Here is a 139,436-nt window from a genome sequence, read left to right as displayed (position 1 = left end):
GCCTGCTCTGCATTCGGAGAATGATCCCCAGCTGCCCTCTGCGTGGCCATGGCCCCGGGTGGGGTGGAAAAGGCTGTCATCAAATGTCACCCCCTAGACCAGTGGTTGGTTCTCAACCTTCCTGATGCCGCGACCCTTTAATACAGTTCCTCATGTCGTGGTGACCCCCAATTTCATTGTGACGAATCGAACATCATTAAAGCATAGTGATGAATCACAAAAACAATATGTAATTACATATGTGTTTTCCGATGGTCTTAGGCGACCCCTGTGAAAGGGTCGTTCGACCCCCAAAGGGGTCGCGACCCCCAGGTTGAGAACCGCTGCCCTCGACAGGCTTCCCATCCTCAAGCCCAGCTCAGACGTCTCCTCCTCTGGAATCGCACCAGCCAAGTCGGCGGTCCCTCGTCCACACGCCCTCCTGTTCTGATGCCTCCCGCTCTGCCCTGCCCCACCAGACGGGAGCCCTGCACAGGAGGGCAGAGCTGGGCGTAGCAGAGGCTGGAGGTTGGCTGAATGAATGCATGATTGTCTCACAGGGGGCTGTGGCCGGGCAGCTGTCTCTGTAGCAGCTCCTCTCCGAGCCCTCTGCGCCTGGCACAGCCCCAGGCCCTGGGGGTAGAGCAGTGAACAGGAAGTCCTTGCCCTCGTGGAGCGTATATTGCAGTGACTCCGGAAGATACATGAGGTAAACACGTGCACTAGGTAGTGCATCAGCGGACACCAGCCTATAGGAGAAAATAAAGCCAGAGTTCCGGCCTGTGTGGCTCAGTGGGTTGAGGGTCGTCCCATACAACCGAAAGGTCACCGGTTTGATTCCCAGTCAGGGCGCATACCCAGGTGGCCTGTTTTGATCCCCAGTCGGGGTACAGGAGGCAGCCTATCGATGTTTCTCCCTCCCTTTTTCTCTCTCCCGAAAGATAAATAAAGCAGGAGAGACGGGTGGAGAGAGGATGGTGAGGGTTTTTTCAGTGAGGTTGTCAGGGGCATGAGCTGACTCAAAACCTAAAAGAACACCCTGGCTGCTGTGCAGAGAATGGACCGGGGGCGGGGGGTGGGGGGCGGGGGCAGGGGAGGTGCTGTCATCAGCGGACACGCATCCTCGGCGAGAAGACTGGTACCTTCTCAGAAGGCCCCCTGGTCTCCGAAGGAAATGGCCCTGACATCCAGGCCCAGCTACCCAGCTGAGGGCCCAGACACTTCTCCTTCCTGGTGACCAGAACCTGCGCCTCAAGCTGCCCCCCCCGCCCCCCCCCCCCCACCACAGCCTCTCCTGTCCATCTCTCATCTCTCATTCTCTTACACCATCCCCAGGGCACCCACACTTCCTCCTGGCAGACCTTTCCAGGAATCCCTTTGTCGGGGCAGGGACACAGGCCACAGTGGGGTGTTAGAGAGGCCTCCGCAGGGAGGGATGGAGGGGCAGGTGCACCCCCTCCCTCAGCAGACATCTGGGGAGGTTTCATGCAAAGAGGGGCTGTTAAGATATGCCCCGAGCCCAGCCAGTGTGGTTCAGTGGTTGAGCATCAACCTATGAACCAGGAGGTCACGGTTCAATTCCCGGTCAGGGCACATGCCCGGGTTGCAGGCTCCATCCCCAGTGGGGCGGCGGGGAGGGGGTGCATACAGGAGCTAGCCAATCGATGCTTCTCTCTCATCACTGAAGTTTCTATCTCTCCCTCTCCCTTCCTCTCTGACATTAATAAAGATACATGTTTTAAATAGATGTGCCTCGAAGGTGGCAGTGGCTGAAGATGGGGGGCACTTCCAGTGGGGTGTACCCAGCCTCCAGTTCTGTTTGAACATCGGTATAAATTACAAATACACAGCTCAGGAAGCAGCACATGCCAACCCGCTGAGGCAGAGAAGCACACACCTGACAGAGAGCCTCTGGGGTCCCAGTGACCAGCCTGTCCCCGCCATCATCTACCTGCACCTCCACATGCATGCATTCCCTTGCGACCGGTCCCCCACCCTCGTGAGGTGAGCAGCGTCATCACGTTCCTCTGGCAGATGCCGAAGCAAGGACCAGAGAAGCCAAGACACTGGCCCAAGGTCACACAGCAGAAAGTGGCAGAGCCCAAAAGCCAAGCCTGGGTCCCCGCTCTAAAAAGCCTGGAGCCTGTGGCCACCTGATCCCCATCTCTAGGGACCTGGGGATCCCCCTGCACCACCAGCCCCCATAGGAAACTGGGGGGAGGGGAGGGACACCGCACAGCCTGACCCAGAGCATGCACTTCCGGGGCACGGGTGGCCCTCCCCCAGAGAAGACGTACATGAGACACTCCCACTCGCAGGTGTGCACACACGCAGACACACAAACCGGCACATTCACACACTCACAGACACCAGACACCCTCCCTCGTACACCCAGACAGACATCGTCTCTATTAAATACGCCGCACACCAAACACACATTCACAAGCATATTCACACTCACACTCCTCTCCAGGACACACGGCATGTTCTTCTTATTAAGTCCACACCAGCACAAAGGCAAGCGCAAATGTGCCCTTTTTCAACGCACTCAGGAAGCGGGGAGGACGTTAACGTGGTAGCGAGAAGGAGGGGAAAGAGAGACAGAAGAAGGAAGACAGGAAAAGTCAAGGGGACAAGAATAGGGAGGGGACGAGCTTAGAGCATCCAAAATGGGGGAGGTTGGGGGAGAAAGAGGCAAGGAGAGGGGAAGCGATAAGGAGGCAGCAGGGGCAGAGGACGAAGTGGGGACGAGAGGGGCGAGGGTGCTGTGATTGGAGCCTAACTTTAGCGGCAGCAGCACTGGTGACTCACGCTTCGGGGGGAGCGTTGAGTCGGCTCCAGGTTTCTGTTTATATACCTCGGTGAGCTAAATATACAGGCTAAGGGCTCTGCTGTTCTGGCCCAGCAGCTCCGTGTGCTTCCTCCCACCCTCGCTCCCCTCTCCAGCGCGCGCACACAAACACAGGCGCGCGCACACACACACACTCTCACACACACACTCTCACAGGCACACACACACTCTCACAGGCACACACACAGGCACACACACAGGCACACACACTCACACACTCACACAGGCACACACACAGGCACACACACTCACACAGGCGCGCGCGCGCGCACACACACACACACACACACACACACACACACTTGGTGCTGGCCTGCCTCTCCCCCTTCCCAAGCCCACGGGGCTCTGCCTGTGCCCTCCCCACACACGAGCGCACACCCTGCCCTTGCCTGCCGCTCTCCCCCCAGGAGCTGACCAGGGGACTTGCTCATAAGCTCAGAAGTGACATGGTCCAAACTGCCCCTTCCTGATGCCGCAGTCAGAGGGGAGGGGGTGCTGCTTCCCAAGCTCACACAGCGTGCCAGCAGATGAGCCACACCAGAGCCTCCTGTGACTGTCAGGCCAGAAACTCCCCCAGGAGCCGGGGAGGGGAGGGCCGGGGAGGGGAGGGCCAGGGGTAGGCAGGCTGGGGGCTGGCGAAGAGGGAAGCACGAAGGGGAGAGAGAGCACTAACCAGGGCCCACAAAGCAAGAACAAATGGAATCGGAGGGGAGGGGGCAGGGGAAGGAGATCAAGGGACTTAGGAGCAAAGGAAAAAGAAAATCCCATTCGCAAAATCATCTCTGAACCCACAGGGGCTCCTCCCCCACCATCACCCCTCACCCCAAGGGGGCTCCTCCCCCACCATCACCCCTCACCCCACAGGGGGCTCCTCCCACACCATCACCCCTCACCCCAAGGGGGCTCCTCCCCCACCATCACCCCTCACCCCAAGGGGGCTCCTCCCCCACCATCACCCCTCACCCCACAGGGGCTCCTCCCACACCATCACCCCTCACCCCAAGGGGGCTCCTCCCACACCATCACCCCTCACCCCAAGGGGGCTCCTCCCACACCATCACCCCTCACCCCACAGGGGGCTCCTCCCACACCATCACCCCTCACCCCGCAGGGGGCTCCTCCCATACCATCACCCCTCACCCCACAGGGGCTCCTCCGACACCATCACCCCTCACCCCACAGGGGGCTCCTCCCACACCATCACCCCTCACCCCACAGGGGCTCCTCCCACACCATCACCCCTCACCCCACAGGGGCTCCTCCGACACCATCACCCCTCACCCCACGGGGGCTCCTCCGACACCATCACCCCTCACCCCACAGGGGGCTCCTCCCACACCATCACCCCTCACCCCACGGGGGGCTCCTCCCACACCATCACCCTCACCCCACGGGGGCTCCTGGGACATTCAAGACCACCCACCCAACCAGCCCCTTTCGCTTCCTGAGGAGCCGAGCCCTGTCGCTGTCCGTGGTTCTGACTCTCCCCAAAGCCTCTGCCCAGCCTGGACGGTGTCCATTCCCACCCAGAGGTCTCCGGGAGCCAGGAGGGCTGAAGGAAGAAGGGGGGGGGGGGCAACGGGAGGAAGGAAACGAAGAGCAGGGAGGCGGGAGGTGGCCCAGCCAGGAATGTCCAGGGAGAGCGGATTCTTCTTGAATTCTGTTTTCAAGTCGCCACAGTGACCCAGACCCCAGGCGAAGATGGCCGGCACACCGAGGGAGCGAGGGAGGGAGGCAGAGTGAGATGTCCGCGCCGCTGGGCAGGTGTGGACAGGCACAGGGAACCGGCCGGGGCGGACATGGGTGGGCTGCGAGCAACCGCCGAGCCGAGTGGAGCCAGAGAGTGTCTAGTTTTCCCGTCCTGATGACAAGGAGGGGAGCTCTCACACTGTCAGAGGGCGAACAGAGCTGCGACTTCTCTTTCCCGGGGCCCCTGGCTGCTCCCGTGCTCCTGACAGCTCCATCGCACTTCTCGCCGTTCGGACTCTTCCTTTTCCTCTGGAAGCGGAGCGGAGGATAGCCCTCCGTTTCCCTGGCACAGGCCGGGCTCGGGAGCCTCATTCCTGGCACACACGTGCCCCCCCTTTTTCAGTCACACTTGCCCCATCCCCACACTGTCTTATGCTCTGGGCCTTTGCACATGCTGCCCTCCCCCCCCCCAGTGCCTTCTCCCCTCCCCCCCTTTCTCCTTCTAGGCCCAGCTCCTCTGTCTCCCCCACAGGACATGGCAGGGCAGGAAGGACCACGCTCATCTCAGTATCCCCAGCAGCTGGCACAGAGCCTGTCAAGCCATTCACTTTGGTCCCTTCCCTTCTAGATGAATGAGCTGAGCCAAAAATGCATGGCTAGCAGCCCTGTCTGGGTGGCTCAGTGGATTAGAGCGTCATCCCAATATGCCAAGGTCAGGGCACATACAAGAAGCAACCAATAAATGCATCAATAAGTGAAAGAACAAATCTCTCTCTCTCTCTCTCTCTCTCTCTCTCTCTCTCTCTCCCTCTCTCCCCCCCTCCCTCCTTTCCTCTCCCTCCCTCTGTCTCTCGAAATATCAATAAACCAAAAAAATGTTTAAATGCATGGCTAAATATCCTAGGACTGGGGGAGGGGTGCATATGGACACCTTGGAGGTGTTCAGAGAAGCCCCCAAGTTCTTAGACAGGTGCTGCCTAAAGCAGCCTAGAGACAAGTTTATATGCTCTTCCCGCCCTACTTGGTCCCATTTTGCAGATGAGAAACTGAGGCTGGGAGAGAAAGGGCCTTGGACACGGTTGGCCAGGGAGACAGTGGGCATCCTGGAGCCGCCCGAGGCTGTGGGGGTGTCCTTCTGAGTGGGGGCCGTGGGGAGGGGCCGGCTCCCTCTCCCAGACCCATGGCCCCGTCGCGGCCACACACACCCCTCAGGAGAAGATATTTGGGCCCCTGGCAGGAAGATGGCCCTGCCGCCCCTCCTCCACTGCCTCACCTGCTAGAGGATGCTAGCCTTTAAATAATGAACCATTCCTAATTTAATTACATCTTTAATTAATCCAGCTCTCCCAGGAGCTTTGAGCTGGAGTCGGAGGAACTGCTCAATAGCTCCCGGGAGGGAGGGGGGATATTCTTTCCTGCTTCAGGGAGGGGAGGAGAGCCAGGGTCCCACTGTCCTCTGGGACCCTGAGTGCCCTCTGCTTTCCCTGCAGGGTGTCCCTCCATCATATCTTGGCTTTGAGACAGCGGTGCTGGGCTGAGGGTGAGGAGGCAGCCGGGGGAGGGGCGAGGGGCAGAGTTGGGCACGGGAGCATCATAAGCGTGTGATCCTGTCTTGAGGGTCTTCTCGTGTCAAGCGCTTTATCCAACTTAACTCTAACCTCACGGTAGCTCCGTCCGCACCTTGCAAAAGAAGAAACTGAGGCTTTGCCAATGGGGAGACTGAGGCACGGGCGGAGTCTCTGGCCCTGGTCCCAGCCGGGTCTGCGCCAGGCCATCTGGCTCCAGGCTGTGCTGGGAGCCCCCGTGTTCACGGGGTGGGTGGAAGGTGGCTTGGGAAATGCCCACGCTGAGGGCTCTCCCCGTGCCCTGGGGACAGTCCCACAGGGCTCTCCCGATCCACCACCCTCAGAGGGCCTCCTGCTCGCTTCATGCTCTGCTCTCAGCATGGCAATAATTTTTGAAACAAGGGGCCCCGCATTTTTATTTTGCATTGGGCTCCACAAATGCACAGTCAGCCCTGCCCTCAGGTCAGAAGGCCTCCACCAGTACCCGCTCCTCTCTCCCTCTGGCCTGCCAGCCCTGTCGCACCAAACCACCGGGCACTGTTGGCTGTCTGTCCCCCGCACCAGACACCGCCATGCTGGTGAGGAGAGATGGCTCTGCTCTCTGTCTCTTTGCCAAGCCCAGCACAGGGCCAGGCACCGCGTAGGACTGGGAAGTACGGGCTGGGGCAGACCAGCTGGGTGGGATGGACTGAACCAGCCCTCTTGGGGATTCTGGGTGGAGCTGTGGGTGCAGTTCCCAACTCTACTTTCCACTGGGAGACCTTGCGATCCCCCTCTGGCCACACCCTGACTCCTGTCCTGGGCTCCTCACCCAGACGCAGCCTCTAGGGATAAACTGTTAGGGGCTCTGGGGCCCGGAAGTGTCCCCTGCACCTCAGCTCCGCCTGTTTGGAGTGAAGAACCCCAGCCTCTGACCTGTTCCTCTCTAAGTCCCCTCCCCCACCCACCAAGCCATCTCAGGAGCCTCAGATTTCCTCCTCTGTGGTTGAGGCAGTGCCAGGGGCCAGGTCAACAGCTCAGCACACCCCATAGGCCTCAAGCCCCAGCTCCTGGCCTGGGGAGCAGAGGGGCAGAGGCCCAGGCTTCTTGTGCCTCTGCATTCTTTTTTATTATTATTATTATTGATTTTTAGAGACAGAGAAAGGGAGAGGGATTAAGAGATAGAAATATCAATGAGAGAGAAACATCAATGAGAGAGAAACATCATTGACCGGCTGCCTCCTGCCTGCCCCCTACTGGGGATCAAGCCTGAAACCCAGGCATGTGCCCTGACAGGAATTGAACTGTGACCTCTTAGTTCCTGAGTTGACGCTCTACCACTGAGCCACACTGGCCAGGTGAGCCTCTGCATTCTTGAAGCCTGAGCCTTCAGAGGGCTGGGGTTCTCACAACTGAGCAGACACAGGGCCCCGAAGCCATGGCAAAGCCTGCTCCTCCTTGGTCTTCCTCCGATTCTGCCCCTCGCACGACACAGGTCATCCCAGAGCCCCAGCCTGACATCCTGGGGGGTTCAGGGGGGACTGTCACAAAGGGAACTGGAAGGTGTATTAGTCAGGACATGATAGGTTATGCTGCAGTAACAAACATCTCAAAACCCTCAGAGCTTTGACACCACAATAGGTTATTGCTTACGTGTCACCGTCCTAATGGACAGTCCCTTGCCATCCACAGTACCAAGGTCACGGTAGCAAGGAAATGAGCTGGAGATTGCAAGGGATGCTTTCAAGAGCCAGGCCAGACTCAGAACTCAACTCCTGGCCCCACCTGATTGTAAAGAAAGTGCAAACCCCAAGCTCTGCCCTCTCCTGATTGGTAAGGGAGTTAATGAGCATCCCCTTCTGGGAACTGAGCCCCATCTTGTTCGAGAACAGTCCCCCCCAAAACCAGCCCTTCAGCTCCACCCTTGTTCTTGCTGAGATGCAGTCTTACCACCTCAGCCTTAAGAACTCAGAATCAATCATCAGACAAAATGCCATCACTCCCTCCCCACCCCGTCCTCCCCCCCCCCCCCCACCCGCAGGCAGGCAGCGCCAGAGGCCGCAATCACCCAGCAGCGAGAAGCTGAAAGGTTTGCACAGAACAGCCCCATCCTCATTCTTTTTCTCTCTGTCACAATTGTTCATTTATCATTTATACTCTCAGCTCTTTCTAAAGAGGATTTCCTAAAAAGTAAAATGAAAGATCAGAAGTCATTTAGGGAAGAGGAGTGAGCTAGATGTACTAGGAAGTTGAAATGAATATTTATTACAGTTGAGTAATATAGTCATGCAATACCATAACATAAGTTACATGTATTCCTGTAAAACAGTAATAATACTACTATTCCATCTGAGCTTCCTAGAAGCACAGGCAAAAAGGGAAACAAAACACCCTCCATCTATTCATCCCTTCCTGCTTCTCTGGCCAGTTCTCTTTTCCCTCCTGAAGTCCCTGCTCTTTGACCCCCCTTGTTTTCAGATTCACTGAGGGTGTCCCACCCCCGAAAGGAAAGAACAGCAGGAAGTCAAATGGCCACAGGATTAGGGTAAGGGACGCCTCAGACTGAAGAACGGAGCCTGCACAGGACTGCGAGGTCCCTCCCACACCATCTCTGGCTCCTCCCGGGATGGAGCAGAGGCTAGAAGTCCAGGGCAGAAGACCCCTTGGCCCCACATGGGGAGGGGTCCAGGCCATGGCGTCATCAAGTACCTGGAACTGCATTTGGAGGGCAGACCCCCCTTCCCTAACACCCTATACAGTAATTCACTGAATCCGCAGGAGGACCCTGCAAGAGAGGCCTCTAACGTTATCCCTGACTCACAGGTGGGACACTGAGGCCAAGAAAGGAAAGTGACTTTTGCCAGCGTACTCAGCTCCCTTCCCCTGCAGACCCAGCCTCCGGGCAGGGCACCCCCAAGCTGTGGGTGAGACACTCAGAGTCCTGAGAGAGGGAGGGAGCATCCAGGCAGCCTTCAGTTTGATCAGTTAGGATTAGGGGATGGAGATGGCTCCCCTTTCCCCACTCCCAGGCTTTTGTTGCCATGACAACATGGCCTGCATCCTGGGTGTTTATTGGAACTTTGTATTTTAATGGAGATGTAATTAGAAGTAAAAGGCTGAGGCTAAAATGGGCAGAACCCACGCCCTCCCCTGGGGAGCCAGAACCCCCCTCTGACTCCCCACCTGACACTTTCTACCACCACACTCCCAGTGTCTGTCCCCCCTGCGGACGGGAGCTCTGAGCTGTGTCTGTGGCTGGTCAGGGTAGGGCCATTAAGAAGGTCCCACCTGTAACCCCCAACCAGAGTCACAGTCTGGCCCCAGATCTCCATGGAGAATTTCCAGCAGCTTCTTCCCGCGTCTTTTTTAAAGATTTTTTAATTGCTTTTTAGAGAGGAAGGGAGAGGGGGAGAGAGGGAGAGAAACATCAATGTGAGAGCAAGACATCGATGGATTGGCTGCCTCCCACACACACCCACTAGGGATCGAGCCCGAAACCTGGGCATGTGACCTGACCTAAATCAAACCGGCAACCTTGCAGTGGGTGCACAACCAACTGAGCCACACGAGCCAGGTCTCTAATGCCTTCTTAAAGTCAGTCATGCCAATAATGTTATCTTTTCATTCTCAAATCATTAAAAAGAAGCCACTCTGTCTCTGCCTGGACCTCCTTCAGAGGGGGCCACAGTCCCTGGGTCACAAGCCCTGCAAACCCTGGGGTCACAAACAAGCCCTCGAAGGGAGCAGTGGCCCATAGTGGCTGAGCGGGTGGCGTGAGTGTGTGCACACCGCCAGGCACACAAGCGGCCCTGTGTTTACCCGACCCACCTCCCTGCCCCGAGCGTGCTCAGCAGATGTGTGTTGAGTGAATACATGACTAAGCGGCAGGCCCAGTGGCTGAGCACATTCCGTGCAGCCTCTCACTGCGCCTCACAGCAGACCTGTGAGGGGGGCACCGCCAGCCCCCACCCGACCCCCCACGAAGCTCAGAGAGGTGACGTGACCTCCCCAGTCACACGGCTGGTAAGTGGCAAAGGCTGCCTTTGAACACAGATCTGACCTGCTGACTCCACGCTCTGAGCCTCACTGTGGGCACAGGTCCCACAGGCACACCGCCCGCCCAGGTGGCTGTCATTTCTTTACAGACATATAGCACCTACTCTGTGCCCGGTGCTATTTCAAGTGCTTTGTACTCAATCCTCACAGCAACCCTACAAGGTAGGGACAATTATTATATGCAACTCACAGACGGGAGAACCAGGGCACAAACGGGTATGTGACGTATCCAGGCCACACAGCTAGGGAGTGGAAAAGCCAGGATGTAAAGCTGCACGGCCTGGCTCTAGAATCCAGGCTCCCCCCAGACCTCAGACCCAGGGGCTCTGGGCCCCCACCCCCCTCAGCCCTGGGAGGAGGGCTGGACAATACTGCTCAAAGCCCAGGGGGAAAAGGCCGCTTGCTTTTGGACACACAGCTCTGTGAGCACCGTCTGTCAGCCCTGAGGATCCCCCTGCCCACAGCCTGCCAACATCTCCCACCCGGACGCACACTGATCCGAGACACTGAGGAGGGGCGTGGTGAGGAGGGAACTTCAAAGCCACCGATGGCAGGAGGAGGGGTGAGAGGGAGAGAGGGGGTGCACTCAGCAATAATGCAGAGCAGGGCGGCGGGGAGAAGCGGGGCGCGGACACGCGGAGACGGAAACACCCGTCCAAAGAGGCAACTGGAAATTCCACTTGGGTTTTCAATGAAGGCCGAGAGAAGCCAGGGGTTTGGGGGCGGGGGTGACTGAGCAACGATGGAAAGAGAGAGAGAGAGAAAGGAGCGGACAGACACACGGGAGACAAGAGTCAGAGATAGAGACAAGGAGACAAAGGACACGCAGAGACAGAAGAAAGATGGAGGGAAAAGCAAAGGCCGGTCAGAGACCCCAGGTGCCCCCATGAGATAATCAAACAGGCCACACATACACACAGAGCACTCTCTCACACATGCTCTCACACACATGCTCTCGCACATGCTCTCACACATGCTCACACACATGCTCTCTCACACATGCTCTCGCACATGCTCTCTCACACATGCTCTCACACATGCTCTCTCACACATGCTCTCGCACATGCTCTCTCACACATGCTCTCGCACATGCTCTCTCGCACATGCTCTCGCACATGCTCTCACACACGTGCTCACACACATGCTCTCACATACATGCTCTCACGCACATGCTCACATGTGCTCTTACACATGCTCACACACATGTTCTCACACATGCTCTCACACACATGCTCTCACACATGCTCTCACACATGCTCTCACAATGCTCTCACACATGCTCTCTCACACATGCTCTCACATATGCTCTCACACACAAGCACTCTCTCATACATGCTCTCACACATGCTCTCATACATGCTCTCACACATGCTCTCACACACATGCTCTCACACATGCTCATCACGCTCCTGCCCAGGACTCAAAGACCTGGGTTCTAGGATTGACTCTGCTCTTTTTCCTTTTTTTAATACGTGTGTGTGTGTGTGTGTTGGTTTCAGAGAGAGGAAGGGAGAGGGAGAGAGGGGTAGAAAATATCAATGATGAGAGGGTACTATTGATTGGCTGCCTCCTGCACGCCACCCCCTGGGGATGGAGCCTGCAACCAGCCGGGCTGGACTCTGCTCTGCAAATGCTTTCCAACCTTGCAGAAGGCCCGCCTCCCTCTGGGCGCCAGGTCCCCCTGAGCACCGCGAGGCTGGGCTGGTGCCCAGAACGCCAGGGCACGTGGGCCACAGGGTCTGGGAAGGCAGCAACCTCACCATGAGGGTTCCTCTAGTGGTGGGGCCCGTGAGCAGGCACTGGGGGGTGGGGAGGGGGACGTGAGGGGGGCCCTGAGGGGGGCCCTGCCTCCCAGGGGCCCAGTGCTGCCGCCACAGATGAGGAGACGGGGCTCGAAGCAGCTCCCTCAGCAAACACAGCCGGACTGCAAGCCCCTGTGAAGTCCCATGATGCCCCCTCTGCCAGGGACACGGGCAGAGGAGGGGGCTGCCTTTCCTGAGCCCCCGGGTCCCCTGGCCCTCCTTAGGTGCCCAAGTGTGGGCACCCGTTCTTGCCCAGAGCGGCAGTGGACATGTGTGTCATACCCGCGCACACAGTCGCTGGGCACTGACCCCCGCTCGGTCCCAGGTGCTTACGGTATTAATGCACTGGCTCCTCACACCCGCCCCGTTAGGAAGCTAAGCCCCATTAAACAGAGGAGGAGACTGAGGCACCCCCTGCAGCCTCCCCAGCTGCCCATTCGCACACCTTCCCAGAAGGAGGCCTTACCTCGCCCTGAGCCCCCCAGCCTGAGGCTCTGCCTCCACTTCCACACCCCGCTCCCCCCCCCCCGCCCCCCAGGCCGTGGGGCAAGGACACCAGGAGGCCGGGGCCACGCGGGGCTGGCTGCAAAGAGCCCGTGGAGACCCAGGGGTGTCCCAATCCCACACTCCTACCTGGACACCCCAACCGGGCCCTGGACACCCCAACCAGGACGGCAGCACAACCAGTCTGAGCCTCCTGGCGCGAGAAAGCGATCCTGCGGCGCCATCTAGTGGCGGAGCGGCCGCCTGGCCCGCGAGTCCGGCTGAGCCGGGGACGCTTCAGGATTCCGGGCCCAGGCGCCCTTCTTCGCTGGGACAGTGGGATGCAAAGAATTCCTCCAGCCGGCTCTGTGGGCTGACCATCCCAGGTCGGGAGCTGACTTACCCGTCCCACGAGCACAGGGACAGCTCTACCCGCCGCCCTCAGGCGTCCCAAACCCAACCTTCGTCTATTCGTGCATTTATGAAGCACTTATGTACGCAGAGCACTGAGAGATAACGATGCACAAAACAAGATCCCTGCCCTTGCGGCGCTTAAGGTGGGGCACGATGCGGAAGCACAGTAAGCAACGAACATAAGAAATAAGAAAACAATCTGGTTATTTTAGAAGCAGGAAAAGGGAGCATGTCTGACATGTCACTGAGCTAATTAGGCTCAATTGATATTTGACATAGGAGGCAAGAGTATACAATGAGTCAAGAAAGTCTCTTCGATAAATGGTGTTGGGAAAAGTGGACAGATACATGCAAAAAAATGAAACTAGACCACCAACCTACATCATACACAAGATTAAACTCAAAATGGATAAAGGACTTAAATGTAAGTCAAGAAACCATAAAAATCCTAGAAGAATCTCAGACATCCCTTATAGCAGTGGTTCTCAACGTTGGCTGCACATTAGAATCACCTGGGAATCTTTTTAAAATCCTGATTTCTGGGCCTCATCCTCCGGAAATTCTGTTTCTTTGTTATGGGGTGGGGCCACAACATTAGTAACAACGAAGCAGAATTTCCAGAGGATGAGGCCCAGAAATCAGGATTTTAAAAAGATTCCCAGGTGATTCTAATGTGCAGCCAAGGTCGAGAACCATTGTCCTAGGGCAAAGGAAACAAAGGAGAAAGTAAATAAATGGAACTACATCAAAATAAAAAGCTTCTGCACAGCAAAAGAAACCATCAACAAAACAAAAAGGGAGCCCACTGTATGGGAGAACATATTTGGTAATGATACATCTGATAAAGGGTTAATAATCAAAATATATAAAGAACTCATACAACTTAACAAAAGGAAGACAAGCCAACTTAAAAAAAATGGACAAAGGACCTAAATAGATACTTTTCCAAAGTGGACATACAGATGGCCAAGAGACATATGAAAAAATGCTCAAAGTCACTGATCATCAGAGAGATGCAAATTAAAACAACAATGAGGCATCACCTCACACCTGTCAGTATGACTATCATCAGCAAATCAACAAATGACAAGCACTGGCAAGGATGTGGAGAAAAGGGACCCCTCGTACACTGCTGGTGGGAATGCAGACTGGTGCAGCCATATGGAAAATAGTATGGAGTTTCCTCAAAAAATTAAATATAGAACTGCCATTTGACCCAGTGGTCCCACTTCTAGGAATATATCCTAAGAAACCTGAAACACCAATCAGAAAGAATGTATGCATCCCTACGTTCATGGCAGCACAATTTACAATAGCTAAGATCTGGAAACAGCCCAAGTGCCCATCAGTAGATGAGTGGATAAAAAAAGCTGTGGTACATCTACACAATGGAAGACTATGCAGCTGTAAGAAAGAATAATCTCTTACCCTTTGAGACAGCATGGAGGGACCTGGAGAGTATCATGCTAAGTGAAATACGTCAGCCAGAGAAAGACAAGTTTCACATGATCTCATTCATAAGTGGAATCTAAGTAACAAAATAAACTGATGAAGAGAGTGGATCCAAGACATGGAAGCATGGAACAGAGTGTGGAATCTTGAAAGGAAGGCGGGGAGGGTGCGTGGGTGGGAGGTAATCAACCAAAGAACTTGAAGGCATATATGCATAATTCATGGCCACAGACAATAGGATGCTGAAGGCCTGGGGTGGGGTGGGGGGGGGCAGGTGCCGGCTGGAGGGGGTCAATGGGGGGAAAAAGAGGACATATGTAAAATTTTCAACAATAAAGATTTAGGAGACAACTAAGTTGGCAGGCGTAGGTAAACACCTGTACTCGCCGCCTCCCACAACCACATCAAAATGACAACTAAAATACAGAACAACCATCATCCAGAACTGCTGGAAAGCTGGCTGAGTGCAAGTCCTACAACTAGAGAAGTACAGAAAGCACTGAGGCTGGCAGGGGGTGCAGAGGCACTGAAAGGGCGGGTCCGGCACCCACATGGGCTGCTTTTTTAATGGGGAGGGAGATCATCTCTGCGGAGGCCGCCCAGAGGAGCAAGGGGTCCCAGCCCCACACCAGACCCCCAGCCCAGAGTCCCAGAGCTGGGAAAAGAAGTTCCTACGGGCAGTAAGAACTACGGCTGTAAAAACCAGTGGGGATTGGGGTTCAGTGACACAGAGGCTGCTGGAAACCCAGCTGTTCCTCTTAAAAGGCCGGCACCATGAACGAAACTTACAAGGTCCCACTTCCTCTGAGGTCCAGCGCCAGGGCAAGTCTCTGGGGAACACAGTCACATAGGAGTAGGAACTGGATTGTCTGGCATCAGGGCAGGAACTCAGGTAGCTTGCTCCCAGACGGAAGTGCTCACAGGGATCCTTGTTCCCAGGTCGCAGGGCTGAGTGGCAGCCATTTCTGTTTGCTCCACCCAGGTGATTCCCTAAGACCCCGCCTCATCCAATTTACAACACAACCCAAGCTGAGTGCAGCAGCTTTTGCATATAAATGGCTCAGGCTAAATCTTTGCTCAGGCTAAAATCTCTCAAATGAGTTGCAGCTGGGTTAGGGAGCCCAAAACCTATCAATAAAAGGCCCAAGACCTGGTGCCAGCACTAGCCTGCCTTGCTTCATAGTTCAGCCTCATCTGGGCACTTCCAAACTTAATACAAAGAGGAGGAATCTGCAGATCTCTCTATAGCTCCTGCTGTGTGGCCCCAGGCAGTGGCTGACTTTGTACCTCTCTGGAGACCCAAGAGCCAGTGTACCCAGTGGTCAGTGTCAGACTATACCAGATTATAACTCTACACAGCCATAAGCGACACACGCAAGGGGCAGACTCAGTGAGCACCAAAGCCCACTGAAGCAAGCCCTGCCCCATAGGGGTGTTCCCTAAACAGCAGCTCTCCCACTATAGTTTGCAGCTGGTTCTCACAGCCAATTGGCCTGGAGGTCAATTCCTCCCAGTGACACCAACAGCAATCAAGTCTCAGCTACAACAAGTCTGTGCTCACAGCCCACAAAGGCATGCACCTAGAGCTCCCAGCTCAGGTGACTGGGGAGGCTCAGCCACTGGACCCTGTAGAACACTCTATCAACTCAAGGAGACATAGCAGCTCTACCCAATACATAGAAACAAACACAGGGAAGCAGTCAAAATGCGGATACAAAGAAACATGTCACAAATGAAAGAAATGGAAGAAAGCAAAAAACACCCAACCAGAAGAGCAAAAAGAAAAAATAATCCAAAAATATGAAGATAGTGTAAGGAGCCTCTGGGACAACTTCAAGCACACCAACATATGCATGATGGGGGTGCCAGAAGAAGAGAGAGAGCAAGATATTGAAAACCTATTTGAAGAAATAATGACATAAAACTTCCCCTACCTGGTGAAAGAAATAGACTTACTAGTCCAGGAAGCGCAGAGAGTCCCAAACAAGAGGAACCCAAAGAGGACCACACCAAGACACATCATAATCAAAATGCCAAGAGCAAAAGACAAAGAGAGAATCTTAAAAGCAGCAAAAAAGCCCTAACCGGTTTGGCTCAGTGGATAGAGCGCCAGCCTGCCGAGTCAAAGGTCCCAGGTTCAATTCCAGTCAAGGGCATGTACCTTGGTTGCAGGCACATCCCCAGTAGGGGGTGTGCAGGAGGCAGCTGATCAATGTTTCTAACTCTCTATCCCTCTCCCTTCCTCTCTGTAAAAAATCAATAAAAAATATATTTTTTTTTAAAAAAAGACAAGAGACAAGCTGTTAGTTACCTACAGGGGAATGCCTATATGACTGTCAGCTGATTTCTCAACAGAAACTATGCAGGCCAGAAGGGGGTGGCAAGAAATATTTAAAGTGATGGATAGCAAGAACCTACAACCAAGATTACTCTACCCAGCAAAGCTATCACTTAGAATTAAAGGTCAGATAAAGATCTTCACAGACAAGAAAAAGCTAAAGGAGTTCATCACCACCAAACCAGTATTATATGAAATGTTGAAGGGTATTCTTAAGAAGAGGAAGAAGAAAAAGAAAAAGATAAAAAATATGAACAACAAAATGGCAATAAATACATACCTATCAACAATTGAACCTAAAAATCAAAATAAACGAATAAGAAATCTAATGAACAGAATAAACTGAATAAAATACAATCAGAGGCATGGAAATGGAACAGACTGATGATTCTCCGAGAGAAGGGGAGTGGGGGGTGGGAAGAGAGTAAACCAAGATTTTATATGCATTACCTATGGACTCAGACAATAGGGTGTCAAAGGCCTGGGATGGGGCAGGAACTGGGTGAAGGGGGGCTCTGGGGGGAGGGGGAAGAGGGACATCTGTAACAATCTCAACAATAAAGATTTTTTTAAAAACAGGAAAAAAAAAACAATAAAGATTTATTTTAAAAAACTAGAGGCCCGATGCATGAAATTTGTGCAAGAGGCTCAGCCCTCACAGCTGCGGTGGCTTGCCTCGGCCCTCATAGCCCTGGTTTCATACGGAAGGTTGTTTGGCTGTCTGGTTTAATTAGCATATTACACTTTTATTATTATAGAAGTCACTGGGCTAGACACACACACACACACCCACACACAGACGCCCATGCACATGCACGCACTTAGGGAAAACTCATGGAGTCTGACGCCAATTAGACTACCCTCCTGTCTTGGTTCCTCTGGGGCCCCTCCTGTCCCAGGGGATGTAACCTCACCATGGGGTCCTCCTGCCTGGGACCCTCCCCTTTCACAAAGCTCCCCTTCTCCTCTGGAGGTCTGTAACCCTCAGGCTTGGCAGGCCCCACCCAGTGCACAAAAGCTCAGGCCAGGCTGTCTTGATTCCCAGCTCTGATACCACCGGTGACCTTTGCTTCTCTGTTTCCTCATCTGTAAAATGGAGAAAACAATTGCTCCTACTTCACAATCATGGGGGAGGGGGGAGTGAGTTAACAAACACTTAAAACAGCATCTTGACATAGTTCTGTCATCATTAACGTCTATGTAGGTGCTTCTCTCCTGCCTAGCATCGCTGATGGCCGCTAGACAGTGAGGTCATGCAGGAAGGACCCGCTGGGTCATCTCCGTGTCCCACACTCAGTGCCAGGCGTACAAAAGGCCCTCAGAACATGTTTGCTCAGTGGCCTCAGGGGGTCCTCCTCCCGCCATTCCTTTACTGAGTGCTCCTGCATGCCGGGTAGCACTGGACTAGGAGCTGCAATGCAGTAGTGAGGACAGGCTCCCTTCCACTGCAAGAAGTCATTTCTAGGCCAGAAGTTCTCAAATTTTTTGGCCTAACAACCTCTTTACACTCTTTTAAAAGTTTCAGGATCCCAAAGAGCTTTTGTGTATGTTATTTGCCATATAAGAAACTAAAACTGAGAAAACTTTTATTTATCAATTCACTTAAAATAACAACAAACTCATTGCATGTTAACACAAATAACCTATTTTTATGAAAATATGTTTTTTCCAAAACAAAACTGTGAAAACAATATTGTGTTGCATTTTTGCATATGTCTTTAATGTTGGCTTAATGGAAGACAGCTGAATTCTCATGCCGCACTCAATCTGTGCGATATGTTCCTTTGGTTGAAGTACATAAAAAAGTCCAACTCAACATTCTCCTTTTTTGTAAAAATTGAGACTACTAACACTGAGCTCGCCCCCGCCCTCTCAGAGTTTGGATCAACTCGGTTAGGCTAGCTGTAAACGGTTTTTCCGGAAGGGGCGTGGCCTGGCGCCAAACGGGTAGTTGGCTGGGATTGGACAACAAATGCGTCTGTCTGCGCCTTGTCCCCGCCTCCGACCCCGCCCCTGTTCCCCTCATTCGTAAACTGGCTAACCCTGGCGCATGCGTCCTAAGGAAGGTGAGCACTTCCGCCCGCTCACGCCGAACCTTCTGTTCCCGCTCGGGTTTCCGCGGGGACAGCTAGGGCGGCCCGGACGGAAGTAGCGTGGGGCGTGTGGGCGGGGCGCGGTGCAGCCATGTCCGCGGCCTTGCTGCGGCGAGGCCTGGAGCTGCTGGGGGCGCCCGAGGGTGAGGGGAGCCTGCCCGGACTTCCCGCGCGGGCCGCGGGCGGCGGGGGCTGAGGGCGGGAGCCCCGAGGGTGCGGAACGGCTCTGCCCGGCCTTATCCCCGGGGGTGGGAACCCTGCGCGCCCCCCGACCCGCGTCCGTTCCTCTTTCCCTGCAGCCCCCCAGGCCGCGCCGGGCCAGGCCGCGCCGAGCGGGGCTCCGGGGAAGCGGGCCGCGAAGGCGAAGGCGACCCAGGCCGGGAAACTGCGGAACTCGGCGAAAGGAAAAGTGCCCAAGTCGGCGCTGGGTAAGGTCGGGAAGGGGCCGGGCCGGGCCCTGGAGGAAGGGGACCTGAGGCCGGGCTGGAGGCGCGGGCCAGGCGTTCGTTCCGAGGGCACCTCCATGAGCCACGCGCGGAGCGGAGTCCTGGGGGGACGGAGGAGTGAAACATAAGGCCCGGGGCGCTTGTGGCCCCACCCCATCACAAAGAAAGAATTTCCGGAGGATGAGCCCCGGAAATCAGGCTTTTAAAAAGATTCCCAGGTGATTCTAATGTGCAGCCAAGGTTGAGAACCACTGCTCTAGAGCATCGTGGGGGGATGGGGTGCCACTTAAGGAGATGGAGACTTGGGGACCGGCAGGATGGTGGGAGGGAGGATATGTGCCAGGATTTGGGGAGCTCCTCCAATCCCTGAACCTGGGCCTGGTGCATAAAAGGTTTCAAGTGTTTGTTCAGAGGACGATGAAATCCAGGGAGGAAACAGCCCGACCGAGCAAAAGTGTGGAGGCAGAAAAGGGAGGCCCGTTTGAGCAGCAGGGATGTTGGTGTGAAGGGCAGAGGGCACAGGTGGCCGCAGCCAGCCCAGACCTCGTCCCGTAATCGGTACATCATGGACGGGCGAGGGGACCCTCACCCTCAGTGGCCGATCTGAAAAGCACCTCTGGCTGCCGCTCCTGGGAACTGCATCTCTTGCCTGAGTGACTGTGAGAGCCTCCTGACTGGTCTCTCACCTTCCCCTCCCCCCTCCGCAAAACAGCCAAAGCGATCCTACAAAATCAGCCAGTGATCCTACAAAATCGGTCAGACCTTCCTCTTCTCCGCCCCACACCGTCCTGTGGAGGCCGCGTTCTCAGGGTGCCTAATGAGGCCCCCCTGGCCCGCCCCTTCTGCTCTCTCCTCCCCTTCCAGCCATTTTCCACACCTCTGCTTCAGGGCCTTCGCACTGGCTGTTTATCTAGATTCTAGCCCAGGGGTGGGCAAACTTTTTGACTGGAGGGCCACAATGGGTTCTTAAACTGGACCGGAGGGCCGGAACAAAAGCATGGATGGAGTGTTTGTGTGAACTAATATAGATTCAAAGTAAACATCATTACATAAAAGGGTACGGTCTTTTTTTTTTTTTTAGTTTTATTCATTTCAAACGGGCTGGATCCGGCGGGCCGTAGTTTACCCATGGCTGTTCTAGAATGATCTTCCCCCACATACTATACTCTCCCTTGAGTCTTTGCTCAAACATCATTTCATTGAGGCTTTTTCAGACCCTCAGGTTTAGACCTGCATCCTTTTCCTGGCTGGGTAGCTCAGCTGGTTAGAGCATCATCCCAATATGCCCAGGTTGCAGGTTCCGTCCCCAGTCGGTGTGCATGCATAAGGCAGCCAATTGATGTTTCTCTCTCCCTCCTGTCATCTCTAAAAACATCTTCATTTGAGGGTTAAAAAGAAAAAAGTAGCCTTTGGCCGGTGTGGCTCAGTGATTAAAGCATCAGCCCATGGACTGAAGGGTCACTGGTTGGATTCCCAGTCAAGGGCACATACCTGGGTTGCAGGTTCGATCCCCGGCCACCACTGGGGTGACTGAGGAAGGCAGCCAATTGATGTGTGTCTCTCACATCAGTGTGTGTGTGTCTCTCCCCCCCTCTTTTCCTCCCCCTCCCTCTCTTCCTTTCTCTCAAGTCAGTCAATAAAAAAAGAATGCAACCCTCCATCCCTGATTCCTGTTTACTATTCTGCTTTTCTCCATAAAATGTATCACCTTCAAAATACTGTTTACCACCTCTTCCCACTGGCATGTATGCTCCACGAGGGCAGGAGGTTTTGCCTGTCGGTGTCCTGCTGTGTGCTCTGCTCCTAGAACAGTGCCTGGCACACCGTTAAGCACTTGGGACATATTTGTTGCATAAGTCAGTTGAGCATCTGGGAGCCAAGAGGTCTTTCAGCAGGATCTGTGTGGAGAGTGGATTTGACAGAAAAGAGGCCAGGCTATTATAGTAATTGAGGGAAGGGACAACAAGGCCTTTGGCAAGGCTGGGGGGGGTGGGGGGGCGGTAATGGGGAGATATCAAGAGGGGACCTAGAAGGCTTCCAGGGAGTGCATCTGAAATTATGCCACCCTGCTTACCATCCATCCACAGCTGAGTTCCAGAAGCGAGAGCGTCGAGGCTACCTTGGAGAGAACCTGAAGTTCATGACCGGTGCCAGAAGCACCGTGCCCGAGTCCGTCACCCAGCAGGTGTGTCGGGTGGCTGTGAGAAGGAAGCTGGGGGGAGAAAGCTGAGGATGTTCCTGGGGATCCTGGGGGTCTCAGCCCTAGCATAGGGGGGAGTTTGGGCCACCCCCCACGTTCCTGTATTGCTGTGCTGGGGGGGGGGGGTCTCCCCCTGAAGGGCTGAGAGCGTACCAGGTCGTACAGCTCCCTCATGTCCTGACTCCTGCACATCCCCAGATTCTGCGCCAGAATCGGGGCCGCAAGGCCTGTGACCGGCCTGTGGCCAAGAAGAAGAAGAAGAAGAAGGCTGAAGGCACTGTGTTCACGGAGGAGGACTTCCAGAAGTTCCAGCAGGAATACTTCGGCAGCTAGGCTCCTGGAGGGCCCAAGGGGAGCGGCTGGGGCCCAGCGTCCTCCTCTGACCTCACAGCCACTGCTGGGCCTGGCCCCCTGCCATGCACAGAGGCGGCCAGGCTGACCCAAGGAAGCCCCGGAGCTGAAGCCGGGGGCAGGCTGAGTGGAGCTGGTAAGCTGGACGCCTGCGGGAGCATTTAAACGTGGACGGAGGGAACCCGCAGGCTTGGGAAGAGCTGCCTCCCTGCCAGAGAGGAACATTTCTGACTGTTGTTTGCTTTGGCCCAAGTAGGACCTCTTGGCTGTTGGCCGTAGAGGCCAGTTACTGGCCCTCAGGGGCCACCCCTCGAGGAGGGAGAGGAGGGCTGCTGGGTATGCTTCCAGGTTCTAATAAATATGGGCTCCAGCTGGGGGTGTGCTGCTGGTCTGACTCGAGGTGTCACATCTCCTGTGGCACCAAAGAGCCTTCCCTCCCTCCCTCACCTCCCAGAGCAGAAGTCCTCCAGTCCAGCCCCAGTGCAGGCTGCCACTCAGTTCACCCAGCATCTGCTGGCATAGCCCAGAGGGGCCCTCCCCTGGGTGGCACCCACAGCTGCCAGAAGCTTTGATCCAGGGATGAGACTCCAGGGTCTGGGGAAAGGGAGTGCTGCCTGCCTGTCGCCCAAGTCCTGTGCTTGTGTGTCAAGTGTTGGGGGACTGGTGGGGTGATTCAGGAGGTGACTTCAGCAACAGGGTTTCACACTCAGGTTTGTGCCTGAGCACAAAGGTAGGGGCTGGACCCCTCGCAGCCGGCAGTGTTGGGCACAGGATGTGCTGACCAGCATTGTCTTCAGTGTGGAGAGGACAAGTCCTGGAAGCAGGGGCCCCTTGGGGTTGGGGGCCTTCTGGAGAGGAGGGCCCTGGGCACCTTCAGGCAGCTCTCCTCCCCCTTCCCCCTCCCCCAAAGGGCTTCAGAGGCCATGGCATTGTCTGAGGCTTCTGAAGGGGCCTGTGGCTGGAGTGACAGTCAACCTCCCTGCATGGGTTCTAATGTACCAGAGAGGGTTCCTCGCCCCTACCCACTGCCGTGGAGCTGTTCCTGGTGGTTAACCAGCTTTCCACCCTGAGGGTGGGCCACAGAACGGCCGGCTGGAGCTGGACCCGACCCGGTCCTGTCTGCAGATGCCTCTCCTGAGCCGGAGGAAGCAGGTCATCCAGGTCACGGCTGCAGGAGGGTGCAGACTCCAAACAGGAAGTGGCCCACCTTCCTCAGAGCAGCTGCTATCCTGCCTCATGCTCCACCCGCTCCCTCCAGCGGAGTCTTAATGACCCTGGTGGGGGGAGAGCTACACACCGGATATCCGTAGATTCATCTTTTAAGCTTAGGCTAGCTGCAGTCCATTAGTCCTTTTGAATGTGGGTGTGAATCCTGAACAGCAAGAACTCCTTTAGCCCAGATTAAATATCCTCTATCTCCCCATGCTTGCAGTGGCCAGTTCTGGCCAACGACCTTTTCCCAGGTGATTAAGTGCCTTCCTTATGTCACCCCAATTTTACTGGGCATGGATCTGTTCCCCCCACCCCACCCCCAGTGACCTAGAGAATAGACCATATACCTACGGATTCCTGGGGGGGGCGGGGGGAGTGTCAAGTTGTAGCTTCCTGGTGAAGCTGCCCAGATGACAGGCGTGGGTCCTTCCCTTTGCTTTCCTATCAATAGTTTATTACAAGGGCATCAGAACCAAAGAGCTTAGAAGTAGAAACTTCATCAGCACACCCAGCTCAAGGACTGACTGTGGAACCTTATCTGGCTGCTGAGTGACAGATGTTGGCAAAAGGCCCAACTGGGAGAACAGGTGGAGCCTGGGCTGTTCCTGCTACCAGTTCCTTCCAGTTAAAACTCCCTAGAGCCTTGCCCCTAACCAAGGGATAGCCCACCAAGGGATCCCCAGCTCTGGGTAAACCACCTGCTGTTGGGGCTCTGGCCCAGAGTCCGATGGAGTCACCAGTGATCCCGAGGATAGCACATCTCACTCTGGGCTCAACCTTAAAATATGTTGAAACCTCCTTCTGGTTAAGAATCTAGTCCTAGGACAGTTGGCTGGGTTATTTGAGGCAAGAAAACATACAGCAGTCTGCACAGCATTTTCACTACAAAATAATTTATTATGATACACATCTCCAGCACAAGCCTCCTCTGTACAAGCACACCGACTACCCTAACTAAGGGGCCCTTTTCTTTCCCCTGGCCTTGCGGACCTCCTCTATCAGATCTTTCAGGTACTGGATCTCCTTGGCCAAGGAATCGGCCTTCTCTTTCAGAGCCTCGTTCTTCTTTTCTAGCTCTTTACACTCACCGGTGAGGGCCTCCTGCTCTGCTCTCTTCTTCTGGCGGTACCTAGTAGCTGCTGTCTTGTTCTGCTCCATTTTCTTCAGCCTTTTATCTAGTTTCTCACCCTTTACTTTTGCAGCTACCACCTTCTCTACAGGAGGGTCGTAGGGTTTGGGGCCGGCAGACCCACAGGCGGGAGCTGAAGACAGCAGATTCCTGTTTGGGGAGGCCCTGGAGGTGGAGGGGCTGTTCTGGGGAGAGCCCAGATAGGACTCCGGGCTCATACAGATGCCACTATCATTGTCTGAGGCGACTTCCTCCTCCTTTATGCATTGAGGGATTATGGAACCATAAGTAGTGGAGTCTGATTTTCTCTCTCCTTCAGAGATGTCAACTTCACTTCCCAGCTCTAAACTAAAGGAATGATCCGCAGTGCAGGACAGGGCCTCCGGGGAAAGGGGGAGAGGTTGCAGGAAGGTGAAGGGGGCAACCTGGTCAGTTTTTAGTAAACTTTCTGGAAGATGGCCAATTGGGTTCACGGTATGGAGGGGCTCCTTATTAATATCCTGGTCTAGGGGGTCTAAGAGGTCACAGGGGTCATCCAACGTGGCCAAAAGCTCATCAGGCATGGTGTCCAGGTCACCTAAACTTAACAGGGCATCGAAGTCAAACTCCTTGAGATCCATTTTCTCCACCATCCAATCTGTCCCCGAGAAGGCATCCTCTGCAAAAGATTTTAAAAGAAATCAATTCAGCCAGATGCACAAAGCAACCAACTAGAACTCAGAACTCAGTGGCAAGTCAACGATGGGCACTCACCCTTGCCGTTGTCTGAGGCACTGACCAACCCATCCACAGCCAGCCATTCGGAGGAGCCCGCATTAGCCTTGTCGCTGGAGAACCCATGGGGTTTCAAGTTCTTGGCCACCTCCAGGTAGTCGTCTAGATCTAAGCTTTCTTCAGCCCCCAAACCCGACTGGCTGAAGGGGGACATCAAGCCCCCCACCAACACCTCGCTGCTCAAGAAGCTCATCTCGGTCATGTTGTGGGGCTTTGCTGGAATCGAGGAATGTGTTTAATTCGAATGTGTCTTCGTCGGTTACAGCAATGCTGCTGCTGAATGCCGTGAAAAGCCTGCATAGGAACGAGAAACAAAGTCCGATTAGCCATCAGCGGGCCGGAGAAGCTCGTCTTTTCACCCCGAGGCAGGAAGGCCCACCCCGACTTGGCCGTAGGGAAGTGGAAACACGTGGCGCCAGAGCCATTGTGCGCCGCTCCCTGCTCCGCCCGGGTCAGGCGGCCCCGTGGACGCCCTTGGCGCTGGGCCGCTCCCCCAGCGGCCGCAGGAAGTAGGCGCTGCTTCCTCCCGTCCAAACGCGGCCGCGCCGCCGCCTCCCCCGCCCCGTGACTCGCGGCGCCGCCGCCCGCCGCCCAGCCGCCGCCATCTTGCTGCTGCCACGTTTCGCCCGGCGCCAGGCGGGCCCCGGCGGGGGAGGCGAGGCACCGGGAGCGTTTCCCCCGGGCCCAGGACCGGGCCGCGCTCTCCCAGCTCGGGCGCCGGCGTCTCGGGGCAGGCACACTGGGGCCACGCGTCCCCAGCGCTCGTAAAACCGCTTCCCCCTCCGCGACGCCGCCGGCCTGCGGCCGCACCCAGGCACACAGATCGCAGGTCCTCGGCGACCCGGGGGCGCCCGGACCCAGCAGCCCGTCCCCCTACTCACGCCATGGCTTAAGCCGCTGGGAGGTGCCGCTGCAGAGCCTGGTGCTGCTGCTGCCGCTGCAAAGGCCAATGCTGCCGCTGGCACTGCTGCCTCTAATGCGCCATTTCGGCCGGGAGCTGTGGGAGCGGAGGAGGAAGGGACGCGCTCGAAGGTCTACATCTGCAGGCGGGAGAGGAAATGGCCGCAACAGCCGGCCCGCGGGTCTTTTATAACTTTTTCCTTTATGAGCCGCATCACAAAGAAAAATCCTTCCGCTGTCACGTGACCTTCGCCTCCCGCCCACTTATTTTCATCTGTTGACGCCCTACCTCTTCCAACCAACGACTTTTTTTGGCCAGGGCGTAACTCTAAAGAGAAAATATGCTATTTTAAAGGCCTCGCGAAACAAAAGACTCACTGCTTTACAAGGCTGCTAAGATCAAAGAGTCACTGCGAGCGCGGAGGGACCCACCAGACACGCCCGCTTCCGGTGTTAGCTGAAGTCCGGGGAGAAGTCATTTCCAAGAAAGGTTTTTATTGTGAAGTCCGAAGCCCTCTCATCGCGCGAGATGCCGGCGGAGAGCGCGCATCGACTGATTGGCCAGCCGTGGTGAGTCATCTATAACTCGAGTTTTTATTGGCTCAGGGTCCAAGGTGGGTGGGTTGTGCAGTGAGGTGGCCTCTGGTGCGCGAGGGAAGGGCGGGGGCCGGAGGGTTTCCCGCGTGCGGGTCTGGAGTCTGTTGTCCGCCCGCCCTTGGTGGTGCCGTGGATATGCAGCGGCTCCCTCCGCCAGGCCTGTAGCCGGCCGCCACCCTCTCACCCACCCAGCCCCACATAGTGAGGGCAGCCCCAGCCCCTGCGGTCGCCAAGCTGCCAGCTCTCAGTGCAGCTCTAACTAGGGGCCAGGCTGCGGCTGGAAGGTGAAACTGGGCAAAAGGAAATGTCATTTCGGGGCGATTTCACCACACGGGAGCCCTTCAGTAGCGGGAAGGGGAGCTGAGGACCGCAGGCGGAAGATCGCCTGGCCCCTGCCCACCTACCCAAAGGCCAGCTCTGCGCTGGAAGATGCAGAATCCTATGGCCCAACCAGTTCTGTTTTTATATGTCCATTCTGCCAAAATATGTCTGCTTGTCCATTAAAACACGCAGGCCATCACAGCAGAACTTGTTTGGTTGCGCACGCTGTTTCTCTAAACGAGGAGGGAATTTACTCACCTACCTCCCAGGCGTCCGCTTCCGGGCAAGTCCCATGGCCTGTGCGGAGGGGAACCCACCCCTTGGCAGGGCCATCCTCTCCCTCGCAGTCAGGCCCTGGAGGGTCGGAAACCTGGGGTTTGTGCCGCCATGCATTTCAGCGGGCCTTACAAATAGTCCCGAGGGCTCTGCTGTGAAAACTTCGGGAACCGCTGTCCTAAGCCACAGCCATTAAGTGACTTCATCTAGCTCAGTGGCCTGACCGTGGTAAACAGGACTCATGGGGGCGGTGTTCTGCCCGGTCACATGCTCCCAGCGAGGGCCTTATGGCGTAGGAGTTAGAAGACAGGTCTCAGGGCAAACCCAAAAGAATCCTGGCTCTTTCATGTTCAGCCGGGATGTTTTGGTTAAGTGACTTGTTCTTGCTGGGGCTCAGTTTCCTCATCTGTAAAATGGGCTAATGCTGAGTAGTATCATTATCCTCAGAGTGAAGTGGAATCGTGTGGAAAGCACTGAGCAAAGTGCCTGGTACCTGGTAGGTGCTCAACTGATTATCGGAACTGAGGTCTTCTGACCCAGACCTCCCGATAGGCACCTCCCATCCCCATTACATCATCCTGCTTTCTCAGGGGCCGCCTGTCATTTACTGAGAGGAAACCAACAACTATAAACAACTGGTATATGCAAAGCACACTGGGTCCTGGTATGTGTGGCTTTTCTTTCCCCTTGGGGAGGCCCAAGAATTGCGATACACAGAAGTCGTCCAGCCGTTCAGTGCAAAGGCAGTAAGAGTCCCTGAGCCACTACACGTCTTCCACAGGCACAACTGAGGACCCACAGCGCCTGTCCTCCTCTTGTGGGATCAGGAGACTTGTCAGTGCTCCTGAGGGCTGACCACACAGGTGGTTGAAAATTAAAGCAAGTAACACACTGCCCCAGCTTTGACACTGCAGAGGTCACGGAAGAAAGACTTCAGTGGCAGCTCGCCCCACCCGTTCTATTGTGGGGACCCAGATCAAGCACGCCGAGGCTGGAGCCGATAGGAAGAACCAGCAGCACTCCTGTGGGAGAACGGTTCATGCCACACACAAGTCAAAGCTGCCGGAAAGGAGACTTCTCGTTTCTTCCTCCCGTGCTGTGAAGGGCATCATGTTTCCAGCTTTACCTCCTCAAGGAGGAAAAGGACAGCAGTTCTCTGGGTCTCAAGGCTAGGCTGCTTCCCTCTGTAGCTATCCAAGACGGGGCAGAAGGACTGGTGACTGACTCCAGATCGCAGCCAAACATACCAACTGCTGTTGAAGGGCAGGCAAGTGAGCGAAGGCCAACTGTAGACTTGGCATTGGACCGAGAATTTAAAGACTACAAGGTGATCAAAATGAAAAGGTGAGCACCACAGTGTGTACCATTAACCGCAGAGCCCACCTCTCTGGCACTTCGGCCGCTTAGAATCAGTAGCGTCCGAAAAGGCTACAGCCTCCCTGCGCTAGTCCTAGGCGTCTGTGGCCTTGAGCTTCAGCAGCAAGGGCAGAGTTCTAACAGATCCCAGGTCATGGTCTCAAGAGAAATGTACCACAGCAGACAACCCTGAACACACGCGGGGACCCCTACCTACAGAAATCCCTGCGTACAGACACTCCTGGGCCTTAGGATCCTGAGGCTTATTCCTCATCAAAACCATTTGTGTTCTCAACTTTAGCGGAGTACGAGGGAGCAAACTCAGCTGATCTGGAGCGTCAACCGTGGACCATCAGGGGCTGAGACCCAGGAAGAAAGACTGTAGGCCTCAACACAGCTTTTCCAAATGAGCGTTGATTATTTATTTGAAAAAAAGTCACAAGTAAGTGTATAAAAAATACTATTGTCCTGAACTCATTTTTAAAAAGGGGCAACAGGGAAAACCAAAATACACTTTGGGACTGATTACAATTTCAAGACCATGAGTGTATTTTGTAAACATCAGCCTGTGTGGTTTGCTTAGCCTAGATGGTGTAAAAAAATTTCCAAATGGAGACATCGGACCAGGTGCTATTGCTTCAGGAAAGGGGAGTTATGAGTAGAAAGGCAGAATGGTGGGAAAGGCACCACATCTTTCCCCAAAAATTAAAGGGGGAGAGGGGGAAGCAAAATGTTGCCCTCTTCTACCCGAGAATCTCAAAGTACTTGTCTGTCTGCCATGTTTTATGATGAGGTTTGCCCAGTTGGTCAGCAAACCCGCCAGGACCAGGACAGGGAATTCCCACAGCTTCCAGTTCTGAGAACGTGTAAGAGGTTCTCGCTTATGAAACGGCAAAGTTACGGTGTGTTGGTTTTGTGAAACACAGTTGCGAGAGATGCTCTTTAAGAGAGGAGATAAACTCAAATCACAGTTACACGCGGCTTTAACAATTTGAGACTTGATCTTTAAAATGTTTTCCTTTTTTAGCTCTCCTTTCGATGTTTTATATGGAATTTGGTTGGAGACACCACCTTGGGAAAATTGTAGGGGATTTTTTTTTTTTGTCTAGTCTTTCAATGCAAAGGCAGTAAGAATCCCTGCCTTTATATTTGTTTGTTTTTAAATATATTTTTTATTGATGTCAGAGAGGAAGAGAGACAAAAACATCAATGATGAGAATCATTGATCGGCTGCCTCCTGCATGCCCCAAACTGGAGATTGAGCCCACAATCCAGGCATATGCCCTGACCGGGAACTGAACTGTGACCTCCTGGTTCATGGATCAACGCTCAACCACTGAGCCACACCAACCAGGCAAATTGTAGGTTTTATAATACATTGGGAAAACCAAATCCTTATCTCAGTGAGTAATAACCCATGTTTGGCAACACTTTCTCAGCCCACCCCTCTCCTAGATGCCATGCCAGGCTCCACCCATTACCTCTGCACGGCTCACCAGGGAGCAGTCAGGCACAGAGATTTTTAAAACTCCATTTTGATTCTGAACAGCCCAGGCTGGGGAATCCCTCCCCCCCAATACCTTCATACAAGTGACACAACTGGACCACTTAAAGGAACCCTTGCACACATACAGAAGGCAGGAAGCTCTCCAAGGTTAACCCTCGATCTCAACCCCTCGTCCATGACAAAAAGGGAACAGGAATCTCGCCCTAAATCCAGAGGACAGCTGAGGTTTCATGGCTATTTATAGAGCCATTTCATGTCACTGTCACTGGGAAGGAATGAGACAGCTGCAGCACTTCACCAGACTCTCACGGCTGGAGAGGTAGTATGCACAGAGAGAACAGCAACACTTGATGGGAGAACAAATACTGGACAGGTGACCAGAAACAGAATTATCAGGCTTTTGCCACAAACAGGAAAAAAATACACAAAACAAGAAGATGCACTGGCATTGTGTATTAAACACTCCTCCCCACCCTCAGGGTACTTTTTACATTGCAATAAATAGTGCAATTGTAGCAGCGGGAAACAGGAGCGTAGGAAGTCCCCACCTCCTTCATGTGTTTTATCCGTGTGCACTCTTCCTAGGTAGCACCAATCTCCCCAGGTGCTGGGTGAGAGAGAGACAGAACTGGGATGGGGTGGGGGATAGGGGAGAGGTCTGAGCATGTTTGGGTGCCCTTTGGCCTCTGGAGGTGCCTGGACAGTTCCGCAAACAGCCCTCTCACATTACTATGGCGGACTGTTAGGACTGTTCTTGCTCTAAGACAACATCCTAGAAAGGCAGGCCTGATGGGGGAGAAACATGGTCACTGAGCCACAACTGAGGACTGGGTCTTCCAGCGGACATCCTGCTGCCTGTCCACCTCCCTTCAGCCTCTAGGGCTAAGGCTGTTCCTGAAGGCCTCATCCTAAAGGACAAGGAGGCAAGGAAGGGGTGAACGAACGCGCTCATGCAGAGGTGCTGCCTTTGCAGCCCCTCCCTCCTCGTCTTCCTCTGACTCCTTCACACGGGTGGTGTGGTCTGGACCAGCCACATGAGCTGGAGACGCCAAGTACACAGATCCTCTCCCAGGCCACCTCCGGTTCCCCCATTCTGCACGCTCCCTGGTGGCCACTAAAAAACACACTCTCCAAATAACATTGCATCGGTTTATCTTGAGCCCCCACTCTGTGAGGGTCAGTGACCGTGTTCCCGTGAGAGACCTCTCAGCCCTACGGCTAGGAGTTGGCCAGGAGGTTGGGGGAATGGGCTGCTTTTCCAGGAACCTGAATCGAAGGTCACTGTACCCCCAGAAACCCTAAATACTGTCTGAGCGCTCCGCAGAGGTCAGCTGGGAAACATGCAGTAAGGTCAGTGATATTCAACTAAAGGCAACGCTTGATTAGGCAGGTGTGCTCCAGGGACAGGAACAAACAAGGCATGGACAGGAGGAAAAGGGAGCAGACACGGGAGAGAAGCAGGCCAAAGGGCAGGCGGGACAGACGGGAGCAGAAAACCTGGGCCCATGCAAAACACCAAGTGGTTCCAACAGCTCAGGCCGGTGCTCCACCTGGTCAGTTCATTCCAGCAAAATTAGCCTGGAGCGAGGGGTAGAGGAGGAGGAGGGAGCACAGTGTTTGGTAACAAAAATAGAAAGGGTTGGGTTTGAGAAAATAGGAGATTTAAGAGAGGTCATTCTAATCAGCATGAAGTGACCAGGGCGATGGACAGCAGGACGGGAGGCACCTAGGGACCCTGTGAGGCGCCATCTCTAGAGCCGTGTTTCTAACAGAGAATCCAGGGCCCGACTGCCCAGCACCCCTCTGGCCCTCACCTGCCCTATGTCTGCAGCAGCACCTCTGGCTCAGACAATGAGCAATAGAGAGTGTATCCCAATTCGTCTATTTCTTCAGGGGTGAGCTCAGCAAATAAGTTCACCTTGGGGTTCAGGGCGCTGGGCAGAACTCCGGCCTCTAGGTACCTGATGAGTCCCCTCAAAGCCTGCAGGAACCGATCGGCCAGCATATCCGGAGACCAGTCAGCCTCCTCCTGGGCCAAGTGGAGGATGACATTCGTGAGCTGGCTGGCAGTGAGGTGGCCCAGAGCTGGAGTGGACTTGCATATGGCCTTGAGGATCTTGAGGCACAGAGATCGGCAGCCCGAGTCGGCCTGGTCCAAAGCCCACAGGCGCGCCGTCTCAGCAGGACGCAGGCTCAGCCGCCACAGGTTGTCATACTGGGCTAGCCGGTGTGGTCTGGCCACCAGGACAGTGTCACCGAGAGTCACCGATGGCAAGAAGTCAATGACAAGATGTTTGTCGCGCTCATATTGCACTTCCAGAGTCAAGGCCTCTGGGGGCGGTGCTGGGCGGATCACATAGTCCAAGAGAGACCCTATGGCCGGCCAATTGATGGAGCCAGCCACTACCTTCTCAAACGTGTCTGCCACTGCCTTTGGGGAGAGGTAGCCGCCCACGACACAGCGGTCCCAGTAACTGCTCCCACGAGGAAAGTACTCCGGGTTCTCGCGGCGAACCAGGAAGAAGCCGGGGACGTTCATGATGGTGTCCTCGCCAGGAATACACGACCACAGGTTCTGCTCCAGAACAAGGGGCACGATGAGTTGGATGTGGTCGGCTGTCACCACCTGGTGAGAAGAATTAAAAAGGTTTTGAGGGATGTAATCTGCTCAAGAAGCCAGCTTCCTCAACTACAGGTCCCTCTCTCTTGTATTCCCCCAACAAGAAAGGAAACTAAGAATTCCTTCCTGTCGACCTTTCAGTTCAGATACAGCCATAATGAGGATCTAAGCCCCGGTCTGCAGACACCAGCTCGTGCTCACGTGAGCCACGTGCCACGTTGTCCTGGGGCATGGAAGTCTGCGGGTCACCCCCCACGCCTAAAGACCCAGAAAGAGAACTAGAAAGAGAGGCAGGGACAGGAGGGAGTAAGGGGGAGGCCTCTTATGATGTCCTACAAGTTGTGTGACTGGAAAACAAGAAAGGGTTTTTAAAGACCAAGATAAATTTTAAAAAAATAAATGAGATCTATATCTCAAAAAAACAAACAAACAAAACAAAAAAAACAAGACCCAAGATAATGCTCCCCAAATGCTCCCTGTGTGCAGAATTCAGAAGAAGTCAGACTTCAGTCTTTCTGGCAAGCCTGGGTCACTCATCTTTTGTACCAACAGCACGACTGAGCAGCATGTGGGTCAGTCCCCAGCCCGACCGTGTGAGCACCGCGGCGTTACCTGCAGGTCGTCATAGAGGCTGCCACTCAGGTACATGTCCCGAAGTGGCATGTCAGGCAGCTTGGCCCGCAGGAAGCCCCGGAGCTCAGCACATATGTCCACGGCAGCTTGCTTGGCCCGAGCCTGCTCGCCAGCAGGGATAGCAGCCCGGTTCCGGTAGTAAGAAAGGAGTTTCTCCTGCAGGGACATGCGGAGCCGTGACTTCTTCAAGTCTACCTGGCCCTTCCTGGCCAGTGGCTTGGGCTGGGGTGGGCAGAATGTATCTGCCAAGGCAAGAGAGAGAAGCACGTCAGCTCTTCCCAGGCTGCCTCGATCCCAGAAAGAAGGGCTTGGCACAACAGGCAAGTGCTAGCACAGTGCCTGGCATGTATGTGCTGAAGGAATGTTTGCTACATGCAGGAGTAGCACGGAGGGCCCACAGGTAAGTCCCAGAAGGGGCAGAGGCTTTCTCACCTGCGTCAAAGGCCGAGGAGTCTGTGGGAAGGGTCTGCAGGGACCGGCTCAGGCCTGTCTTCATGTCCCTGTTCAGCAGTCGGGGGGAGCCCATCCAGTTAGGTTCTTCCCAGCTCCTTTTCCCCGAGTGGCCCAGGCGGGTGGGGCTGGTAGGGGCACTGATTGCCCTGTCGTACATCTGGAACAGCAAGAGGACCCGTCCACACATGCTCCTTCCTTCCTGCTGCCCTCCTTCCCAGCAGCTTCAGTGAGCTCTAGACTAATTTTCAATACCTTCGTGTTATTCTGGATTATACTTTCTCCATGTAGAAAATAGAAAAGTTCAGGAAACATGAAATGATATAAATAAGAAACAGATTTATCCATAATGTCACAACCCAGAGATAAATGTTAATAATTTAGTATATTTCTTTCTGGAAAAATAGATTTAGGTAATTAGGATCCTGCTCTATATATATTTTTGAAACCTGATTTTTTTCACTTACGATTTTTTATCATTTACCCATGCCAGTAAAAATGAACCGGTGTTCAACATTATGGTACATTTTCTAACTATACCACACTGTACCTTATGAATGTAATGGTGAACACTGATTAATTCATTTAACAAATACTCATTGAGTGTCTAAGACGTGCTGTTCTGGGTACAAGACTAGAGCACTAACCAAAGAGACCCAGTCCAGTAGAGGGAGACGGGCAAAACATAAGTTAAATACAAAGTATGCAGAAAGATAACGTTAAAATAAGGTAGAAAAGGGAAACAGGAAGTGTATGCGTGGTGGGGGTTGCTATTTTAAATAAGGTAGTCAAAGAAGACTATTTGGGGTATTTATAACTTTTTACCCGCTGGGATAAACGTCTTTATTTGTCTCTCCAACGACTTCTTTGGGGTAGAGACCGAGCAGCAGCCTTAACTGAACTCTCCTAAGGTCTCATCTAATCACCAGTGACCCAGGTCGACTCCATGAGCAGCGTCCAGGCCGTTCCAGACCAGCTCTGCGCTGTGGAGGCAGCTCCCCCTCTCCCAGCCCCAGCTCAGGCTGCAGGCACTTACCCGCTTAACCGCCAGCGTAGCGATGCCCAGCATGGCCGCTCCGCCCACCCCCAGCACCAGCCGGGCATTGGAGAGCACAAAATCAATGGCTGTGCCGATGCCATTGTCATCCTTCTTGCCTTTGCGCTCGCCAGCGCCTGCCATTGCTCACCTGAGGATGAAGGCAGAACAGAGCCATCACCACCGGGGGCCGCAAACACCGTTAACTAACAGTCACTGTCAAGTCCAAAGATATTTCCCCCTAATAGTTCACAACCTTGGTGGCCCTTTTCTCCACCTTTCACAGTCAACTAAGCTTCACTTTAGGAACAAATGAGACCACTTGGCCAAATGAAATAGATCCCCACTTAAATGCACAGAGCAAGCAAGGCCAAGGAGAGAGTTGCCTTTGTATTTACAGGTGGAGGCAGGCGACAATCCAAGCATCCTCTCTCCAGGGACCATTGAGACAGAGATGGGACGAATCACTCAGTTGAGGCAGCGGAATCCAATCAGGACCACACAGACATTGCACGGCTCCCACACATAATTACCACCGTTTTGTTGTTTTAAACAAGAGAACCTTTGCTAATATCTTTGTAGTAGGGAGAACCACTGGATGTAGGCACTCTAAGTCAAGGGTGGGGAACGTCTGGCCCGTGGGCCATGTTGGCCCTGCCAAGGCGTTAGGAGTGAGTTAATTAAATGTCTGGCGCAAGCTAATTTTTAGGTTGATAATGTCATATGGCCCACGAAGGGTGTTATAAATATCCAATGGCCCTTGGCAGAGAAAAGGCTCCCGCCCTGCCCTCAGTGATCCCTGGATCAGATGCCGCAGACCAGAAGGGCATGTCCCGCCCCCAGAAGCCAGAAGGAACCCCCTCCCCCCCGGGCCATTTCATCCTTGGCCATCTGATGTGATGACTGGTGAGAGCAGGCGGGGATGTGGCAGAATAGAAAAAAGCTTGGGTTTTTGAGTCAGAAATCCTGAAATGGAGTCCTTGCCTTTGAACCCTGAATTATTTAACCCCTCAGCTATGAAAAGGGGAGAATGATGCCTGCAGGGCCTAAATCATAGGACTATAGTGAGGAAAAAATCTACTGAAACACTGTATGTAAACGCTCTATAAACTGTAAAGTACTCCAAAAATTTGGGTTTATCATTAAGTCTTTTAAGATTTGGACCCACAGGACAAGGGGTCAACTTCCAGAAGGCACTCAGACTGCTCCCTGAGCTACATCTGACTTCTGAGACAGACTCATGCTGTCCTGGGCTTGAGATTAAAACTGTTAAGTTGAGCAGGCCGTTCCTACTCTAGTGCGATATGCTCCCCACCCAAGGGCCTGGTGACCTGGAGGAGGAGAGAGCATCCATGGACTCCAACAGGGAGATATAGGTCTTATTTTAAGTTAACTTGTTCCAGCTGCAAGTGCTTATCCACTCGTCCTCCACTCAGGTTCCTGCTCTAGTGGTCGCCTCCTAGGAACGGGACTCACAGGAAGGAGCGGGGCTGGCTCCTCGGTGCCACCAGAGAGGAGCACTGGTGCTTTAATGGGTAGAGAGTCCCAGTTTTGCAAGATAAAGACGTTCTGGAGATGTTACACCACAAGGTGAATATTCTTTTTTCCTTTTTTTTGCCATTTTTAAAATATAACATTGCTTAGATGGTTTGATACAGAATAGCTTTTCTTCTGTTTTGAACCGGAAGTACTACACAACTGAATACAAAGAGGAACAAAAAGTACCAAAGCCAAATTTGTGATTTTGTTCATGTGGCATAAACATTGTGAATGTTCTTAACGCTACTGAACTGTACACTGAAAAATGGTTGTGACCTGGTGGGCAGGGCAGGGGGTGGAGAATCTGGGCACGGCCACCATTTCAGGGAAGAGAAATACTCCTCACCCCAGCAATCCCGTGAGGTTAGTCATAGTATTATTTCCAATTTTCAGCTGAAGAACTGAGACAAAGGTGAAGTGACCGGCCAGGGTCACCATGTCAGTAAGATGTGCCGAGATTTGAACTAGACGTGCTGCGGGGAGTGGTTTACAGGGGTCTCGGGCAGCTTGCTCACATCTCCTCTGTTAACCACCAGACCACAAGCTTCTGGGGCATTTGGCTCATTCACTGCTGCTGCCCAGCGCCAGTGTTTGACACACAGTATCTGTTGCACAAATGAGCTATGAACTCTGTGGCTTTTTTTTTTTTCAAGGAGGGGGTGGTGGCGACCTGTAACCCAACTCAGTCAAAACAGATTAGGAGCCCAAAGACTAGTCGCTCACTGTGTGGTTCCGGACCTGCCGCCCTTCCTGTGCAGCAGGCCCCTGTGGGCCCTTCGCTGCCAAAGGCCGGCCTGCCAATCAACCCAGTGGCCGAGGAGAACCAAGAGCCATGACATAAGGCTCCTCCCCGCTTTTCCTGTCGAAGCTGAACACAGTACCTCCCACCCTGCTGGCAAGCCTTTCACCTCAGTTACCCTTCATTCTTCTTTCTCCTCCTGCTTCCGCCAGCTGGTCACCAAGCCCCTCTGCTGTACAAGTCGTATGTATGTGCGGCCAGCCCACCTCCTCGGTCCCTCAATCTCAGCTGCCTTTAGTATCTCCACCAACCTATTCTCCGGCCGCCACTGCCACGCTCCCTCTCCCATGACATTCGCTGCTTTCAAAGCTGTGATGGTCCCCCTACGATCAGATGTCCCAATCTCCTCAACAGGGGATTCAGTGTCCTTCCGGACCTGGCCCAGCCTCCACTCCAGCCACCTGCCTTACAGGTGCACCATTCTAGCCATGCCAGACTCAAGTTTCCAGTACAAAGTGCAGCTGCACCTCCACATTTGCTTCTTGCCCATCTACTCAGCAACCTAGCTCTCATTTGAAGCAGACCTCAAATGTCCTCTTTCCTACAGCTCCCTGCGACTCCCCTACTACCCCGACCCCGACCCAAGGCGGCGATGTGCTGATCCTTGTCTCTGAGCTCTGTGCCCAACCCTCTACTCCAGAGCTGCTCATGCCGAATTACTTCTGCTGATCTCGTTAGCCCAAGCCCCTTGGTGGACAGGATCATTCACCTGTATCCCAGCGCCTACCGGAAAGCCAGCACCATAGAAGGCCCTCGGGAAGCTGCTGAATTAACTATGATCATTAGGTTATATTTAGTGGGACTTCTCAGTAACAGTGGAATCAGGAGCAAACAGCACAAATACCACCTGCCAAGTAACCCTAAGTGCTGGGGATGCACGCCCTCATTTAATTCTCATAACTATCATGTCCACTTTACAAATGAGGAAACGGAGGCCTTGAACAGCTTAGTGATTTGCCCTAAATCCTTCAACTATTAGCAGCAGGGCCGGGCTGTGAGCCGGGACACCGTCCCCCGATATCTGCACACTCTGCTTGCTTTGCTTTACAGACGCTGTCACAGGACAGAGTTACATTTTGGGGGATGTGATCGGACCTGCAAGATAACTGAATGTACTGAAGAATGAGCCAGCCTGAATTAAACTCTAATAGCTTTAACCAATGTCTTTTCTAACATTTTCATAGGTTAACTGTTCTACTTGAACGAAAATGTGATAACAATCCTATTCTGAGAGGACTTGACACTCAGGGCCTATTTTTTCTCAGTGAGGGAACATGCCTGTTAATATGTCTGGTTTCTCCATGGATTTCTAATGATTAAAGGACTCTGGTCCCTGAAAGAAAAGGGCCTCCCCCCCCTGGTCCCTGCATCAGAAAAAAAAACAAAACCTGCAGAAACGTGGTCGCTTCGGCAGCACATATACCAAAACCTGCAGAAACAAGGGTCTACCTACCTGCAGCTGCTACTGCATCTGTGAGGTGGGGGTGGGGTGGGGAGCAGGAGGGTCTACAGAAGGCACCTTCGCCCTCCTTCCCTTGAATTAGGATGGCAGAGGAAAGGAGAGGACCCTAAATAATGCCCCCCAGTCTGCGCTGCAGGAAGACCAGGCCCTTCTCCAGCTGCCTCTCCCGGGCCTCAGGATCCTCTAGCTTCTGATTTTTCCGGAACTCACGGCGGATGTAAGCGAGATAGAAGTCCCGGTCCGTGTAGCGAAGCTCTCGGCCCTGGCGCAGCAGAGCCCGGTAGAGACTCAGCACCGCCTCTCGGCTCCACGGGGCCATGGGGGACTGGCAGGTGCTGGGCGTCAAGCTACAAGCAGGAGGGAAAAACAGAAGCGTAGAATCAGAATGAATAACAGAAGGGCCTATAGAGACGACCTGAAAGTCAAAGAGTTCTTAATGTAAGTCTCAGACACCCCCAAGGCCACACTACAATTTAGGAACCGGGTTAGGCCTGGACCCCAGCCTCTCACCCGCCTTCTGGGAAAGTCCAGTTGATGCTGCAGGGCCAGAGCTTGGAAGCTGAGCTGCCTGGGCTTGAATCCTCGCTCCGCCACTTACCGCATGGCTTTGGGCAGCACTTTACCCCTCCAAGCATCAGCTTCTCACTTGTAAAGTGGAAGTGCTAGTATGTTACCAGCAGCTGCTACATAGCTGAGAACTGTGTGAGATAAAACATGTAAAGCCCCTGTAATAGAAGGTCACCATAGGGCTGGTCTAGTCTGCCGGAAGGACTCAGACACAGGAATCCTGGCATCACCCACCACTAGTGAGCTCGTCACCTCGGGCAAGTTCCTTAACCTGCTGCCTTACCCCAGTTTCCCGCCCGTCAAATGAGGGTTAAAACGGTATTCTGCCCGTACGGCCGGTACGAGGATGAAGTGAGTGAATGTATGGAAACGTGTCTGGAACAGCGCTGGGCACGTACCAAGGCTCCATCTACACCGGATCGCGGTGACTGGTGCCCCCGGGCCTGGCGTGTAAGCGCTCAGGGAACGGATCTAGTTCCACACAAGCTGCCCCCGTCCTCTTTCGGGAACGGTGTTCGCCTCTGGAAAGTGCTTTGTCATCCATGATCCCTTTAAGCTAAGGAACCTATGGGGTGGTCGGGGATCGCTCGCTGTTCACTGCGGACCACACGTGCTCTAAGCATGTCCCACATCTCACTGTCACAGGCCCAGGTCATCGTTCTCCCCACGTGAAGGCGGGGAGCCTGCACCCTGACCCCGATTCTGGCCCCGGAGGGCAGCTCCCTCTGGCCGGGGCCCCACCGTTGGGTGCGGCACCTCGGGGCGCTCAAACTTCCCCGGCTCAGCGCCTGCCACACTCCAGGAGCCCAACACCAAGCGGATGAGAAGGGGACCCTCACAGCGCCCCTACGCGCAAGGAATGATCACCCCGTTTCACAGATAAAGTCATGAGACTGAGTGGGGGAGACATTTGGTAAAAAGATCTGAACTTGGGGCCCCAGGCCCGCGAGCATCAGCCTCTGGCCTTGCGGACGTGCCGCGCGAGCCTGAGTAATCCCTGTCCCCGTCCCTTTCCTCGAATGTGGGCACCCCAGCCCCAAGGCCTCGCCAGTGGGAGGTGAACCCCGAAAACCAACAGGAAAAGTGCTTTATGAGGTGGGAGGCGACTGTCACGTAAGGCTGTGAGGACAGGGTCTCTCTGGGCGAGTGGGCGGCCTCCGCCGACCCGAGGGAGGGGGCCGGGGGCGGGCCGAGTCGGGGTGGGGGACCCAGGGGCCGGGCAGGCCGGCTCGGGGCGCCGGAGCGGCTCCGTAGAGATTGCCCAGGGCGGGCTGGGGAGACCCCGGCGTCCAGACCCGGAGCCCCGGCCCGGGACGGATGGGGGGCGCCGGGCAGCGCCCCGAGAGGAGGTTCGGCGAGTCCGGCCCCCGATCCTCCCGCACTCACCCGCGGGCCGCGCTACGACTCCTCGGGACTCGCCTCTCGCCCGGTACCTCTCCCCGGGTCACCCAGCAACATGGCCCCTTCACTTCCGGGACACGACCTTGTGCGCTGAGCTGAGGGGTGGGACTGAGCGAGTACGGAGGCGGCCGGAGGCGGGAGGACTTCCGGTCTCCTCGCCTTTGGGGGCGGGGCCTGGAGCTGCGCGGGCCACGCCCCCTGGATCGGACCCTGCCTGCAGCCATGAGGCCCCGCCTCCTCCGTGACGTCATCTAGGGGCGGGACTGCGGGCCGCGCTCAGGCCCCGCCCCCCGGAGGGTCGCGCTGCAGGGGCTGCTAAACTGGAACCGGGAGAAGGGGGCCCCCAGCCGGCTGCCAGCCAGGGGGCCAGGCCAGACCGTAGCGCCGTCTGGGCCGGGACCGTGGGGGTACCCGCGGGAATGCTAACGTAATACACCCGATCATAGCTTTCAAAGCCCGTTTTCTCAGGTCGATTTCAAATCTTTTCATTCATTCGCGCTGTTCCAGCTTCCCAGGCCCCTCGGCTCCCGGCAAACTCCTACCCTTCAAGGTCCACCTCAAATGTCCCCCCGCAAGTCTTTCCCAGCCTCTTCCTTGCCCCTCACCCAACACTCTCAGGCACCTCCTTCGGGCCCACAGCAATGTCTGCACACGGTGAGGGTTCTCAAGCTGGTCAACGACCAAACATGTTCATTGGCGCCTGCTATTTGCCAGGCGCCGCTTTTTAATGTACCCACTGGCTTCTCTGCCTCTCACCAGCTTTGAGGGCAGAAGCCTGTCTTCTGGAATCTGCAAACCCCTCCCCCAGTGCCTCCCTGGGTGCCCGGCTCCGAGTGAAGTCAAGGAACGCTGGGCTTTGGAGCCAGGCCCAGCGGCTCCCCATTCCAGCCACCATTTAAGAACAGCTGCCCTCTGGCACATTTCCTAATCTCTCCCAGCCCGGGACTGCTGTGAGGATTAAAATCCCCAGCCAGTTTGGCTCAGTGGGTAGAGCGTCGGCCCTTGCACCAAAGGGTTGTGGGTTCGATTCCCTTGAGTATCTGGGTTGCAGGTTGACCCCTGGCCCCGGTCCGGGTGCGTGCGGAAGGCAGCCAATCCATCAATATTTCTCTCTCTCCCCCTCCCTCCCTTCCACTCTCTCTAAAAATCAATGGAAGCCGAAACCAGTTTGGCTCAGTGGATAGAGCGTTGGCCTGTGGACTGAAAGGTCCCAGGTTCGATTCCAGTCAAGGGCATGTACCTGGGTTGCGGGCACATCCCCAGTAGGAGATGTGCAGGAGGCAGCTGATCGATGTTTCTCTCTCATCGATGTTTCTAACTCTCTCTCTCCCTTCCTCTCTGTAAAAAATCAATAAAATATATTTTTTTTTAAAAATCAATGGAAAACATATCCTGGGTGAGGATTAATAACAACAACAAAAAAGATATCTAGCACTTAAGGAGTAGTAGCTCCTCCATTCACTGATGCAAGAAATCATTGTTGAGGGTCTCTAATGTGCAGCCACTGCCACAGGCGTTGCAGAGAACAGAGAGACCAAGTCCTGCTCTACTGGTGGCTCCGTCTCCAAATACTTCCAGGATCTGACCACTGCCTTCACCGCGGCCACCGCCCTGGCCTGAGCCCCTATCTGATTTTATAGACGAGAAAACCAAGACCCAGCAAGGTTCGGTACTTCCTCAGGGACAGCGAGCTGGGCAGCACAGAAGCTCTCAGTGGAACCCAAGTGTGTCCGACTCCGAAACGTGTTCTTTCCACTCCCCCAGGCTGCCCTACTTTGCTCTTTAAACAAATAATGTTGTGACCCAGATAAATCTAAATGGTGACATTTCCAGCTGGAAGACCAGGTGACCTTTCATATCCCTCCTGACCCTGCTGTTCTATAGAACATTATTTTTAGGAGGAAAGGAGAGCGGTCTCTTGGGGGGGGGGGGGGTGCCCTTCAATCAGTTCCCCCAGACGCTCCTTGTTCTTCAGGGTTTTCTCTTTACTTCCAGACTCACAAGTCTCCTCCTGCTTCCAGTGCCTCCACGACAATGTGTGGAGGGGGAGAAGCCAGGGCAGCGAGGCGGGCGGCTGGCACCCGCGTGGATCCGTGGTGACTTTGTAGACTGGAGACCCCAGCAAGGGGCACTGACCCAGATCCCAGGGCTCTGCTGGGTTTCACATGGCAAGGGGCCTCTGGGATGTCTCTGATGGTCTTGCAGTTTTGCTGTGACCCCTGGTCTCCCATCTGGATGATGACGACAGCTTCTTACGGGATCATGGCTGGAGCGTGAGAGGGAAGCACTTATTCAACCAAACAGTCATTCACACAAAGTAGGCATTTAATCGTGGAATAAATTAATTAACGTTTTCCAGAAAGGTAGAGGGTTTGGGAGAGATGGGCCATTTCCCCAGAGTCAGGCCGGTCAAGTCTAGTCTAATTGGAAAGGGGCTATGGGGTAGTAATGAACATGGGACACGTGACTTAAGCTGTGCTTGCCTTGGTTTCCTCACCTGGCTCGTTGGACAGAAATGGACAAAACATTTTTGCTGAATGACCCACGAGAACCAACACTGTTGTTCCCAGTGTACTGACCAAGCAGTCACTCGTTCACCATTTCATGAGCATCCAGTGTGAGCCAGGAGCAGGGGCAGGATCAGGAGCAGGACCGGGACCAGGAGCAGGACCAGGAGCAGGACCGGGACCAGGAGCAGAAGCAGGAGCAGGAGCAGGACCGGGAGCAGGAGCAGGAGCAGGAGCAGGACCAGGAGCAGGACCAGGAGCAGGAGCAGGAGCAGGAGCAGGAGTAAAGAAATAAAACACGCAGTTCCCGTCCTCGGGGAGCGCACGTGGAGGGAGGAGACAGACAAGGACACAGGTTCTAGGAGAGAAGAGCCTGTGCCCCAGAGCAGAAGCAGGGGTGGGCGCCACCTGGCTGGAGCACAGGGCAGGGAGCTGAGGCTGGCCAGGTGAGCATCCGGAGGTAGCCAGGGAGGACGCGCTGGCCTGCAGGTGTGCTTCAGGCTGTTGCACCAGCACCATTAGTCATGGTTTGAATCCCAGCTCCACCTCCTGATGGCTGGGTGACCTTCAACAAGGTTCTCAGCCTCTCTGAGCCTTGGTCCCTACATGCATAAAAGGGGATTAATACAGTACCTGGCAATCAGACCTCAACATGCACTCCTGCTAAACCGAGGGAGAGAGAAGCAGCCCAAGGAGACGTGTGCAATGAGAATTGTAACCACGGCTGAGATTTTAGGGAGCCCGGAGGAGGGAACAGGGAGTAGTGTAGACGGAGGATGGGATCCTGGCCCATTGGAGAGCTCAAAGGACTGGAGCCCAGAGAAGGCAGGGAAAGAGTCCAAGATAAGGCTGTGAGAAAGGCAGGCCCAGCAGCCCACTGCGGGGAATTGGGCCCTGATCCAGCTGCAGTGGGAGGTCTGTGCCATGGATAGACTTGCGTCTTGGAAAGAGCAGCCTGGCTGCTTTTCGGGGGCTAGACTGGTGGGCTGAGCCCTGCAGGAGGTCAGCCGCAGGCCACTGTGGTATCCCTTGTGAGAGCCACCAGTGGACAGTGTTATGCCCAGATTTCAGGATCCCCAAAAGACCACCAGGGAGCGCCGAGTCCGATGCAAAAGGAGATAGAGTCTTTATTCGAGCTAGCTTGGCTCCCTGACCACACTCGCCGACACAGCAGCAAGCGGCAGAGAGAGTGAGCTCTGTGGGGAGAGGGGTTTTATAGGGGGGTTGGAGTAAGGGGAGGAGAGAAGACTGTGGGCCCTGCTGATTGGCCAGGCACAAGTCGGTGTCTTGTTACACAGGATGTGGTCATATCTATGGAGAGCACTTCCCTTGATCGTCATCGGTTAGTTTAAAGAGCAGAGGCTTGGGCTTCCGGGAAGAAGCTCCTTGCCGAGCACATGGCTGATGGCTGCTGCCTAAATATGGAGGATCCGGGGTAAGATGGAGGGCGTAGCCCTCGCCCTCTCAGACAGCGAGAGTTAGTGCTTCCTGAGCTTTTCCTGTGTGCCGGCACCGGTCCGCCCCGATCCCCTAACTCATCACAGCCCCGAGGACAAGGGCTGAAGAGGAAAGGGCGAGTGGGAAGGAGACAGTCATTTTCCTGGGAAGGCAAAGGGCGAGATGAGAGGACAGGTGGCAGAGAGCGTTGTGAGAGGGACCATGATGGCACAGAGGAGACCGAGGGAGAGTGAGAGAGCAGGCCAGGGGGCCCTTTCCCTGTGGGGGAGCAGGGCAGGGCGGCCCAGGCTTCCCTCCAGAAGGCAGAGAGGGCGAGTACCCTGAGGCCTTCGTCTCACCAGTTTCATTCCCTTCACTTTGCTGAGTGAGGTCCCTTATGAGATGGAGACGCCCTGCAAATGCTTGTTGCCCTGAACTGGAGGGAAATTGCTACTGGATGACAAGACAGAAAGCTCAGTCCAGCCACCTCCATTTCCCCAGCCCTCCCAGGGGTGAACCCAGACCGAGCGAAGGCCGGCGCTGTTATTACCCGGCTGATGGAGGAGTTGGCGAGCCAAGCGGGCCAGGGACCTGGAAATCACTCTCAGAAAGCGCCGCCTCCCTCATCATGGTGTTTGCTCTAATCAGATGTCACCGATTCTGCCTTCGCTAGACTAAAACCCGATCCCCCTGGACAGGAGGGAGGTTGCAAGCGAGTGAACTCTTTGCTGCCCAGTTGTGTCGGGTGGTGCTGCAAAGGGTGGAGGAAATGTAAGCTTGTTTGCTGCATACCCTCCCTTGGCCAGGCAGCAGGAGTGGCGGGCGGGGCCTGGCAGGGGCACAGGCTCAGAGCTCGATCCCAGCACCTCCACCCCACACCCATGCAACCTCTGTGAGCTTCAGGACAAGAGAAAGGTGGGTGCCAGGGTCCAGCCCCAGCGGTCCAGGGGTTCCCAAAGGTGTGGACAGCATCAGTAAAGAATGAAGGACACGGAGACAGAGTTCAGCTGATCAGCATAGCCAGGTTCTCTTTATTGTCCTGTTACAGCTGTATTTTATACTACTGGATTCTATAAGCATGCCTCTATATCATGGTATGTTTTAGGTCCTTCCTTGACCTTCTACAGTTCTTTGTTTTATGTTTATAGTTTCTTATCTAACCTTTGCTAAAAATCTTATCTCTATCTAGCTCTGTTGATTTTAATCCTATCCATTCTATTCCAAAGGTGAGGGCTAGTTTCTTATCTCCATTCCAAGGTCACTACTCTACTGCTCTACTGTTAAGCTACAAGGAAGTAACTGAAGGAGATTATCCTATTCTGTGGCCCAAATAAAGGTTATGTCCTTTTAACCTTGCTGGTGGTCTTCCTTGGGACTGCCCTGCGTCGGCGGGTTTTCATAGGCTTTGGTGCTTTCCCTGGTGGGCAGACTCCTGGGGATGTGGGCCTAGCAAGTCCCAAATTTATTGCCAACAGTCTTAGTCTAAGTTCTTCATAAGTAGTACATGGTATTTCTGTAACACTAGGGGGTTTTACTGATTTATTCCCTTCCTTAGTCCCATTAATCCCTAACTCCAAGAATACATCCCCACCTGGGGAAACAACCTTTCTCGGGAAGGTGGCCCTGGTTAGAACACATAGCGTCAAGAAGGGGAGTAAACATATTAAGAACAGTATGTCAAATACGTCAGGTCCCTTGGAACATATGCTGTGCGGATGTTTCTTCCCTGCAGCGACTGTGTCAAGCAGCAAGGGTGGACCGGCTTCCGGCTCAGGTGCCCAGCCCAGAGCCATTGCTCAGTGAATGTTACTTGTTTTCCTTTTACATCCTTTATCCCCATTGATCCCCACTACAGTCCCGTGAGGGCTGAGTATCAATGTACCCATTTTACAGAGGAGGCAGCGCCATTCAGGCAAATTATAGCCTCCACCTTCTCAGCCTCAAGGAGCAAACTGGAGGTCCACATGCTGGATTGGGCCAAGAGCTTTGTAAGCCCCAGACAACTAGAAAAGACAGCTTTCCCGGTTGGCTCAAATATTCAGATCTTGCAACACTAGGCTCCCCGCCTATGAAGAGGCATAGTCATCACCTGGGCAGAGTCTGAGCTCCCCAGCGTGCCCCACCCCCGTCACTCCCTCTTGTCTCACCCATGGGTGCTCGCTCCTGTCCATTGCCTGTTGGGCTCCTGTAGTCTTTGAGCCGGCGTTTCTCTTCTACGTGGGAAGGAAAAGGAGTCAAAGAGAAAACCCGCACGCCTCCCCCCCCTCCGCCGCCCCCCGAGCCACGATGAGCGTGCTGTCTGACATACCTTCCCAGCTGCCATCACACGGCTCTGACCTTTAAAAGAGAGAAAGAAACCCGAAATGACACAGCTCGTCCTGAGCTTGGACTCAAATCCAGGGTAAACGCCTCTAAAGTCCAGGAAAGGAACTTCAGCCGAAGCCTGTGTGCAGCCTGGAGCCGGACTCCTGAGGGGGATGGGGACGTGCAGGGCCGCTACCCTCTGCTCGGCGTGCCAGGAGAAGGGGGTGCAGGGTGAAGAGCGGAGAGCCGAGGGTATCCCAGTCCTGGAGGAAGTGTCACAGGAGGAAGATGGGGAGGTGGGCTTAGGGTCACTGGGCTTAGGGTCAGGGTGTAACGAATGGCAGCTGTCATAACAGTTAGAGACCTGAGAGTTTATCCAGTTCACCCGCTCCCAGCCGGACCCGACACACACACACACACACACACACACGCTCCAGCCCAGAGAGAAAAGACTGGAAAGACTGGCCAGATTGTACTTTCTCAACTTTTTATATCTTTGGTATATTCCTCTGGGATTCACTCTTTTGGTGTAAGGCGTGAGGGAGGGATTGTAACTGGGCTTTTTTCTAAATAGCTGTCAGGTATTTATGCACTAACCCTTTCGCCATGAAAAGCTACGTTTATCCGATACGAAGGGCCGCTCGGATCACACAGTGTGTGTCTGAGGACCCATCTCCAGGCCTCCAGCTCACGGTGCCTCCTTGGAACTGGCTAACCCCTGGTCCGCGTGACCTCCCCCGGGTCACAGCTCTGATGGGGCCACTTCCAGTCCCCAGGGCAGAGCTCCACTCAGGTTTGTCCTGAGGACGCACCAGGGCCAGTTACGGGAGGCTGGTCTCTCCCGGCGGCTCCCCTCTGCACCTGCTCCTTCCCCCTTTCCAACCCACCTCCTCCCGGGGGCCCAGGCCCCTCTTCACACCAGGACTGCAGGTGGCTTGGCTGCCTCCGAGTCAGGTGTCTACTCCGGGCCAAGGAGACGGCACAGGTAGCACGACAGGGCTGCGGGGTGACAGCTCTGCAGGTAAGGGGAGCCATGACTATTTTAAAGTCGAAGGGTAGTGATGGAGCAGACCTGGGAGGCAAAGGCGGGGCTGCCCCCCCCCCAAGGGCACCTGTCACGTCATAGACTTTGCAGAGTCAGTCGCCTGACTCTCTGACATTTCTTTGGCGGCGGAAGGCAGTGAGTGAGCTGTCTTGTTCTAAGGGGACCAGCACATATGGCAGCCTTCCAACAGGTGGAAGTGAAATGTCGGAGGAAGGGTGCCTGCCCAGTTTGCACAAAGGCCTGTGTGGAGGAGGCGGTTGGAGGGCCTGGAGGAGGGAGAAGGAAGAGCAAGGGGTGACTTCTGCGTTGCCAGGTCAGGGTCCGGACTGCGTGGCGACCCCAGGAACTAAGACGAGATGTGTTCCCAGAGGACGCGCGGGGCTCGGAGGGCCCTACGTGTGGTTTACATGACGAGCTCTGATGTCTGTACCTGTTCTTCGTCCTCGGAGTCTTAGAACTTGACCCCCGGGTGCCCTCCTGCTGGGCTGCTGGCCAAACAGCCTTCCCTTCGCTGGGGCTCTTGGCAATCCACGGGCCACAGGCAGCTCCGCAGCGGGCAGGCCTCCCTCGGGGAGGTGGAGGGTGAGTGAACCTGACGGAGGAGGGAGCTGCCCTGGTCGGCCAGGGTGCCGGGGTCTTTGGGGTCAACATCTACTAAAACCACTAACAACACAAGTTAGAGGCCCAGGGACGGTGAACTGTGCACATCCTGTCAGCACAGTGCAGCAGGATCCGGGGAGCACTCCAGGCAGAGTGCTGGGGACATAAAAGTGGGGAACGCTGTAGACAAGACCGGTGCCCCGGAGGTGCCTGCTGTTCATCCCAAAGCCCACCACTTCCTGTGAAAGTTCTGGAACCTTCACTCCCTCGACCTTAAGAGCGAGAAGAGGACGTGCCCCTCTCCTCCGCACCTTCAACACTTTGACGTGCCCCTGGCGTTGCCTTTGCGTTTTCTGTTGCTTCCTAGGCTGGAGTTTTTTGTAATTATACTTTCCCATGATTCTAGCCTTTAGACGTTTGCCTGTTGCAGCAGCATCTGTAAAGCTGCCTGGAACCCAGTGTGGCCTCCAGTGAGACGACGGGAAGAGGAAGGAAAACAGGAAAGCGTGGCCGCTGCAGCGGCGTGCCTCGCCCTCCCACTAGGGGGCAGTGCAGCGCCGTCAGAAGGGCGGTCCTAAATCCTGGTCCTAAATCCTGCCTGGGAGCTGTGTGCCTTGGAGCAATTCTACCTTAATCTCCCTAAATCCTAGCCTCCCCACCTCCCATCGCCCAGGCTGGAGAGCAGGGGGACGCCCCCAATACCATTAAATTCCACAGGAGGAAAGCTGACCTCCAATGACCACGATCGTCTATCCCGCAGGATTAGATGAGGTCCTTGTACAAAGTGCCTGGCATGTCTACAGTAGATGCTCAACAGCTGGGCACTCATCCTCCTGTGGTTCTCAGCCTGGGCGACGTTGCCCCCCAAGGGACAATTATTTAGTAATGTCTGGAGACATGGTTGGTGCCACGCTTGGGGGATTGGCTGCTACTGGTGTCCAGTGGGTAGGGGCCGGGGACGCTGTTAACCACCCTCGAACGGACAGCCCTACATGAAGAATGACCCGGCCACAGTGTCAGCAGCGCTGAGGTCGGGAAACCCCGGCTACTCCCAGTCGGCTTTGAGTTGCTGGAGGGCAGAAAATGTCATGCCCATTTCTTCATCTTCCTCAGGGCCTGCTGTCCAACAGTCAGTCATTGAGTGTAGGATTGAATTGAAAGACAAACAGTGGCAAAAGGGGTGGCACAGATACGGTGGGTGGGACCAGTGGGTGGCGGACAAAAGGCCTGATTGTCACAGAGCGGGGTCACGTGCCTAGCTGCATGGGCACGGGGGCTTCCAGAGAGATGAACTCGGTTTGCAATAACAAAACTGCTTCCTACGCATCCTAACCAGATCGCTTTAAGTGCTAGCCGTCAAGGGGGCCTTTAAGGGCTTTGTAAAATCGAGCACCCCCCTCCGGAGCCTGTGCCCCAGGACGTGGTCACGGTGAACTGGGCCTGAATTGGGCAATTCCCTGTCTCCTAAAATCTCAAGGAGGTCCCTCCCATCACCAACCCCATGCCAAGGGCTTGGCACCTCGTGAGGGCTCAGGAGGCCCCAGCCCCTGCTCTGGCCACCAATTCTGTGGTCACTCCTTCCCGTCTCCGGCCTCGGTCTCCCCACCTAACACGGAGGCTGCACGGCCAGCCCACAGGGGACAAGGGCGGAGTTCCCCGTGCCCATTCCCACCATCTCTGAGACTCTCCTTAGAAAACGCCCAGGGGCCCTCTCCCCAGGACAGTGCCCGTACCCACAGGCCCCAGAGGAAGCCCCCACACCCCAGGCTCCAGGCGCCACCACCGCTCCGGTCCCCAGTCAGCTCCACAGGAGATGACTGGTCCTGGAGGCTGCCGCCTTCTCCTGCCTGAGGGTGGATGACAGGTCCAGCCCTGTCCGGCCATCAAGGGGCTGTGTCTAGTGGGAAGAGGCCACAACATCCTTAGGACCCACAGGCACAGGGGGGAAACTCTGGAGGTGGACGCATTGGTCTCGATGCCCCAAGCACAGCTGTGGGAGAGCTGCTGCCCTCTCGGTAGAGGCACCCCAGTCTTCATCCCGACCCCCCAGAAGTCCCAGGCCCCCTTCTCCTTCCTTCCGTCCAGAGCCTCCCCTTTCTCAGTTTATCTCCGTCAGTGGGAGGGGAGGCTGCCCCCTGGTGCTGGTGGAGGTAACTGCACCCGGTCCTGGAGAGGCCCTCACCCCACAGATGCCGCCCTCCCTGCCCCAGCGCACCCCGCGAACCAGCCACAAGTGCACACTCCGCAGGCTTTGTAGGTGTTTTTATTATTAATATTATCTTCAACATCCCTTTAAGGGTGAAATGAAATCCAACCATTTACAGAGAAAATGATTTCAGAATGTACATATTGATTTTCCCTTACAAAAAAAATAATGGTGTCCTTAAATTATACCTTTCCTAGGGCCCTGCTACCTGCTTGGGCAAGTCCTGTCTCCCCAGGCCAATTGTCACCTGTGTCCCCAAAGCTCCCCACACCTGTCCTTGGGAACAGACACGACCTGGGGTGGGCTGGGCCTCCTGGAGTCACAGGGCAGGCGTTTCCAGGGAAGGCTGTCTGGACAGGGCCAGTGGTGCACCAGTATCCCATTCACAGTTCGGTTTCCCTTCACATTGGGGGAGTGGCCCAGGGCTCCCAACCCCCCAAATTCCCAGTGTATGATGTGATTATATGCAAAACTCTTCAACCCCATGCTCCGGCCCCCACCCCTCTGACAGCTGCCATCTCCACCCAATGGCCAGGCCTCCACTTGGCAGGGCCTACGGAAAGACAGGGCTTGGCTGGTCTGAACTATGTCTTCTCCCCCTGCCCCTGAGCTGGTGAGCGGAGGCCAGCCTGGGAAGGGGCATCCGCAGGAGCAGGAGGGAGCCAGGGCCGTGGGTGAGGCAGTTGGCGAGGAGGTTTCTGGGCTGGCCCTCAGGCATGACTCAGGAGCCCTGAGACTGCCTGTCCAGGGGTGAGCCGCGGCTGCTGACTTCTTGAGCCGCCTCTCAGCCCCACGCGGGATCAGAGAGGGGGCTGCTGTAACTCCGACGGAGGGGGGAGGAAATAGAGCCCCCTCAGCCTTCTTCATTCCTGCCCACCAGAGGCTGCCCCCAGACCACACCCACACCGGGCACTTCCCCAGACAGAGCTGTGGCAAAGGGCGTACCCTCCTCCCTGGCCCATCAGGAGACACCCGAAGTCCCTGCTGGAGGCCAGAGGGCACTGAGGGGAAAGATGTGGTTGGGGCCAAGAGCAGCTGGAGGTAGTGGGCGCTCAGCTGCACAGCCCTCAGGTCAGGAGGATTCTCATCTCTTGGACTGAAAGACAGACGGACAGACGGACCCTGCATCCCCTTCAGCCTTGGTTTCCAGGCTCCCCACGGGCTTTCTGCCTCAGTCATTTTGGGGAGCTGCAGGAGGCATGGCCACAGGCCCCAGATCCCAGGAAGCGCCTGGACCCTGCTCCCACACCCACACACAAGCATCTATGTACAGGGACACACCGACACAGACACATACAAGTACACACAAGCATGCACCCATGCCCATAAATACACACACGCGCACCAACATGTACGTTCCACAGGCAGCCTCTGCCTCCTGGCATCCCTGGTGAGCATCCAATGGGGCCTTGGAGAGGGGGTCTCCCCTCCTCCCCATGACGACACTCTCACTGCACCCCAGCCCTGCGCTGGCAGTGAGGGGGCAGGAGCAGGTTGTTCCAGGAGCTCCAATGTGAGAGGAGGATCTTATGACTCCGACAGTCATTTCTACCCTCTCTTTCCCTCCCCCTGTGCTCCTTGTCCCCTGTATCCACCCCCCCCCCCCTTCCTGGAAGAAGAGAACCAGGCTGAGGCTGGGCACGTGGAGGCCCAGCTTCCCTTGCAGCTACTGTGGTCATGTGACTAAGTCCTGACCAGCACGCTGCGGTCAGCAGCAGCTTTGCCATCTCTGGCTCACGCCGTTGACAGGAAAGGGTGTGTGTTTCCGTGCTTCCCTCTGCTCCCCCCGGGCTCGGATGCACGTGATGGTGGAACTGGAGCAACCACTCTGTCCAGAGCTGGACGGTGTGTCTGAGGAGGCAGAGCTGCCCTACTCGATCCAGACCATCTCCCTCCAGACAGTTAAATTAGACACAAGCTTCTGTCTTGCTTAAACCACTGTATTTCGGGGTCTTTCCATTACAGCAGCTTAGAAGCTACTTTAATGAATACATCTCCTGCCCCCGTGGGGCACACTAAGGGCAGGAGATGGCACAGCCTCGGGGCTCTTCTGGCCCCTAGCCAACACCAAGAAGGGGTACAGGGTAACTCCACCTGAGACAGTGGAGAGCTGGGGCTGGGGATTCCGGCAGGAAGGGGTGCGGGGCACCCCTGTCTGACCTACTAGGCTGGCTGATGTCCCCTCCCACCCTGAGTACTGGACTCCTGGCCTTGCGAGGACCAAGTGGGAGCCCACTAGACGGAAAGATAAAAAGTAAGAAGGGACATCAACGCCAGGTTCAGAACTGAAAGGCCCCCCCGGCTTCGCCAGGCCCCCGCCTGTCAGCTCAGGAGCCTCTGCCCTGAGGGGAGGCGGCTGGAGGTCCTCGGCTCCTGGCCCAGCACTTGCGGCTCCTGGCCCAGCACTTCCGAGGACTCTGGGCCACCTCTCAGCTGGATGCTGTTTTCCACACCCTCCTTCCCTGGCGTCCCCGCTTCCGCCTGGGCCCAAATGCAACTATTTACAGAGCTGGGGACCTCCCGGCACGCCTTTCACACAGCAGCTCCCGCGGGCCACCAGGAGCTCCTGCAGCTCCTTCCCACCCACCCCGGCCACCCAGTTACCATCCTGCACCCTCCGCGGCACCTCCTGGCACAGCTCGCTTGGAGGGCGGGACGGTCAGGGTCCCCTCTCACCATGAGGAGTGACGGTTTTTGAGGTCACAGGCCTGACCCCTGATCCACCAGGACTTGGACAGGGAAGAGTCTCCCAGCATCCACTTCCGGTCCCCTCTCTCAAGACCCCCGAGGTCAGGAGGCAGGAAGATGACAGGAGGGCAGTCGCACCCCTGCCCTGCCACTGGCCCTAAACACCGCGCCACCTTAGCCTTCCACCGCGTCCGACTTGGCCCTGGCGGGGGGCCTTCCCTCCGAGCCCCTGCTCCGCGGCCCCCCTGCGGCCGTGCTCCTGGGCCCCTGGTAGGGGTTGTCCAGCAGGTAGCGGAACTGGTTGTAGTTCTGCAGCAGGTACTTCGGGGCGTACATGTGCTCGCTGGGGTCGGCCGGCGGGTACTCCTGCTGCGTGCCGTCGAACCAGCCCCCCGTGCGGATCAGGCTCCGGATGTAATTGAGGTCCCGCTTGTCCTCATAGTCGCCCCAGCGCGGGAAGTCCCCGTTCTGGGCAGACACGAGCTTGAAGTAGATGCCCTCGGGGGTGAAGCACCAGGAGCAGTGCCAGCCGGCGAAGTGCAGGGGGCTGCCCAGCGACCACTGCACCAGGATGTGGCCCGTGCGGTTCTCGTACTGCCGGAAGGCGGGCATCGTGTAGTACTGGCGGCGGCGCAGGCGGATGCCGTCCAGCCCGTACACCGAGCGCAGCATGTCCACGGTGCAGCCCGACACCACCTCCAGGGTGCCCGGCTGCTTCCAGAAGAAGCCGTAGAGGGACTTGCGCATGTGGAAGGCGAAGGGCTCGGTCCAGCCGTCGTAGAGCTTGAGGAAGAGCACGCCGTCGCGCGCGGGGATCTCGTCCGCGTCGTCGATGATGAACACGTCGTCGGGCCGCAGGTTGCGCAGCCGCGCCAGGCCGTCCTGGGTGAGGAAGGTGCGCAGGTAGTCGTCGGCAATCCAGCCGTCCTGCCGCCCGCCCGGCGGGAAGTGGTCCAGGAAGACGTACAGCACCTTGTGCCGGATGTACTCGAACGTGCCGTTGGTCAGCATCTCCCGGAACTTGAGCGGCCGGGGCTCCCCGTAGGCCGTGAAGTTGGACTCGCACACCACGAAGGCGTCCACCACGTCGCCCAGCTCGTGGAAGCGCACGTCCAGCAGGTCGAACTCGTGGTTGACGTTGATGGCGTTGATGACGCGCCGCGGCACCTCCCTGGGCACCAGGCGCTCCTTGGTGGGCAGGTTGGAGTACTGCACCACGGTGGGCACCCCGCAGCTGGGCCCGTGCCAGCCCGGCAGGCACACGCACTCCACCCACTTGCGCCGCGTGCCCCGGCCCCCCGTGCGCTCCCGGGCGCTCAGCAGGTGCCGGGCTGGGCCGCGGGCAGATGAGCCATCGCCCCCCTCCGTCTTCTCCTCTGGCCGCCCCGACGGGGGCTTCTCCAGCACCTTGGTGCCCGGTTTGAAGCAGACACCCCCGGCTTTGGTGCGGACGAAATACTCGGTGGTGTCCTCGGGGAGCACGAAGTCCATGCGGTGGAGTTCCTCGGCGGCCTTGCTGGGGGGCAGCGGCTGGAGCAGGGGCGAGTGAGAATAGAGTGGGGTACGCAGCAGGTCGGGGCTCCCCGGCTCTGGGCTGGCCTGGGGCGTGACGGGGGCATTGTTCCAGAAGAAGCTGGACAGGAGGTTAGGGCTGAGGGAGGCCAGTTCTCTGGGGAAGGTGACGTAGGACAGGGTCTTAAAGAAGTGCAGGAAGGAGATGAGGCACAGGCCGGCCATACAGAACATGAGAAAGAGCTTGTAGCGTCTCATCTTCATCCTGCAGGGAAGAGGGAGAGCAGGCAGGTCAGGGGTCTGCATTCATTCCCGGGGCAGGGGAACCGGAGGCCCTTCTAGGAGCCGGACATGACCAGGCCTTTGCTGCCACCGTGTTTGTGAATGTCCTGGCCAGTTGCTGGGGACCCTACATGCAATCACTTCCTGACCCCCCAGGCATCAAGCCTGCTGGTCCACCTTGCTGTACCCAGTACCCCTGGCGTCCGCAGTACCACAGAAACTGCCCTCCTGGTTCAGGACCTCCCTCTGCTCCCACAGCGCTTCCCCCAGAGACCACCAGGTCACCCACATCCTGCCTCTGCAGCCGCACCTGCCACCCGGCCCGGCCCACCCCACCCCACCTGCACCAGCTGCATTGCTCCAGGAACAAAATGCATCCTGGGAAAAGCTCAACCCTGCAGTGCAGTCTCCCCAGGGGGCTTACGAGCCCCAAAGGAGAGGGGAGCAGGCTGCAGACTTGGGGGCCCTGCTTTGCGCCGCCCAGGGCCATGTTCTTGTTTGTTCGTTCGTTCTTTCTACCTGTCCTACCTTTTCTTGTGGAATAGTGACAAGTCTTTTGAATGCCTTTTCATTGAAAAAACTCACAGGTCTCGAGGGATGACATTTAGTTCTAACATATTTAAAGAATAAAATCAAGTAAAAGTTCCCCTCATTACCCCGTGCCTCCCACTAGACTGATCTCCAGGCATAAATCATCTCAGCTATTAGAGGTGTATCGCTGGCTTTAAGATGCAATTTTTCTGTTCTTGGTTTAATAGTTTTCTTAAATATTGGACACTAAGTCTAATCAAATTTTTTCCCCTCAATCAATAATAAAGAGATTTTCAGATCAGTAGAAATAAAGTGACCATTTCCTTTTAAATCCTACATAATATTCCATGGTTCTTTTGAATGAATCACTCTATTCATGAGTGATTCATGAATATAACCATTCTCTATTCACACAGTCTAATTTATCAATTCGTTATGGCTGTGGAGGGCCTCAGAAAAATATTTTTTACAATGTAAGTAGCCTTTCTATTTTAGATTATTTGTAGTTTATCAGAAAAGTTGCGAAGATAGTACAGAGAGTCCCCTTACACTCCTTCTGTCTCCCCAGGGCTGGCATCTTACATCACCACACACACTTGTCACAACGAGGAGACGGAAACGGCACGTTGCTATGAACTAAACTCCACACTCGATTTGATGTACATCTCCTGAATGAGCCTGTGCAGCAGCGAGCACTGACGATAACAATCTGGCTCATTTCTTTTTAAAATGTTTTTAAAGAAAACATTTGATTTTTAGAGAAAGAGGAAGGGAGAGGGATAGAGAGAAACATCGATGAGAGAGACCTCAGTGATTGGCTGCCTCCTGCACACCGGCTGGGCCAGTCTGGCTCCTTCTGTCCTTGAGCCCAGGGCGGTAGGTTATACCCATTTCACTGAGTGGGACCAGCGACCTGCTTGGGGTGACCCACCAAGTCACAGGAGGGGCTGGGAAAGAAACCTGGCCTTTGGCATCTGGTGTCTTCGTTTCTCCTTCCACAGGTCCCGGTGATAGGGCACAGTCCTTACACCTAGAACGTTCTCTCTGCCGTGCTGTGGTTGGGTGGCGTGTCGCCTCATACACTGGAAGGCTGCGGGTTCGGTTCTCAGTCGGGGCACATGTCTAGGCTGTCGGTTTGATCCCAGGTAGGGGTACGTGCAGGAGGCAACCAATCCGTTTCTACCTCACATAGATGTTCCTCCCTCTCTCTCCCTCTCTCTCTCTCCCTCTCTCTCTAGAATCAATGGACATGTCCTTGAGTGAGGATAAACATTTTTTTTTTAAAGTTCCTTCCTGTGGCTACTTATTCTCTGGTTCTGAGTCATTTCAGTGTCCTCCTGTCATACCCTCCCTTTCACTTCCTAGCTTGGAGGACAGCAGGGAACAGTGGAAAAATATGCACTTAGCTTTAGACTACTGTGATCTTACGCAAGGCTCTTAGCATTCTGAGCCTCAGTTTCCACATCTGTGAAATGGATAGAGCTCTGGGTATGCTTGGGTGCCCAGGAAACGTTCGTTCCCCTCCCCCAAAATGATAAGAGCAAGTTTATTTAGCAAGTTCAAGAGGTAATAGAAGGGAGCCAGCTGGGCTGTGTGGGCTCAGGAAACAAGTGACAGAAGCAAAGGGCGGGCCTGGGAGCTGGGAGAGGGAAAGGCAGAGGTAACTCTGGGGGAAGGAGTGGGGACGGCAAGGGCACGTGTGCTCCTGAGAGGAAGAGTGCACCAAACTTCCGTTACTTCCGTTTTCAAAATTTTTTTTTTGATTTTAGAGAGAGAGGAAGGGAGAGGGAAAGAGAAACAGTGATGTGAGAGAGAAACATCAGTTGCCTTCTGTACGCATCACGACCGGGGATCGAACCCGAAACCCGGGCATGTGTCCCGACCGGGAATGGGACTGGTGACCTTTCCATGCACGGGCAACGCTCAACCCACTGAGCCACACCAGCCAGGGCAAACGTTCATCCTTTCAGTGCTCACGGCTAGAAGGCTCCAAGGCTCTGAGCTACATGGTCACAAGGCACAGGATCATGAATGTTTGATCTCGAACAAATTTTAAGGACCATCTCCTCCAATCCTTTCATTTTATAAAGGAGGGAAGCGAGGGGCTTCGGGGACCTGCTCAAAGCTACAAAGCTGGGCGTGAGCCTGGGTGGCCCTGAGTCCTGTGCTGCCCTCGGCGGCTCCTAGCAGGCCGTCAGGAACAGTCGAGTCGCCAACCCCGGGCCGAGCAGTACCTGTGCCGTCCAGAGGCCCCATCGTGTTCCGTTTAAACGCCGCCCTTCCCGGAGCCTGTCCACAGCGGCCAGCACCGCGGACTGCAGGCAGCAGGACCACAGGGGGCAGGGGCCTCACCGCCGCTGAGCGTCAGCTGTCCCAGGGCAGAGGAGGGAAGGCGGGAGGGGCCGCTCCTCGGCAGCATTTTGAAGTGGGTCTCTGGGCTCCACAATGGACTCCAGCCCTGCTCTGGGGGAGTGCGAGCAGGCAGGCCAGCCAGCAGAATGAGTGCAGGGGCAGTGGGCGAGGCCCAATAAAGGCAGGCGGGGGGCTGTTGCCATGGCAGGGCCCGGGTCAAAGGCAACTGCAGACTGAGGTCAGCACAGCAGAAGCCTCCAGAGTGGCCCACCTCAGGGGCTCAGGACCCGGCAAGGGAGCCCCGATGGCTGGGACAGACTGGCCCCCTACGTGGGACCTGCCTCTGCAGGGCACACCCCAACCCCTGCCCTGGCTGCAGTGAACTGGGCTGGAGCTGTGGAGGGCAGCGCAGGGCGGGGCCAGGACTAAATCCCCGGGCAACAGCGAACAGAGGCCTTGGCAGGGAAGACACTCGGGGAGGCAAGTGACCACCCTGCTTTTCCCAAAGGGGGCACCTGGACCCCCGAGGTCACAGTGACCCGACTCCCCTGGCCAGGCTGGCCTTTAGGACCTGGTGACCCCTGGCCAGCGGTGCCTTCGAGGACAGACGCCAATGCCTGGGATCTCCCCCCGCTGGCTCCCTGGGGCCTTCGGAGGGAGGCCACTTGGGCTGCCAGGAAGCTCAGACGTGCACAGTGGTCGGCTCAGAGGAGGTCAGTGCCTCATAAACTGCATTTTCTGGGACACCTTCACTCACAGCTGCCTGTACTTTTTAAAAATATGTTTTTATTGATTTGAGAGAGGAAGGGAGAGGGAGTGGGAGAGAGAGAAGCATCGGTGTGAGAGAGAAACCTCTGTTGGTTGCCTCCTGTACATGCCCCAACCAGGGACTGAGCCCGCAGCCTGGGCATGTGCCCTGACCAGGGATCGAACCAGAACCTCGTGGTGCACAGGACGATGCTCAACCAACCGAGCCACACCAGTCAGGGCCGTATTTTTTAAACTCTCATTCTTCCTGGCCTGATTGCTTTTTATCTTATCTTCCTGTGTTTTGGTAAGTGTTTCAAGTAAGTTTTTTAAAATTCTCACCCAAGGATATTTTTTCCATTGATTTTTAGAGAAAATGGAAGGAAGGGGGGAGAAGGGAAGAGAGAGAGAGAAACATTGATGTGAGAGAGACACAATGATTGGTTGCCTTCCGCATGCACCCTACTGGGGGCGGGGAACAAACCCGAAACCCAGGTATATGCCCTTGACCAGGAGTTGAACTCAAGACCCTTTGGTGTGCAGGTTGATGCTCTAACCACTTACCAACACTGGCCACGGCTTCAATACATTTCTTGACTGAGAGGCAGATAAGTAGGAAATGGAATAAACAAATAAGCATTGGGAACTAGGGTCTCACTAAGTCTCAACCACGCTGGAAGGTCATTGTAAGGGCTTTGTTTCCACAGATGGGGAAACTGAGGCTCAGAAAGCCGATGAGCCCTGACCGGTTTGGCTCAGTGGATAGAGCATTGGCCTGCGGACCAAAGAGTCCCGGGTTCGATTCCAGTCAAGGGCATGTACCTTGGTTGCGGGCATATCCCCAGTGGGGGGTGTGCAGGAGGCAGCTGATCGATGTTCCTCTCTCATCGATGTTCCTAATTCTCTATCCCTCTCCCTTCCTCGCTGTAAAAAATCAATAAAACATATTTTAAAAAAAGAAAAAAAGAAAGCTGATGAGACTTTCCCCAATGACACTAAGTAGATACTCAAGACTTGAACATAAGTCACGTTCCCAAGCCAGTGCCTGTGTCCCTCCTTACAGCCGAGACGGTGCCCCTCCCCAGCGCAGGTGGCCATGGAGCCAGCCTGGGCCTGGCCAGCAGCATTTCTGCGTCCATTGTAAAGCGTCACGGAGAAACATCAGGCGGAACCATAGAGCTAACCGTCACTGGCACAGCCCAGCTGCTGTCCTAAGCACGTTCTAAACACAACCTCACTGAATCCTCCCAGCACGAAGCAGGTACCACTGTCATCCCATTTCACAGATGAGGAGACTGAGGCCGGAGAGATGCTCTAACTTGCTCAGTGTCACACAATCCCTAAGGGTCAGACTCGATTCTGTGGGGTTAACAGTGGGATTTAATCCAGTGGGAAAGCTGTCCTGAGCCCCTTCCATCTGCCAACTTCAACCCAAGTGGGCGACAGGGTCCTACAAAGTGTCCACTGGTGACGAAGGAAGACAACCCAGTGTCATCTCCCCTGATGTCTGTCTCCCGGCAGCAGGATAGACCCTCGCCTCCTCAAAAGCACCCCGCTGCTTCCATGCGCCCATTCTGGAACCAGGCTGCCCGGCCCCAATCCCGGCTCTGCCGCTTCCTGTGTGGCCTCGGGTGGGCTGAAAACTTCCCTGCGCCTCCCTTTCTCAACTATACAAGGACTCGGTGATCATCACGTAAAGTGCCACGCACACCCTGAGGGTCAATGAGCTTTAGTTCCTCTGGCTGCTGCTGCTGCTGCCAGCCTGGCAGAGAGCAGAGCGCCTGGGCGGGGGAGGAGCAGCCGGGCAAAGGTCCGTAGAGGGACCCCCACATAATCCGTGAGTTTCCCCCAGCCCCAGGGGCTGGGTCTCCTATCTGAGGGGGTGGAGGGGGTGAAGGTGGTGGGGATGGGCCAGGTGCTTCCTGGTGGCCAGATAATCATGGAGGAGGGAGGCTGATGCTGACCCTGACCCAGGATGGCAGCAGGACCAGCCCACCCTGGGCCGCCGCCTCCTGTGCTGACTCGCAGCCTCACAGCCCGCTGTGGCTGTGCCCACCCGGAGGGTCCCAGCTGGGCGATTTTCTTCCTTCCCCCCTCTTCCCCCTGATCCCGTTGGCTCTGCTTGGAAGACTGATGGAGTGAGGAGGGAAGCAGATGAGCCTAAACCCCATGGCACAGTATGATGCAGGGTGGGGCTCAGGCTGAGTCCAGTGGGGGCCCTGGTGAGAGGAGACAGGTGCTCCCTGGAGGCTGAGGCTGTGAGTGGTCGAGCTGGCCAGGCGGGCAGCAGCCTCCAGTGCAGACAACCCCGACAGCTGTCACAGGGGTGCTATCCATGGTCCTGAGCTCGCCTGCGCTGACCAGGGTCCTAGCTCAGTCCTAGGGGTGCCCTGAGGCGGCCTCCTCTGTGGTTCAGCAGCTCATGGCCATGTTCCCTGTGGGCCAACTCCTGGCCCCTTCCTCACCTGCCTGGGGAACCTGAGGCCTGGCGTCCTCATCTCTGGGACAGCCTTGGGCACTCAACTCCTCCAGCTGGGAGAAGGGGGCCCTGTGGCCTGTCCTGCAGGGACAGGTCCAAGCCCTGGTAGGTGCTCAGGGCGCTCTGTCAATAGGGGAACATCTCAGAGACCAGCCCACCCCCTCGGTCTCCACTCCTGGGCAGGAACGTGCCCGTCGAAACCCCCCACCCTGGGAGCACTGCGGATGGGCCCTCACCACCTCTCCTAGAGCTCATTTGCTTGAGGGCATCTTGACTTTGAGCTGAAGCCCACCTCCCTGTGCTCACCTGCCACCCCACCGGTCCTGCCCACGTAACCTGAGGGAGGCAGGAGGTGCCTCGTTGCAGCCAACTCTGCTGCCCAACAGCGCCCAAGACAGAGTAGGCCCATGGTTAGTGTCGGACCCGAACACTGTCTCTGACCTTGGCAAGTCACTCCACCTCCCTATGCTCAGTTCCCCTCTAAATAAAATGGGGGTATAGCACTCTCCGTCTCAGGGTTACTGTGAGGATCAAATTGGTTAATCCAGGCCACGGACTAGTAACGGGGCCTGTGCACACAGTAGGTGCTCAGTAAATCTTGGCTGCCAGTGTTCCTCAAAGTCAGGAGGATTTGGTGTGAGTCCCAGCACTGTAACTTACGAGCTGTGTGTCCTCAAGCAAGTTACTTCGCCTCTCTGAGCCTGTCTTCAAATGAAGATATCATCCTCTCCCCACAGTCCTGTGGGTGATCTGGATGAGCTCAGGTGTCAAAACACCTGCATGGAGCTTGGCACTTGGTAGATGCTCTAAAATGCCTGTGTCTTTCCTTCCATTTGGGTTTCCTGCCAGATGAGCAAAAGGAGATGACCCGACTGAACACGCCAGGCCTGGTTCCTGGCAGCTCTGTGAAAGCTAGGCCAGCTGTAGGGCTCCTCACCACCAACTGGCACCCACCACCTTCCTGGGCATTTCTCAGTGACTCATCCCAACCTGAGGCCAGAACCTGGGGTGTCTGGAGCCCCACGGAGGGGTCAGACTCCTCTCCCAGGGTCTGAAGGGCCCTCAAGTAAGAATATTGTCCAGCCTTTGCCCAGGCCAGTGTCCCTGCCAAGTGCCCCCTTGACTTCTGTCTGTCCAATCCTGAGAGCCACTCCTTCCGAGCCCTTGGGCTGCCAGAGTCCTCCTGGCGCCTGAATCCACCTCCCGGGGCTCCTGCTATTGCTTCCGGGTCCTTCCTTAGGATCAAGCGGGGAAGTCGGCGGCTCCGGATCAGAAGGCAGCGTCGTGACTTCTATGCTCCCTTCGTCTCGGGGACTGAGGGTCCTTCCAACACGAGGGTCCATGGCTCCACACGGAGAGGAGCAGAGGGGGTGGCTCAGAACAGGACAGATTCCGGGGTTCTGGGCAGATGCACGAAACCGGCGCTGTTTATTTCCTCACCTCTCATCATCCTATTCATTCCTTCGGCCCGCCTCCATCAGGCTGGGCTCCTAAGTCAAGCCTACACGCAGGGGTCGCTCTCCAGCCAGCACGTTACCCAGGCCACTGGTGGGCATTCACTGAGGCCACCGGTGGGCATTTACTGAGACCTCGCTGTGTGCCGGGCACTGCAGCTATGAGGTCTGGAGAGAAGTTAGAAGCCGGTTCAGGGGCCAATCCTGGAGGAACGTCCGTATGTCTCCATTTTGTAGATGAGCAAACAGAGTCTTGGGGAGGTTAAGGTACTTGCTTAGCCACACAGGACTAGTGGGAATGAAACAGATGGAAACGGAGACAGTGGGACTGCAGATGTTGGGGTCCTGCCCTAGGACAAACACAAATGGCCTGGCTGAGGGAGGGTCTGCTATACGAGGACCCCCGGGCCCCAGGAATTCTGCTTCCCCAGTCATTCCCGCGTGAGGGAGTGGCCTCATGGGACCAGCCCTGGCCAGGAGCTCCATCTGTTCCAGGTGACCAGAGTCCTGGCAAACCCTGTTCACCACAAGGCAGCGGCTGTCCCAGCTGCAGAGGGGAAAGAAATCGAGGCCCAGAGAGGCAGAGCTGCACCGGGAACCAGTTCTCGGACCAGCCAGGCAGTATTGGAGGGAGACAGGGCACCCATGCCACCAGCATTCCAGCGTGCCTGGGCACAAGGGTCTGGGCTGGCGGAATGCTCAGGCCAGCACCCAAGCCCAGAAGCCCTCTCCAGGGTGAACCACCTCTCCCCCTGCTCCACAACCAGCCCCCTCCCCCCTGCCCCTCTCCTTCCTCCAAATCTCTCCACCCAACCCCAGCTCCCGCCAGCTGCCACAGAGGGCGAGCACGTGCCTGGGAAGGTTGATTCCCAAGGCTGGGACCTGCCCTTGCTCCTTGGGGCCTCTTCCCCTTTCCCCACTGGTCACTGGCTCACCCAGGACACCAGCTTCTGGTCCCCAGAGGCCAGTGGGCAGTGGACATACAGAACAGTTCCACTACCCCAAAACGTCCTATGGACAGGACTGTAGGCTCAACAGATTACTCATTCTCAGGTACCAGCCAACAGGACAGCTGTGCTCAGCACTGGGGCTCACAGCTGTTGTGAGCTGGCTTCTCGATCTGCCCCCACCTCGCCTTGTTCATGTTAATGTGACGGTCACCACCACTGCATGCTTAAATATGTGCCAGCTGTTGGCTGGGCTTCATACAGACTTGACCCTCACAACCATCCTTGGAGGTAGGAATTATTATCCATACTTTACAGACGAGGAAACCGAGGCTCAGAGGGTAAAGCAACTTGCAGAGCGTTTCTCTGACCACCTGTAGAAACCACTGCTCTCCAGGGCTGGAGGCCCACACAGCTTCCACTTAGCGGGGCTGGGGCAGGATGCAGGTGAGGCTGGCCTGTCGCCGGCCACTGAGGCTCTGAGCAGGGCAACAGCATCAGGCTGGGCGTGAGGATGACGAATCTGTTAGCTTGCACAGCTACCTGATGACATGCGCTCTGACGGTGGAAACCTCCAGGCCTGTGGTGGCCAACCCACCAGCCACCAGCCACATGTGGCTACTGAGCACTTGAAAGGACTGGTGTGCCCTAGCCGGGGAGCTCAGTTGGTTAGAACCGTGGTCGGCAAACTGCGGCTCACGAGCCACATGCGGCTCTTTGGCCCCTTGAGTGTGGCTCTTCCTAAGCCTTAGGAGTACCCTAATTAAGTTAATAACAATGTACCTACCTATATAGTTTAAGTTTAAAACATTTGGCTCTCAAAAGAAATTTCAATCGTTGTACTGTTGATATTTGGCTCTGTTGACTGAGCTTACCGACCACTGGTAGAACATCAACCCAATACACTAAGGTTGCGGATTTGATCCTCGATCAGGACACATACAAGAATCAACCAATGAATGCATATCTAAGTGGAACAACAAATCAACATTTCTCACTGTCCGTTCCTCTCTCTCTCTCAAATAAAAAAATAAAGAAAGAAAGAAATTGACTGGGGAAACTGAAGCAAAGGACCTGAATAAATACTTCTCCAGAATAGACATTTCTCTAGAAAGGACATACAGATGGCTGATGGACATAAAAAATGCTCCTCACTAATCAGAGAGATGCAAATGAAAACGACAATGAGGCATCACCTCACTGAATGGCTACCATCAACAAATCAAACAACAGTGCTGGCAAGGACGTGGAGAAAAGGGAACCCTCGTGCAATGCTGGTGGGAATGCAGACTGGTGCAGCCACTGTGGAGAACAGTATGAGTTTCCTCAAAAAATGAAAAAAAAATGGAACTGCTGTTTGACTCAGCGATTCCACTTCTGGGCATATAGTCTAAGAATCCCAAAACACCAATCAGGAAGAGTACACACACCCCTATGTTCACAGCAGCACAATTTACAGCAGCTAAGATCTGGAAACAGCCCAAGTGCCCAACAGCAGATGAGTGGATTAAAAGGCTGTGGGTCATTTACACATGGAATACTACGCTGCTGTAAAAAGAGGGACCTCTTATCCTTTGAGACAGCATGGAGGGGCCTGGAGAGGATTATTCTAAGCAGAATAAGCCAGAGAAAGAAAGACAAGTATCACATGATCTCACTTATATGTGGAATCTAATGAACAAAATAAACTGACAAGCAAAATTGAAGCAGGGGCATGGATGCATGAAAGATTGACATCTGAGAGGGGAGGGGAGGAAGGGAGAGGTTAACCAGACATATATGCATAACCCATGGACATGGACAATAGTGTGGGAGAGGCCTGGGGTGAGCAGGGGCTGGGTGGAGGAGGACAAAGGGGACAGGGAAATGGGGGACATCTGTCATGTTGTCAACAACAAAGAAACGTATAATTTAAATAAAATGTTAGTTTTAATAGCCACATGCAGCTAGTGGCCACCCACCTGGACAGGGAAGGTTTAGAAAGAACGGGGGGAGGGAGGCAGCACGTGGAGGCGGCCGTGGGAGGGCTGGGAGGAGGGCCCTGGAGCACAGCTGTGGTGCTGGGGGCAGGAGGCAGCCAGGGCACAGCAGCCCGGGACACGGCAGGGGTGGGGACAGGGAGCTGATGCTGAGGTGCTCAGTAGATACTAGAATCAGCCGTGGGCAAACTACGGCCCATTTGAAATGAATAAAACTAAAAAAAAAAAAAAAAGACCGTACCCTTTTATGTAATGATGTTTACTTTGAATTTATATTAGTTCACACAAACACTCCATCCATGCTTTTGTTCCGGCCTCCGGTCCAGTTTAAGAACCCATTGTGGCCCTCGAGTCAAAAAGTTTGCCCACCCCGTACTAGATGCTGGAGGGAGGAGGCGGGAGGAGGGACACAGCCCTGGGGGCCCCCTGATGTCGCAGACCAGCAAGAGTGAGAACTGATAGGGCTCTGTGGGTGGGTGGGTGGGTGGAGAGGGAGATCAGCTCTGGGCTTGGTGCTGGGGTGCAGCAGGGAGTGCAGCAACATGGGTGGGTGGGTCCCATGCAGCTCAGCCAGTGGAGGGACAGAGGATGCTGGGTGTCAGGAAGGGCCTCCAAGGAGAGGACATTTCAGCCAGACCCAAGGTCCAGCAGGAGCAACTGCGGCGAGTGGAGAGCAGGCCAAGGGCACAGAGGCCTGTGTGTTGGGAACCCCCGTGCCGTGCAGCAAAGTCGGGGGGTCCTGAATCTGGTGAGGGGCACGTAGGGTGGCAAGGGATACTCCCCATGCCTCAGGGGCTGCTTGGGCACAAGCCTGACCACCCCATCTCAGTAGCCACCCTCTTGGGTCTGTAATCCCACTGCAGGCAAACCCTCTAGCTGGGCAGGCTGGGGAGCCGTGGCCCGGAACATTCCTCCCAGGAGACGGTGCCTCTGCCAGCATCCCTTCTCGGCAGCTGCACTTATTGGTGTTCCCGCCTGACTGCATTACCCTCACAGCGGCGCGCAGTGAGGGCGCGGGCTGAGGCCCAGCTGCCGGCAGCAGGACTCACACCCAGGCACCACCGCTGCGGGTCCTCACTCAGGACTTCAGGCTGCTGCCTCCAGCCTTGCCCGGTCCCCTCAGGAGCCAGTGCAGAGCTCACGGGGAGACCCCGCACCCCTCTGCGCAGGCTCCCCTCTCCACAGGGCTGTGCTGCAGGGACTTACAACCAGGCCTCACTACGCCCAGGTTCCCTCCCATCCCCCACGGATTCCAAACGGAACACATCACCCATCACCCTGTACGTGCTGCATCTCCAGTAACTGAAGGGATCAGGTGCTCTAGAAAGTCGGGAAACCCCTGAGGTGAGGCCTGGACTTCAGGAGGCTCCTGCTCTGCACTGCAGACCCCGCCCCGGGCTGCCCCCGCCCACACCTTCAATCCACCTCCCGCTCTGTGAGTTCCCCCCAGCCCTGCTGGCTGGGAACAGGAGACAGGGACAGTCCCACCCTGGCTGCAGCCACCACCCTGGGTGTTTCTGTGGCTTCCTGCTTTCCTGGCCTGACCTCCAGCCACTGGGGCCTGGCTGCGTGGGCTGGGACACCCAACCCCGCACCTCCAAGAAGGGAGGAGGCATGTCTGAGCCTACCCTGAGCCGCCCTCTGCAGCCGCTCTAAGGGCTCTAGCTCCCTTCTCTAACTGCCCGCACACCAGAGTCACTGAGAGTTCATGACCAGCCTGGCCCGCTCCTGGCTTGCCCTGGAAGTGGCAGTGGGGTATCGGTCCCCCGGCCTGGGGCTTCCTGCTCCCTACACTTCACCCTGCTTCGCCCCACCTGGATTCTCCCTGGACCCCTTCCCTCCCTTGACCTGGTGGTACCTGCCTCAAGCCCCAGGTCCGGGTCACAGGTGAGGCCATGTCCTACCCCAGCTGCTTTGCTGAGCTCCACCTTGTGCCGGGCCTTTATGGCTCTTTGGCAGCTGTCTCTTCCCTGGAGGCTGCCCCTGCCCCCCAAGCGCAGCGCAGGCAGCAACGAGGTGGCGACTGGCTACGTGAGGACCAGACCTCGGCCTGGCCTGGCGCCAGCTCCCTCTCCCTGCCTAGTCGCCTAACCTCTCCGGGCTTCTGTCCGTACAAAGGGTAAGCAAGCGGCAGCGAGAGGCGTGGTGCCAGGGCGGCTGCTCCGGAGGAGGGAACGCTTGAGGTTTCCGCCCACAGGTGGGAGCCCGCCGGTGCCCACCTCCCTCTGGAGCCTCGCCTGCTCCCTCTCTGGCAGAAGGTCACCCTGGACTGTGCTCTCACTCAAGGGGGCTCCTGGACATTTTCAGGACACAGACGGAAACAGGCGCGAGGAACACCAAGAGCTTGACATAAACTCCAGCAGTGGGGCCTGGATCCTGACCGCCCTCCTGCACGGGGGCCGAGCTCAGCCGCCTGTGGGGCGGGGGCTCCCAGGGAGTGGGAGCAGAGACTGGGCTGTGTGTGGCTGATCCTGGAAACTGGGGGGCCCAGGAGACCCTCAAACAGCTCCTGCATTGCCTGGCGCGATGCTCCAGCCCACTACAGCAAGCCATTCATTCCCGGGTGGGAACTGCCCTCCCCAGGCTCCTCTAGGGGGTGAAGACATAACCTGGCTCAGAAGGGGTGGGGCGGCGGAGCTGCGAGCTTGCATGCTGCTGGCGGGGTGTGGGGGTGCACTGAGGGCCTTTAAAAGCGCTGTCCCCTAGGTCAGGGTCTCCTTCTCCCTCCTTCACACCCAGCTCAGCCCTTGCCTCCCCTGGCGGGAGCTGCCCTCCACCCCAGCTGCTCAGGAGCCCCCATCAGCCTGGAGAGAAGCTTCCCATCGGCCCCTCTTGCCCTGAAGGCCGTGAGTGCCCCAGTCCTGCCCCCGAGCTGGCCGCGCGGTGAATGCCAGAGGTGAACGTGCAGCGAACACTGTCCTCCGTGCCTCAGTGTCTCCATCTGTCAGATGGGACAACGGCCACCAAGTAAGGGAGCTGAGGCCCGAGGACAGCTGAGAATGCCAGGCGCGGGGCGCTCCCCAAGGGCTCAGGGGCCTGGCCATCTCTGTAGGGAGAGCCTGGCTGGGACCGACGGTTGGGAGGGCAGGGGCAGGTGGAATGCCGGGAGGAAGGAGAAAGGAGGAAGAGAGAGATCAGAGTCCAGCCAAGGTGGGGGTCAAGCCAAGGGGTAAAGATATAAACCTGGAGGCGCAGCACACGCCTATAATATATAATAATTAACTGAGCAAAGAATAAAACATTAACAGACCTGCTGATTAGAGAAAGGAGGACCCAGTCCTTGGATAAATGTTGACCAAGCCGTGCCCCATGCAGGCTCATCACTCACATCCTTACAGAACCCAGAGGCCCGATACCTCCCAAACACTGGGCCTCCAGGCCCAACAGCTCACCCTGCCCTGTCCAGAGAAGAGAAGGCAGCAAGCAGACAAGCCCAGGGGGCCGGAGGCCGAGACCAGCTCTGTCCGGCCTCAGTTTCCACGTCTGTGGGATGGAGATCAGGATGCCCACGCCTCCCAGGCTCACTAGAAGGAAAAGCAAGGCCAGTGAGGCCCGAGCTGGGTGCTTCCTGTCCCGACAAGAGCGGAAACTCATTTCTGGGCCCAGGCTGTGCAAGATACCCCCAGGCCCAACCTCTCAGGAGGCGAAGGGGGCGGGGCACCGCGTTGGGACCACAGCTCCCTGGAATATGGAGTCACGGGGAGCTGGATTCAAATCCTGCCTGCCCCTCCTCAGCCCGTGTGATCAGATCACTTAATATCCCCGGGCCCCAGAGTTCCCAGCTGCAGCGTGGGACCGACCAGCCCCTCCTGTGAAATGAGGTCACGTCCAAAGAGTCTTGACACAGACCAGGCCTCCGAGCTGAGACTCATGCACCCCCTCCACGCCTTACCCTGTTTGGGGCGCTCACGGGAAGGTCTGTCGTCACCTCCCTCGAAAACGGTCCCAACGACTCACCCCGATCCTCCTCCTCACTGGCCTCCCTCCTGCCTCCTCCTTTTTTAAAATTCCATCTTGAAATTCTTAAGTTTTGAACAAGAGGCCCTGCATTGTCATTGGTCCCTGGGCCCCACAAAGTCTGTCACCGCCAAGTTCTCATCAGGCCATGTCTCCCCTGTGCGACACCCCCTCGGACCCCCGTTTTCCTCTGGCCCCGCACACTCAGAGTGAAATTCAGACTTCTCTCTGGGTCCACAGGCCCTGCCAAGCTGGCCCCTGCCTCTCTGCTGACCTCACCTCCCGCCCACTCTGCTCCAGCCACAGCCCCTGCCTTTCTGTCCCTCCCACACCCCAGGTCCTCCTGTCTCAGGGTCCTCGCACCGGCTGTTCCCTCCACCTAGAACGCCCTTCCCTCAGATCTCCCCATGTGAGCCACCTCCTCAGAGAGGCCTTCCTGACCAGCCAGCTGCTGCGACTGTCCCCTCCCAGGCCATCTGCTCCACAGCACCCCTCGCTGTGGAAGCTGTCTGTCTCCCCCACCCACACCCTGCTGGCTCGGAATGTCAGCAACTGGAGAGCAGGGTCACTGTGGGCCTTGGTTACTGGTCACCGCTGCCCACACCCCCTGACAACGCCTGGCCTGGGCACAGCGCTCCGTCAACAGCTGCCGGTGACAGCGGAGCTCTTAGGAGAACTGGTGACAGATTCTGAGTGACAAGTATCGTCTGGTCTGGGGTGGGGGGGCAGCAGGCCTGGCCAGTGCGTGCCCATGCCTAGCAGGGGTCTCCTAGTCCCGTTGAGGTCAGCCCCATCCGGCCCCAGCAGCCCCGGCAGTGCCAGCCCCTCCCTCCAGGCTGCCTGTCCTGCAGGGACAATATACAAAGGGCCACTTCAGTGGGAAGTCTCCAACCCAGAAGGCCCGAGGCGGGGAAGGGAGGGGAGGGCACACCCCACCCCTCCTCTGTCCTCAGGGGGCCTTCCCCAGCACAGAGCCACAGAACCCAACTAAGGCTGGAAAGCTTGGTTCCAGGCATTGCCTCCTAGGGCCTCGGCGTGGGGGGCGCCTCCATGCAAAGTGGAGGCCAAGGCTGGTTGGCGTGGCGCTCCCCTGGGCACTTCCCCTTGTGTGCGGGGTGGCAGGTGGTGGAAACACCTGTGGACTGAGAGGCCAGTGTCAGCTGGGCTAAGGGAGACAGAGGAGCGGGGAGGGGGGGCGGGAGGCAGGCCACAGGGCGGGCTGGGGCCTGCACTCTGGCGGGTTTCCATCCTGCCTGGGACCCTCCGCTGCTAAACGAGGCACAAAGACCTCGCTCAGATTGTTCCAACCACCTCGGCTGATGACCCGTGACCTGAGCCGACACCCAGCGACGCTGGACAACATCGGGAGTTCCCAGCATTCCTCTTTCTGGGCCACATCAGCGATGTGACCACCCACCCAGCCGCACACGCCAGGAGTCCCCGCCTCGATGACCCCACACACCTCTCACCTAGCCCCGTCGGGTCCACGTCCTATACATTTCAAACCCCCCCTCCCAGTGCCACTGCCCCATGCTGGCTGCACCACCACCAGCGCTCACCTGGGCGGCACAGCAGCCTCACAGCCTCATCCCCACGAGCCAAGTAACAGCCATACCTGCCGCTGCCCCTCCCGCCCTGGAACTCATCCCTCAGAACAAAGTCCAAATCCTCCAGGAGGCTCAAAGTCGGTGCATAATCTTACCCCTCTGTCCCATGCCCGTCTCAGGGGGGGTCAGCTGGCCTGCACGTCCTCCAGGGCTCCCTGGCCCTGCTTTGGAGAGACCCTGGCCTGCACCCCCAGCACCCCCCACCCCCCACGGAGGCTGTGCTGCCCAAGTTTCCTGGGCTGCTCCAGCCTGACACAAAGGAGGTGTCAACCTGTTTGTTGAATGAATAAATGCCTCTCCCCCAAATCCACACACCTGCACCTTTCAGTAAATGCTGCTGCCTCTCAGGCCTGGTCTGGGGCTTCGAAAAGTGTGACCTGCACTGTGACATGGGCTCGCACCCTCCGATGAGCTGGCTCATCTCCATCAATTCCCAGGGTCCCTTCCAGTGTGTGTGTGTGTGGGGGGGGGGCGGGGGGTGGAGAAGGGAATGAAATGACTCCAGCCTTCGGAGTCCTCTGAGAACATGGCGGGGATGGCCAGGAGGAGGTAGGGGAAGGAAGGGAATGGAAAATGAGGCCCCGCTCCTAGTGGGTTAGGTTCCTCCCCGTAGCAGCGGATGGCTGTGCGCCAGGCACACAGTAGGTTCTCAGCAAGTCACTGCTGAGTGCAGGAATGACCTTGCAATCTGGCTCTGGGACCCCAAGCAAGAACCTGACCCTCCCCAGCCTGTTTGCTGAGACATAAAGGGAGGCTGGCAAGACCCATGGACAAGGTCCACAAAAGGATGTGGGGCGGTAATGAGCTGCACCTGGCCGAGCCTGCGGCTCCGGGATCTGGGAACCTGAGCGCCACTATTAGCCTCCGACGGGGTGCGGTCTGGATGGGGCAGGTGCACAGCTGGTCGGCTCTGCCCTCTGGGCACCTGGCGAGCCTCCACGGAGCTGGAACAATGACCCCTTTCTCTTTCCCTCCCCAGTTACTGTCTGCCCACCCCTGCCTGCAAGGACAGCAGCCCCCGGGGTGAGGACCTGACTGTCTCCACTGGGGACGCTCAGTAGGCCCTCACCACGTAGCAGGAACACCACGCAGGGCTCGGGCGCTGGGCCCCGCTCCTTAACATCATGGGAGCCACCCATGTGTGCCGGCTCCGTTAATTACTTAGTCCTTGCCACCTGCTGCATCCAGTGCTCCCAAACAGGCCCCGAGGGCTCGAACGTCCCAGTCCCACCGACTGGGAAGGAGAGGGAGGAGACAGCAGCGACAAAGCCATCCCCCCAGGTGAGGTCCAGGAGTGGGGCGGCCAGGGTCCTCGTCTCAGCAACCTCCTGGGAGGCCCTGGGCTTCCACAGCAGTGCCCCTTCCCCAGTCTGTGCTCCATCTCAGCTCAGCCCCACGGCCCACTTCCCAGGTGAGGAAACCAAGGCCTGGGGAGGGGACATGACTTCCAAGGTCAGGCACCAGTGGGGCCGGCTCAGGGGAGACCAGAGAGTGACTATTGCTCACCAAAGCTCAGAGCCCCGGGGCCACCGCTGGCTGGGAGGGGCGGGAATGGCTTCCCCCGAGGATGGCAACACCAGGTGGGGGGCTGGCTTTCCAGGGAGAGGGCCTGGCACAGCGAAGGCCAGAGGTGGGCAAAGAGGACCGTGTGCAGAGAACACTAACGGTCCCCAGGCTGGAATGCGGGGTGCAGGGCGAAGAGGAGCAAAGGCCAGAGCAGCGCCAGAGGGAGGAGGTCAAAGGTTTGGACTGAATTCAGGCAGAACTGCATCCCAGTAGCCCCAGGGCTGGACACCCACTGACCCAATTTCCGGGAATGAGAGACAGGCAACTGACACGCAAGCTGTTGCAGCAGGCGCCCCTGCTCAGGGGCTAGACAACGCCCACGGGTGAGGCCCAGCACCTGGGTGACCCCAGAATCGGACAAATGGTGAGCGGGCTGTTCTCAGAGCATCTTTCTTACCTCTCTCCTCTAAAATATAACTTCAATAAATAAATAAATAAAAATAAATAATATATAACTTCAACCCTAGCTAGTTTGGCTCAGGGGATAGAGCATCGGCCTGCGGACTCAAGGGTCCCAGGTTCGATTCCAGTCAAGGGCATGTACCTGGGTTGCGGGCACATCCCCAGTAGGGGGCGTGCAAGAGGCAGCTGAATCGATGTTTCTCTCTCATCGATGTTTCTAACTCGCTATCCCTCTCCCTCTCCCTTGCTCTCTGTCAAAAAATCAATTAAAAATATATTTAATAAAATAAAATAAAATATAACTTCATCTTTTTGGTTACAGACATTCTAGAAAATCTGGCAATCACAGTGAAAGAAATAGGACAATATCACGCACCAGCCTGCCACCTCTCAGGCTAACGTTTTGGCCTAAGCGCTCACAGATTTTTTCCCCAGTCTTGCCTTTTTGCTGGAATGGATTATCAACATGGATTTTCTGCCAGCTTTTGGGTGCACGCACTTTCTCTAGGAGCGATGTCCACTGAGGACCAAAGTGCCGACCTGAGCCCTGGGACTTCGCTCTCTCCGGCTCCTTCCATCCCCTCCACAGACCTGACCTGGATCCCGCTGAGAACAGCTGCAGCTTGGGATGGGGGGGGGGGGGGGTTTGCGGGGCGCAGCCGGGCTCCCCGCCTACACACGCAAAGGGGACCCACGGCCACGCTCCGTGACACTGTGGGTCAGTCCCAAGTGCCCAGGCCTCAATGTTCCCTTTGTGAAAGGGGTGGCTTCAGCTGGTCCCGTGGCCTCACGGCTCCCAGCCGGGCCCCTCTCTGAGTTGAGGGGACAGTCTCCTGGGCTGGGCTGCACCTTACAGCTGCTCTGAGAACCTCCCAGGAGGCCCCTTGGTCTTGCCCAGACTCCATCCCTTTGTCACCCAGACAGAAGGGATGGCACAGTAAGCGCTATGGACGCCTGAGTGACCACCCGAGTCCCCCGGCCCAGTCCTGTCCCTGACTGCACCGGCATGTCCTACCAGGCCCTCATCAGATCTGCCTTTCCCGCAGGTTCTCACATCCCCTGGGGATGGGCATCAGGCATGACTCCTGGAGGAGTGGAGGGGAGGGCATTCCGGACAGAGGAACAGCACCTGCAAAGGCCCGAGGGGAAAGTCAGCGCCTGGACTTCTGGTCCAGATGGGGGTGCTGGTGCATCGCCCCACCCCACATGCCAGTGCTACAGGCAGCAACCTGGGGTTCAGTCACATGCCCCCCCAGTCATGGCCAAAAGGCCATGGCCTGTGGCCCCAAACACTTCTGACAGCCTGAGGAGGCCTGGTCCCTGGGCACCTGTAGGAGGGCGTCCGCCTGGGTGCCCTTCAGGGCCAGCCCCGCTGGTTAGTGACTCTAATGGTGGTCATTCTGCGGAGCCAAACCCACCTGCAGGTGTCCCTGACCTCCAGCATGGCACAGCGTCAGGCTCCCTGGTCCTCACCTGGGGCGACAGGCTGTTACCTCGGACCAGTCACCCACACCCTGTGGGCCTCAGCTTAGAGACCAGAGACTGTCCTGGGCTCTCCTGAGGACCAGATGCGGCCACACTGTGCGCTCAGGCCTGGCTCTGCCCCCACTGGCCCCGTGATGCCTCCCACCAGCCTGGGCTGAGGCTCTCCCCTCACCTCCGCCCCTACAGACGGGGTGCGCCCTCGGGGCCGGGTCTTCTGAGCAGGGACACGGGCACAGGTGCAAGGGGAGGGCCACGCCTCCGGGCCACGTGAGGACCGAAGGGGACGATGGGTGTGAAGGTGGTTTCTGAACTGCAGGTGCCACGCAGGCTCATTCACGCTGAGCCAGCCGGGCAGACTCCGACCCGAAGACCCACCTCCTGGCTGTGTGACCCTGGCAAGTCACCTTCGCTGTCTGGGACTCAGTTTCCATACGATGGGATGGGGGTTACTTGGGCACCACTGCCCACGGCCCCTGAAACACTGAAATGAAATCACGCAAAGCAGCATCTTGTGGGGAAGGCGCCTCTTCGGTCTTTCACCTAAACCAGCCACACGGCCAGCTTCCGGAAGTGGCCCTCACCCGCCACTCCCACAATCACCACTCAACAAACACGCAGGAAACGTGGATCGAATGCTTTCTGCGTCAGGCATGGTGCCAGCCCCCGCATGTGCCCGTGTGCCCAGCCCGGGAGCCCACCCTTCCCGCCACCATCATTCACCAGCCGCGATCCGCACAGGCAGCAGGAGGGCAGCCACTAGGGACTTACCCAGAGCATCAGGGGGCCCGCGGAGCAGCAGGTGCTCCTGGAAACAGGCAACAGGGGTAGCAGGTGGGGGGTCATCATGGTGTGTGCAGAGCTAGGGGTTGGGGGGAGCACAGGCCCAAAACACAGGCAGGGCTGAGTCACGAGATCTGGACCCCAGAGGGCAGGAGGTCTCATAAGGTGGTCTGGACTCCATGGGGCCAGGCAGTGGCTCTTGGAGCCCACAGGCCTCTAAATCCCCAGGGCAGCATCTTATAAACTGGGCTCCCACCCTCCCTCCTATGTTGGGGGGGGGGGGAGGCATGGAAAATAGATACTGTCCTCAAGCCACCAGGTGAGGCTGAGCAAGGCTTCCAGAGGCAGGGCCCCAGGACCACAGGGAGACTGGAGTGACACCAGAGACTGGAGTGACACCAGGGCCTGGAGGAGTGTGACCTGGAGGACAGGACACGGTGAAGCAGCTGTTTCATTCTAAGTCTCAGAGTGGCCCCTTCTGGGTGACTGAGGGGACCTAGATAGGCAGCCCTGTCTTGGGTCCCACAGGCTGGTGACAATCCCAGCCCTACCACTTCCCAGCCCTGAGCCCCGGGCCCCAGGTCCCCTCAAATTGCCAAAGAGGGATAAATAAATAATAGTACCTATGTCCCCCGGAAATTAGGATAACTCTATGGGATAATGAAGGCAAAGTGCTTGGCCCAGCAACTAGCACCTAATAAGCGCTCAATAAATAGCAGCGTATTATGATGACTGGGATGTTGAGGAGGGGAGAACAGGCTGCAAAGTCATCTATCATGGGCCTCTGTCAACCAGAATCCGGGAGCCTGCCGCTGCCTCCACCTCCCCTCGCCCCCACTGCTCAGACTCTGTGCTCCCTCTGGGATGCCCTGGGAGGCCTGCCCAAAAGGGCAGCTGGAGGGCAGGCCCAGAGGCCCCAGTGTCAGCCAGCTCCAGCATGCAGGCCTGGCCCTAACCCTGGCCCACCCACACCCCCAGGCATTTCCATTTCAGTGGGAACCAAAGTCTGGAGCCAAAAAGTTCTAAATTCCTAAAATAACAAAGTAATTAGGTGTGTACATGATTCCTATTGTTCTAATTTTATTTTTAGAGAAAAGCTCAAAATAAGTGAGGAATTTTGATTTCCAGGGACCCTGTTAACTTCTGAAAATAAGTGAGAAATTTCCATTCCAACAGGGAAATTTCCATTTCAGGGATCCTGTTAACCTCTTGGATTATGGGCAAGGCCTTGGGGCCCTGCGGGTCCCTTCTAGACCACAGGAGGGTGCTCCACTAGCCCTCCACCCGGCCTGCTTCCCGCTGGAGGGAGACTCTCAGCCCTCCAGAAACCTCTTTCCCCTTCTGGGAGGTGGGGACAAGCAGGGTCCCTGTGACCATCCTCCATAGCCCCGAGGCTGCCCTCTGAAGGGTCCGTCTCCTCCATCGGGGGTGGAGAAAGAGGAGTAATGGACAGAAGACCAGGGCTGCTCGCTCGGGCTGAGAATCATTCACCCACTCATTTGAGCTCCTGCAGGTCTGTGGAACTCAGTCCAGGGCAAGCATGTCAAACTCACGGCCCACTATGAATATTTTGCAGCCCAGCTAATACAACGGTATGTAAGAAACGTTTTAATAAAAATTTCGTAACTTAATGTTTACAATACCCTGTTATACATAATTATTAATAACGAACTACAATGTTAGCTAATGACTGATGACTGTAATCACGTTGCATTCATTTCCCTTACGCACCTTACGCGCAGGCGCACCATTTGTCGCCACTAATACTAGCAGCAAATATTTTAGCAGCCGGTGGCCACGTCATTAGTCTTGTACTGACTTGTTTGGTGTGCGCAACAGGAATATTTCGCTTTTGGAGAACAAGAAAAATAGTTTTATCTGCGTTGTGCTTATTAATTTGTGCAATTATTCAGTGTCTGGTAAGTTAATGTTCAAGAAAAAAATATTAATTTTTATTAAAATGTTCTATTATTTTATGTTAACAATGGCTCATTTATTTCAGCCCTTTGTATTCAGCATGTCTCTATCGAAATAAACGTACGTTTCTATGAAAATTGAAGCTTTTGTTTTTTTGCGGCCCACATACATGTAAACCGTGTTTATTCGGCCCATGTTAGCCTTTGAGTTTGACATGCTTGGTCTAGCTCAGTAGTTCTCAATCTGTGGGTTGCGACCCCTTTGGGGGTCAAACGACCCTTTCACAGGGGTCGCCTAAATACATCCTGCATATCAGATATTTACATGACGATTCATAACAGTAGCAACATTACAGTTATGAAGTAGCAACGAAAATAATTTTATGGTTGGGGGTCACCACAACATGAGGAGCTGTATTAAAGGGTCGCGGCATCAGGAAGGTTGGGAACCGCTGGGCTCTAGCGGGAACCGTGTGATAACAAGCAGGTACAGACACAGGAGGTTGCTCTGTGGGCCCACAAAGGGGGTCAGGACTCACACAGCTTCCCTACACGAGTGATGCTCAAGCTCAGACGGGAAGGATGGGTCAGTGCTAACAAGACACTGTGCCTCAACTTTCCCATCTGCAAAGAGGATTATCATGGTGCCTTTGTCATGGGTTGCTGTAGAGATGCAATAAATGTTATTTATTAATATATTTTTAAAATATATTTCGATTTTTTACAGAGAGGAAGGGAGAGAGATAGTTAGAAACACTGATGAGAAACATTGATCAGCTGCCTCCTGCACGCCCCCTACTGGGGATGTGCCCGCAACCAAGGTACATGCCCTTGACTGGAATCGAACCTGGGATCTTTCAGTCCACAGGCCGACGCTCTACCCACTGAGCCAAACCAGTCAGGGCTTTATTAATATTTTTTTAACATATATTATTTGATTTTAGAGAGGAAGGGAAAGGGAGAGAGATAGAAACATCAATGATGAGAGAGAATCATTGATCGGCTATCTCCTGCATACCCTCTACCAGGGATCCAGCCCACAACCTGGGCATGTGCCCTTGACCAGAATTGAACCTGGGACCCTTCAGTCTGCAGGCTGATGCTCTATTCACTGAGCCAAACTGGCCAGGGCACTTATTAATATTTTTATGGCCCAGCTGGCGGGGCTCAGTGGTTGAGCACCAATTTATGAACCAGGAGGTTGAGGTTTGATTCCTGGTCGGGGCACATGCCCAGGTTACAGGCTCGATCCCCAGTGTGGGGAAGGCAGGCAGCTCCCCAAAACAAGGAAGGGCTTAGCATAGAAGAAGCGACAGGAGAGCCCAGGCTGGGCTGCTTCGGCTCACTGAGAAGTCAGAGAAAAGGGGGCCCTGCAGACAGGTCCAGGCGACTAGAGCTGCTGCTGCCCTTTGCTCCCCTCGTTGTGCAGCTTGTGGGGTGGGGTCCCTTAGAGTTTAGGAGATGCGTGTCTGTGGAGGAAGAAGGAAAAGAGAAAGGCATGAGTTTGCTCCCAGGAGGGAGGGAGAGCATGCCTGGGTCTTCTAGGTCCTTTGTTTTGAGGTTTTTATCTCTTTTTTAAGAAAGAATAGTTTATTGATTTTGAGAGAGAGAGGGAGGGAGAGGGACAGAGAGAGAACATCAATGTGAGAGGGCTGCCTCCTGCATGCCCCCTCCAGAGATCAAGCCCGCAACCCAGGCACGTGCCCTGACTGGATTCAAACCAGCAACCTCTTGGTGCGCAGAAAATGCCCAACTAGCTGAGCCACACTGGCCAGGGCTTTTATCTCCCTCTTGCAGATGGGAACTCTAGGGGAGGTCTTAGAGTTTCAGCAGAATATTCTTCCGTTTTCCAGTTGTGACTTTCAAGATCGTGGTTTCTACTGATTGGTCAGTGCCAGGGCAGGGGGTCATTAGTCATTGCAGCTGGGCCTGGCATCACCCACCTGGCTTTGCGGCTTTTCTGGGCCTGGAGCGGAAATACAGCTGAGGGCTGGATGTTATCTCTAGGGAGGCCACCGTCTGTATCTGGCTGTAAAGTGCTTGGCCAGGTGTTCCTCTATCTGTCTCCGTTTCCCCATTATTCTACTTGCCAAGAACATTTCCCAGCTTCTTACTATCCTGCCTCAGATGGAAGAGACACTCAGGCAGAGGGAACAGCAAAAGCGAAGGAAAAGAAGTTGAGTCTTGGGACCTCTCTGGACCACATGTCAGAGCTGTTAAGCTAAAGCTTGGGGCCCAGCAAGGCCATTCTGTGCAAGCCCCAAGGCCAGCCAAGCTCAAGGGGAGTTCCTGGGAGAAGGGGCTAATGCAGGAGTGAGGCGGGGTTAGAGGTGTGGAGCCCCAGGAAAGGAAGACACCAGCCCTCCATTCCCTCTGCTCTCAGTCCCCCTTTGGGTACTTATTCGGGGTGGTCCCTGGCCCCACCCTCCGCCTGCCTAATGCCAACCCCTGAACGCCCTTCTCCAGTACAGCATGGCTGGCAGCTCCCCAAATCCATCTGACCGACGGTGCCTGAGGCCTCTCCTTCTTGTTCACCCATCATTTATTAAGCACCTACTAAATGCCGGGTGCTGAAGCTAGCCTGTACCTGATTCCATTATGAGATCGTTAAGCTGTTGGCAGCTTGAAACGGACCCTGCCGGGAGGATTTACACCACAGAGATGGGCCAACACTGCTCATCAGAGAGCCAGCTGCCAGCGTACCACTGCCCCTGCCCAAGCCACGGACCCAGAAAGGCAGGCCCCTGCCTATGGGGACCCACAGACAGGAGGAGGAGACAACAGGGATGTGGACTACACATGCACTGGGGCAGGCTGGGCAGTCTCTGAGGGGGGAGGGGTGGGAATAGATTCATTCTAGAAGGAGAGTAGTGAACACCCACCAGAAACTGAACCAAGCTGTTCAAGTAGCAATAGTGTGTGCCGTCCCCATCTTACAGACAAGGAAACGGACAGGAAGAGGCGGGGTTACTTGTCACAGTCACACAACAATGAGTGGGAGGGCTAGGACTGAAGCGGGCCGCTGGATGTGGGAGCCTTCTCCATCCTCCACGTCTGACCGCCCCTGGCGCAATGACTGCGACTCTCTCTTTGCCCCTCAGCAGACAGCACAGGGCTGGGCACCCTGTGGGCACCCAGTGGTATCTGCTGCCCAACTGGATTCTAACAGCCTGAGGGCACAGCCTGCATCCTCTCCACCTGGCCGCCTGGCACAGTGCCCCTCACAGGAGGACATCGTGTTTGTTGACCCGAATGTCTGAAGAAACTTCTGGAAAGAAGCCCTGGTCCCCACGTGGTGGACTAGAGCTGGCTGGGAGGGGGTGCGCCAAGCAGAAAGGGGAACAAAGAGGCTTTGGCCTTGGAGAGCACAGCAGGGTCCCTTGAATGCCATGGCTGGGGGCCAGAAGGTGGTGGCGGCCCAGAGGGGCAAGAGGCGGGGGTCTGTGAGGACTCCCCTGCCCCCGGCCGCTCCTCACTGCTCTCTCCTCTCCTCCCAGAAGGAGGACGTGCACTCCGCGCCCCCAGCCTCTGGCCCCCTCCGTCACATCCAGCCCCACATGATCCTCACCACCACCGGGTGACGTGAGCCTGGCCTGCCAGCTGGCATCGATGTCCTCGTTTTACAGGTAAAAATACCATGGCAGCAGCCGGTCATTTCCCGAGCTGCTTCTCAGGTGCCAGGCGCATCGTCGCGTGGAAGGCTCTCCGCATGTGACAGACGTGGACAATGAGACTCAGAAAGCTGGTCCCACGACCACAGAGCAGGGATCCCCAGGGAGGGTCGGGCAGCCCTGGCCGCAGCAGGGCAGACCCTCAGAAGGGGGCGCGGAGCCAGCCAGCATCGCCCTCGGCCATCAGGTCAGAGTTCCAGCGCCAGGTGTGAGAGTGACCCAGCCATCTCTTCTGTCCAAGAAAGGAGCTCGCCGCCATCCGGGGTTCTGCGATCTTGGTATGACCTTCAGGCTCTCAGGGGGACTGCCATCTTAGGTCCTGCCTTACTTTCCCCAATAATGGGAATCTGAGCTCTGAACCCTGACTGATCAGGTGAGAGTTCAGAGTGAGGGGCAGGGCAGACCCCTGGTGAGGAAATAAAAGCCCAGCGAGCGGACTTCCCGTGGGGTGTGCTTCTGCCCATGGGTTCCGGCTGGCGGGAGCACCCTCCGCAGAAGTCACTCTGCCTTGGCCACCCAGCCTCGAGTGTTTGTCTCATTCCTGCCGCGCTGTTGAGAGCATTCCTAACAGGTGCGGCCCACGGCCTCCTCCCCACCCGGCCCTCCTCCCCGGCCTCGGCTCCTTCTGGCCACTTGCAGAGCTTGACCACCCCACCTCCATCTCTCCACACACACCAGCCACTCACATCTCTAAGCCTTTGCTCATGCCATTCCCTCAGCCGGAATGCCCTTCCCACGTTCTCCATCCAGTGATCGAACTGCTTCCTGTTATCATCTCTTCCAGCAAGTTCGCTCTCCCCCTTGGGCTGGCAGCCCCTCTTTCCAACTTTCCCAGGACCCTGCGCCCTGTCCCCGGCACTGGGAAGCATTGATGACTCCACAGAACTGCCAGCTGGGGGTGGGGGAGGAGTCGTCTAGCTCTTCCCTCCATCCTCAGCTTGGCCCCATGCCCGGATCTTTAGTAACTGCCCCTGGAGGTGACACACCAGAGCCCGTAACTCCCCCATCCAGGCAGATCCCGACTGGCGTCCCAGGAGTGAAAGAGAGCGCTATGGGGATGTGGACAGCGCCAGTTCTGGGGGACCATGGAGGGGTCTCCCTGGGGTAGCGTTCCTGCCCACACCCCTTCGGGCATCTTCCAGAGCTAGGAGAGTCACCCGACTTCGGGCCACCAAGGCCGGCTGAGACCCACCTCGGCTTCTCCTGGCACCCCAGCTCAGGCACTCCCCACACCCCCACTCGCCCAGACTCGCTCCCCTCCCCACCCCAGGTTCCAGAACTCACTGTGTGCAGATATTTAGAGCGCCCTCCCCCGGCCAGGTTCCCTTCCCAGCCCGGGGCAGTGCAGTGCAACATGCGGGAGCCCACCCCCAGCGGCTGGGGTTCTCTTCCCATTCCCCTCTCCTAGGTCCCCACAGTCCCGCCCCCGCCCAGCACCCCGACTGCGCCTGGGCCTCCACCTCCGCTGCCGCAGACCCAGGTGGGGGGGAGGGGGGGCGGGAGGAGGCGGGAGCTAAGGCCTCTCACTCCCCGCCCCGCGCCTCGCCGGAGGTTTGTGGGGGTCGCAGGGCACAAAGCACAGGTCCAGCCCGATGCCTCGGGGACGCCCCGCGCCGGGGGCGGGAAAGGAGGGGTCGGAGGGATCAGGCTCTGCCCTCAGGGGCTCGGGAAGGCTCCGCTGAGCAGCCGGCTGGTAGCGGGGGCGCCAGAACCCCCGCATCCCGCCCCATTTGCCCCCCCCCCCCCGGCACCAGTCCCCCAGCCTGAGGTTCCCGCCCGGCCCCAGAGGTCACGCTCGGGAAGGGGGCGGTGGAAGCCGCGACAGGGGTGGGGGATCGCGAGCGCAGAGGCGGCGGCGCGGAGATGGAGGCGGAGGGCCGGAGTGCGGGATGGAGGGGCTGCGGCGCGGGGCCCCAGGACGCTAGGGTCAACTCACCCATCGCCTGCCGGGTCTCAGCAGCGGTGGCAGCAGCGGCGGCGGCGGCTCCGCGGCCCCCGGGGCCCCCGGCGGGGAGATGCTGGCATCCGCCGCAGCCTCTCGCCCCATCCCGGGTTCCGGCGGCGGCGGCTGCGGCGGGCGCCCGGCATCGCAGGCGGCGCGGCCCCGGCCCGGCCCTGATCCCCGCCCCCTGCCCCCACCTCCACCCCGTCTCGCGGGCCCGGCGCGGCCGCCGAGCTGCACCCCGGGGGCGCGGCGGGGACCCGGCGAGCGGAAGGCGCGGGGAGGGCCCCGCGGGAGGCGCGCTGGGGGTGCGGAGGCGAGGCCGAGCGCGGCGCACAGAGGTGCCCGCTCCCGCCGGCTCGGGCGGCTCGGCCCCCGCCCCGCCCCCACTCAGCCCCCTCCCCGCCGCCGCCTGTCGGGCTGCGAGCCGCGCCGGGCTGGGGGCGTCTCGGGCCGAAGTCTGGGGCCGCCGCCGCTCCGCGCCTCCCGCGTGTGCGGTTCAATGTGTGAGTGTGAGCGCGCCCCTGCCTGTGGCCGTGCGTGCGCCGGCCCCCCGCCCGGTGCGTCCTGTGGGGCGGGCGGTGTGTGCGATGGAGGCGGGGCGGGTCAGAGTGTGCGCGTCTGGCGTGTGCACGGGTCTGTGAGCCGGTCTGTCTGCGTGGATGCGAGCGTCTGTGGGGTGCAGTGTGCATGGGTCTGTGTGACCTGCAGTGTCCCCGGCTGCTCCTGCGTGCACGGCTGTGCACGCCGGCTGTAGGCGGACCGTGATTGTGTGCACACATGTGTGACCGTGTGCAGAGGCCTCCGGTGTGGTATTGTGTGCGCGCCTGGCCCTGGCGGCTGTGACGGGGTGTACGCGCAGCTGTGACGTCGTGCAGAGGCCTGGACTTGCTGCGCTGCGTGCCTAGCGCCGGGCCTGCTATCCTGTCTGCACCGGTCTGTGTGCCCTTGGGGGTGACCGCCGCACACCGCCTGCGGCCTGGGCCTGGCTGTCACCTTCCGACGCCTCCACCCGTGCAGGCGCCCACAGGCCCCGTGTGCTAGCTCTCCCAGGCCCCGCCGACCGCCCGGGCGCAGATCTTCCCACCCCGCCCCCTCGGCCGTGAGTGGGCAGCCCGCCTGCCCCGCTCACCTCTTGAGCCTCCTCTCGTCCTCTGGGCCACAGGCTGCTCTCCCAGCGCCCATGATGCTCCTGCTGGGGGCGCCAAGGCCGCCTCCTCCCGCTTCCCGCCCTTCCTGCGGTTTCTTGCGTTCAGGAGGCTCCGTCCAGCGGTGACTTCCGCCCAAATGTGCAAGGTACGCTGGGTACGCACCCAGCACCGCCGCCCAAATGTGCAAGGCACTCTGGGTACGCACTCAGCTCAGCACCACCGCCCAAATGTGCAAGGCACTCTGGGTACGCACCCAGCGCCACCGCCCAAATGTGCAAGGCACTCTGGGTACGCACCCAGCGCCGCCGCCCAAATGTGCAAGGCACTCTGGGTACGCACCCAGCACCACCGCAGGCTATGGGCGAAGGTGCATGGGGCAGGGCAGGGAGTCCTCAAGGGCAGTCTGGGCCTTGGCCGGGACTGGTCTCCCGGCTCCAGGCGCCCATTGCCTACCTGCGTCCACCCTAACCGAGCAGCCACAGTGGCCCTTCTGCAACATGCATGGGAACAGGGCATCCTCCCTGAACCCTGGATGGCTCCACTTCCTTAAGCTCTGCACCTCCAGAGGGGGGCCCTGGCGACCTGGCCCTACCCTGCTCCAGCCTCACTGCTCTCCTGTCCCGAGGCTCCCTCTACGCCAAGGGTGGGCAAACTATGGTCTGTAAGGACCAGACTGAATAGTTTAGGCTTTGGCGCCCATAGAGTCTCTGCCTCAATTACTGAACTCTGCCGCCGTAGTATAAAATCAGGACAATGTGTAAAGGGAATGATCATGGCTGTGTTCCAATAAAACTTTATTTATGAACACTAAAATGTGAATCCCATTTAATTTTCACACGTCACAAAACATTATTCTTTTGCTTTTCCCCAACCGTTTGAAAATGTAAAAACCATTCCCAGCTGGCACGGCTCTGAGCACATCCCTGTACTCTTTGTACCATCCCCACGACTCACCTACTTCAGATACTCAGACACTCCCCAAATCCCATCCATTCCACCCCCTGCCCCCCACCTACTCCCCCAGCCCACTCTCTGTCCTCCTCCTTCCGCCTCCCACGGAACCCTCACTACGCTCATGCAAGCTCTTCTCCAATTCTGCCCCTGACTCCCCAAGGACAATCTGCTGTCCCTCCCCAGCCTCCTGCAGCCCGGGCAGCCCCGGGACTAGGAGAGAAGAGCCGTGTCAGGTCTAGCTCCCCCAGTTTAGAATGAGCCCCCCCAAAATGTGCCACTGTGGCATGTGGATGATTTTGAGCAATCAAGACCCAGCAGACTCAAGAAAAACGTTTACCTCTTCCTTAATTACCTAAAAATATACAGATGGGGGCCTGGCCTAGAAAGAGAGATGACTTTTTATTTGAATGAGCTTTCTGTAGGACAGGACAAATATCTAAAGATCAAACATCTGCCCTTCTCACCCTGTGAACTGCCCTTTTCCTTGGGTTTCATATTCTTAGGGGGCCCCAGTATGTACATAATTAAGTTTGTTTTTCTCCTGTGGATCTTTCCTATGTTAATTTGACCAGCAAGAGAACTTGAAAGAGTAGAATGAAATGTTTTCCTCCCCTCCGCCCCCAAGCACTAAGCTAGGTTTAAATTATCATTTCCCTTAATTGTCACAGCTCCCGGCAAAGTAGAGAAGGCAACGTGACATGCCCAAAGTAACAAGACTGGGGAGTCCTGGGTTGTGGGTCTTTCTCTTCTTCACTCTCTTTGCCAGGGTGCCAGGGTGGTCTGTGCCATCTGTCTGTCACGCTGTGTGTGCTCTTGCTGCCCCATGACGAGCTCTGCTCCCCCCAAAACTAGGAGCCCTACAGGTCTGGATCAAGGCCTGAACCACAAATATGCCTTTTTGTCCATTGAAAATAGCTAATTGGTTTGGGAGAAAAGATAATAGCCACGCAGTACAAATTTGAAAATCATTGAAGGATGTCCAGTAAGATCAGAAAGTAAGCATCCAGTCCCCGCCCTGGTTTTTTGTCCTTTGAAAATATGCCTTTTTGTCCTCTGAAAATAGTTAATTGATTTGGGTGAGTAGTTAATAGCCGTACATAATGGAAATGTGAAAATCACTGAAGGGTGTCCAGTAAGACCAGAAAGTAAGAAAGTAAGCCAGTCGTCCCCCACCTTGGCTTTTTGTCTTTTGAAAATAGCTCATTGATTTGGGTGAATAGTTAATAGCCACACATAGTGTAAATGGAAAATTACTGAAGGGTGTCCAGTAACACCAGAGTGTCAGAATGTAGACTTCCCGGCCATGGCCACCCAGTTTCCCTCTAAGTAAGGATTTTATCCTCGTGACATTTTTGGATGCAGCCTGTTTGATGTGAAGCCATTTTGTTGTGACCTAGAAACCAATCCATTACACTGAGAGCTGACTCCTTGTGGTTTTTTTCAACTAATGCACACAACAGACATGCTCACCTGTCCGTAACCCCCAGGCCCTGCCCGTGGCGCAGAGTGAGAGGTAAGGACTTGTACGGTGGTAACTGGTTTCCGTCTAGGCCAGTGGTCGGCAAACTCATTAGTCAACAGAGCCAAACATCAACAGCACTTCTTCAAAATAGACTCGCCCAGGCCGAAAACCGACTTCTGCGCATGGGCTACGAGATTTCAGTCGCACTGTATGCGCGCCTGCACGTGGTATTTTGTGGAAGAGCCACACTCAAGGGGCCAAAGAGCCGCATGTGGCTCGAGAGTCGCAGTTTGCCGACCACGGGGCTAGAGTTTTGTACAAGTTGCTTAACGCTCAGTTTCCTTGTCTGTGAAATGGGAATGGGGGGGGGGGGTTCCCTCATCAGGCTGCTGGGACGGTGAAGTGGGTCCATATACAGGCGGTGCCCTCCCTGGGGCCTGTCCTCCAGTCTGTCTTAGCTGGCACCCTGACTGCAGGGCCACTGTCTCTTGAGTCCAGAGTACAGGACACACTCCATAAATATTTGGTTAAAAAATGAGTAAGTGAATGCCACCCACGTGCATGCTACCTGTCATTAGCAAAACATTTCGATCTGTCGAAAAATGGCCATTTTGGGAAAGCTGTGTCCCCAAAGCCCTGCTTCAGTGGGCTCTACCCTGCATCCCTCACCAGGCACCCCCTCACAGGTGAGTGGAATTAGGCCCATGCAGGCGGGGGGGGGGGGGGGGACCCAAAGGCAGCCTCCCCTCCCCCACCCGGGGGCTGTTGTGTGGAGGGGCAGGAGCGGAGGGGCCCTGCCCTGCCCAGCGCTGGCTGCGCTGCCGGGTCAGGAAGTTCCTGTGGGCTCGCTCCTGGGGCTCCATCCTCCCCCTGCTCTGGCCTTTGTTTTGACCTTTCCAGATTCCCAAGCTTCTTGGGAGGCCTCAGGACAGTCAGCCCCTGGTGGGGGCCCTATGGCAGTCAGCCTGTCTGCCCAGGGCGCTCTCGCAGTGTCTGGGGAGCTGTGTGTGACAAATGCTTGCCCTCCCAGCCCCACAGAGAGGACAAGTGACGTGCTCAGTCACACACAGGCCGCCCCTGGCGGAGCCCGGCACACCAGGCCACCTTCCCCGCTCCCGCCCAGGCCCTGCAGCCCCCGGACCCCGTCTCTGAAAGAGCTGGCGGCGGTGGGGCAACTCCCACAGGCTCTCTCTCAGCCTCTTCTCCCCGCGCCCCCAGCCCCAGCATTTCTACAGGTCAGGCACACAGAGGCATTGACAGGTGGAGAAGCTAAAATTATTGTGACTAAGATCTGGGTTCGAGGCCCTGGCTGGGCAGCTGGGTTGGTTAGAGCATCGTTCTGATATATCAAAGTTTCCCGTTCCATCTCTGGTCAGGGCACATACAAGAAACAACCGAGGAGTACGTAAATACAATGTATTCGTTTCTCTCTCTCTCTCTCTCTCTAAAACTCAGCAATAATTTTTTAAAAAGACCTAGGTTCGAATTCAGCTCCACTGCATGCTCCAGTCATTTCTGGGCCCTAAGCTTCCGTGTTTTCATCTGGAAATTGGGGATGATCACTGCCCTGACATGACAGGGCCCTCAGTGGAATCGGGCCTCGCCATCCTCTCCCTCCCTTCCTATCCTATTCCATCCCTTAAAGGGGGTGGGGAAGGGCTGGGCTCAGTAGGTGGTCCACCCTCCCACCCCTTCACTGGGGCCTGGCTGCCTGGCAAGGAGGCTGCTGGAGCCTGGAGCTGAGAGGAGATACAAGATTAACCAGCCCACGGTGGTGTCACCTTACAGTCTGCTGTCCCCTTTCACCTGGACCCATTTGGCTCTGGGAACAATTGCTAGGTCTCTTATCTCTTTCAGGAACTGCTGCCTGGCCCGCAAGGGAATACATTCACATTCCACGCTCCCTGAGTCATTTCACGCCGGCCAGGCCCTGTCTCCAGGTGAGAAGTCCCCAGACCTGTGCTGCGGGCAGGGCAGGGCGAGCTGGCGCAAGGCTTTGGTTCTCGCCTGCAGAACGGGCATGACAGCTGGCATAGTGGCATTCAATTAATGTCGGTCCCTTCCTTCCTCAGCACCTGGGTGAAGCCGCTAGACGTGGCATCCTCTCCTACCCTCCCCCTCATTCATTCATTCATTCATTCATTCATTCATTCATTGCTGAGCCCCTCCCTAAAGCACACAGCATGCTGCCCTCTGAAATGCTTGCAGTTTCTTCAACTTTTCTCATCTCTGCCCCCCGGCATGTATTAGTCCTTCTGTTCAGAGAGCCTTTCTGGAAAAACTCCGACTCATCCTTCAAGACCCAACCCAAGTGTTCCCTCCCCGTGGAGGCTGCTCTGACTTCCGTTCCCAGAGGCCTGGCTCATGCCCCATTTGGAGAGTTCCCACCTCAAGGCCTTGGCTGCTTCTGGGCTCTGCCTGCGAAGCCTTCCCCAGCCCACCTCTAAGTATCCGTCCCACCCGCTCAGCCTCAGGGCGCGGCTCCAAAGCCGCATCTCACTTCCTCTTCCTGAACTTCACCTTCATGAACCACCGCAGGTGTCTGCACCCTCTTAGGGCCCTGAGCACTTCCTGTCTGGTACCCCAGCCCCCCTGTGACTCTGGGCACAAGGATGAGAGGGGTTTCCCCTGGTGCCAGCTCCGTGTTGAGGGGTGAGGCCCTAAGGCAGGGGTCTCCTGGCCTCCAGGTTGGGGGTTTGAGCCAAGTCCTGTTGGTTGACCCTCTGTCTGGGTGACCTTGGACAAGTCCCTGTCAGCAAGCCTGAAAGAAGGGGGATGACTCCACGGGGTTCATCACCTCGGGGGAGCAAGGTGTGTTTGTGAGCCCGTGGATGTGTACGCCCATGCGTAAACATGGGTGTGAGTATACTCGTGTGAGTGCGTGTGCATGCGCGTATAACTGAGTGTGTGTGCGCCTGTCTGCGTGTGTGGATGTGTGCACACACGTGTGTGCGTTTTCCTGGGAGAGGGTCTGTGGCCATTTTTGGATTCTCAACGTGTTCAGGGCCCAGGTGAGGGGCTCCTGGCTCTCCCCCTTCCAAAGGCCCCTCCCCCACTCCTCCTTGCTCCCCCACAGCAGGGAATCCTGGGGCTCCAGCATGGCTCCAGCTCACCCCTCTATGGCTCTCTCCTGAGTTCCTGCCACAGCTTCTGCTCCTGCCCCACCGAGCAGCCAGGGTGATCCTGGAATGCGGTCACCTCCCTCCTCTGCTCCAACCTGCTGTGGCTCCATTCTTACCCACAGCAGGGCCAGGCCCTTCAGGGGCCCTCCCAGCCTGGCCGGGTGCCTCCCCGGGCCCTCCCTCCACACTCCCTGCTCATCCACCTCCTTTGCACTGGCTGTTCCCTGTCTGAACCGCTCTTCCTCGAGTCTTAGCACAAATGCCTCACCTCCCCAACCACCCGCCCTGGTCCCTCCGCTTCCCCTCCTTTCTTCCTAGCACTCGTCACCTTCTAGTACGAGGTACTGTCGTGTTGCTTGTTCTTTTGCTTGTCTCCCCCGGAGAACAAAGCCACTAGCAGGGCAGGGTCTTTGTCCCGACTCTGCTGTGGGCTCCCCAGCCCCTTCACAGCCTGGCGCATACAGTAGCTGCTCAGTAAATGCTGTTCCCTAGAAAGGGAGCCTGGAGACCCCCTGTGTTGGCCTCTGTGAGTGGGTTTGGGGGACACCCCTCATCTGTAAGTTCTTCTGTGGGGGCTGGCAGGAGCCTAGAGAGGAAAGTACCAGCCTTCCCGGCAGGGGAGCCCGCTGGACTAGAAAAGCCCTCCCTTTAGGGCCAGGGCTGCTGTGGTTGCAGATGGACGTGAGCCAGGATGCAAATGGCCTTTTATTCCAGGAGCCGCACACTTGGCTGGGCCCTGGCAACCGCCCCTAGAAACTCGGAGCCTGCTGTCTCCGCCCTCTGCCTTCCCCAGGCAGCCCTACAGCCTCACACGCCCAAGCCAGGTGGGGAAACTGAGGCACAGCAGAGACTGGCCCACACGGAGGGACCCAACCAGCTCCAAGGATGCCACAGATGCTGAGAGTGAGGCTGAGTCACCAGGTGGAGGCTAAGAAAGTGACCGCGGCTGCCGCCCAGGCCAGCCCAGGGCCCTGGCCTGCAGGAGTGAGTGAGGCCGGGGGCTGGATTCCCTCGGGCAGTGGTTCTCAACCTTCCTAATGCCGCGACCCTTTGATACAGTTCCTCATGTTGTGGTGACCCCCATTTTCATTGTTACAAATTGAACATAATTAAAGCATAGTGATGAATCACAAAACAATATGTAATTATATATGTGTTTTCCGATGGTCTTAGGCGACCCCTTGAAAGGGTCTGTCAACCCCCAAAGGGGTCGCGACCCACAGGTTGAGAAACGTTGCCCTAGGGCAGTGGTCGGCAAACATGCGGCTCTTTGGCCCCTTGAGTGTGGCTCTTCCACAAAAATACCGACTTCTGCGCATGGGCCACGAAGTTTCAATCGCACTGTACGTGCGCGCCCACACATGGTATTTTGTGGAAGAGCCACACTCAAGGGGCCAAAGAGCCACATGTGGCTCCTGAGCCGCGGTTTGCCGACCACGGCCCTAGGGGAACAGGCTGGGCCACACCAGGAGCCAAACCAGCAGAGAATAGCAAACACCCAGACGTGAGTGCACGTGCCCAGTGCACCCGTGGAGCGAGCCCCCTACCTGCCGGCAGGTGCACCCACTGGGAGACTCCTCACCTAGGGTCGTGTCGTGCACACACACTTGCAAACACACACACATAGACTCCAAGCCTTGTACACACGGACGCACAGACACACCCACGTGCACACACACAGGGCACACCTCCCCGCACCCAAAAAGCCCGGCTGGGCACTCCCCACAGTCCTGCCTCCAGGATGGAGTCCGTGTGCGCATGGTAAGAGCTTAGACACAGTGAGGGCGTCATTACCGCAACAGCTGGTGGTCGCCGCCCAGCGACTTCTCCCCCTTCTGGAAGGTTGGGGTCATGGAATCTTCTAGTTGGGAGGGACTTCGAAGGCTGCTAAGTTCCCCAGCCTCCCCCCACTGCACCGGTGAGGAAACTGCGCTCAGAGAGGCTGGGTCTGCCCAGAGCCTTGGGAAGCTGCTAGAACAAGACCCCATAGCCATGGCCTTCAACCCTTGGGAGTGCTTGTGGCCCCCAAGGCCGAGGCCAGACCCCTCCCCAGGGTCCCGCACTGCCACCTTCAGGATCCTTGGCCCCTGCCCCAGCCAGGTGGGGGCTGTGCAGGTCAGGGCCCTGAATCTGGAGACCTGATGAGGGGCAAGGGGACTGCACCCCAGGGCCTGTGCTGGGGGTCACTGTGCAGTTCCCGGGTCTTGGGGGGGGGGTAGAGTTGGAGGAAGGATTTGCGTTGTTTCCCCCCACCTCCCATGAACATCATTATCTGGAAACACCATTTTCTCAGAACCTGAGAGGCTGGGGGAGGGCTGGGGTGGAGCTGTTGGGAGGAAGTTTCTCAGGATCGGGAGGTGCAGGGCAGGGCAGGGCAGGTGGAGGGCAGTGGCCGGCCACAGCCTGCTCCCCGCCAGCAGCACTCCCAGCAAAGCCAAGGCAGGGCCACAGAATGCTGCCCCCAGCAGGAGGAGCAGGCCCGGCCTCATTCCCCACTGGGGCTCGGCCGCCTCTCCCTCAGGGGGATGGGCCGAGGGGTAAGACCGGGCCTGAGGAGAGAGGCTGCGAGGCCTCTGGTCCCTGGGCCTGGCCAGGGCCAGCCTATCCTGGCCCCACTGCAGCTGGGCCCCAGCGTCCCAGCCTCCCTTCTCCGTAGTCTGAGTCACCATCCACTCTCCACCCCTGACACACAGGCAACGGTCTGCTCTAAGGCGGGATCCTTGGGTGGAAGAATGTCTGCCGAGATGGCTGATAACAGTTCCTCCCAACCAGCACCTCGGGCCCCATGGCCCTACTGACGCCTCCCAGCTGACCAGACTGTGGGAAGCCAGTTGTCCACCCCGGCCTGCACAGCATACAGCAGAGACAAGCAGTCCAGCAGTCCTGCCCAGCTCTGTCCGAACTGCAGAACTGTGAGCAAATCCACACTGGGGGATGCTTGTTACTCAGCAATAGATAACTGATACACTTCGAGTTCTGACATCTCAAGGTCCTGAAATCTCAGGCTCACAGCAACCTGACAGTTGGCGCTTCCTCTGGCCAAGTCACACCCTGTCTCTCTGGGACTTGGTTTCCCCCAAACAGGGTTGACAACAGCACGACGTGGCCTGAGGTGAGGGAGGCACAGTGAGTGAGTGTGGGAGCGGAGCACTGGCTGGCCCAGAGGTTGTGCTTGAGAAATGGGAGCGAGGTGTGGAGGCCCAGCTGCTCCGGCTTCCTGGGCCACAGCCCTGCCCCACAGGACGATGGTTTCTCTCTCCCTGACAGATAGACAGACAGACAGTACCCGGCTGGCACTGCTGCTTCGACCCACCTGCTGAGGCGGGTGGAGTGGGGGGCAAAGAGGGTCATTCTCTGAGTCCACCTCAGGGGAGTCATCAGGCTCTTGGAATTTGGGTCTTTTGAGTTAAAAAGTCCTTCAGGACTGAGTCAGGTGGACGCCTCCCCGCTGACCAGTCTCCAGGGACCTGGAGACACCAGGATCCTATCCAGGGACCCACTGGGCGCCCCGCCTGCCCAGGAATGACAGCTGAGCCTCCCCCCTTGTGGGTCTGCGGGGCGAGAGGCACAGTGACTTCCTCGGGGTCACAGTATTTGTGACTCAACCCAGACGGGTGGCTTCTCACCTGCCCTTCCACCCTGCCGGTCCTTACCTGTTCTGAGAAAGATAGAGACGAGTCAGTGGCCACCAGCCAATTTGAGGGGCAGCACCCACCGTTCAGCACCCTGAGCCGGGAGGTCGGCACGGGGAGAAGGTGGGAAGGGCGCGGCTGAGATGCCCCAGGGAGAGCCCCGAGTCCCGGGACCAGAGGAGCCAGCCGTCCAGGCCACTCAGCAGGAGGCGGCCACCAGCCCCCACGCGGTCCCTCTGCTGCATCCCCGCCCCTCCTCCCCCAGCTCATCTCGGTCCCCTGCTTGAGAAACCCCCAGAAACAGGGCGCTCACCCCCCACAGAGGAACTGTGGGACCAAGTTTCTCTGCAGGAGGGGCTTGTGCAAGAAGAGGTCTTAAGAAAGAGAGGTATCAGGAGCTGCTCTTGCAGCAAACGAGCCCCTTTTAAAGCCTAAATTGTGCATCTTCTTGGGGCTGTGGGAGCTTGGGGGCTGCCAAGACCCCTCCTGCAGACCACCCTGCTGCTGCCACGACTGCTGTCCACAGGTGTCTGTCCTCCAGTGGCCGGTCCACGCGGACCCGCATGCCCAGCTTGCCCTCCTCGCCCTTCACCCCTTCCCTGTGGCCCGGACACGCCACCCCCCGAAAGCCCTGTCCCCACACTCTGGCCCCAGGGAGAGGTGGTTCAAAATCGCTGGCTCCTGGGATGCCAGTTCCTGAACTGTTTTCAAGACAGGACCCCAAAGAGGAAGCAGAGGCCCCGGGAGGGGGAGTGACCTGCTCACACCCCATGGAGGGTGGCTGAGCTGAGCCTGAAACTGAACCCCCCTTTTCTCAGCTTCCTGATCACGTCTCAGCAGCTCACAGGAAATGGCTCCCCTGGGACTGAAGGGAGGATGTGAGGTGGCCCCAGCCAAGCCACCCAATTCCAGTGACCACCAAGATGACCGCCAACTTAAAAGCCCCTCATTTTAGCAGAGGGCGCGCTGCCTTACCTCTGCCTGCTCCTCCAGGTCAGGAGGGACCTTCTCCTCGCAGGAGGGACCATGTCCACTTTACAGATGTGGAAACTGAGGCTGGGAGAGGCTTGGAAGTCCCAGGGCTTGCCAGTGTGGAGCCAGCCTGAACCCAGGCCTGTCGGGGGCTGCAGAGCGCCTGCTGTCTGAGGCCGTGTCCTCCAGCGCCAGGGAGTTCGCTCTGCCTGCCCTCCTCACCCACAGTCCCAGGGCTGTGGGCACCTCGGCCCTGAGGGCAGGAAGAGGCACTGCTGACCACATGGCAGACCCTGGGGCTGCAGGAGGGGCATCTGCTACCTGGGCTCACCAGCCAGGCCTCTGACATTTATGTTTGCAGACAACACTTCTGCTGTCCCCAGCCCTGGGGCCAGGAGAGGGGCCGCTTCTGAGTGACGGTCCCTCCTCCGGCCCTGAGCTGCCCCCCGAGCTCCGCAGGGGAGTCAGGGCCCTGCTGGTTCCTGCTGTGTTCCTGCCCCCAACCTGAGCCCGTCCTCGGGGACAGACGCTGAAGCTCAGACCTGGAGGGTGACCTGCCCTCGATCACACAGCCATGCCAGGTAATGTGATGGCCAGGTGGGGCCAGAGACCTGGGCCCCTGCCCCAGCGCAGGCAGCACCCCCCAGCCCCCCACCCGGAGGTGTGGTGGAGGAAGAGGGAGTGTGGGGCTCACTCCCCAGCGGGGTCTCTCGGGGTAAAGTCTGGCCCTTGGCCACCCCCCGACAGCTGGGCTCAGGTTGGGTCCCCCCAGGTTGTGCCATCGCAGGGCAGAGCCGAGCTTGGTCTCTTCGCCCGGGGCAGGGATTGAAGCCTCGCCCTGAGAGGCCCACCCACACGCAATCTCCTCAAACTTCCTCTTGCAGGCCCAGGATGCACCCCCGAAACTTCCCCTGTTTCCCCCTCCACACCCAGCCCCACAGCGAGCTCCCCGTTCCTCTCCACTTGCATGCATGTACTCGCGCCCTCACACACTCAGAAACAATCCTGAGACTGGCCCTAGTGCCAGCCCCGTGGGGGCACAGAGATGACCCTGCCTCAAGGGAGACGGACCCAGATGCCAAACCACAGCATTAGTCAGAACCAGCCCTGCATGCAGGCTCTTTCAGAACATTTCCCATGGCCCCTGGGGTTGTCTGCAGCCATTTTTATTGCAGTGTTTCCTATCTGTGCACAGAGCCGCTGTAACCCTCCTGCTTGTGTGCGCCTCCAACATTACAACCAGAGCAAATTACAAAACAAGGGTAAGAAATATTAGCAGAGCCCTAGCCGGTTTGGCTCAGTGGATAGAGGGTCGGTGTGCGGACTGAGGGGTCCCGGGTTCGATTCCGGTCAAGGGAGTGCACCTTGGTTGCGGGCACATCCCCAGTGGGGAGTGTGCAGGAGGCAGCTGATCGATGTTTCTCTCTCATTGATGTTTCTAGCTCCCTGTCCCTCTCCCTTCCTCTCCATAAAAAAATCAATAAAATATATTAAAAAAAAAAAGAAATATTAGCAGAACCAATAAAAATTGCTCCTAGGGGCTGGTTCTCCAGGGCCGGGTGGCCTGGGCCGCAGTGCGAGGGCCTTCCTCCTTCCCCCTCCGTTCACCTCCCGCGCACGTGCGAGGCCCTGGCTGGGTGGGAGCCTGGACGGGCATAGTCTCCCCCCTCGGCTCTCATTAGCCACCAGTGACTGTAAGCTCAGCAGCCAGGCCACACAAATCCAAACATGCTGGGGGCAGGACTTTGTATTTGACTGTGGTAAAACACACGTAACATTTGTTAACGAAAAAAAACCACCGAAACCTGTAAAGAATTGTTGTGAGTTTATTTGAGCCAAACTGTCGACATATGCCGGGAAGCAGAACCTCAACGAATTGAGATAATGCTCCGGAGAATGGCAGGTTACATTTGCATTTATGCATTTGCAATCAAAGGAGGGACGTAGGTGGGTTACATGGAATTCATTGGTGACAGATTAAGGAGGAGGGATAAGCAAAGCAGGGGAAACCCCTGGGACTGGATAAAAAGTAAAATGATGGACACATACTTAGGTGGGTGCAGGATCAATTAACATGATGATGAAGGAATCTGTGGCATCTGTCCTGGGGCCCAGCACATTTGGTTGTACCCCAGGGGCCCCCAAAAAAGGGAAGTCACAAGTTACCCGGACATTTCAAGGGTGTGTTATCATAGATGCAAAAAGACAGATAGGCTCAGTTAAGGTAAGGCTGACCTCCTCAGTGAAGATACCGGCCTAGGACGTAACTGCCCACCATCACTGCTTTAGTAAAAGTTTAATTTCAGACCATCCTTTGTGGTGACTTTAGGTCTCTGAGTTTGCAAGACCACCATGCAGGCCTCCCCTGAGCTTACAGGCCCCTTCCGTCCACACACTGTATTTTCCATTTTAACCATTTTAAAGTGTGCAGTTCAGTGGCATTAAGGACACTTGCATCGTTGTGCAGCCATCACCACCATCCATCCTCCCACATCGAAACTGTCCCCATTAATCAACAGCCCCCCTCCCTCAGCCCCACAACCACCGTTCCACTCTCTGTCTCTCTGCTTTGACGCCTCTAGGGACGGCCTACCAGTGGATCCGGCAGTTTGTCCTTTGTGTTAGGCTTATGTGCTTAGTCCCATGTCCTCCAGGCTCACCTGCTGCAGCGCATGCCAGTCAGAATTTCCTTTCTTTTAATGAATAACATCCCCTTGTATGGATGGACCACATTTTGTTTATCCACTCATCCGTGATGGGCATTTCATCCACCAGCGGGTTGCTTTCGCCTTTCCGCTGCTGTGAATAATGCTGCTATGAAATTGGTGTGTAAATATCTGCTCGAGTCCCTGGTTTCAATTTTTGGGGGTATACGCTCGGATGTGGGTCCTATGACAATTCTACATTTAATTTAGGACTTATGTTTTATCCTTTTTTTAAATCACAGTTTTCATTCAATACTATTTTGTATTAGTTTCAGGTGTAGAGCACACCTCACAAAGCGCTCCCCGATATTCCCAGTTCCCATCAGCACCCCATTATTGACTAATCCCCGTGAGTATTTTGTAACTACCAGTTTGTACTTAATCCCCTCACTTTTTTTCACCCAGTTCCTCAACCCACCTTCCCTCTGGCAACCATCAGTAGGACTTATTGTGAAAGCGATCTTCGATAATCCTAAACACAATTACAGCCAATTTGTTTTTAATTCATGGACTCAAAACCCACTACAGTTTAACACCCTAAACTGTAGGTTCCATCCCTAGTCGGGAGGCAATTGATTGATGTTCCTCCCTCACATTGATGTCTCTCTCTCTCTCTCTCCTTCCCTCCCCCCTCTAAAAAAAGTCAGTAAGCATGTCCTCGAGTAAGGATTGAAAATAATGAGAATAAAAAATAAAATCCCGTGTGACCACGGGAGAGTGTAACATGGAGCTGGTGGCTCACGTTCCCTTCCTGTGGGAAGCTCAGCCCAGGGTTTAATGCAGGTGTTCTCGAAGCCTGGAGGAGTCACCTGAGACCTGGGCCCTGTGGCTGGTGCTTCTATGCGCTTATTTTGAATGGAGTTGAAGTTCGTATAACATACAATTAGCCACTTTGGAGTGTACAATCCTAAGGGGCATTCAGCACATGCACCATGTCGGAGAACCACCACTTCTCTCTCGTTTCCTACTTCCTCATCACCCCAGAAAGACAGCTGGTACCCATTAAGTCATCACTCCCCATCCTCCCTTCCTCTGGCCCCTGACAACCCCTAATCTGCTTTTTGTCTCGATGGATTTGCATATTCCAGACATTTCACTTTAAAGGGATAGTACAATGTGTGACCTTTGGTGTCGGGCGTCTTTCACTGAGAAGGTCCTCAGGCTCATCCTCCTCGTAGCGCAGCGGTTCTCAACCTCCCTGACGCCGCGGCCCTTTAATGCCGTTCCTCATGTGGTGACCCCCAACCACAAAATTATCTTCGTTGCTACTTCATCACTGTCATGTTGCTACTGTGATGAATCGTCATGTAAATATCTGATGTGCAGGATGGTCTTAGGCGACCCCTGTGAAAGGGTCGTTTGACCGCCAAAGGGGTCGCCACCCACAGGTTGAGAACCGCTGTGAAGCAAGTGTCAGAACCCCTTCCCTTTTCGTGCCGAGTAATATTCCATCGCATGGCTCTACCGCCAGGAGTTTACCCACTTATCCGATGCTGGGCATTTGGATCGCCCCTGTCTTTAGCTGTTATGAGCAATGCTGCTATAAGCATGTGTGTATAATTTCTGTGTGGACATAGCTTTTTGTTTCCTGGGAGTAGAATTGCTGGGTCATAAGGTAATGGCTGGTGCTCGTCTTTTTTAACTTACTTATCGAAGTTCAAGGTATACACTGTCGAAGAGTCGAGCTATTCCTTGGGGTGTGTTGGGAGAGACCCTTGTACTCCACTGAAGGGAGGTCAGGGGGTGCTGGTTTGGGACCATGTCAGTATTTTTAGGAATTTGTTCTTGGGAGGACCAGATTCTCCAGGGAGGATCCTTCCGTGTCCTGCAGGGGGCGGGGCGGGTGTTAAAGGCCTCACTGCCCCCAGGAGCAGGGCCAGGGCCCAGGCAGGGACTCCAGCGCTCAGCAGCCCCAGGTACTGGGCTGTTTTTGGTGTGACTGGCCTCTCCCTAGGCCAGGGCCCCCAGGCTCACCATCACCAGAGAACAACCAATCTTCTGGTGAGTACGGAGGGTGGCTGCCTGGCTCACCATCACCAGAGAACAACCCGTCTTCTGGTGGGTACGGAGGGTGGCTGCCTGGCTCACCATCACCAGAGAACAACCCGTCTTCTGGTGGGTACGGAGGGTGGCTGCCTGGCTCACCATCACCAGAGAATAACCAGTCTTCTGGTGGGTACGGAGGGTGGCTGCCTGGCTCACCATCACCAGAGAATAACCAGTCTTCTGGTGGGTACGGAGGGTGGCTGCCCGGCTCACCATCACCAGAGAATAACCAGTCTTCTGGTGGGTACGGAGGGTGGCTGCCTGGCTCACCATCACCAGAGAACAACCAGTCTTCTGGTGGGTACGGAGGGTGGCTGCCTGGCAGTTCTGGGAGGATCTGAGGGTCTGACTGATCGTTATTTTGCCTCCATCCACTACCCCCGCCTTAGGTTCCAGCTGGGGCCGGACCCTTGGCAACTCTGCGGGGTAAGTCACACTGGCGCTGAGCCCTGCGCATTTGGAGGTGGCTTTTCTGAACCCCTCAGTCAGTTGCCATCCTCCATCTACTTTCCAGCTTCTAAATGGTGCCGATTGGCACCACATCACCACCCCTACCACCACCGAGAAAAATGAAGGAAGGAAAAGAAATGGTGCAGATCTGGTCCCTGTCCTTCTTGCCCCTCCCTGTGGGCTTCGACCTTAAAGATAACAAAAGGAAGAAATCCCCTCTGTCGTCTGCACGGGGTTTTCAAGGAGGGAAATTTGGTGCACGGATCCAATCCGCCATCTTTAACAAAGCTTTCAGGTGAAGACGAGCCTGGCAGTCGCAGATGCCTCTACCCCCCAGAAATATTCCAGGGCCGGGCGCCAAGCCCCCCACTCTGTCAGGGGAAGAGCCTCCCTCGGCCTGCTCTCAGGGCCGTTCTGTCTGCAATTCCAGGTGCTGGTTTATCTCCTGGGAGACGGGAGCCCCTCCAGGGCAGGGGTGTTAGTGACTCATTTCGGCGCCCTCCTCTCTTCCTCCTACCAGTCCCTGGCTTGGGCTGCACACATGGCGCCAGCCTGCCTTGTTGCGAGGTGGAGGAGGGAGGGCACACAGGGAGGGGCAGCCTGGGCCAAGAACATGTCTCCGGGGTTCTTTACCTGCGCTCGAACCCTTCTCCGATCTCCCTCCTGCGTCTGGGGCCCCCGGGGCCCTCGGAAGTGCAGGAAGGCTGGGACTGGGACCTCAACTGCAGGCCGTCCCACTAAGGGGACAGACGGAGGCCCCACTGGTTCCCGAGCAGCAGCACAGCAGACACGGGGCCTCGGGCTCGCCGTGCTTTTATGGGTCCACAGAAACTGCTTACTTTCTTTTAAATAAAAATAAAAAATTTAACATTTAGTTCAAAATGTTTTAATGATAAATATATTTCTTTATAGCAATGCAGTGGTAAATTATCATTTTTTTAAAAACTGATGTAGATGTTTTTTTTAAATTGACTTCAGAGAGGAAGGGAGAGATAGAAACATCAATGTTGAGAGAGAATCATGGATCGGCTGCCTCCTGCACGCCCCACACTGGGGATCGAGCCCGCAACCCAGGCATGTGCCCTGACTGGGAATCCAACCATCACTTCCTGGTTCACAGGTTGACTGACGCTCAACCACTGAGCCACGCTGGCGGGGCTAAAACATCATTTTTAATACATTTTTGTGGAAGAAGCCACGAAAGTCACTGTGTCCTTGCCCCCTCCCAGGGTCTGAGTGGGGTCCTCTTCCTCCCCTCAGAACATCTGGGTCCAGTTCAGTTCACGGCCACAGACCCGGCTGTGTGCTGGGCACTGGGGGTCCTCACCAGGAGCCCCAGGTTCACGGCAGCCAGGCTCTGTGCCCACCGGAGCCAAGGAGCCTGGGAGAGGGTTGAGCAGGGGAGAGGTCCCTGCAGGGTCTAGTAGCTGGGTCCTGAGGATGGACAGTTCTCACCCTGTGCAAAAGGCCTCCAGGCAGCAGGAAGAGAGCATCAGCAAAGGCACAGATGCATAAGGTTGAGCCCGTCCCAGCAGAGTGGGGGGCCTTGCAGGCTAGGCTGGGGCCGCAGCTCCAGGCCGGCGCACCAGCCTCTGCTCACACCCCGTGATGACTGGTGCTCCACCTCCCACAGGCAGCCCCCGCAAGGCGCAACAGCTCCTGTGCCACTGGGACGCTCTGGCTGATTCTGAGCAGAAACCTGTCCCCTGATCACTCTGCCTCACCTCCTTAGCCCATCTGTGCTTTACCTCCTCCTCTCAAGCAGGGGCCAGCAACAGGGCCCAGGGGACCTTCAGACAAAGGCCCTGCCTGGCGGCCACCGGGAGGGCTCCCTTAGGAGTGTAATGCCTTGCAAGTCCCCACCTGTGGGGGAGGGGGGCGGAGCAATGGACACCAATGACTCTGGGAGGCAGGAGGCTGGCACTGGGCAAGGCTGCTGAGCTCAGCACTGTCTGGACCACAGGACGGCTCTGCTCAAGTGACCAGTGTGGGAGCTTGGTCCTGGAGGACGTGGAAGCAGCCAAGGGGCGCTGGCCTTGAGGCAATGGGTGGGCTCAGAAACCCGCCCTGCCTCCCCACCCACCCCTAACCGGGGAGAACAAGGGCAAGGGCTGCACCAGCAACTGGTCCACACGGCCTGGGCCCTGACCCCTCGGGGTCTCGAGGCAGGAATGGCGTTTGTGACCTGGTGTCAGTCCTCCTAAGGCCAGTGTCAGACACTGCCTGCCCTGGAGGCCGCCCGGGCTGGGGAAATGTCAAGTGCCTGCCTCTGCTCTGGGCTGACATCGCCTGCCTCTGCGTGGGAACAAAGCAGGAACAAAGCGCGGGCTCATGCTGAGCCGCTGGAATGGCTGCGATCTGTGTCCTTGTTTGGTTTCAAAACAGAGGACCCGGAATGAAGTCATGAAAGATGTCCTTGTTGGAGAAAATGTCTGGGGCCCATCGGAGAGCCTCCCTCTGGGCTTCCAAGAGGCAAGAGCCAGAACCACTCTTCAACGTCTGGGCTCCACGGGAAGCTGCAAGGGCACCTGCTACGTTCAAGGCCCAGGTGGCACCTTCACCACACGTGACCTCAGTGCGCACCCAGGTGTGGAGGTGGCGGCGGCGGAAATCTCAGCTCCTGCAGCGCCCCAGTCCTCCTCTTCCACATGCGGGCCAGGGCCACTCTTACCTCCACGGCGGCTCAGACATGTCAGGCCTTCTTATGAAGAAGTGGTCAGATCCCCATCTCATAGTGAGGAAACCTAGACTCCGCATGGTCAGGTAGCTCCGCAAGGTCACACAGCCATCCACGCACTCATTCATGCAGCACCTGTTAAAGGGCTGCCACACAGCTGACACCACTCGGACCTTGGAGCCAGGACCCAATCGATTAAGTCAGTGGTTCTCACCCTTCTGGCCCTTTAAATACAGTTCATGTTGTGGTGACCCTCAACCATAAAATTATTTTCGTTGCTACTTCCTAACTGTCATGTTGCTACTGTTATGAATCGTAATGTAAATATCTGATATGCAGGATGGTCTTAGGCGACCCCTGTGAAAGGGTCGTTCGACCGCCAAAGGGGTCGCGACCCACAGGTTGAGAACCGTTGCATTAAGTAGACAAAGACCCCTCTCATGAGCGAGCGAACATTTTAGTGCGTTAAGAGGCAAACAAAAAGAATGAGCAAGAAATGTCAGAGGCTGCGTTTCTGTGAAATAGATCAAACAGGGAGATGGGGCCGGTGTGGGACAGGGCAGGCTCCTCTAAGGAGGTGGCTCTGTGCTGAGGCCTGAGTGACAGGAAGGAACCAGCCGCAGAAAGGGCACGACCAGTCGCCTTTCCCTGGATGTCACTGTCACAGCGGCCACGTGGCTCCTGACAGGTCTCACGACCACTGCACCAGCGGTGGGGACACGCCACCAAGCCCAGGGCTGGGTTGTGAGAATCAGAGGACCAGACAAGGGCCGAAACACCAGCACAAACCCTGACGATGGCCCCCGGCATCCGTGGAGCTCCTGGTGCGGGCGCGGGTCCCGGACAAGCAGTGGCTCCCAAAGGCCTGGCCCCACTGGTCGGATCCAGGCCGGGGCCTCCATCAAGCCTGTGACAGTCCTGTCCTGGGAGGGAACCAGATGTCCTCAAGGGACAAGTGGGCACAGGCAGCAGTGGTGGGGGCCTCCCTGGTGCACCTGACCTGGCCGTGGGCGGGGTCACAGGCTGGAGAGGCCTGCTGGCTCCTGGCTCCGTGTCAGTGTCAGAGGGGGTGGGACTCGCCCACGGGAGGCTGCTTTGGTTCTTCTTGTCCTGACCTTTGCCACTGCTTAAATCTTAAAACAGACTAAGCTCCCTCTCTTGCTCCACCAAAGGGAACCCAGAGGCTGAAACGTGCCCCTCTCGCCCTCACTCAGGAGGCAGGCTTAGGGGACAGGGGACACAGAGCCAGCAGGGCAGTGCTCCACCCCCACACGCCTGGGGGCAAAGCAGGTGGGAGAGGCCCTTTGGCCTATAGGACTAGACAGGGCCATTTGTGCTGGGACTATGCCCATATGTCTGCGCCCCAGTCACTCATCTGGGACATGGCCCGCCCACCACCTCCTGCTCAGGGTGCTAGGCTGACCTGTGACTCCAGGTGGTCAGGACCCGCTGGGGACGGCTAAGGCCGAGGGGGCAGGTCCTGAAAGGCAGTTCTGCCAGCACCCCCGCCTACAACTGCTTCCCAGCAGAGGGGGAGGGAAGTGTCTGGGCGCCCATCACCCAAACGCCGAGCTTGGCTTTGTCCCTCAGCCACGCAGTGTTTCAGTTTTAGCTGCAGACGCTGTTGTGCGTAGCTGAGTTCTTAAGTCTCCCAAAACAGGAAGAGGCACTTTATGGACTGGTATTTATAGAATATCCTCCACCCAAACAAAACCAAAATAAAGCAAAGAACTCCTGAGCATCCACTCACACGCCTGTCCTGGTGCCCGAAGCTCTGACGGCCACACCAGCCACCCCACCACCGGCAGGAACAGTGCCCCACAGCAGCCACTGCCGGAGGGAGAGCCGCCACCCTCTCCCTGCCATGCAGGCGGCAGCCCTGGGCCAGGCAGAGGCCAGGTTCACAGCCCAGCTCTGCCATCCCAGCCCGGGAGCCAGAGGACAGGAGGCACCCACCTCCCTGGCCACCTGAGTTCCAGGAGACAAGAGTGAGAGCACCTTAACACCATGTCGCATAACCCACCATTTATTACTTCCTCACCGTGGCACAAAGGGGTTCTCTTTCCAGAGACCAAGCAGCAACACCGGGATGTTCTTGGAAGAGAATTCCCTTTGTTCCCAGCCTTTGTGACTAACTTTAAACCTGTTCACCTAACAGAGGTGGCTTCGTGGTGGAGGGTGGGCGCTCTGCCGAGAGGCACTTCCTCTGCTTCCCTCGGGAACCACCTTCCGGGACCACAGACCGAGCAGGGCTGAGCCGGCCTCTGACTTTTCTGAGTCCAAGTACATGGAGGCCACACACAGTGCCAGGCCCTGCTGAGCTGGGGAGGGGCCGAATCCAGGGGCCTCGGGGACTGGCAGGTCTGATTTCTGCTCCACCGCAGACCATGTGCGGGCATGTGTGGGCCTCTGGGCTGGCTTCTCCTGTGAAGACAGGAGTGCAGTCCCTCCCCAGAGGCAGCGAGCACTGAGGTGGTCCATCTCGGGCCTGATGGCCTGAGCCCGCCCGCCCGCCCCTGAAAAAGCAGCGCACACCTGGGCCCTCCACACAGAGCAGCAGGGCTCGCAGAGCCTCTGCCCTTCCAGAACCACCTCCCACGCGCCCTCTTCCACACGCGTGTTCATTCCTGCGGAGCAGCAGGGACCGTCGTCAGTGGTCAAGATCGCTGGTCTTCATGGCTCCTCAGCCAGGGCCTTCCCAGCTCCAGGAAGGAAAGAGCAAAGCGGAGTCGCTCACCCTGCTTCGGGGCCTCCCTCCTGGAGGGGCCTGACAAGAGGCCACGTCCTCACTCGGTCCGGGCACTTCTGCTCCCCTGCACCCCATCTCTGGGGACGCCCACCAGCCCCGTCTACCCTTTGGAGGACTCCAGGGCCAGTGCTCCTCCTGGACAGTTACCTCTGGTTCCTTTCCCGCTGCAGCCATCCCAGGCCCCCACCTCCCTGGTCTTCCTGAACGTTCACCACTGAAAACAGCCAGGCCGGCCCAGGGAAGGGGCCCAGGGACGGTGCAGGCTCCGAAGAAGCAGACGTCAACCGGGATTCACTCTGGAGGCCGGAGAAGAAAGGGGCGAACCACCAGGCCCTGGGGAGGGGACGCATCACCGGCCACAGGCTCTCCCAGGGGAGGTGGCGGCGGGAACGGTGGCCTAGAGAAAGCAGTGGCTGCTGGGCCTGTGACGTGCGGGGTCACAGGAACCTCTGCCCGTCCTGTCCCACGGGGTGCGCACAGCCAGCCAGGCTCCCGCACTAGCACCTCTTGTTCTGAGAAATGGCGACGGTCCTGGCTGAGGCTGCCTGGGCGGGTGGCCTCCAGCCCCCCTGCAGTGACATGGCGTATCCAAGGGGTCCGCCTGCACTGGCGCTCTGAGAGGGTCTTCTCCATAGCACCCAGCTGGGAGAGGACGGTCAGGCTGAGGACTGGGCGCCCACTGGCCCCCACGGCACAGGCAGCTGGTGGGGAAAAGCCCATCTTGCCCCCACGATCGCCCCGGTCCTCACGAAGGTCCCGCTCGGCTGCACTCCGCAGCCGGGGCTACGGTGCCGTCATCACACTCTGTTCGCCATGGTCCACGCTCCAGAGGCGGTAAAACTCAGCGAAGTCCACGTAGGGCTCCACACGGCCATCCTCACCAGGCGGGAGCGAGTGCGCGGGCCGGGAGCGGAAGAGCCCCCCGTCCGAGCTGGAGCTGCTGCTCTGGGTGTGTGTGTTGGTGGACTGCAGGGTCAGCGTCGGGCTCTGGCTACAGGGACAACAGAGTCAGTCAGGAGCCTTGGCTTCCAGGCCGGGGACAGAGAAGCCCTGCCTCAGGCCACAGGCCTCAAACAAAGGTGACCCAAGAGCCAGCCCGGCCACGTGGTCTTTAGGAGATGAAAGGTCAAATGGGCTTTTAAGCTCTAACTACACATGGCTTTTTAATGAACCAGAACTAAATGGGTCCAGTGCTCAGTGACCACGCATGGCTAGTGACCACTGTACCCAGCAATGAGCTGGAGGTCGTGCGCTCCAATCTCTCCGGCCCCCCCGATCAACCCCACAGATCGCAGGCCAGCAAGGACTTTTCTCCCAGAAAACCCTCCTTAGCCCTCCCTCTCACCAGCTGGGAGCTGGGTCCCCCATGTTCTCAGAAGAACTTCCTGGCACCCACCCTCTGACACAGAGCATGTGACAGCTGGAAGTTACCTGCTGGCCCACCGTCCTGCAAACCCTTCACGCTGCCCAGCACCCAGCCGGTCCAGAGTGGGGCCCAACTAATGCTCAGATGCCAAAGGAAGGGAAGGGGCTATTTAGGGGCCCCCAGGGAGTTAGGGTGCAGAAGGACAGCTGGTTCTCCTGCCTGGCCTGGGACCACTGCTGTCATGCTCTGCCTTGGTGGGCACAGCTAGAGGCTTCCTCTCAGCGGCCTGGGGTAGGGAGGCCACCCCAACTGCACTCGGGATGCCCATCACTCCGCTGCCTGCCAGGCCCCTGTAGCCTCTGGTGGCAGCAGCAGGAGGTGGGGTGGGGGGGGCAGGGAGAGGGGAAGGCCCCCTCCAGGCACAGGGAAGCAGTGTCACTCCCTTCCTGAAGGCCCTTCCAATTGGCCATTTCCTCTGAGCGGGCTGGGTGTGGCATCTCTATTATTCTGTGCAGTGCAGGCCGAGGCCGGAATGTGGAAACCAGACCCTCGGCTCCTGGTGGGTGGGAGGGGTGGGGGTATACATTCCACAGAAATGAGGGGGTGGGGTGGACACCAGACCTATAGGCAGGTCCGCAGTAAGGAAGTGGCCTGCCCGCCCTCCTCAGGCTCCAGACCTCCTGCTGCCTCTGCCCCTCCCCCCCTCAGACTAGAGAACTCACTTCAAAGCTACTCAGACCTTTCAGTCAGAGAGCCCTGGCTCTGACAAGCCGGTGCAGGCCACACACATCCTGCCCCCCAAGCACTGATGCCACTGGGAGGAGAACCTTCCCATTCAGTGAGAACTCGTCCAAGGGCCCACAAGAAAATGTGACCAGCAGGCTGTCAACATCAGGTGCCTGTCCCTGCCCCGCAGCCTCAGCCCCTCTGCCCTGGAAACCCGCCCCTCCCAGCTCCCACTGCAATGAGCTGCTGGAACCTGCAGCGCTGCCTCTTCCAGCCTCAGCCGCTAAAAAGAACTCCCAGGAAGGGAGGCGGGCATTTGAGAAGTTAAGACCCCAGGGCGTCTCACCCAGGATCACTTAGCTACAGGACTTGGCCCTGGCATTCCTGTTCAGAGACCAAGGGCTGTCCCCAGGAAGCAGGCCTGAGAGTGGAGATGGGTGAGGGCTTACTTGGTGAGGGTGGGAGTGGCTTCGTCCAGGGTGGAAGCGCTGTGGGCCCCATTGACCAGCTGGCCCTGCGAGGGCATGACGAGGGAGAGGGTCACGCTGGTCTTGCTGGTGCTCTGGGCGCTGGAGTAAGGCACGGATACGGGGTATACACGTCCTCCTGTGACTTTGGAAGGAAGAGAGAGGTGGGCCCCGGGGAGTGGCTGGCGTGGTGGGAACAGGGGCACTACAGGACCTGACGGGAGCGGTGTCTAAGGGCTGAGAGGAGAAGGTGGTGACCCAGCCTGGCCCCCCGAGCTACAGCGTGGCCCTCTGCCCCTTGGGACAGAGAAGGGGAGTCCAGGGGCAAAGACTGCCGGCTGGGCAGGGGCTGGCGCTCAGCAGCTCCTGTGCTCAAAGCAGGAGGAGGATCAAGTGCTGAGCTGCTTGATGAAAGGGTTACTGCCTGGCTTCCCGCGACGATGCTCTAATCCGAGGGGATAAGCGTGCTCCTAGTTGAGGCTGGCCCAACAAAAATATGGTTGCAATAACAGCAAGCTAGAGAAACTCCATAACCCTGGTGTCCGCCGGAGAACAAAGCCATCTGGGCATGCCTGAGCGCTAAGGCTTGTTTGAAAAAAGAAGAGAAAGGGCAGCCCAGGAGCCAACAGTCTGAGCAGCACGGGAGGAGGTGCAGAAAGGACGACTGCCTGGCCTCCTGAGCAATTTGACTCCAAGACTCAAAAAGTAGAAAGTTAAGCGCATTACTCTCACCCCAACATGGCTCAGGGACAGAGCCAGGCTTCGGGGACCTTCTGTCCACGTGCCTCGCCTCGCCTGTCTCTTCCTCCCAGAGCCTGTTTCCCTTTCTGTAAAAGGGGGGTGCTATCTCCTTGAGGGCTGTCAGTGAGGACTACAGGAAACATTCGGGTCAAGTGCCAGGTGCAGAGTAGGCCCTCAGCTGGGGAGCCATCGTCCCTATCATGTGGCCTGGTGTCTCTGACGCTCTCTCTCTCGGGTCATTAGGTCAACCAGGGCAGAGGGTATTTCTTCATTTCATAGACAAGAAGGAAAACCAATCAAAGGCGGCTCAGAGGCCCAGATCAAAGCTGCTCACAGCCAGGCCTCCCCCTCTACCTGCTGCGCTCCCGGAGCAAGGCCTGGCGCCTCCGCCACTCCGCAGCCCACGCGGCCCACGGCCTCCTCAGGTGGCTTCCTGTCCGCCCTGCACTCACCTGGGGCAGGGGATGCTGTGGGCTGGCTCATCTCGCCCAGCGGGTAGCCAAAGTTCCTCACCAGCAGGGTCATGTCCTCGTGCCTTGGGCAGAACTTGGCACGCTCGCCGCCACTAGCAAAGGTGTCACCGTGGATCCGCTTCACCCGGTCCACCACAGCCTGGGCCACCGCGTCCAGGGAAGTCTGCTTGGCGAACTCAGTGTCAATCATAGCAGCGATTTCCTGGGAGGGAGGGGCAGAGACCTGGTGAGGAACAGGGGGCCCAGGGACTGTGGGCCGTGACTCCAGAGCCTCACCAAGACACTTAGGGGTCACTGGTCAAGCAGGTGAAGGAAGTCCCCACCAGCCACACCTGCAAACCAAGCTTTTCAAGGGATTCAGGATAATCCTTCTGGAACTTTCTCATTAGACAAGGTGTGGCCTTGTGATCTCTCTTATTGTTGGCCTCCACACCAATAAAACAGGGAGAATATCCACCTCCCTGGGTTATGACGAGGATGAAGTAACATAATGGATGTGAGGGCATTGCGGGAACTGCTAGAAAGCCCTGTGTAAGTACATGCCCACCACGCCAGGCACGTGTCCCCTAACCTCTAAGGGACCCAGGAGACTTGCAAACAGAGGAGCAATTGTGATGATTAAGCCTTTTTTCCTGGAACAAACTCATTATGGGATAGGATATGCCAATTTTGTCAGCAAATGGGGACACAGAATGAAGGCAGAGAAGTCCACTGACCAGTGTATCCTAGAACCCAGTAAGAAGCCACTGGATAATTCTATCTTGAAGACCAAAGAAAAGGAAAAAAAATCACATTGATGATACGATCAGAAACACAAAATCCTCTACATGCTGGCTGGCCAGTCTCTTGGAGGTAGGGGGCAGAGGCAGGCAACAGGAAATGACCTGGGGCCAGTCAGGTGGGCTCAACCCCCCGCCCCCCGCCCCACTGTCCACCTAGGTCACCTCAGGCGAGACCCTGAACTCTGCACCCCAGGCTCCCTGAGTGGAAGTGATGTGAGCTGCTGCCCGTTACAGCGCTACTAGAGGAATAAGATAAAAAGATGAAAACCTTGAACACAGGCATCAGGAGAGAGGGCGGCATGTAAGACTCCCTCATAACCTTTAATTAGAGAGGATAAAGCAGGCGGTCTCCCTCCAGGGAGCACGCCCATGCCATTCCCCTCCCGCTCTCCGTCCCCCACAGGCCGTATCCCCTAACCTCTAAGGGACCCCAGGAGACTTGAAACCAGGGGAGCAGCGGCAGCTCATGCCGGGCTAACCCCCTGAACCTGTCTCCAAGGCCCCCTTCTCTCTGACTTCCCAGTGAGCCAGAGCAGCCCAGCCTAAGTATATATTTTTGCTGCAGGCAGTAAATTCTTGTTTTTCTAAAAAAAAAATAATAATAAAGAAAAGAAAGGAAAAAGGCAGAAAAGTTACCTTCCTACAAGACTCACAGATGGAAGGAGAAACACGACCTGAACTTATCTGACCAACCAGCCATCCAAGGTCAGGTAGCTTCCCTTCAAAGTCATCCCTGAAGCGACTGCGTGACCACAACCCCACAAAAGTGGGTGTTATCATCCCCATCTTAGACATGAGAACAAACTGTAAATTACCCACAGCTCAGAGAGGAAGGGGAAGGGTGGCGCGGACTTGGACGTGGCTGGCACGACTCCTTGGCCAGTGCTCTGTGCGCAAGGCCGCACTTCTGCGCTCCCCTCCTCGGCCCAGGACCTTTCCCGGACAATCTCCAAAGCAACCCGAGCCCACGGCGATTCACGTCCACCTCGCCCACTTCCCTTCAGGCTTTGCTCAAGGCTCTGGGGCTGCTTCAAGCCCAGAACGAGGAAGGTTTTGGGGGATGGGTGTTCTCGGAGCTCTGAGCCCAGAGAAGATATCTGGCAATGGCACTTGAGAAAAGGAGCCGGGACCCTGAGCACTCTGGTGCCGAGCAGGAGGGCCGGCCAGGCCCCAGGGGAGCATGCCACCTGCAGGCTGGCCCGCTATGCTCTGCTTAGGCCCAGCTCACCTGGTTGGCCTGCCCAGGCCCATGGGCTGCCTCCAGGGCCTTGTACAGCCCCTCGGACATCAGCACCAGGAAGCCAGTCACCCCGTCCAGGGGCTGTGCGCCGTGGATTTCAGGCTCCGCGATGATCGGCTTGGACTTAGCAGCGCTGCGGGGAGAGAGTAGAGGGGAGAGCTGTGCTTGGAATGGCCTCCTAGGGACATTTATTTTGCTAAGGGGAAGAATCTACCCCAGAATGTAAAATAAAACACACATCTGGCAAGACGAGAACAAAGAAAAACCAGAAAAACAGACCTGTCTCTGAGCCCAGCTACGAAAATCAAGTTCTGAGGGCCAGAAGGTTAGAGATGGCTGGGCTTAGGGCACAAAGGTCAAATGCCCAATCCCGGCCCCAATCTGCAGCTCCTGCCCACAGAGCCTGGGCAGTGCCAGGGGAAGGGTGGGCAGTGAGAGGGTGGGGTTCTCTTTTGAAAGCCCATTCCTCCAGGCTCCTCCAAAGCAAGTGTCAGGCTGACTCAGACCTCACCGGCACGCCCTGCACAGGGTCATCTCTGATGCACTATCAGCCAGCAGTGCCCGAGAGGTCTTGCCCGTGTGCACACACACAAGCAGCTATGTGATGTTCTGGCAACAGAATCCGGAAGAGCGGAGTCTGGAAACACCCCGAGGGCCCTTCCATAGGGGCCAGTAGCAAGTGCTGACACAGCACACACTGAATTCCAGCAGCTGTGACCAAGAACACACCAGCCTCAACGCTAAGTGTGTAGAATGGAGGAAAGGACACCTAATGGACAGTGAGCTACAGAATACTGGGAAGGGTGTGCTAGCACTTAGTGCATATTTTTAAAAGGATGCCTACCCCTGCCCCACCCCCACCCACACACACCCACACACACACGCACGCACTCGCACGCACGCACGCACGCACGCACGCGCACGCACACACAGGAACTCTGGGCAGGGCACACAGGAAACCAGCAGCTTCTGGGGAAGAGCCCCATCTCGGGGCAGGAGAAAACGTACTTTGCACAGTAGATCCTTGGCCTGTTTGAAACCACATCTGTACTTTCCAACAAAGGAACAGAACCCTACAAATTAGAGACAAAAGGTTCCAAACACAACTGCCTAAATCCTGTGGGAGGAAGGAGTTCTAACTCTGCTTCAGGGGTCTTTGGCATGATTCCTCCATGGCTCTGATTGTGACATTAAATGCCATGATCATACACACACCTATTTTTTCCAATCAATGTGCTGAGAATGCAGGCTGCCTGGGTCCAAGTCCTGCCTCTGCCCATGGCTAGCCCCGTGATCACAGAATCTGCCTACTGTCACCATGTCAGCTTCCTCGTATGAAAATACCTTTGGGTAACAACAGTACCTACCGCCCTAACCGGTTTGGCTCAGTGGATAGAGCGTCGGCCTGAGGACTGAAAGGTCCCAGGTTCGATTCCGGTCAAGGGCATGTACCTTGGTTGCAGGCACATCCCCAGTAGGAGGGGTGCAGGAGGCAGCTGATTGATGTTCCTCTCTCATTGATGTTTCTAACTCTCTATCCCTCTCCTTTCGCTCTGTGAAAAATCAATAAAATATATTTAAAAAACAAAACAAAACAAAAAACAGTACCTACCTCCTAGACCCGAGGGAGGACTGAGTACGAGAATGTATGTACAGAGCTGTGCCCAGTGCTGCTATGATCACTGGGTGGCAGCCGGAAGGGAAATATCCTTGGAGGGAAATGTACAGCTCGTCTCACACATCTGCCCTGGCCCTCGCCATAAATAGCACTGACCAACAAGGCATTTGGTCTGTCCCTACCCACCCCAGGCCGCTCAGGCTAACTTGGGCCTTCCTGCTAGCCCTGAGGCACTGGTTGCTGCCCCTGGCTTTGACCCTTTGCCAGCCTAGCTCTACAGGACTCTGACCCTGACCTCACACCAACCTCTGGGAGGAAGGAAGGGTCTCCTTGGGCTCTGAGCTCCCGTAACTGCACCTCTGTTCCCAGAGCCTATTGGGGCGGGGGGAGCAGAGCGGGCTGGCCACCTACCCGAGCAGGTCGATGTCAGTGTAGCCGTATTTGACCTTGTAATCTCCGATGCGCCTGGTGCTCTCCTGCCCACAGATGATCCCCACCTGCTTGATCTTTCCTGCGTCCAAACCTACCAGCGGGAGAACAACACAAGCCAGACCCTGCTCATCACGAGGAACAGGAAGGGGACACACATCTGGGGAACAGGAAAGAGTCACCCCAGGCGGCCTGGAGAGCGGCTAATCCAACACCCCCAGGCCCTCAGCCCCCGTCCCCATCAGAACCCCCCTCGCAGGAAGGCGTCCCCCACAGCCCATCACATCCAGCACCGCCCAGTACAGCTGCCTGGGAACGTCCGGGAGGCGGCGGCAGTGGCTGAAATCTCAGGACTTCTTTGGCCTCAGCCTCCACCAATAACAGTGAACGTGCCAGGTAGGCTTGGGAGCATTTTACATGCGTTAACTCTTGATCCTCACCACACCCCGAGGCAGGTGTTACTATCATCTCACACGGGAAACGAGTTTCAAACGTCACCGACTGGTAAGCAACAGAGCTGGGCTTCAACCCCGGGCAGGCTGGTCACAGCCCATCTACTCACACTCTCTCCACATGACCCCCGAAGAGGGCAAGGGTGAGCCACGAGGCTGCCCCCAACACTGACCCGCGGCCCCTGTCCCCACTCACCCAGCTGTGAGAGGCGGAAGAGCTCGTCCTCGTTCTCCGTGGTGTGGTCCACGTTCAGCTGTGTCACCTGCAGCCCGTCCACCGTGGATTTGCATAGAAGTGCACGGTTCGTACCTGCAGCAGAATGTGAGCAGTTGAGCAGACTGAGCAGAGGGAGGAAAGGGCCGAGAGAGAGAATGGAAATCCTGAAACAAGCAAAGAAAATAGGCTCAGACCCCTGGGTGAGCCAGCAGTCGTAAGAGCTGGCAATATTAAGGAATGAGGTTAAACTTTTCCATCCTAGCATGATTATGATTATGATTTTAATAAGAGAGCTTTTGTCTAAGGAGATACACTGACATATTTACAGATACCAGGCCACGATGTCTGGTGTCTGCTTCACAACAATGCAGGGACCCAGGGCTGCAGATGAAATGAGACTGGCCGTGAGGAGATGACTCCCGGGGCTGGGGATAGGCACAGAGGGCTCATTAAATGCGAGTCACTCTATTTTTTTCTACATTTCTAAATTTGTTCTATAATGAAATCTTAAGGAAAGGAGGAAGAGAGGAGGGACATTATCAGTGGGGTCTCTCTAGCGCCCCTACAGTAATCGGCACCCTGGGGTATGGCCTTCTCAGGGTCCCAGATGGCCTCTTCTTTGCCCACAAATCCTACAAAACGTCCCTGTGACCCCTCACCCTCCAGCCCACACCCAGCCCACCTCGCCACCCTCCAGAAGAGGAAGCCGCTGAGGTGACCCGGACAGGGGCACAACTCCCCAAGGCCACAAGTGAGGGACAGCATGGGGACGAGAGCTTGGCCGCCCGCATCCCGCTGCTACTTCCACTCTCCTCACCGGGACTGAGACACTCCTCTTTTTTGAAAGAGAACCCAAATCAATTTCTTATTATGTTTTTATTGCTTTTAGAAAGAGGAAGGGAGAGGGAGAGAGAGTTAGAAACATCGGTAAGAGAGAAACATCAATGAGAGAGAAACATCGATCTGCTGCCTCCTGCACACCCCCTACTGGGGATCAAACCCACAACCCGGCATGTGCCCTGACTGGGAATCGAACCAGTGACCTCTTGGTTCATGGGCGGACACTCAACCACTGAGCCACACCGGCCGGGCAGGATGAAACACTCAAAGAGTAACAGGGAAACCCACCCAATGGTCGTGGCAGACGGGCTGGAGATCCCATGTATCTGGAAAGCAGCTGCCCAAAGAACGCACAGTCCCCCAAGCTGGCCTCCTCCCCCAGCCCTCCCCAGGGACGGCCAGGCGGCTCACCGACATTGGCAACGTAGAGCTTGTTGTTGAGAAGGACAGCCACGACAGCCATGGCTCCTCCTGAAATCTCCCTCTCCAGCACCTTGAGTCTTTCAAGGATCTTCTGATACTGAGGAGGCAGCTGGTGCTGGGGGACACCCTGCAAGCCACCATTAGGGGTCAGAGCAGGCCGGGTCCTCAGAGACTGTCCCCCCCTCCGCCCCCTAAAGAGCAGGGGCTGGAGGCCCGGCCAGGATGAAGCTGCACTTCCAGGCAGGCCTCTCTAGGAAAGCCAGAGGTGACCTCATTGTCCTGCCGGCTCTGAAAGTGCTGGTGCTGATATGAGTGGGTAGGTGACAAGGCTATGGGCAGACTCAAGTCGAGGACTGACCTGAAAGGGCCTTTCCTCACACCCTCACTGCCCGCCCCATGCTCAGCCTGAGTAAAGCTGCCCACAGCAACCAACGAGGCCCTTGGAGTGTCCACCCATCGACCCCCACGTCCCCCAGTCAGGAACTGTCCCCTAACTTGTGCTGCTCTGGCCCAGTGGTGCCAATGGCTTGGGTGTGATGTGGCAGATCAATCAGTGCTCCTACAAAGCCAGCCTGACGTGCCCCTCCTCGGGGGAGGTTAGGGAAGTACCTCTGGCAGCTGGGACTGCAGGCTCGCCTTCTCAGCCAGAGCATCGTCGATGGACTCCAGGAAGCTCCTCTCCACCACGTCGAAGGCCTAGAGGCACAGAGAGGACAGGGACAGGTGTCAGGGCAACGGCCGGTTCAAAACACCACTGCCACCTGATGCTGCGACGCCCGACTACAGTGACAAACTGTACTAAGTGCAGGCCATCATGGGTGGGGGCTCCGCACGTGCACTGCAGGGCGAGAGGCTGAGGCTAAAGACGGAGGTTAAGGGCACGGGCTTGTGGTCAGGCCACCTGGGAGTGAACTCCAGCTCTGCCGCTGGCCAGCTGGCAGCCTCGGTCTCCTCACCTCAACAGAGGTAAGTGTTGTTCTGAGTGACTGAGCACTCGGTACCTGGCTCAGAGCAAGTCTAGATCAATGACAGCCGGTGTCATGACCACATCCTGCTGGCCCTGGACACTGGCCATGCTGCTGCCCCTCCTGGGGGGCCAGCTAGAGTCACGGGCGCAGGGCCCCGAGGCTGGAGGGTGCCCTGGGCCTCAGGTGCTGAGGCAGGGAAAGGGCTGGGAACGCTGTTTTCGAGGAACAGGAATCCATCCTCCTCATCCGAACTAACTGCCTCCAGATGTGCTTCCAAAAGGAGATGCCAGGAAGGAATCTCCCAAACAGCAGCCGAGAGACATGCAGAGCTGGCAGGGGAGCCCCAAGCAGCCGGAGGCGAGGAGGCGAGGCCCAGGGTACCGGCAGTGACTGGAGGCTGAGCACCTGAGCCACCCCCCAAGGAAAGGAACCATCCTAAATCACCCCCTCCCCCCTACACGCCTTCGCCCAAGGTCCCACCCCTACTTCCTGTTCCCCAAGATGATCTCCAGAGCCAACCCTGCCAGTTGTGGGCAAGGACCGTGACGGCTGCCTGCTCCTGGCCTCCCCGAAACAGGGAGCCCCTGCCGCTGGGAGAGGCTCCCAGAGCGGGTCCCCTATAGGAGAGAAGGAGCGGCAGGGTCTTCAGACCAGCCCTGGCGAACCCACACTGTACAGTTGCAGGGTCAGGCCTCTGGGGGAGATGATCCACCGGCTGCAGTCAGCTGCCAAGCAAGTACCTGCAGCAGCACACGGCGCACATCGGCCTCCGTGTGCTCGGCGTTGAGCTGGCCCAGCAGGAGCTCCGCGGACAGCCGCTGGGCCACAAAGTTGGTCACCCGGTTGCCATCATAGCCGTTGAAGACCCCATACAGGAAGCAGTTGTTCTCACTCCTGGAAGAGAGAGGGAAGAGGCGGTGGAAACCAGGGCTCACAGAAGGACGCCAGTTCCAGCGTGAGGGGGAGGAGGGACAAAAATTGGGGGAGACCAAAGATACAGCAGCTGTGGCTTCAGGTGCCCACTTAGGTCCCCCACTTTGCCCATCATTTCACTCAGGCCACGACCTTCAGGGATGCTCCCCACCCACTGTCGCAAGCCTAGGCTGGTCTAAGGTCCAGATGTGGAAGGGACAGCAGCACACGCCACCCCCATGGGCCACAGCTCGCTGGCAAGCCCCATGCAGGACAGTTGCAAAACTGCTGCTTTTGCTTGTCTGCAATGCCCAGGGGAGCACCCGCACTCTCACCTGAACTTGAGCCAGCTGTCCTCCGGCGGGTGGCTCTCGGTGCCCTTGCCATCAGCAGAATAGCTTCGGTTGGAGGCTGAGCCCACCCCTGAGAGGTGGCAGAGCGGCAGGTCGTCTGTCCAGCTTGGCTGCTGCTCCTGGGAGGGACACCAGGAAGTTATGAAGTGTTACCTTCTCCAGGGCAGGCCCCACCTCACCTTTTTCTTCCCCAACAAAAGCCCCTCAGGCCCAACACCCTCCCCAGAGGCCTCTACTTCCTTCTGGAAATCAATGACCCTGGAGGAACAGACACCTGCAGATGGCTGGCATTTTTGTGGCTAGTCCACAAACCCATTCCCTGAACAAGAGCAGGTTCCCAAAGGCAAGGCTCAGCAGTGGTTGCAGGTGTGAGCTGTGACGAAACACGAATGAGACACACAATGAAGCAAACTCTTGGTAGAAAATACTTGGGGGCTCCTTTCCTCTCACTTCGGCGGCTCTGACTCCAACGCCCTGGGCACTGGTTAAAACTGCAGGTCCCCAGGCCCCAAACCCAGAACGTCCCCTCCTGGTGGGCCCAGAGCACCTGCATAAGGCAGCTCCTGCCAGGCGACTGAGAAACTACAAGCTAGCCTTAGTCCCAGTCCCTTTCCCCGGCATTGGGGCCTCCACTCCCTGGTCCCCACTCCTCTCCCATCTGCTCCCTGCCAGACCTTCTCCACCTGTGCCAAATGCTTGCAGTGCCCTGTCCACTCATACCCACTCTTCCCCTCCACGTGGAACACTTTCCTGGTCCTTGTCGAGCAACTCTCCACATCCTTTGGGACTCTGACACAGGAAGCACCACCTCCAGGAAGTCTTCCTTCAGAAAGACCCTCCCAGGCTTGATTGACAGCCCCCTTTTGTATTCCTACACCTGTCTCCCTTGCTCCTGCCTGCCTGTGTCTGACTCCCATTGTAGCCCACTGATCTCAAACCAGGCTGCTCAGTGCTTCACACACACACACACACACACACACACACACACACACACACACACATCCAAGCTCCAGCCCAAACACAGATTTTGAATTTCCTAAATCTCCTTAGGGTGCACTCTGAGCACCTGCATTTTCTTAAGCCCCAGAAATGACTCTGACGCAAGGCCCCAGCATGATTCACTCCCTCAGTGAAAGCCTCTCAGCGTGGGCCCCCACCTGAGAACTGTGCCTGCTCCCCAGGGGCATTCCCAGGACCACTGTGCTGAACCGGAGCTACAAAAATAAGTGGGAGAATCCACGTTCAACTGCAAGGAGAATAAAAGGGGGATTGAGCCCGGCCAGTGTGGCTCAGTGGTTGAGCATTGCCCTAAGAAGCAGGAGGTCACGGTTAGATTTAGGTCAGGGGACATGCCTGGGTTGTGGGCTCTATCCCCAATATGGGGCGTGCAGGAGGCAGCCAATCAGTGATTCTCTCTCATCACTGATGTTTCTAGCTCTCTCTCTCCCTTTCTCTCTGAAATCAATAAAAAAATATATATTTTAAAGTGGGATGGAAGCTTTACTGAAATTTTAAATAAGCAAAGCACTGTGCACAACTTCTTACAAGTGAACAGTAAATCTTCAAAAAAGGACATGAGAACCACTTCAATAGGCTTTTGCAATCAAACGTGTAAAAAGCCTGTGGTTAGCTTTTGTGGTAAATTTCATCTTCTGTCTATTTACATATTGACAGGAAGTGACTTTATGGTTTTCACCCTTTTCATTCCATTTTAATTGCTTTAATGCTGCATTTATTCTAGCTCTTCAATTCTGTGCTTTGCAGCCTGGAGCTACTTCTATAGTGTGGGAGTTTGCTTTTATTTTTAAACTAACATACAATAAGATGGACTTTTTGGGTGTACAGGTCTGAATTTTAACATGCGTAGCGATTTCTGTAACTACCACCACAATAAGACACAGAACAGCCCCATAATCTCAAACACCCCCTGGTCTAGCCCCTTTGCAGCCTGCCATGCCCTCCCCAGACCTCTAGCAACCACTGACCTAGGTCAGGGCACATGCCTGGGCTGCAGGCCCCATCCCGGTGTGGAGGCACGCAGAAGGCAGCCAATTGATGTTTCCCTCTCACCGATGTTTCTATTGCTCTATCCCTCTCCCTTCCTCTCTAAAATCAATAAAAAACATATTTTTAAAAAAAGAAAAAATTACCCAATGAGCATATTAAGAAGTATCCATGGCGAGGCAAGGCTTCTCTCCTCTTTTCTGTCTTCCCAAGCCCTGTCCACCCACAAAGGCCCTGCTCGAATCCAGAGGCCTGTGTTTCCCAAACTTCAACCATCTTCAAGAAATTATCCACTTCAAATTGTTTCCTGAAACTGCCACATTTTCTTTTACGCTAATGACTTCATTAACAATGCAAACTTTTTCAGTATTGTAAGTGGAAAACCAGTATGACTTGCCCTATCTCGAAGATAATAAAAACAAAACAAGGTTATTAAACTCTAGTTGAACCTATTGCCTGCTGCAGCTTCTGAGCCGGACCCCTGTCTCTCTGCTAACAAAGAGACATTACCAAGAAGCAGAAAGGTGTAAGGACATACTAAAAGCAAATCAAGTCTCTCTCTTAAAAAATATATATTTTATTGATTTCTTACAGAGAGGAAGGGAGAGGGATAGAGAGTTAGAAACATCAGTGAGAGAGAAACATCAATCAGCTGCCTCCTGCACACCCCCTGCTGGGGATGCGCCCGCAACCAAGGTACATGCCCTTGACGGAAATCAAACTTGGGACCCTTCAGTCCACTGAGCCAAACTGGTCAGGGCCAAGTCTCTCTCTTGATATCATCAGGGAGTTTAAAGAGAACTGAAAAGCCCTAACCGGTGTGGCTCAGTGGATAGAGCGTCGGCCTGTGGACTGAAGGGTCCCAAGTTTGATTCCGGTCAAGGGCATGTTCCTTGGTTGCGGGCACATCCCCAGTAGGGGGTGTGCAGGACGCAGCTGATCGATGTTTCTAACTCTCTATCCCTCTCTGTAAAAAATCAATAAAATATATTTTTAAAAGAGAGAGAGAGAGAGAGAGAGAGAGAGAGAGAGAGAGAACTGAAAAGCAAATAACCTCCTCAATATGCAACAATGAGTTGTACACCGGCATACACCAAACCACCTCAGTGTATTGTGCTAGGGTGAGGGACTGCAGCATGGACGGGTTACAGAATGTTACAGAATGTGCTGGGAGGGGGGACTGACGTATGGAGGATTATGTCAGGGTTAGGAATCATAGAAGAAAAATTGCTAGATTGTCTTAGAAAAACAATGTGTTATGATACGCTCCAGCCAGGTGTGACTCTGTTTACCCCCCCTTTGTGCTTATGAACTTTCTGTGAACTTCTAAGGAACAGCTAATGGAATGCTTTGTATTTTTTTTCTAACACGGTTTTGCTATAAAGGATCATACTGCACCCTTGATCTCTGCCACATGCTCCGAATCTCCCAGAGGGGGAGATAGGCGCTGTGGTCAGCTGGCCAGCTTAATAAAGGCTCTTAAATTTAAATTCTGAGTCGGTCGTCTGTCTCATTGAGCCAACCCATAACAGTATGTGTCCCAGGTTCTGGGAAAATAGCGACCAAGGTCACGGGGCCCCTTTCCTGAGAAATCCATCCCTGTGACCACATCATGCATTTCAGGCACCCCACTTACTCCCCATAACCATTTGGCTTTGTAGCAACTCTCATGCTCTAGCCTGGTATTGCTGACTAGCTACCTTATTTCACTGATGCAAATACATATATTTTCTTTTTTTATATATATAAAGGGTTTTTTAAAAAATAATTTTTTATTGATTTCAGAGAGAAAGGGAGACGGGGAGAGATAGAAACATCAATGGTAAGAGAGAATCATTGATCGGTTGCCTCCAGCAGGCCCCACACTGGGGATTGAGCCCGCAACCCAGGCATGTGCCCTGACTGGGAATCGAACCGTGTCCTGGTGGTTCAAAGGTGATGCTCAACCACTGAGCCACACTGGCTGGGTCAAATACATATAGTTCCAACATTTAATATTACTCTCCGAAGTTGGTGTGTTAGTTATTTAGCAGTGTGTTTCCTTTCTAGGTAGTATGTAAAATAATGATGTGTCCTCACAATTAACGACATCTTAGGTCCAATGACATATGGGCAACTTCTCAGACACTCATGAGCACTCCTTCTGCAGAATGCAGTCTCCCCAGCACCCCCATATTCCCTAACAACTGGCCGGAGAATTACAGGTCCTACCCATGTAGGGGAGGGAGAGCATGTGGTCCTCCCTGAATTCGGCGGAGGCCCGACATCACTCACACGGCTGTGGCCGGGGGGCTGTGATCGTGTTCTCCCACTCCTGTCCGCCTCCCCGGGGACTTTCCACCCCAAGCAGCCATGGCTGATTCTGTCACAACACCCCAGATGCCCAAGTCTCTTGCTTCCTCTCTCCATATTTCTGAACAATTTTTGGAAAGGTCATGATTTTCTATTCACACAAACCACCCACCTCTCCACCCCAACACACACTGATGCATACTTTCTCCCACGCCCCAAATGCCAGGCCCGCCAGCACCAACAGCAAGTGGCGCTTCTGCGCCCGGCATGGGAGTCGTGAGTCGCTGGGAAGCTGAGAAGGGGGCCTCTCACGCTCACAGCCTCGTCACAGAGCCAAGTAAATACAACAGCGAGCATGGACCACTTTAACGCTTTGAAGGTTTTCAAATTAATTTCCCACAAGAATGTACAGAAAGTATGGTAAGAAAGAATGCTGTTTCAAAAATCCTAACTCTAACTTGATTGTGTAAACAGGAGTTTCCAACATCCATATTTTGGTATGAAAAGGTCTACAGTGATCCAATTGTAGATAACCTATTAAGGGCATTATAAATACCTTGTATAAATATATGTATAAATTAGTTCCTTATATACATATGTGAACACATCACATAAAAACAGTCCATCATAGCCCTGGCCAGGTAGCTCAGTTGGTTAGTGTCATCCTGATATGCTAAGGTTGTGGGTTCGATCCCCGGTCAGGGCACATGCAATAATCAACCACCCAATGGATGCAAAAATTGGTGGAACAACAAATTAATGTGTCTTTTTTTCTCTCTCTCTCATCAATAGATAAAAAAATTAAATTAAAAAGAATTCCATTTCAATCCTCACAGAGACATCTCAAACTCCTAGGCAGCATCAGTGGATAAAGCGCGGTTCCAAGTTCAGGCCACAGCTTGAATATCAAATTATAGTATGAAAAGGCCGAGTGTTTTTGTGGTGAAAGCACCCGAATTCCTTAGAGGCAAAAAGGAAGCTCAGAAAGGGAGAATAATGCCCCAGGAAGATGGCTCAGGGCGGGGGCAGCAGTTCTTTCTCTCCAAAAAGCTTACAACCCCCGACGCCATCGCCATCTTCCTGAATGACCCCCTTTTCCTTCCCTACTCCTCTGGGACCAACTCCACTCTGGCGCCCCCACCTCTCTCACCAGGGTTTTCATCAAAGGTTCTCTATGTTTTCATCACAAATATCGTCCTACTACACTCTTAAAGGGGCCACTAATGAGGGTGGAGCACTTACTGTGCTGGAGCAGCCGGACCGAATTCTGCCAGCATATGAGATGGCTGCAGGGGAAGGCCTCACAGATGTTTTTATTTTAATGGATACATATTTATTTTCATGTACATTAGAAAAATACATAGCTAGCACCTGTGATTGTATAGATAGCTTGAGACATGTCTAAGTTAAACAATTTGATTTCAAGTTGATTTTTAAAAATAATCCTATATAATAAAGAGGTAATATGCAAATTAACCCTCACGCCATCTCATATTAATGAGTGCTCATATTGTGGCTGTGCCCACAGCAGAGGCGGGGATCCCGTAACACAAGATGGCTGTGCCTAGAGCGGAGGCAGGGTTCCCATAACAAGCCATAATGAGGGATCAGCAGGGACCTGAGGCTGCGCCCTTCCCTGCCCGGTGGGGCTTGATGGGGGGCCTAAAAGCGCGCCCCCTGCCCCAGCCCAGGCTGGGGGACCTCAGGCCACACCCCCTGTCCTGGTGCCAGGCCAGGGGACCTCAGGCTGCGCCCGCTGCCCTGGCACTGGGCCGGGGTACCTGAGGCTGCGCCCCTCACCCAGCGGGGCTTGATAGGGGACCTGAAGCTGCGCCCTCCTCCTGGTGCCGGGCCGGGGGACCTGAGGCTGCACCCCCCCCGCCCCCCCCAGCGCTGGGCCAGGGGACCTGAGGGTATGCCCTTCACCTGGCAGAGCTTGATGGGGGTGGGGCCGACCGGGTCTGGATCTCGCCCAATGGGGGTGGGGCCAGCCGGGTCTGGGTCTTGTGTGATTTTGAGGTACACGCGGGTGGGCAGGGACTTGACTCTGGGTCCCACGGCGCACCCCAGACTCTGACAGGAGGAAGATTTTCATATACATTTTACTAATTTTCTTTCATTTCTGACACTTCTATTATAGAAAAAGGGCAAATAGCAATATTAAAATACTAGAGGCCCGGTGCATGAAAATTCATGCACTGGAGGGGGGTCCCTCAGCCCGGCCTGCCCCCTCTCACAGTCCGGGAGCCCTCAGGGGTGGGAGGTGACCCAGTGACCAGGGGAAGGCAATGCCCCATCACACCTCCGCTGCTGCCACTGCCGGCAGCGCAAGCCTTGGCCGGCCCTGGTTACCTGAGCCTCGGGCAGCCCTGGATGGTTGGGCAGCCACCATCGAGGCTTGCCTGCGCCTTGGGCCGGCCCTGGGCGGCTGGGGGGCTAAGGGGACTGGGTGACTCCAGAGACAGGTGCGCGGAGCAACGGGGCCCGCCTCCAGGCTTTGTCGCATGCCTGCTGCCCCAGTGGGGCTGAGGGGACTGGGCACCGCCATCTTTGAGGGTGTGGCAGTCAATTAGCATATTCCCTCCTTATTGGCTGTGGGCACCTCATCTTTGTGATGGTGTGAGGGTCAATTAGCATACTCACTCTTTATTAGATAGTATTTCCTCTAATTAATTCCCTTTTAATGTGCACGAATTTCATGCACCAGGCCACTAGTAAGTACATAATAGTATAGGCAAAATCACACACCTGCTTCTCCCTGACCCCCATGCACTCCTGCATTCCCCACCTCAGTAAAGGGCACTACTGTTGTTCCAACTGAAACCTTGTAGCCCTTCTTAACTCCGTCTTCCTTTGTCATGCACCCCACATCTGATCTGTCAACAAATTAGATCAGCCCTTCCTCCAAAATACAGCCAGAACCCAGTATTCTCACCACTCCTCTGCCATCGCTCCGGCCACGCCTCTGCCATCTCACATCTGGACAGCTGAGTACCATTCAGCCGGTCCCAGGCTTCTCCTCCTGCCACTCAAGGGCTTCTCAGGGAAGGGCTTTCTCTAATCACAGATCAGGTCACACTGTGCCCTGAAACCAGACGCGCGTTTCACATCACACTTAGAAAAGAATCCCAAGTCCACCTGGGGACCCACAGGGCTCCCTGGAACGGCGGCCACCGCCTTCCCCAGCATCCGCCTCTCCAGCCACACTGGCCTCCTTGCTGCTCCCTCGGGCAGGAATACTCCTTCCCATGCCCCCACTTCACCTCATCAAATCCCGAGAGGCCCCCCCCTGCCACCTGGTGTGAAATGGCCCTCCACCATTCTGTGTGTGAATCCAGGCCGTTCTTCCTCACAGCACCACCTGACGTCATGTTATAGATGTTACTGTATCATATGTAACCTGTGCTTGTTGACCGTTTAATGTCTCCCTCCTCGAACAGAACATGTGTCTCATGAAGGCAGTGTCCCCTGCACCTCCACGGTGCCTGCCACACCGTGACATGTGAGGGAACGAACCGTAGGCACTCACTCATGGCAGAACTGAAGGTGGAAGTTCACGCCGCAGTGACCATGCCAGGCTAGGAGCGTAAACACGGTAATTCATTGACTGCTAACAGAACTTCTAGAAGGAAGTCCTCTTCGGTCGGGGAAACCAAGTTTCAGGAATGTTAAGTGACTTGCCCAAGGCCATACAAGATTCAGACTCTGCTTTATCAGACGGCTAGGTTCTTTTGAACACACCAAGCTATCTTCAAAAGCTCTTCTTTTCTTCAAAACACCTTTGAAGGTGCCACACTGCCTGGGGAAGAAAGGGATACTCCTTGGGATGTCATTCCACCAAGTACTCTGCCACCTGGCCCAGCACACCCTCCATGGCAGCAGTTCCCCAGCCCTCCCGGCAAGCCTGCACTGGCCGGGTCAGAGGCCATCCACAGCCTCTCAACACATTGACGCGAGAGTAATTGGCACACTGTTTAGTGGTGTATGGCTCCTTCTAAACTGTCCTGCACATGTAGTGAGGGTGGGCAGATGTCTTTTATCTTTGTGCCCCCAGGCCCAGCCTAGCAGACCTCACAGACATCTGCTGCATGATGGTGTCTGAGCTACTCTCACCAGACTCAGGACCGTGGAGGGCAGGACCGCAGACCCCCCACACCACCTGCACACTCAGACACCCTGTGAGCAGAAATGCCTTGATCATTATTAGGGCGGGAGGGGACTTGTGTAGACCTATCAGGCATCCCTTTGCCTTTCATTAAGATGCTCTGTGCTTAAAGCTAACGATGCTATCTTTCAAAGATTCTACCACCACCCAGGAATCCATTCTGGCGCTAGTAAAGCTCACCTTCCCTCTAACCTGAGTCCCGTGGGCTCCAGCACACCTAGAGGGAAGGGAAGCTGGCAGCCAGTCTCCTGGGCAAGCCAAGTCAGCCTACAGCAGTCAGCCTACAGCGAAGATCACTTTCAGCATCTGCCACACTCCAGCCAGTGTTTCCGAAATGTTTATCACAACAGGGACATTTACACCACCCTCTGGGAGCTTACAAAGCAGAGGGCCAGGTCTACCTAACTCAATGACTAGGCTGACCTGCCAAGTAGGAGTAAAAAAAAAAGGCGGGGGGGGGGGGGCAGCCAAAGGTGTGGAGAGGAAGAGGTGTTCACTCCCCTTTCCCCCCATTGGGAGTTGCTGTCCTGGAAGAGGAATTTCAGAGTCTACACAAAGCCTGTCATTAATATGCAGCAGTAAGGTCTCTCTCTCTCGCTCTCTCTCTCTCTCACACACACACACACACACACACACACACTCCAGTTACGATGCTTCAAGACCCTCAAGGGTAGGAGGGCCAACGCTGAGCACTGGATCTGGCTACAAATGCTTGACTCACTATTTTACAAATATTTACTGAATGCCCGGCACCTAGTGGTGGTAGGTACTAGTGACACTATTCATTGCAAAGCACAAGTCCCTGTCTTCCATGAGTTCACTTTTGCACACAGATCCACAGGCAATTACAGGTCCACAGGCAATTACAAGAAGCTGCGATGTCTGGGGAGGACCCCAGGGAAAGGCCCCCTGCTCGCAGGTAAGAACAGCCCAAGGTGCCACCCTGTGTGTGCACCTACGTGCACATGTGTCAGGAGGATGCAGGGGCTGGAAGACACCAGCGACAAACCCATGAGGGTCCAGACTGCAGGCAGAGACGAGTCTATAGAAAACCCTCCCACTGCCTGCCCTCACCTTACAGACAAGGAAACCGGGGCCGATCGAGGCATGGGGAGTTACCACCAGGACCAGAACCCATTCCTTGAGCGTTGGTGAGAGGCTAAGAGGAACGGCTGCCTGATTTTAACGCTCTCTGCCTCTGCCACTCGCCAGCTGTGTGGCCACGAGCAGATGATGCCTCTCTGTGCCTGTCCCCTCGTCTGTACAGCAGGAATAACCACAGCACCTATCTCCCGGGGCTGTCACGGAAATCAAACTTACAACCGTGAAGCCACTGGCTCGAAGCCTGGAGGTGGTAAGTGGTGCACAAGCGGCTGCTGCTACTATGGTTACTGTCATCCCACCACAGCTCAGCGCCAGACCCGCACCCCGGCTCCCCCAGCTGCCGGGCGCCACCTTCCCTTCCGGCTCTAGAACTGCCCCCCTCGACGTGCCCGCCACACGCTCGCGCCGTCCGAGACCCGGAATCCAAGCCCCGGACGGCCAGGCCCGCACTGCGCACGCGCCCCCGTCCTGGGGAAACGGGGCGGGCCGGCCCGGGACAGGGGAAGGCGGCGGTCGCACTCCGCCAGGGAGAGGTAGGCGGCCCCAGGCGAAGAGAGAGCCGCGCCTGCACCAGACAGCGCCCCCCCCAAACCCCCCCCGGATTCCCAACCCCCGGCCCGGAGAGCGGGTCGGTTCCTCACACTCTGCAACAGGCTCCTCCTCTGCGCCGCCATCTTGGAGGGACCCCGCGGGCGCGCCCGCCTCCCGCCTCCCGCCGGAGCAGGCAAGAGGGGTGGCTAGAGCGGCCCGGAGCCGCCGGAGGACCGCGCAGCCAGGAGCATGCGCACAGTGCCACCCCCTGGCCGAGGCGGGACAGGCCAGCGCGGAGCGTTGCGCAGGCGCGCTCTTCCACCTGGAGGCCGGATTGAGGTTCTTTATGAACACGACGCGGGTGGCAGAGGGTGAGCTGTTCATTCACTCCGTGAGGAGTCCTTGGGTGACCATGCCTGGCCCTTTAGGGGTGAAGCCGCAAGCAAGGCAGGGCCTCAGAAAGCTAACCTTTGAACTGGGGAGGACGATGTTGACACGCATAAGGCTCACGTGGTGCTAAGTGCTAGGAAGAGCCGTTCGTGGACGTGGCATGGGAGGCGGTGGTCCAGGGAAGGGAAGGCCAGGCCCAGTGGAGGGGACGGCGAGTGTGCGTGTTCTAGAAGCATCTTCCACCATCCTGCACTTTGTTAATGAGATGACTGGGGGCTGAAAGCCCAGGTGACTTCCGGGTCGGGGGGAGCGGCTGTTTGTCAGAGGAACCAGCCCTGTGATTAGAGGGTTGGAACTTTCCACCCCCCAACTCCCACTTCTGGGGAGGAGAGAGGAGCTGGGGATGGAGTCAGTCACTGGTGGCCGGCGATTTAATCAATCGTGCCTACGTGATGGAACCTCTAAAAAACCCCAACGAAGGGGTTTTGAACGCATCCGCGTGCCCGGAGGGTGGCACACCCCAAACTCTGCAGGGACAGAAGCTTTTGTACCCTATGGACCCTACCAGATTGTCCCCTATTGCCTCTTCATCTGACTGTTCGTTTGTGTCCTTTATAACGAACGGGCAATAGTAAGTAAAGTGTTTCCCTGAGTTCTGTGAGCTACTACAGCATACTAGAGGCCCGATGCATGAAAATTCGTGCAAGACTGGCCTTCCTTCCCCCGGCTGCCGGCACCGGCTTCCCTCCGGCACCCGGGACCCAGGCTTCCCTCCTCCAGCCGCCCGCAGGCACCCGGGACCCGGGCTGGCTTCCCTCCGGCCCCGGCTTCATCAGGAAGGATGTCCAGAATGACATCCGGAAGATGTCCTGTCTAATTAGCATAGTACCCTTTTATTATTATAGATTATGGAATCTGAGGAAGGGGTCATGGGAACCCCTGATTTGTAGCCAAATTGAACAGAGTGTGGGTAACCTGGGGATCCACTACTTGTGACTGGTATCTGAAGAGGGGCATCTGCCCTTAACCGGTGGGGTCTGTACTAACTCTTGGGATTTAAATTACAGGGCACCCACTCGGTGTCTGCAGAGGATGGAGAACTGCTTGCTGTGGGGAACCCACACATTTGGTGTCAGAAGGGTTTTCTGCCTTGTAGGTAAAAACCCTGTAGTTGAAAACTCCCAGGCCTTTCCTGGCAACCCTGGGAGGGAAGCCGACCCTCCAGGCACCTCACCCCTCAGCCTTAGGTTTCCCAAACAGCCAGTTTCCTGCCTCTGTTGTTGTACCTGTTGTCCCCACACTTGACTACCGGGTGAATTTCTACTCCATCTCCAAGGCTCTTAGCAAATGAAAGCCCTTCCCAGAAATCCCTCGATTCCCACCCCAAGAATTACTCCCTCAGTCATTTTTGATCGTGTGAAGCCATAGTTATGAGCCGTGTCCTTCCCGCAGGCGGGACCTGTGGCAGTCAGCTCTGGTCCTCACAGGCCCAGCCTGGCTGCTCAGCGAATGTGTGGCGTCAGATTGGTTGAGAGCCGGGGGGAGGTGAATGGACATGTTGGTAGGTGAGGTCAGTTGCAAGGTCCCCAGGTGACTTAAGAGGGGAGCTGGGACTTCAGCTTGGGGCTTCCAGACACCCCCAACCCTCTTTCCATACCTGATTCCCTAAACACTGCACTATGGCCAGTCCTCCTTCCAAAATTTCTCAGGTCGTGTATGTGTGTGTGTGTGTGTTAATCCTCATCTGAGGATATTTTTCCATTGATTTTTAGGGAGGGGGAGAGACAGAGAGAGAGAAACATCAATGTGAGTGAGACACATTGATTGGTTGTTTTCCCCATGCCTCAACCAGGGCCAGGGATTGAACCTTCAACCAAGGTATGTGCCCTTGACTGGAATCAAACCCGGGACCCTCAGTCTGCAGGCCAACACTCTATCCACTAAGCCAAACTGGCTAGGACTCAGGTCTCATTTTCAAGGTAGTAAGAAGACACTGGGCTCAGCCTGGCACTGGGGAGAACAAGCACTAAGTTGGCGCCTCCTGTTTGCAGGGCACTGAGCTCCCAGGAGATGGGGGTGAATACAAGGAACTGCTATTCCTTCTCCTCTAGGAATAGGTGCCTGGGAAACTAGCTGGGAAGTGGACCCTGTTTTCCCAGGACTAGTTCATGGGTCACATGCGTTTGTAATCAATACAAGACCGGCTTCTGCCAGGGGGACAAAGATACCGCAACCATTGATCTTGATACCGTGTAGAGCTGGAGTGAGCTCGGGGCCCTATCACAGGCGCCCAGATGTGTGAGGTGCACACAAGGCCGTGAACATCAGATAACCCCCTGCCACTGCAGCGCCACCTTTCTGAACCCCAGGCCCCAGAAGAATGAACAGCCATGCCGGTCAGCCACCTTCTGGGAACTGCGAGGGGCCGCAGCCAGCCTTTCTGTGCCTCCGGCCAGCTCCCCGCGGGGCCAGCACATTCCTTCAGGCCTTTGTTCGGCCTCACAGCCGCGGCAGCAGCTCTGGTGAGCTAGTCACAGCTTGGAAAGATGACGCCAAGGACACTGAAGAATGTTCTGGAGGGAGAACAGTACATTCGCCCGCCACCCACCATCCTCACCCTCACCTTCCTTTTTTGCTTTCTCCACTCTGGCCAGAAAGCCAGCGGGGCTTCGGGCTTGGTTGCCAATGAGAGGGCAGAGACCCCCTTGGGCCCGGCTCTTGGCCTTTCTGTGCTTTTTCTTGGTCACAAGCATTTTGCCACGTGGCTGGGTGGTCTTCGCATTGATTCTCTTAATGGGTGTGTCATGGTCCTTTGACTGGATACATCCTCATTTTCAAATGTGAGCTAACAGGCTTGTTTCCAGTGGGGGCTTTTATAAATAGCTCTGAACAAACAGTGACTCATGGGTTTAAAAACTACTTACTGAATTTCTCAGTGAGGCACGATGAAGTACGTAGGGGAAATGACTCGCTTTCCAATGCTTTAGCAAAGAAAAAAATAAAAAGGGGAGAGATGGAACCAATGAGACAAAAATCTGTAAGCGGGGGTGGGGGGGTGCGGGGGGTGGGGGGAGGGAAGGAGGTGGCAGGTGTGTGGGGTTTCATGGTGCCGTTCTCTCTCTTTATGTATATGTTTGAAGTTTTTCATAATAAAAAATCAGAAATGTGAACACAATCCCTGCCCTCAGGGAGCTCACAGTCCAGTGGGAACACAGCAGTGCGACAAGTGCTGGGATGGGGTTAAATGCATAAAATAGTACCTGTAAGATTACAACAGAAACCAATTATATTGAAACACATTTATCAAAATATATATTTAAATTGGGCTGCCGTGTCCCAAAGAAGGTGTGAGATACAGAGAGCAGAGCAGCCTGGCCATGGGGCCTGGCGCACCCACCCAGCCGCATTCCACTGAACCCCACGTCCCCCCCAGGTGCATGACCGCTGTTTTAAGCTGCCGAGTTTTGGAATAGGGTGTTACACACAGAGGCTGTCTGATTCAATGAGGAAGGGGTTCTGCCAACAGAAGCTTACAGTTAAACCTGGAGCAGAAATGGTACTTAAGCACATGAAAAGATGCTCCGCATCCTATGTCCTTAGGGGATTGAAATTTAACAAAAATGAGACACCACTACATACCTATCGGATGGCTAAAATCCCAGGCACTGACACCACCAAAAGCTGGCAAGGATGTGGAGCGGCCATAGTATATCCATTGCTGGTGGGAATGCCAAGTGGTACAGCTAATTTGGAAGACTGTTGCTGGTTTCTTAAGAAGCTAAACATAATCTTACTGTATAACCCAGCAATTGTTCTCCTGAGTATTTATCCACATGAGTTGCAATCGCATCCACACAAAAACATGCACACGGATGTGTATAGCAGTGTTATTCATAATTGCCACAACCGAAGCAACCAACATGTCCTTCGTAGGTGAATGGGTAAACAACTGTGGTCCATCCAGACATGGAATATTATCTATAATAATAAAAACATAATATGCTAATTAGACCGGACAGCCGAACATCCTTCCAGAAGTCCTTCCGGACAAAGCCATGGTGGCTGTGAAGGCCGAGGGCAGGCAGCTGTGGCGGCAGGCAGGGGCAGCTGCAGACGGGTGATGGGCACGGGCACCTTCCGTGATGGGATTTCTGCAGAGGAAGGCCAGACTGTGGCTTAGGGAGCAGGCCTAAGCCATCAGTAGGACATCCCCTGAGGCCTCCCAGACTGTGAGAGGGGGAAGGCCAGGCTGAGGGACCCCCCCACCACAGTGTACAAATTTTTGTGCACTAGGCCTCTAGTCAGAAATAAATGAGCTATTAAGCCAAAAAGACATGGAGGAACCTTAAATGCATAGTACGAAGTGTAAGAAGACTACCTGAAAAGGACATGTACTGTATGATATTCCTGAAAAGGCAAAACTAGAGACATAAAAAAATCAGTGATTCCAGGGGTTCAGGAAGAGAGAGGGAGGGATGGATGGGTGAAGTGCAGGGGACTTTCAGGGCAGCGTGCTTCTCTGTATGATACTGTAACAGTGGATCCATGAGGTGCATTTGTCAAAACCCATAGAGCTGGACCACACAATGAGCAAACCCTGATGTACACTCTGCTCATTATTGGTTCATCAATGGGAACAAATGTACCACACTACTGTAGGATGTTAGTAAATAGGGTGAACTCTGGGGGGCAGGGCGACAGTGAGTATGTGGGAATTCTGTTTGTCCTGCTGGATGTTTATGTAAACCTAAAACTGCTCTGAAAAATAAAGTCTATTTTGAAACAAAAATATTGGGCTATAGTTACAGACGTGCTTATTAATGCGTTTAACAGCAAGCTCGCCTAGCGAGAGGGCTAACGAGGACAGACGTTGCAGTGGTGGTGAGTGCCCAGAGCTCTGCCGTGCCACGGGCATTGCCCATGCAGCTCTGCTTTGCTGCCTTACATTCATGAGTGAGGGAAGAGCTAAATTTCACTGAAAATAAACATGTAATGTTTTTGTGCCCCATCCAGGCTCACAGATCCTTGTTATACAGTAACCTTTCTTTGACCTTGGGATATAGTCCTAGAAACGGTTTTATTGGGTCACAGAGTGTGCATATGTTCAAGGGTTTTGTTAGCAGTTGGAAAGTTGTCATCCAGTCTGGAGCTACAATTTCCACGCACCCAGCACATTAAAGGGCTTTCCTGCCTCCTACCTGTAGCCAGGGGTCCTCAAATCCCGCATCCCCGGGGCCACTCTGCTCTTTCTTTAATACTGACATGCAAACAGCCTGTGTGTCAGCCCATGAGACCAAGCCTTCGCAGGTTCGCTTCAGCAGGCGACGTCCAAGCAATGCTGCCTGTTCCTTGCTCTGACCAGCCTGCCCGTCACTTCAGCCACCTCCCTTTCTCTGGACAACTGCTGTGCTCCCCAGAAATGAGTCACCTCCTGCCATCTGGTGACAGCTCCAGGCTTCAGCTCCAGGCTGGCTTCTCTGGGCTCGGAGCCCTCCCTGAATTCCCTAAAGCACGACTACCACCCGCCTAACTAACCCTCACGCAGGTTTGGGGAGAACAGAAGGCAGGCTTAAACTGGAGGGCTCCGCTACCAGAGTCCGCAGTCTGAGATTCCCCATCCGGCCGGCTGGCTGCTTTCTTCTAGACCTCCATCAGCCTCAGTGCCGACTGGCTGACCTCCCAATGTGAACGCCCCTGACTGGGTCCCTCTTGCAGCCCCCCCCCCCAGCCCCCACCGCAGGGAGGAGAAATCTGGGCCTCCTGTCTAGAGCCTGCTTCAGCTCCCGATCCTGCCACACTGACTGTGGGAATATTCCTTCTCTTGGGGGAACCCCCACCTTCACCATGGGGCCTGGTAGGGCCGGACGATCACAGCATATGGCTGCATATTCCAAGGTGAGGCTGGGCCACCGCCTACAGCGCGACAGCCCAGGGCAGTGGCTCCTTGTTCAACCTGGGCAGATCCCTCCAGTGGCTGCTCCCTCCGCCATTCCCGTTCGCAGATGCACACACCCACCCACACACACACACACACACACACTTTTCCTGCATAGAGCGGTCCAAAATCCAGATTAGAAAAAAAAGTTCTTCCTTGGTCAGTAGTTCAGTGGGTTAGAGCATCATCCCAATACGCCAAGGTTGGGGGTTTGATCCCCAGTCAGGGCACGTACAAGAATCAACCAATGAATGCATATATAAGTGGAGCAACAAATCAATTTTTTTAAAAAGTTTTTTAATCAACAGACTCAGTTCATGTAACTGAATGGAACAGTAGCATCTTAGTCTAAAGCAGCTGGCTTTGGGCGGCCCCAAGAGCAACAGGAGGCTCTTTTTTTTTTTTTTTTAAATATATTTTATTGATTTTGTACAGAGAGGAGGGGAGAGGGATAGAGAGTTAGAAACATCGATGAGAGAGAAACATCGATCAGCTGCCTCCTGCACACCCCCCACTGGGGATGTGCCTGCAACCCAGGCACATGCCCCCGACCGGAATCGAACCCGGGACCCCTGAGTCCGCAGGCCAATGCTCCACCCACTGTGCCAAACCGGCCAGGGCAACAGGAGGCTCTTACTTCACAGCTGCCTGACCAAGAGGGCCCCCATGGTGGTCTTTCTAGAACAGTGGTCGGCAGACAGTGGCTCGTGAGCCACATGCGGCTCTTTGGCCCCTTGAGTGTGGCTCTTCCACAAAATACCACTTGCGGGCGCGCATGAACAGTGTGATTGAAACTTCGTGGCCCATGCGCAGAAGTCGGTTTTTGGCCTGGGCGAGCCTATGTTGAAGAAGAGGCGTTAGAAGAAGTTGGGGGGTGTCTGTCGGGCTACGGGAGACGAGGCGCAGGCAGACCGCGGGATACGGAGAGCGGGGGAGGCGCCAAATATCAACAGTACTTAAACTATATAGGTAGGTTAATAACAGTGTACCTACCTGTATAGTTTAACTTTAAAAAATTTGGCTCTCAAAAGAAATTTCAATCGTTGTACTGTGGATATTTGGCTCTGTTGACTAATGAGTTTGCCGACCACTGTTCTAGAATAATCCAGAACGAGGGAGAGTCTTCTTTGCAAACAGAGTCCTCCTTCTGCCCTAGAATGCAAACGCTGTGTCTAACTGTTAGGATGGCAGTTTCTGGCATCAGCAGTTTTAAGATGGCATCCCAGGACACCATCATTTTTTTGAAACGAATGTCTGATGATTTGGCAGATTAAAAAGGGTTCCTCAATTTGACTTAATTCCTATTTCTGGGGTGACTAGGAAAATTGAACTTCATTCCCCTGTGAATTGTCTGTTTAGGTCGAGAACCTATATTTCTGTCTGTTAACATGTGGGACATAGTTTCCCCAGTTTTCCATTTCATTTTATTAATTTATTTTTGGCATGCTAAACATTTACGTTTTTATGGAGACAGATCTCTCAGTATTTCCTCTACAGTCTCTGCTGTCTGTGTTATGCAGAGAAAAACCTTCCTGACCCCAGATTCATATAAATATTCATTCGAATTATTGTATGAACTCCATTTGGAGTTCTAATGCTCTGTAAGGGGTCCAACTTGACTGTTTCCATATACATGGCCAATTTCGTATTAAAGTCTTTCCTTGAATAATCTCTTCTTCCCTCCGCTGCTTTGAAATGCTGCCTTTATTCGTTTTGTAAATCTTACACACCGGTCCCTTTGTTTTTGAAATCCCCACCTCCCAGGCATGTTCTGACGATGAAATGAAGTGGAACATAGAGTCTGCTCCAGACACGTTGGTCCTCGCCCCTTCCCCTTCTCTTTTCCAGACCCGTGTCCCACTCCTCGGCCATATGCTTCTACCATTTGGTTTGACCTTGGGATTCCGGGAACAGATCCAGATACACAGAAGGTGCTTACTAAGGCCTCACCGTTGGGCTCCCAAACTGCTTTTGGGCCAGTTATTGCCTCAGCCAAGGTGACCTTGCTGAGTGAGCAGCCCCCTGCCCTCCCCCCAACCCCCCCCCCCCCCAAGATGGTAATTACTCAGTGTTGGCAGTCAAGGAAGACTTCACAGGGGAGGTGAGTTTGAAGCTGGGCCTAAGAGGGGAGAGGAATTGGGCAGGCAGGAAAGGGAGAAAGGGCATCCCAGGCCAAGGAGCAGCATGATCAGAGGGCGTGGTGGGGTGGGGTGGGAGGCAGAGGCAGGTCCCGTGGGAGCCATGTAGGCCATTGTAAAGACTCTGGATTTTATGCTGAGAAAGACAGGAACTTTTTCAATAGTTTTGAGCAGAGGAGGACCATGAGCTGACTTGTATTTTAAAAGCTCAGTGGTTAAGAATTCCTTGGTCATTAGATTCCAATTACACCCCTTTCTAGCTGTATGACCTTGGATACGTTATGTAACTTCTCTGTGCCTCAGTTTCATTAGCTGTAAAATGGGGATAATAATAGTACTCACTTTGGATGGTTAGTGTAAAGGAGAGTACCTGGCCCTGACCGGTTTGGCTCAGTGGATAGAGCGTCGGCCTGCAGACTGAAGGGTCCCAGGTTCGATTCTGGTCAAGGGCATGTACCTTGGTTGTGGGCACTTCCCAAGTAGGGCGTGTGCAGAAGGCAGCTGATCGATGTTTCTCTCTCATCGATGTTTCTAACTCTCTATCCCTCTTTTTCTCCCTTCCTCTCTGTAAAAAAATCAATAAAATATATTTAAAATATATTTTTAAAAAAGAAGAGTATCTGGCACCTCCTATGCACTCGACTGTGGGAGCAGTTACTATGGCGGTCATTATTACCGTTACTATGGCGGTCATTATTACCGTTACTACGGTGGTCATTATTACCGTTACTATGGCGGTCATTATTACCGTTACTATGGCGGTCATTATTACCGTTACTATGATGGTCATTATTACCGTTACTATGATGGTCATTATTACTGCTGGTGTCGAGGACACGCTGGCCGGGCCGGGGTGGAAGCAGGATGTCACTTGGGAAGCTCCTGTGATGGTCCAGGAGGACGATGAGAGTGGCTTGGACTAGATTGGCCACAGTGGAGGCAGAGAGAACTGCTCAGAATTAGGAAGAGCTGACAGGATTTGCCAGTGGATCAGGTGTGAAATATGAGAGAAAGAGGAGCTGGATGGATCCAAGGATTGAATATATATATATATATATATATATATATATATATATATATATATACATTTTCACTGATTTCAAAGAGGAAGGGAGAGGGAGAGAGAGATAGAAACATCAGTGAGTGATGAGAGAGAATCATTGATCGGCTGCCTCCTGCATGCCTCACACCGGGGATTGAGCCCGGAACCTGGGCATGTGCCCTTGGCTGGAATCGAACCCGGGGCCCTTCAGTCCGCAGGCTGACACTCTATCCACTGAGCCAAACCGGCCAGGGCTGGCTCCAAGGATTGTGCCGGGAGCACTTGGAAGATGAAGTTGCCATCTGCTGCGATGGGGAGGCCGGGAGGAGCAGTCTGAGGGGGGAACGTGAGGCATTCAGCTTTGAGTGTGTTACATGAGAGATGTCAACTAGACGGCTCAGTGGGGAGGCAGTTGGATATACACGTGGCTCAAGCTGGGAAGGCACAGGTGGGAACGGCCGGTACACAGTGAATATTTGAAACCAGGAGACCAGATGGCGTCACCAAGGATGGGCCTGGGAGTCTGCCATGTTGACAGCGAGTGCTCGACCAGTGCCACCACCCAATGGATGCCACTTTTGACCAGCCTGCAGACTTCTGGAAAAGCTGCAGGACAAGCTTTGGGTTTGGCGGCAGCCCCCTCAAAGGTCTGAAGTAGCATTTCCAGTACATGTAGGAGGAACAGGCTTCGGAAGACGCAGAGATGGGCAAGCGCCGAGGAGGATGGGTGGGTAACCCAAGCCGGGGTCTCTGCTGACCCACAGACAGGCAGAGCCAGGGAATTTTTGCATAAATCAGGCTTTAAGGATATGAGTTACCAAAAGAGTATGAAGATGGTTTAACAAAAGGCCGTGCAGCGGCTAAGAGCATGGGTTTGGAAGGCGGATGCCCCCGTGTGACCCTCGCTGTTTCACTCACTCCTCTCCGGCCCTGCTCCTCGTCTGTAGAATGGGGTCTACAACAGGCATTAAAAGAAGCGCACTAGCCGAAACCGGTTTGGCTCAGTGGATAGAGCGTCGGCCTGCGGACTGAAGGGTCCCGGGTTCGATTCCGGTCAAGGGCATATGCCTGGGTTGCGGGCACGTCCCCAGTGGGAGATGTGCAGGAGGCAGCTGATCGATGTTTCTAGCTCTCTGTCTCTCTCCCTTCCTCTCTGTGAAAAATCAATAAAATATATTAAAAAAAAAAAAAGAAGCGAACTAGATGAGGCTAACAAACGCTTAGCACAGCTGCCCTACAAGAAAACACCCGGTTGCCTTGACTATTATTTTCGCCAGCACTTCTGACACCACCTCTGTGGTGTTTCCCCCCATCGGCCCGTTCTCGGATACAGGCCGGGCGTCCTACAGTTCAGTTCTGTTCTGACTGTCTATTGGAGTTAGTGTCGGGTCCCACAGGTCAAGGGCTCAGTCCCACTAGATGCCCGCACTTCTGATGCTTATCCTGAGTCCTTATTGATCTACCAACTGGCAGTCAGGGGTTCCCACGCCCCCTCCCCAGGCTCAACGATTCGCTAGAATGGGTCACAGAACCCAGGAAAATGCTTTACTTATTATTACCTGTTTATTTTATTTATTTTTTAATCTTCACCCAAGGATATTTTTCCATTGATTTTTAGAGAGAGTGGAAGAAAGAGGGAAAGACAGAGAAAAATATCGACGTGAGAGAAATACATTGTTTGGTTGCCTCCTGCACTCGCCCTGACCAGGGCCCAGGCCGGGAGGAGCCTGCAACCAAGGTATGTGCCCTTGACCTGAATTGAACCCAGGACCCTTTGGTCTGCAGGCCAATGCTCATCCACTGAGCTAAACGGGCAAGGGCTACCTGTTTATCTTTAAAGGATTTGACTCAGGAGCAGCCAATGGAAGAAATGCACAGGGCAAGGTATGTAGAGGGGCACAGAGCCCCCCTGTCCTCGCTGGCACACCACCCTCCCATCGCCCTGATGTGCTCACCAGCCTAGCAGCTCTGTGAGCTCCTTTGGTCAGGATTGTTATGGAGGCTTCATCACACAGGAATAATTGATTAGGTCACTGGCCATCGCTGCTTGAACTCAGTCACCAGCCTCTCACCCCTCTCCAGAGGTCACGGGGTAGGGCTAAAAGTTCAGACTCTCTAATTATAATGTTGGTTCCCCTGGCAACCAAGCCCCCATCCTTAGGGGCTTTCCAAAGTCACCTCCTTGCCCTGGCTGGCTTGGCTCAGTGGATGGAGCATCGGTCCTGGGACTGAAGGGTTGAGGGTTCAATTCTTTTCTTTTTTAAAATGTATTTTTATTGATTTCAGAGAGGGAGGGAGAGGGGGAAAGAGATAGAAACATCAATGATGAGAATCATGGATTGACTGCCTCCTGCACGGCCCTGCTGGGGAGCGACCCCCGCAACCCAGGCATGTGTCCTTGACCCTTCAGTCCTCAGGCTGATGCTCTACCCACTGGGCCAAACAGGCTAGGGCTCGAGGGTTCAATTCTGATTAAGGGCTCGTACCTCAGTTGCAGGCTCGATCCCCAGCCTGGGTCTGGGTGCGTGCAGGAGGCAACCAATTGATGTGTCCCTTGCACATTGATGTTTCTCTCTCTTTGTCTCTCCCCATCCCTTCCTCCTTCTCTAAAAATCAATGGAAAAATAGCCTCAGGTGAGGATTAACAAAAAAACACACAAACAAACAAAACACAACAAAAGTCACCTCATTAAAATACACTCAGGTAAAGGGCTTTGTTTTAAGTAACAAAAATTGCTCCTTTTAACCCTATCATTCAGAAATTCCAAAGATGTTAGGAGCTCTGTGCCAGGAACTGGGACCAGATGGAGACCAAATATATATTTCTTATTATAGCACAACAAGAGGCCCGGTGCACAAATTTGTGCATGTGTAGGGTCCCTCAGGGTGGCCTGTGGGATCGGGCTGAAACCTGCAGTCCAATGCCACCTGCAGCTCCTACCTGCCGCTCCTGCTCATCCCGGCCCCACTGCGCCTGCTGCAGGCTTATGCCCAACCAGTCCCTATTGGGAAAGGCTTGCTCTGCCACAGCAGCACTCGCCAGCTGTGAGCCCTCGGTCTGGCACCCTCCCGAGGGGAGTGGCCTGTGGGATCAGGACAAAACCGGCTCTCCAACATCCCCTGAGGTGTCCTGGATTGCAAAAGGGCGCAGGCCAGGCCAAGGGACCCTACTGGTGCATGACTGGGGATGGGGAGGGACCGTGGGAGGGCTCCAAGGTGTGTCCAGCCCATCTCG

The 139,436-nt window shown here is 55.8% G+C and overlaps 6 protein-coding genes across 10 annotated transcripts; 1 reads left to right on the top strand and 5 right to left on the bottom strand.

Annotated features, from left to right (window-relative positions):
• Positions 1-18,732: 18,732 nt before the first annotated feature.
• Positions 18,733-22,068, top strand: RPS19BP1 (ribosomal protein S19 binding protein 1). Its single transcript, XM_081084648.1, has 4 exons — positions 18,733-18,844; positions 19,001-19,129; positions 21,235-21,332; positions 21,546-22,068. Exons 1-4 carry the CDS (start codon positions 18,793-18,795, stop codon positions 21,678-21,680), a joined length of 414 nt encoding a protein of 137 aa, XP_080940774.1. The 5' UTR covers positions 18,733-18,792; the 3' UTR covers positions 21,681-22,068.
• A 1,715-nt stretch (positions 22,069-23,783) lies between these two features.
• ATF4 (activating transcription factor 4) lies at positions 23,784-26,221 on the bottom strand. Of its 2 annotated transcripts, none has more exons than XM_081082375.1 (4): positions 26,092-26,221; positions 25,695-25,853; positions 24,793-25,107; positions 23,784-24,697 (listed from the first exon to the last, which is right to left on the bottom strand). In XM_081082375.1, exons 3-4 carry the CDS (start codon positions 25,013-25,015, stop codon positions 23,865-23,867), a joined length of 1,056 nt encoding a protein of 351 aa, XP_080938501.1. In that variant the 5' UTR covers positions 25,016-25,107; positions 25,695-25,853; positions 26,092-26,221; the 3' UTR covers positions 23,784-23,864. The 2 variants fall into 2 exon arrangements, with proteins under 2 accessions (XP_080938501.1, XP_080938502.1); XM_081082376.1 differs by having other exon boundaries at positions 25,695-26,041; positions 26,146-26,209.
• A 3,145-nt stretch (positions 26,222-29,366) lies between these two features.
• On the bottom strand, positions 29,367-38,471 carry MIEF1 (mitochondrial elongation factor 1). The gene is made up of 5 exons (XM_081082374.1): positions 38,301-38,471; positions 34,510-34,660; positions 33,456-33,633; positions 33,003-33,265; positions 29,367-32,396 (listed from the first exon to the last, which is right to left on the bottom strand). The coding sequence occupies exons 2-5, from the start codon at positions 34,651-34,653 to the stop codon at positions 31,590-31,592; spliced, it is 1,392 nt and encodes a 463-aa protein (XP_080938500.1). The 5' UTR covers positions 34,654-34,660; positions 38,301-38,471; the 3' UTR covers positions 29,367-31,589.
• MIURF (mitochondrial elongation factor 1 upstream open reading frame) lies at positions 36,126-40,334 on the bottom strand. Its single transcript, XM_081082377.1, has 2 exons — positions 40,263-40,334; positions 36,126-38,656 (listed from the first exon to the last, which is right to left on the bottom strand). Exon 2 carries the CDS (start codon positions 38,626-38,628, stop codon positions 38,416-38,418), a length of 213 nt encoding a protein of 70 aa, XP_080938503.1. The 5' UTR covers positions 38,629-38,656; positions 40,263-40,334; the 3' UTR covers positions 36,126-38,415.
• Positions 40,335-50,417: 10,083 nt separating this feature from the next.
• On the bottom strand, positions 50,418-82,776 carry MGAT3 (beta-1,4-mannosyl-glycoprotein 4-beta-N-acetylglucosaminyltransferase). The gene is made up of 2 exons (XM_081083139.1): positions 82,668-82,776; positions 50,418-54,841 (listed from the first exon to the last, which is right to left on the bottom strand). The coding sequence occupies exon 2, from the start codon at positions 54,838-54,840 to the stop codon at positions 53,239-53,241; it is 1,602 nt and encodes a 533-aa protein (XP_080939265.1). The 5' UTR covers position 54,841; positions 82,668-82,776; the 3' UTR covers positions 50,418-53,238.
• Positions 82,777-103,854: 21,078 nt separating this feature from the next.
• On the bottom strand, positions 103,855-126,855 carry TAB1 (TGF-beta activated kinase 1 (MAP3K7) binding protein 1; the record flags this gene model as incomplete). Of its 4 annotated transcripts, none has more annotated exons than XM_081085144.1 (11): positions 103,855-105,584; positions 107,135-107,297; positions 108,346-108,568; positions 110,377-110,521; positions 112,418-112,529; positions 113,084-113,197; positions 114,356-114,494; positions 114,977-115,063; positions 116,076-116,229; positions 116,583-116,719; positions 126,807-126,855. In XM_081085144.1, the coding sequence occupies 11 exons, from the start codon at positions 126,837-126,839 to the stop codon at positions 105,377-105,379; spliced, it is 1,515 nt and encodes a 504-aa protein (XP_080941270.1). In that variant the 3' UTR covers positions 103,855-105,376. The 4 variants fall into 4 exon arrangements, with proteins under 4 accessions (XP_080941270.1, XP_080941271.1, XP_080941268.1 ...); XM_081085145.1 differs by having other exon boundaries at positions 107,135-107,291; positions 126,807-126,841; XM_081085142.1 differs by having other exon boundaries at positions 108,346-108,589; positions 126,807-126,839.
• Positions 126,856-139,436: the final 12,581 nt, after the last annotated feature.

The sequence above is a fragment of the Myotis nattereri genome (assembly GCF_964212035.1).
Source record: "Myotis nattereri genome assembly, chromosome: 2".
Taxonomy (NCBI): Eukaryota; Metazoa; Chordata; class Mammalia; order Chiroptera; family Vespertilionidae; genus Myotis; species Myotis nattereri.
Note: the sequence above shows the minus strand (reverse complement) of the source record. Positions and strands in the feature narration are given on the sequence as shown.

Coding starts and splice junctions, on each gene's coding strand:
- RPS19BP1 (XM_081084648.1), top strand. CDS start 18,793: ATGTCCGCGGCCTTGCTGCGGCGAGGCCTGGAGCTGCTGGGGGCGCCC. Junction 19,130..21,234: donor AGTGCCCAAGTCGGCGCTGG/GTAAGGTCGGGA, acceptor ATCCATCCACAG/CTGAGTTCCAGAAGCGAGAG. Junction 21,333..21,545: donor CCGAGTCCGTCACCCAGCAG/GTGTGTCGGGTG, acceptor GCACATCCCCAG/ATTCTGCGCCAGAATCGGGG.
- ATF4 (XM_081082375.1), bottom strand. CDS start 25,015: ATGACCGAGATGAGCTTCTTGAGCAGCGAGGTGTTGGTGGGGGGCTTG. Junction 24,698..24,792: donor TGCCTCAGACAACGGCAAGG/GTGAGTGCCCAT, acceptor AATCTTTTGCAG/AGGATGCCTTCTCGGGGACA.
- MIEF1 (XM_081082374.1), bottom strand. CDS start 34,653: ATGGCAGGCGCTGGCGAGCGCAAAGGCAAGAAGGATGACAATGGCATC. Junction 33,266..33,455: donor CTCCTCGGCCTTTGACGCAG/GTGAGAAAGCCT, acceptor TTGCCTTGGCAG/ATACATTCTGCCCACCCCAG. Junction 32,397..33,002: donor GCCTCTATGACGACCTGCAG/GTAACGCCGCGG, acceptor TCTTCTCACCAG/GTGGTGACAGCCGACCACAT.
- MIURF (XM_081082377.1), bottom strand. CDS start 38,628: ATGGCCCCGTGGAGCCGAGAGGCGGTGCTGAGTCTCTACCGGGCTCTG.
- MGAT3 (XM_081083139.1), bottom strand. CDS start 54,840: ATGAAGATGAGACGCTACAAGCTCTTTCTCATGTTCTGTATGGCCGGC.